The following is a 144,179-nucleotide window of genomic DNA, read 5'->3' as shown; positions in this document are numbered from 1 at the left end:
CTCATGACAACTAAACCATGGCACCAAGTGCCACATGCAATCCATTTTGAACACCTCCAGGGACAGTGACTCCACCACCTCCGTGGGCAGAACATTCCAATGGCCAATTACCCTTTCTGGGAAGAACTTTCTCCTCACCTCCAGCCTAAACCTCCCCCGGCACAGCTTGAGACTGTGTCCTCTTGTTCTGGTGCTGGTTGCCTGGGAGAAGAGACCAACCCCATCCTGGCTACAACCTCCCTTCAGGGAGTTGTAGAGAGCAAGAAGGTCTCCCCTGAGCCTTCTCGTCTCCAGGCTAAGCAACCCCAGCTCCCTCAGCCTCTCCTCACAGGGCTGTGCTCCAGATCTCTCCCCAGCCTCATTGCCCTTCTCTGGACACATTCAAGTATCTCAATGTCCTTCTTAAATTGAGGAGCCCAGAACTGGACACAGGACTCAAGGTGTGGCCTAACCAGTGCTGAGTACAGGGCAGAATGACTTCCCTGCTCCTGCTGGCCACACTGTTCCTGATACAGGCCAGGATGCCATTGGCCTTCTTGTCCACCTGGGCACACTGCTGGCTCATGTTCAGCCTCCTATCAACCAGTACTCCCAGGTCCCTTTCTGCCTGGCCGCTCTCCAGCCACTCTGTCCCCAGCCTGCAGCACTGCATGGGGTTGTTGTGGCCAAAGTGCAGCACCCAGCACTTAGGCTTGTTGAATCATCAATGTCTTTTTGCCTCCCTGGTGTGCCTGACTCCTTCCATTCACAGAAGTCCTTAAGTAATCTGTCATCCTACCATAAATCAATAACCTTTTAGGAGAATATCTTCAGGAAATTCCCCTTTAAGGGAATAATTCAGTAGTTTGTGATTAAAGAGAGCAAGTTATTTATGTATTTGCTTGTTCCTTTCTCCGTTCTGAAATTCCTAAGCTGAATTTTATATGTTTGGGTTCCCCCCACCCCATATCTACTCCGTAGGTATTCCTTCCACTTCAAAATAACTGTCTTTGTCATAAAGCATAGAAAAAAAATATAAAAGCTATAAAGCTTGACTTTCAATGGTGTTCTAAAATCCCTTAGGGACCATCCAGCATTCAGCAGATTAAAATAGTAGTTCTTCAACACTGAAATGACATCTAAGTGTGGAAACTCATTCTAAGAAAAAAAGTGTTAGATACTATAAGCAGTCAAACAATTCTTTTAAAAGACAGCTCTTGCACTGCACAGTCACTACCTGGGTATTAATATATGTCTCTTTTTTTTTCCACATACTAAATGGAAGTGCCTGGGATAAGAAAAGGCTGCTTGTGCTCTATCAGCTTTTACACTGAACTTGGCTGTTACCTGCTGCTTAGTCATCCCACAGCTGGGCCTGTTGCTGTGTGTCCAGAGAAGGGCCATGAGGATGAGCAGAAGTCTGTCCTCATAGGAGAGGAGCTCCAGCCTGAGGGAGTTGGGGCTGTTCACTCTGGAGAAGAGAAGGCTTCAAGGAGATATTATTGTGGCCTTCCAGTATCTGAAGGCGGCTGCAAGAAAGCTGGGGAGGGACTTTTGAGGGTGTCAGGGAGTGATAGGAGTGGGGGGAATGGAACAAAACTAGAAATGGGTAGATTCAGCTTGGATGTTAGGAAGAAGTTGTTCCCCAGGAGGGTGGTGAGACACTGGCACAGGTTGCTCAGGGAGGTGGTGGAAGCCTCATCCCTGGAGGTTTTGAAGGCCAGGCTGAATGTGGCTGTGAGCAACCTGCTGTAGTGTGAGGTGTCCCTGCCCATGGCAGGGGGGCTGGAACTGGATGATCCTTCAGGTCCCTTCCAACCCTGACAATTCTATGATTCTATATCACAGAGTTACAGAATGTTAGGGGTTGGAAGGGACCTGGAGAGATCATCCAGTACAATACCCCTGCCAGAACAGGTTCACACAGCAAATATAAGAAAAGTATCAAGAGGACAAGACTCTGAAGGCAATCTTCCTGAGGAGGGACCCAGAGAATGAGATTCTGAAGATAACCTTCCTGAAGATTGACCTAGAGAATGTGTCCAGAGAAGGGCAGTGAGGCTGGGGAGGGGTCTGGAGCACAGCCCTGTGAGGAGAGGCTGAGGGAGCTGGGGTTGCTTAGCCTGGAGAAGAGGAGGCTCAGGGGAGACCTTATTGCTCTCTACAACTCCCTGAAGGGAGGTTGTAGCCAGGATGGGGTTGGTCTCTTCTCCCAGGCAACCAGCACCAGAACAAGAGGACACAGTCTCAAGCTGTGCCGGGGGAGGTTTAGGCTGGAGGTGAGGAGAAAGTTCTTCCCAGAAAGATATTGGCCATTGGAATGTGCTGCCCAGGGAGGTGGTGGAGTCCCTATACCCAGAGGTGTTCAGAAAAGGATTGGATGTGGCACTTGGAGCCATGGCTTAATTGTCAGGAAGTATTAGGTAATAGGTTGGACTTGATGATCTCTGAGGTCTTTTCCAACCTGGTTGATTCTATGAAGATGAAACAGCAGTAATGAAAATCCTTCAGAAAGGTTGTGGTGGAGAGTTACAGTGACTTTGCTTGAGAGACAGAGAGAACTTAACAAGACATAAAAGAAAATATGCATTTAAGCCAATTAGAAGATGCATATCATTAGAACCCAAACTGCCCACAACAGGCCTCGAGATGATTCCAAACCTTTATTAATTCATAGCCAATCCCATGCTAGTTCTCTATGATAAAAACGCTTGAGTGTATTTGTCCTGATAGCAAGAGAGCAGGTGCCTTAGAAGTACTTTTGGGAATAAAATTCCCTCTATGTGTATCAGATGTTAGCAATCATTCTACCTGAATCATTTCTATAAAGTAGTTTGATATATATATATATAGATGGATAGATATTCCATTTAGAAGCCACTGGGGTTGTTTAAGTATTAAAATAATGTGGGAGACAATTAGAAACTGTAGAAAGTATAGACTAGACTAGACCAGACCAGGCCAGAAAAGACCTTCCAGATCATCAAGTCCAACCTATCACCCAACACCATCTAATCAACTAAACCATGGCACCAAGCACCCCATCCAGGCTCTTCCCAAATACCTCCAGTGATGGTGACTCCACCTCCTCCCGGGGCAGCACATTCCAAGGCAAATCTCTCTTTCTGTGAAGAACTTCTTCCTAACATCCAGCCTAAACCTCCCCTGACACAGCTTGAGACTGTGTCCTCTTGTTCTGGTGCTGGTTGCCTGGGAGAAGAGACCAACCCCCACCTGGCTGCAACCTCCCTTCAGCTAGTTGTAGACAGCAATAGCCCAAAGGAGCTTCTTGGCCCCTGACAGACACAGTATTTTGACAAAGGATATTTTACTTCAGTTTCTTTAAGGTGTTTTTCTTCTCCCCTCCAACTTGCCTGGTGTCTCACATTTCTGAAATGGAGAGTGAGGGAGCATATTAATTCCCACACTTGAATGCCTTGAACTGATCTCCAGGGAATGCTCTTAAAGCAGATCACATTGTAGCTTTTGATAAAACACAGCTCAGGCTTCTGCAATTTCCTTCCCTTCAGCATTTCCATTCCCGATTCAGTTAGCCTGAATCGCATGAAAAAATATTTCTGTTGCGCTTGTCCTTTAATTTGCCTTACAAGAATTCCTCCTGATTGCTTTGCATGCACCAAGCACCCATCTGTACTTTCTCATTTTTTGCCTAGGCAGGAAGAGTGAAACATTCCCATCATTTCCTTCTCTAGAAAACAAAATAAGGAAGAAAGGTTATCTTCAGAATCTCATTCGTAGAATCACAGAATCAACAAGGGTGGAAAAAACCTCAGAGATCATTGAATCCAACCTATCACCTCACATATCATCTCATGAGAAATACCTGAAAACTTGCTAAATGCAAAATATTTTTACATGTTTCAAGAGTCTGATTTCCTCCACAATTTGTTTCTAATACCTAACACCTCATGACAACTAAGCCATGGCTTCAAGTGCCACGACCAAGCCTTTTCTGAACACCTCCAGTGAGGGTGACTCCACCACCGCCCTGGGCAGCACATCCCAACAGCCAATCTCTCTTTCTGGGAAGAACTTTCTCCTCATCTCCAGCTTAAACTTCCCCTGGCACAGCTTGAAACTGTGTCCTCTTGTTCTGTTGGTGGTATTCTGGGCGAAGAGACCAACCCCCACCTGTCTGCAACCTCCCTTCAGGTAGTTGTAGACAGTAATAAGGTCTCCTCTGAGCCTCCTTTTCAGGCTAAACAACCCCAGCTCCCTCAGCCTCTAATCACAGGGCTGTGTTCCATACCTCTCCCCAGCCTCTTTGCCCTTCTCTGGGCACATTCCAGCAACTCAACATCTTTCTTGAGTTGAGGGACCCAGAACTGGACACAGTACTCAAGGTGTGGCCTAACCAGTGCTGAGTACAGGGACAGAATGACTTCCCTGCTTCTCTTACTTGAGCATTCCCTGCTGCATCAAAAGAATGTGGGCCACTAACCTGCATCCTGCCCTGCACAGTCAGTTTGCACGGGAGGAAGAATAAGAATAGACTAGACTAGACTAGACCAGACCAGGTTGGAAGAGACCTTCAAGATCATCAAGTCAAACCCATCATCCAGCATCATCTAATCATCTAAACCATGGCACCAAGCACCCCATAAAATCTCCTTCTAGGCATCGCAGAAAGAGTGGCAGCCCCTGCCTGCTCTGCAGGAGCAGGGAGCTCTCCACACCCTTCTGCAGCTCCACAAGCCTGAACCAGGCAGAATTTCTCATATCATTCAGAAAAGCAAAGGAAAGGATTTGGGTTTTACATGCATTATAAATGCTTACACCTTCATACCTTCAAATGAACTGCAGAAGGATGTTATGTACTTGCAGTTTGCCTGTTGCTGACTTCTCTATGATGCATACAGCAGTTTCTGACAATAAAAGTGTTTCTTCTGCGCCTCAGAAGCAAGAGGTGCATTGAATCTAATCTTCCTTGGGTTTGGGGAGAGATAAGAGACTTGGAAATACTCTTGTAAGCTCTTGCACTTTTATAGAAAGAAATATGATGTGGAGTATTGAAGCCAAGGAAAAATTCATTTCACTAAGCTAAGGAAGAAGAATTCACTGATAGGAAACATCAGGAAAACAACCAGAAGCCAAGCCCAAAATCCCCAAACCCTCAACCAAATGGAATTGAAGCACATCAGTTTTGGAAAAGCTTGAAGCTGTAAAGGGCTGGAAAAGTCTGATGATAAGGAAGACTTCTTTTCACTAATAGATGGAAAAATTCATAGGGATGAACTGTGCTAGGAAAGAACCAAAACCAATCAAAAAACCCAAATCCCAACCCCAACCCTTAACCAAATGGGATTAAAACAAACTTCCGTTGGAAAAAGCTATCCCCCCCACCCCCAGTCACTCAGCAAGTTTGCTTTGAGAAAGGTCCTACATCTGGGTCAGGGCAATCCCAAGCACCAATATAGGCTGGGCAGGGACTGGCTTGAGAGCAGCCCTGAAGAAAAGGCCTTGGGGGTGCTGGTGAATGAGAAGCTCAACAGGAGCCAGCAGCGAACACTGGCAGCCCAGAAAGCCAACCAGAGCCTGGGCTGCAGCAAGAGAAGCATAGCCAGCAGGGCGAGGGAGGTGATTCTGCCCCTCTGCTCCGCTCTGGTGAGACCCCACCTGGAGTACTGTGTTCAGTTCTGGAGCCTCTATTACCAGAAGGATCTGGAGGTGCTGGAACATGTCCAGAGAAGGGCCGAGAGGATGAGCAGAGGGCTGGAGCTTCTGTGCTATGAGGACAGACTGAGGGAGTTGGGGTTGTTCAGTCTGGAGAAGAGAAGGCTCTGAGGAGACCTTATTGTGGCCTTTCAGTATCTGAAGGGGATTACAGGAAAGCTGGGGAGGGACTTTTGAGGGTGTCAGGGAATGATAGGACTGGGGGAATGGAACAAAACTAGAAATGGGTAGATTCAGATTGAATGTCAGGAAGTAGTTCTTCCCCATGAGGGTGGTGAGACACTGTCACAGGTTGCCCAGGGAGGTGGTGGAAGCCTCATCCCTGGAGGTTTTGAAGGCTGTGATGCAGCCTGCTGTAGTGTGAGGTGTCCCTGCCCATGGCAGGGGGTTGGAATTGGGTGTTCCTTGAAGTCCCTTCCAAAACTAACAATTCTGTGACTGATTCTATGACTGTAAGTGCAAGCATTTTCTGTCTGACTTTCTGCTGGGAATGAACAACAAACTCCCCAAAAGCACGAGACTGAAATGTTTTGCTTTTGATATACCTTGCCTTGCACTACAAAGGGTTGAAACTTTAAGATCTGCCTTTATCCTGTACAAGTCACCTTGAGAGGTACAATCTAACCCTGAATTTATTTATGGTGACTATCGAGTCTGCCTATGAAAGGGATATGTAGCACTGGAGAATGAATATGAAACACATTTTAGTTGAAGCAATACATTACATAACCTCCCCTTTGTTACATAGCCTCTTATAACCCAACAGAAGGTTGCAAGAACAAAACGAAAGTCACTTTCAGTAGGAGACTTTTACAAAGCCAACTGCAACAAGAGCTCCTTCTTAAGTTCTTGTAAGGTATAAATTCAGTACAGCATCCCCTGACAAAATCATCTCAGTGTCATGGCTTCTGAATAAAAAGCACACCTAAATACAAACCTTTTGGGGAAGAAAAGGTCTAAAAGAAGACAGATCAACTCACAGAATCACAGAAAACATCCAGTTGGAGGATACCCTGGAGATCATCCAGTCCAAACCCCAACCCATCACTGAAGGGTCAGCACTAAACCATGTCCCTAAGTGTCAGCACCACAGGCTGCTTAAACACCCCAGCGATGGTGACTCCACCACTGCCCTGGGCAGACCATTCCAATGTTTGAGAAGCCTTTCAGTGAAGAAACATTTCCTAATATCCATCCTGAACCTCCCGTGACACAGCTTGTCACCATTTCCTCTCGTCCTGTCACTTGCCACCAAGAAGAGACTGCCTCCTCCTTGCTCCAACCTCCCTTCAGGCAGTCGTAGAGAGCAATGAGGCCTCCCCTCAGCCTTCTATTAGAATAGAATAGAATTAACCACGTTGGAAAATACCTTTGAGATCAAGTCCAACCTATCACCCAACACCATCTAATCAACTAAACCATGGCATCAAGTGCCTCATCCAGGCTCTTTTTAAACACCTCCAGTGATGGTGACTCCCACCTTCCTGGGCAGCACATTCCAATGGACAATCTCTCTTTCTATGAAGAACTTCTTCCTAACATCCAGCCTGAACCTCCCCTGGCACAGCTTGAGACTGTGTCCTCTTGTTCTGGTGCTGCTTGCCTGGGAGAAGAGACCAACCCCCACCTGGCTACCACCTCCCTTCAGGTAGTTGGAGAGAGCAAGAAGGTCTCCCCTGAGCCTCCTCTTCTCCAGGCTGAGCAACCCCAACTCCCTCAGCCTCTCCTCACAGGGCTGTGCTCCAGACCCCTCCCCAGCTTTGTTGCCCTTCTCTAGACACCTTCCAGCAACTCAACATCTTTCCTAAACTGAGGGGCCCACAACTGGACACAGGACTCAAGCTGGCTCCAGACTGAACACCCTCAGCTCCCTCAGATGCATCTCACAGGTTACATATCAAACAAATACTTCTTTCTCCCCCAAAATGTTAAAGAATCTGCATCTCTCCTTCCTCCTGCATTGTCATATTTGAGGGAAGCATGCCCAGGTGAGAGCTACACCTCTGCAGAGTCATCTGCCTGGGGCAAGGAATGAAATCCAGGGTCTTTTTATTCAGATGTGAGTTGCATTAGAACATCTCTTTCTGAACATGTAAATACATGTTCAGAATTATTCACAACTATTTCAGGTACTGATATTCATATTATGCTGAGATAATCTTGAGTTACTCCCTAATCACCTAACTAATGACAATTCCCTAGGTTGTTTGTGATTCACCAGGGAAATATACCATGAAATGAAAATACAACTCTCACCACACATTAAATCTCCTGAAATTCAAGGTGCATGTGCAAATGCTTTTATGCTTTAAAGAGTATTATCCAGTTGCATGAGCAGGGAGGATGGAAAAGTTACATAGAGCTCTTTTGGTTTATTTAAATATCAGTGATGATTACTTTAAAAAATAATCCTCAAAGCACCAGTGATGTCTCTCACAGAAGACTTTTCTCACTTACTTTGGTTAGAGAGGCTTTCCTGTGCATGAGAAACTGTTTTCATGATCCTGCTTACAATGAGCTTCGTGCACGCACCACAGAATCAGAGAATTGTCAGGGGTGGAAAGGACCTCAAAGATCATCCAGTTCCAACCGCCCTGCCATGGGCAGGGACACCTCACACTACAGCAGGTTGCTCACAGCCACATCCAGCCTGGCTGCAAAAACCTCCAGGGATGAGGCTTCCACCACCTCCCTGGGCAACCTGTGCCAGTCTCTCACCACCCTCATGGGGAAGAACTTCTTCCTAACATCCAATCTGAATCTACCCATTTCTAGTTTTGCCCCATTCCCCCCACTCCTATCACTCTGACACCCTAAAAAGTCCCTCCCCAGCTTTCTTGTAGCCCCCTTCAGATACTGGAAGGCCACAATTAGGTCTCCTGGGAGCCTTCTCTCCTCCAGACTGAACAGCCCCAATTCCCTCAGTCTGTCCTCATAGCACCGAAGCTTCTTCTCTTTGCTTTCCCATGGAAGCACAAGCTACAACTGATGTGATTCCCAGAACTTTTTGCTCTTTTTTTCCTTTCTTATAAAATTAACCAGGATGGAAAAGACCTCAGAGTTCATTGAGTCAAACTAATCACCCAACACCATCTAATCAACTAAGCCATGGCACCCCATCCAGTCTCTTAAACACCTCCAGTAATGGTGACTCCACCACCTCCCTGGGCAGCACATTCCAGTAGCCAAGCTCTCTTTCTATGAAGAACTTCTTGCTAACATCCAGCCTAAACCTCCCCTGGCACAGCTTGAGACTGTGTCCCCTTGTTCTGCTGCTGGTTGCCTGGGAGAAGAGACCAACCCCCACCTGGCTACAACCTCCCTTCAGGTAGTTGTAGACAGCAAGAAGGTCTCCCCTGAGCCTCCTCTTCTGCAGGCTAAGCAACCCCAGCTCCCTCAGCCTCTCCTCACAGGGCTGTGCTCCAAACCCCTCCCCAGCTTTGTTGCCCTTCTCTGGACACCTTCCAGCAACTCAACATCTTTCCTACACTGAGGAGCCCAGGACTGGATGCAGAACTCAAAATGTGGCCTAACCAGTGCAGAGTACAGGGGCAGAAGTCCAATGTGAAAAATGTGTATCTTGTATTAGGTGTATTAGGTCTCTGACATGTATCTTATCATTACAAGTTCAAAGCTTGTAAGATTACTTCACCTTTTTTAAAAAAAAAAAGGTAGAAAACTGGAGATTTATGAATCTTCCAGACAGCAGCATTTGATCTGTGATTGCAACATATACCACAGTGAAATAAAACAAATTGTTTGTTACTGGAAAATGTAATTGGATGCAAGGATATAACAGTCAGTTGGTGCTTGAGCAGTTCTGAGGGATTCAGGCATAATTATTACCATGAGAAATCAAATGCCAACATCCATAAAAAAAACAATAAAGGTCAGAAGTAATTGCTGTATGTGGAAAGGGAAGAGTTTATCCACCTTTATTAAAAAATAGATAGAAAGTCTGATCAAGATCTGTAATAGGAGTTAGAAGGGGAAGCAGTAGCTGAGGTATACTTATCATAACATCAATGCACTGCTCACATTAATGAAGCCTTACTCACACCAAATTCTAATCCAGCTGGGATTGGTCCTTTAGGACTGATAATCACTGTTTCATCCTCATTGAAACAATTAAAGCCATGTGGATATATATGCATCACACTCACTAGCCTCCAACCTTAACGTATTGGCATTACTGGCACCTGGCAACAAAGCAATCTCACTTCAGGCATAAACACTTCAGCTTTAGCAGCAAGTGTAAGGTGTGAGCAGTGAAAAGGGGCAGTCATTTCAAACAGTCAGCTCTTTATCACATTCTGGTAAGACCAGAATAAATGGGAATCATCTGTCTGTCATGCAGGATCTTAACACAAAAAGGAGGAGTTCATGCAGCTTCAGACTAATAAGCATAAGATACCAGAGTGGAGTGAGAGAACTCACCATGCAGTCAAGAATCATATAACCATAGAATCAACAAGGTTGGAAAAGACATCATAGATCAAGTCCAACCCATCACCTAACTCATGACTAACTAAACCATGGCTCCAAGTGCCACATCCAAGCCTTTTCTGAACGCCTCCAGTGATGGTGACTCCACCACCTCCCTGGGCAGCACATTCCAATGGGCAATCTCTCTTTCTTGGAAGAACTTTCTCCTCACCTCCAGCCTAAACTTCCCCTGTGTCCTCTTGTTTTGGTGCTTTTTGCCTGAGAGAAGAGACCAACCCCCACCTGGCTACAACCTCCCTTCAGGGAGTTGTAGAGAGCAATAAGGTCTCTCCTGAGCCTCCTCTATCAGAAGAAACTGCTGACAACATGAAACCTGTGTGTGGTAGTTTTAGGCTGTGCCTAGGAATATTTTCCATAAATCATAGAATCATAGAACTGTTAGGGTTGGAAGGGACCTCAAGGATCAGCCAGTTCCAGCTCCCCTGCCAGGGACAGGGATACCTCACACTACATCAGGTAGCTCAGAGCCACATTCAGCCTGGCTGAAAAAACCTCCAGAGGTGAGGCTTCCACCACCTCCCTGGGCAACCTGTGCCAGGCTCTCACCACCCTCATGGGGAAGAACTTCTTCCTAACATCCAATCTCAATCTAACCATTTCTAGTTTCGTTCCATTCTCCCCAGTCCTATCACTCCCTGACACCCTCAAAAGTCCCTCCTCAGCTTTCCTTCAGATACTGGAAGGCCACAACTAGGTCTCCTCAGAGCATTCTTTTCTCCAGACTGAATAGCCCCAGCTCCCTCAGTCTGTCCTCATAGGAGAGCAGCTCCATCCCTCTGCTCAACCTCATGGCCCTTCTCTGGACACCTTCCAGCACTTCCAGCTCCCTCCTGCAATAGGGGCTCCAGAACGACACAGTGCTCAAACAGAAGGTAGTTTCTGTATTATTAGTAAGAGCTACAGCTTTAAAAGCACCTATAAAAGTTATTAGGCACAAGTTCTTCTTTAGCTCACAACCTGCAATACTTAGTTGTGTTTGATTCATAGCAGTGCAGCACTTGATAAATCTTCTTGTTCCTCTTCTAGGATTTCTTCTTCCATATCTCTTAGGCACTGTAGACCATTACAAATGTGTATTTGCAGCCTAGCAGAGGAAACCAACTTCCTCCTTGCTTGAATTCCTTAAAATATCTTAATTGGCATACCAATTAAATGATTAGCTGATTAGTCTACCAGACACTGAAATGAGACTTCTCAGAAGTGATCTATTGTGCCACATTGTCTGCAGCTTCAGGGAGTGCTGCAAGGTTTGATGTTGAGCCTGCAGCTCTGAGGCTTTCTTTGCAACTGCAGGGAACAGAAGCTCTCATTCAAAGGAAAAATGAAACATCAGCATCCAAGGTAAGAAACAGGGCAACAGTGGTGGGTTGCCTACTGTGCTGACTAGATAATTTCCCAGATAATTATCTACTTTTTTTTTCCAACTACATTAAGGGGATTTAGGAAAAGCTATCTGCAGAATTAATAAACATTCTAGCACCCCTAGCAGTCGTGTCCTACTGCATGCAAGAAAGATCTGGATGTGCTGGAACATGTCCCAAGAAGGGCCAGGAGGATAAGCAGAGGGCTGGAGCTTCTCTCCTGTAGAGACAGACTGAGAGAGTTGGAGCTGTTCAGTCTGGAGAAGAGAAGGCTCTGAGGAGACCTAATTGTGGCCTTCCAGTATCTGAAGGGTGCTACAAGAAAGCTGAGGAGGGACTTTGTAGGGTGTCAGGGAGTGATAGGAGTAGGGGAAATGGAACAAAACTAGAAGCGGGTATATTCATAGAATCATTAAGGTTGGAAAAGACCTCAAGGATTACCAAGTCCAACCTGTCACACAACACCTCATGACTACTAGACCACGGCACCAAATGCCATGTCCAATCCCCTCTTGAACACCTACAGGGATGGAGACTCCACCACCTCCCTGGGCAGCACATTCCAGTGGCCAAGCTCTCTTTCTATGAAGAACTTCCTCCTAACATCCAGCCTAAACCTCCCCTGGCACAGCTTGAGACTGTGTCCTCTTGTTCTGGTGCTGCTTGCCTGGGAGAAGAGACCAACCCCCACCTGGCTACCACCTCCCTTCAGGTAGTTGGAGAGAGCAAGAAGGTCTCCCCTGAGCCTCCTCTTCTCCAGGCTGAGCAACCCCAACTCCCTCAGCCTCTCCTCACAGGGCTGTGCTCCAGACCCCTCCCCAGCTTTGTTGCCCTTCTCTAGACACCTTCCAGCAACTCAACATCTTTCCTAAACTGAGGGGCCCACAACTGGACACAGGACTCAAGCTGGCTCCAGACTGAACACCCTCAGCTCCCTCAGATGCATCTCACAGGTTACATATCAAACAAATACTTCTTTCTCCCCCAAAATGTTAAAGAATCTGCATCTCTCCTTCCTCCTGCATTGTCATATTTGAGGGAAGCATGCCCAGGTGAGAGCTACACCTCTGCAGAGTCATCTGCCTGGGGCAAGGAATGAAATCCAGGGTCTTTTTATTCAGATGTGAGTTGCATTAGAACATCTCTTTCTGAACATGTAAATACATGTTCAGAATTATTCACAACTATTTCAGGTACTGATATTCATATTATGCTGAGATAATCTTGAGTTACTCCCTAATCACCTAACTAATGACAATTCCCTAGGTTGTTTGTGATTCACCAGGGAAATATACCATGAAATGAAAATACAACTCTCACCACACATTAAATCTCCTGAAATTCAAGGTGCATGTGCAAATGCTTTTATGCTTTAAAGAGTATTATCCAGTTGCATGAGCAGGGAGGATGGAAAAGTTACATAGAGCTCTTTTGGTTTATTTAAATATCAGTGATGATTACTTTAAAAAATAATCCTCAAAGCACTAAACCTCCCCTGGCACAGCTTGAGACTGTGTCCTCTTGTTCTGGTGCTGCTTGCCTGGGAGAAGAGACCAACCCCCACCTGGCTACAACCTCCCTTCAGGTAGTTGTAGAGAGCAAGAAGGTCTCCCCTGAGCCTCCTCTTCTCCAGGCTAAGCAACCCCAGCTCCCTCAGCCTCTCCTCACAGGGTTGGGCTCCAAACCCCTCCCCAGCTTTGTTGCCCTTCTCTGGACACCTTTCAGCAACTCAACATCTTTCCTAAACTGAGGAGCCCTGAACTGGGCACCACAAAGGACTGCTGTGGTTCAGGCTCAGTCACCAGCCAAGCCCCATGCAGCATCTCACACAAGTACACCCCCATGGAATGGAAAGAACAACCAAGAGGGAAAGGCAAAGCCCTGGGGGCTGAGATAAGAAGAATTTGATAGAAGAACACAAAGAGAGAAGAACAACAACCAGGAAGAACAATGCTGCTAATGAGATCACACACAAACAGTGATACAAAAGGCAGTACTGACCTCAACGGGCAGGCCTGGCTCATCCACTTGATCCTGCACTGCCATGTCCCAGCCACCTGCTCACAACAGTTGTTGCCTTGGCCCTTCCCTTATGTAGTGGGCATGAAGTCAACAGGGTATCAAATAACCATTGGCTAGTTCAGATGCCTCTCTTGGCTCTGGCCCCTCCCAGCTTTGTATAAAGGGGAAAAAAAAACCCACACCAACCAACCAACCAACCCAAGAACTTAACCCTGTCCTAGCCTTGCCCAGGACAGCATGGTTTGTTCATGTCAGGTGTAACTCATATGGAGTCACCATCATTGCAGGTCATAGAATCGTAGAATCAATAAGGTTGGAAAAGACCTCAGAGATCATCAAGTCCAACCTGTCACCCAACACCTCATGACTAACTTAACCATGGCTTCAAGTGTCACATCCAATCCCCTCTTGAACACCTTCAGGGACAGTAACTCCACCACCTCCCTGGGCAGCACATTCCAATGGCCAATTACTCTTTCTGGGAAGAACTTTCTCCTCACCTCCAGCCTAAACCTCCCCTGACACAGCTTGATACTCTGTCCTCTTGTTCTGGTGCTGGTTGCCTGGGAGAAGAGACCAACCCCCTCCTGGCTACAACCTCGTTCAAGTAGTTATAGACAGCAATGAGGTCTCCCCTGAGCCTCCTCTTCTCCAGGTTAAGCAACCCCAGCTCCCTCAGGTGTTTAAGAAGAGACTGGATGGGGTGCTTGGTGCCATGGTTTAGTTGATTAGATATTGTTGGGGGATATGTTGGACTTGATGATCTTGAAGGTCTATTCCAACCTGCTTAATTCTATTCTATTCCATTCCATTCCATTCCATTCCATTCCATTCCCTCTTCAGCATGCACCAGGTTCTGTGGTGCAATCACAGAATCACAGAATGTTTGGGGCTGGAAGGGACCTTGAAAGCTCAATCAAGACTATTCTTAACTTGCCTTATAATTCAGCAAGAACCAAACTCTGAATTTTTCAGATTAGTTAGGTCACTTGGAGGGCAACAGAAAACAAGATCAGTCATATACTGCCTCTGGCTCAGTTGTGAGACTTGAGTATATCTTGGGGATTTTGATGAATGTATCTAGAGATTCAAATAGCAGAATGAAAAAGAGATATTAATTTCTTTTTGCAATATATTTATATTCAAGTCAATCTGTCTTCAGAGTTAGAGGGCAATTATTGTGACTTCTGATGTATTCACATGTTCTATATCTAAGCTGTGTTGTAGTGGAATCTGAAGAAAACTTGGCTGCTTTCTTGAACACCTTCAGGGACAGTGACTCTAACACCTCTCTGGGTAACCTATTCCAATGCCTGAGCACTCTTTCTGTAAGGAAATTTTTCCTAGTATCCAAACTAAACCTAGCCGGGCACAATTTCAGGTCATTTCCTCTCATCCTATGACTTGATACTCGGGAGAAGAGACCAACCCTCACCTCACTACAATTTCCCTTCTTGAGTATTGTGTCCAGTTTTGGGCACCTCAATACAAGAGAGATGTGGAGGTGCTGGAGCCAGTATGGAGGAGGGCAAGGAAGCTGGGAAAGGCCTGGAGAACAAATCTGATGAAGAGCAACTGAAGGAGCTGGGGATGGTTAGTTTGAAACAGAGGAGGCTGAGGGGAGACCTCATGGCTCTCTACAACTACCTGAAAGGAGATTGTGGAGAGGCTGCTGCTGGTCTCTTCTCACAGGTAATTAGTGATAGAACAAGAGGGAATGGCCTCAAGCTGACACTGGGTAGGTTTAGACTGGACGTTAGGAAACATTTTGTCAGGGCAAGAGTGGTCAGGCATTGGAATGTGCTGCCCAGGGAGGTGGTTAAGTCCCCAACCCTGGATGTGTTTAAAGGTGGTTTGGATGTGGTGCTTGGGGCTATGGTTTAGGGGTGAACCTTGTAGAGTAGGGTTCTGGGTTGGACTTGGTGATCCTGAGGCTCTTTTCCAACCTGAATGTTTCTGTGATTCTGTACTCTGCAACTATTACTCAGGCCATCTGTTGGCTTCATGTTTGTACACAAAGTGTTCTGCTGAAAAGAAACTCTCCTCTGTTACAATCTGATGGGTGCACTGCAAAGTTTTCTGAACAAGAACATACTGTATCATAGACCATTTTCTGCATTGCTAGGAATCCCTCAGCATTTTAAAGAGCATAAACATACTCTTTGATACTGGTGAAATATTCAGGGGGAAAAAATTAGAGAGAGAGAGAGTAAGTAAAGAAACCTATTTTCCAATGGACTAATAGCTGTCTTTGGACAGTTGCTAATAAGAGAGCACTGCAAGCATATTTCACCCTCCCACCATATTCTGTCTCCATACATTTTTGCACCCAAGAAGAAGGAACTGTGTAAAGGGACAAGCCAAACAGACTGCTGCTTCACCAGTAGCTTGGTCCTTTACTTTTATCTTGGCATTAGGATGCTGCCTTGCTTTATATTACAAGGTGCTTTCTGAAGGGAAAGAAATGAAAACGAAGTCAAATTGATCCAGCAGCTCCAGGAGGTGTTGTTTGCTGCATCCAGTTCCAGTGTCCCCCAGCATAAGAAGGACATTGAGCTGCTGGAACAGGTCCAGAGGAGGGACACAAAGATGGTCAGAGGGCTGGAGCACCTCCCCTGTGGGGACAGTATGGGCTGTTCAGCCTAGAGAAGACTACAGGGGGACCTTATAGAGACCTTCCAGTACTTGAAAGGGACTACAACAAAGCCAGGAAGCAACTTTTTACAAGGACTTGTAGGGATAGGACAAGAGGAGATGGAGTGAAGCTTGAAAAGGGCAGATTTAGACTGGAGATTAGGAAGAAATTCTTTACAGTGAGGGTGGTGAGACACTGGAACAGGCTGTTCAGGGAGCTTGTCATGCCCCTTCCCTGGAGGCTTTCAAGACCAGGTTGGACAAGACCTTGAACAACCTGGACTAGTGGAAGGTGTCCCTGCCCATGGCAGGGGGGTTTGGATGATCTTTAAGGTGTCTTTCAACCCAAACCATCTTATGAATCTATGACATACTTCAAGGGTGGGTGTCAGGAAGATGGGGCCAGTCTTTTCTCAGTGGTGCCCAGTGACAGGACACAATGGGCACAGACTTATACATAGGAAGTTCCATCTAAACATGAGGAGGAGCAAGCGGGAGGACAAGGGGGAATGAATTGAAGCTTGAGGAGGGCAGATTTAGACCAGAGCTTAGGAAGAAGAAAATTCTTTATGGTGAGGGTGGTGAGACACAGGAACAGGTTGCCCAGGGAGGTGGTGGATTGCTGCTGTCAGAGCATTAAACACCCCAATACAAAATGTGCTATATTTAAATTAACTTTAATAAGAGGTACAAAAAGATAATGTTGAGCAGTATTTTTGCCTGTGGTTAATAAATATTCTCGAAGAGCAAGCAGTGACACATTCAAACAGAAATCCAGTTATCTCTTTTACATCTTAGAAAAGTTAACAACTTCTTCCAGTTAAAACAAGGTCACAAATTACAGAGTAGTATCATCCTCTTGGAATTATTTATAGCTATGAAACCTACTAAATAAGTGAACTGTCACCCAAGAAGGTTGGCTGTGATGCTGATGTTCAAGGTTAAGTATACTTACATTTATCATGCAGGTTCTTACTGTGTGCATATTCGACTGGTGGTTGATTTGCTTTGAATTTCTTGGTTCCATTCTTCTTGTTTTCATTTGAAAAAAATAAATAATAATATAGAGAGAAATTATTATTTTATTTTATTGTGAATTGTTTATGTACTGGAAGCATCTGGTCTCAAACTCCTATCCATCTTCGTGTCTGACTCACTAAAGTAGGTTTGTCGTACAATACATAAATGCTCTCTGACTCCAGCCCAGCTGAGAATTTGCTACCAGGGTCTGAATCAGACTCTGCAGTAGTTTTACTTTTTTTTCTCCTTTTTTTCTTTTTTTCTGCTTTTTTTAAATTTTTTTTTCTCCTTTTCTTTTTCCTCCTTTTTTTTCCTCCTTTTTTCTTTTTTTCTCCTTTTTTTCTCCTTTCCTTTTTTCTCCTTTTCTTTTTTCTCCTTTTCTCCTTGTCTCTTTTTTCTCCTTTTCTCTTTTCTCCCTTTCCTCCTTTTTCTCCTTTTCTCTTTTCTCCTTTTCTCTTTTCTCCTTCTCTCCTTTTCTCTTTTTTTCCTTTTCTCCCCTCCTTTTTCTCTTTATCTTTTCTCTTCTTTCTCCTTTTCCCCTCCTTTTTATCCTTTTTTCTTTTCTCCTCTTTCTCTTTTTTCCCCTCCTTTTTATCTTTTTTTCTTTTCTCCTTTCTCCTTTTTTTCCTCCTTTTCCCCTTTTTCTTTTCTCTTTTTTCTCCTTTTCTCCTTTTCTTTTTTTCATTTTTCTCCTTTTCTCCTTTTCCTTTTTCTCCTTTTCTCTCTTTTCTCCTTTTTTTCCTTTCTCCTTTTTTTTTCTTTTTTCTTTTCTCTTTTTTCTCCTTTTTATGTTTTTTTGTTTTGCAAGTCAAGCATAACAAGGCTTAGTGTAATCACTTCCATTAAAGTGCCTTCAAATGTTTCCTAATAAAGTGACTATTTGGAGGGGAGATGGTTGAAGGGGGTGCTGTGCAGGACCTGATTCTTGTAACAGTTTATAGATACGGTGCATATTGTACATATGTATTCTAATAGATGTAAAGTACTACATTGCATTCCATGCTAATGCTAAGCTACAGTAGCCTAGAAACTGATAAATTCAGCCAAAAATGAACATCTAAGAAAGAATATCAAAAGCAGCTGATCAAAGCAATATCTTCTTCCATTCTCTGCTTCCATCCATCCTCAACAGCACAGGTAGATGGATGAAGTACTGGAAAACCAACACGCCTCTTCAACCTGTTGCAGCTCACCTCTTTGAGTATCAGATGAGTGAAAGCACTCAGTGCAATCATAAAAAAAGCCTCAAATGCACAAAGACACCCTCCAGGCCCCCTGATCAAGTGAATCATTCACAACATTAGGTAAGGAATTAACATTTGAAAGGAAAATATAACTTTTGAATCATTCAGCAATAAAAAATATATCTATATATCTTTAGGTAGACTCTGAACACTAGAGGAAGAGTAGACATCACCTGCCCTATTTTAAACCACCCTCCAAATTCCTTTCTTGCAAGTGTTGTCACTTATTCCTACCTCCTAATATTCTTAAAGGCATTAATCTATACCAGGAATAGAGCAGACACCACGTCCTTTATTTCAGTATGGTTGACTTTTCTTCTGAGAGCTTATTTTCATGGGTTAAAGCACTGAGCATCTCTGTGCCAAGGAAGAGCCCAGGGCTGCTCTCAGGGGTACTCCCCTTCTATCAAATATCCTTACTGACTTCAGTGATATAAATGAACATCCTAGGGATGCCAATCAGTTTGGGTTTAAATCCAGTGCAGATTTTGCCCTGATCTCGGTCAGAGACATCAAGCCCTCAAAGTTTAGTCTCTTACAGTAAGATGTAATCACAGACTCCAAAGCATGAGTTCAAAGATTCGCCTAGAAAGAGCTGAATGTAGAAAATGAAATGGTTTAAAGTAGAGGAAAACAAACTTTTAATGTGATTAACATCTGCCATTCATTGAAATCTACTTTTGCGGTTCTAGCTTCTGCTACTAAAGGTCTACAGTGATGAAGCATTCTAGCAGAATGCTTGAAACTGGGGAAAAGTGGAAGGAATCCTAAAACTCTGCTTTCTACAGAGCCACCTCCTTTCCTGGGGGCTGAAGTGTGAGCTGACTTTCATACCAATTCACTTTGTTTCAATGTCTTCAAGACAAAAACTTGATATATGACATCAAATTGTACCACACTTAGGGATTCTATTTAGATGTGTTTAGACATTTGTACATTTATCTTTCTCTGTTGTTTTTTAAATGAACTTTCTGGACTCATTTTAAAATGATTTCTTCCTCTGCTTTAAATCCCATTGCACTGCTTTCTATATCTCAGCATTATGTGTCTAGGCATCATCAGGCACAGGCTGATGATAGCTTCGTATTCCATACTGAAATCCACATTCCATACTGAAAGCAACGTTCCATACTGAAAGCCACATTCCACGTTCATGCAAATTTGTTAGGAATGGAAATGTTCAGAGGCATAGAATTCACCTACTTAGTGAAAGGCCAAGGCAAAAACTTGTGCTCCAAGTAGGAATGAGGGGGGTGAAGAATGGATGCTGACTATCTGTGCTTAAGTAAAATCACATCTCTCAATAAAACCTGGAATTAACAAAGTTCTGCTTAATTCCTGAAGCTTCTTTTCCTTCTCTGCCCTTGAAGGGCCATATGGTAGGAAGCACACGACATTGCATGGTTTTCACAAAGCAGTCAGCAGAAGCCTCAGTTTCGAAGGCACAACTTATGTCTCTCAAATTCAGCACAATTATACAAGAAGTATTTCAACTTTACACTCTTGAGCTATTCTCCTACAACTCACATATAGCAATGAAGGCTCAGAACTGAAGCTGAAACAAAACCACACATTACCTGCCTCAGTGGCTTCTTCCTCAATCATCTCACAGTCTCTACCAAACACTAACAAAGCTGCTTCTCTTTCCTAATTCTTACCCCACACATCCCTACCTCCTTCCACCTGCATACCTGCTTCTGCTTCCTTTAATACAGTTTATGCTCAGCCACTTCTGAAAAGTCTTACTACAGTCACTGGGAAGGGAAGGAGATTCAGCAAAGCTCCTGCCTGGTGTCAAGTGAAGCTCTTTCCTTCACTCTCCTATGCCTCCAGGCAGACTAGCTCCTCCGGCTAGCATAGTGCTCAGTGGAACAAGTAGTCTCCCAAACTAAAGCTCCCACCTCAGAATATCCACCAATTAATTATTCTTTTTAAAACAATGCAGCTGTTACAAGTTGAATTAACCCAGATATGGAGAGTGAAGATAATTTCATTGGCTACAACAAAACTGAGAGGTTTAGAAGCCACTCTTTGAAAAGCAGTTTGTCAGCTCCCCAGCAGACAGCCCTGGCTGATAACTCCTGCTGACCTCTACAGCTTCAGGCTGATTTGCAATTTACTGTTAGCTTACTGACCACATGCACTCAGTGCTACGCTGGAAATCTATTTCATAAGCTTCATTCTCAATTCTGGTCCTCCCATTCTGAGTTTACCATGGCATTATATCATTCTATTTAGTGTATTCACCTCTTAAGTCACATGAAATATATGACACTCTGACCCAAGTAAAATGGGGAAAATAAATTACATGAACAGGTCAACAAAAAAATTTCACTGCTAGATTCTATGTGCGAGCTTTTGATAGTGAAGAGACTTCCATTTGCTCACTCATCCTCTCACTCTCTCTCTGCTTGAAGGAGTTAAAACTTGGTAGTTTTACTCAAATTAACTGAAACTTGTCACACTAGGTATTTGGCACATCAATTTGTGAGACCAGCTCTACAATGCAGGACACAGATGACACTGCCAAATGAAGAGAAGGCCTCACTCTTCTATCCTGCTGTTCCTTGCACAATGCATACTCGAGTTCACTTACTCAATTTGCAACCTATGCATAGCTTACTCTCAGTGTTTTCAGCAGGGAAACAACGAAACAGGCTCCTTTCTCCCGCAGAACTGAGTCTGCTTTAACACAGACCTACTAAAACAAAAGTGAAAGTGAAACTTTTCTGGAGCTAAGCCCTGCTGATTCATTCCCACAATAACTGCATTTGGCTATTGAAAGTGTGTTATTTCCAGCTGAGTGCATTCAGATAGTATTCAGATGCTTTCCTGTATTAGTGAGCAATAAAGGTAACTTTAGCCCCTGCTAATAAACACCTGCTTTCTTGCCTGACTGACCCTAAGCATAACACAAGCATAGAGCAAATGGTCAGTGAGTGGGAGAACAATTGCACTAGTAGCAGCAGAGCTGCCTAACATGAGACAGCATCAGCCTTCTTGTGCAAGCTGAAGTTGTGCTTTCTGCATGCAGCTCTGGATTACACAGATGTTCTCTTCCAGAGAAGAAGTCTTGTTGGAGAAGACTTGTATTGGTAAAACCTTCAAGGGGTGCCTTGCTTGGCTTACTGATGCAAAATCCTTCCTAATCAGGTAATCCACCATGCCTCTGAGCACACTCATGTCTGTAGAAGGGAGTTCTGACTATGTAGTGTCCTGTAGGGAGCAATACACAACATTGTTGAAACACTCTGGAGGGTTTGGAGTACCTGGGCTGTGGCTGAGGGTGAAACACTGCCTCTGTTTCTCATAGCCCAGTCCAGCGAGGTTCGGCAAGTTCCTAGATCTTGCTGATGTGACTAGAAGGTAAGAACTCCCTCTAGGTCACAGGAAGGAGACCTCAGCTACAAAAAAAACATAACCAAGCTACTCAAGCTCAGGAGCAGTTCAGCATGGGCCTCCATTAAACTATACAGTCAGAGCCCTTTGCCAAAAACAGAGTTAAAAGTGAAGGGATTTAGGTTTTTTTTCTACAGTTCTAATATTTACAGTTCTTTGTACATATGTACATATTTATATATTTATTTATTCATACCTGGACAGAAGGTGAAGTTGAAGGGATAACTAGACTTTACAAATGAAACAACAGTTTTAAAATGTATAACCATACCATGGAAAGGAAAAAAAAAAAACCAAAACCTTTTGTGTTGGTTTTTTGGTTGGTTGGTTGGTTGGTTTTTTATTGCTTGCCTTCCAGCCTTATGCTTATAATCGGACTATTGCACACACCTCCATGTTACATGGAAGATCTTAATTTCTATATAAATATATATATGAAAATAAGGATATCTTTATTTTAATGTTCTGAGTAAAGTGCTCTTGTTTGTTTTTTTTTTAACTACTGTTGATGAGAAAGGTTTCATCTGACAGTTTAATCAGAGGGACTTCAAGGGATCCACACCTTGTCCATGCTTCTCCCTTTCCTTTATAACTTACAAAATAGCTTTATTTTACCCCATGTCAACTCTTGCCTTAACTCTTAATTCTATTCATAATATGCATTTGTGACCTTGGCATCTCTACTGTCACACAAAGTACAAAACAAATAAAAAACAACCCAGAACCACATTAAAGGCAAAGAAAAGGCAAGAAAATAAACCAGCAGATGAAAGCAGTGTTTCTCTTTGTTGCCTGTTTAGCACATTTCCAAGTCTTAAGATACTCTCTTTTTTTCTTTTTTCTTTTTTTTTTTTTAAATTATTATTAGCATTATCATCTTTTTTTTATTTGATTTTAGAAATATTTGTACAATTGTTGTTAAACTCTGAACATCTCTATTGTATGCACTATACTCAAGTACTGTACAAAACTGCAATAAATGACACTGTACGACTACATCATGTCTCTACTAGAAGACATCATCATAAAGGTGTAGCTCACTTTAAAGGTCAACTAATAACTGCTAATGCATGTGTGACTCAAAAGAGTTTAGGACTGGCCAAGTAGACTAAAATCTAAATACAGTACTGATGTCATGGTTTCCCAGGCCTTTAGGGGCAGAAAGAATCTTTGCAAAGGCTCAGACGAAAAAAATACCCCACAATTTCACCGAGCAGTATTAAACGTTCATAGAAAACTGCAAACGGCAGCTCCAATTTGGTTGTGGTTGTGTGTATGAAGTACAGTTGATGCCTACTGATGATGCATGACCTCTTTGTTTAAAAAAATAACATTCAAGTCTTAGCAAAACCCACTTCTAGTATACAAAGTTGCTGGAAAGTCGTGTCGGCGAAATGTCAAGTTGCAATTTACAAAAGCAGCAGTTAAGATTTCGCTGTGTGGACAACTTCCTGACCTTAAATGCATCGTGGGGCTCGTCTCCCTTGAAAAACAGCACTTCCTCGGGACAGAGACAGGTAAGTATTTGAGTGGCAGGTTTCAGGATGACATTAAGCAAGGGGGGGAAAAAAAAAAAAAAAAGAGTGGACTGTGTAACTGTACAGTACTAGAACAAGAGGACACAGGCTCAGGCTGTGCCAGGGGAGGTTTAGGCTGGATGTTAGGAAGAAATTCTATACAGCGAGAGTGATTGCCCATTGGAATGGGCTGCCCGGGGAGGTGGTGGAGTCACCATCATTGGAGGTGTTCAGGAGGAGACTTGATGGGGTGCTTGGTGCCATGGGTTAGTTGTTTAGGTGGGTTGGATTGGTTGATGGGTTGGACGTGATGATCTTGAAGGTCTCTTCCAACCTGGTTTATTCTATTCTATTCTATTCTATCGATATACTTAACCCTGAAAAAAAATTTCTGAGTGCTTTTCTGAACCTGACAGTGATCCAATTGAGAAGAAAGTCAAAAAGCAATGAAAAAAAAGCCAACTCCAACTTTGCAGAACCAGGCAAGCTGGCTTAACAACATCAAGCAAAGCAAGCAGTGGAAAGAGTGAGAGGTTCAGCAGCGGAAGTTGGTGGATTTTGGCAATTTGCTTTACAGTTGCTTTTCCCTGAAATCAACCAGAAGAGTTTGTGAACAGCTTTGGACAGGGCAGAAGTAAGAAACTTGTGGCTTTTGCCACCTTTCCAGCCTTAGCATCCAGCAGAAGGTTAAGCGTGTGAGCTCTGCACTGTGTTATGTACACGGGTGGTACTGCTGTTGTATGAAACAGTTACACCTCATGGTTAAAAAGAAAAAAAAAACACCACCTTTTTTTTTTTTGCCTTTTTTTGGTTGATTTTTGTTTGTGTGTTTTTCTTTTTTTAATGACAGCTTCTCTTTCATGAAAGTAGAATTAAGTCACTTTGTAGAAAAATATCTTAACTTTAAATTAAAAAAATACTGCTTCTAAACAATCGTGTAGGATCACCTCTTTGTTTCGTCACGCTGGAGAGAATGTCACTCTGTATCTTTGAACCCTAGTTTAACACAACTTCCCCTGGGTAGAACGTTTGGTTTGGTTTGGTTGCTTGTTTTTTTTCAAGAGCTGGCTGTATTTGCTGTGGGCGCTGTCAGTTTGCAGGACCCATTAATTAAGACTGCGTCCCTCCTCTGGAGGCACGCAGAGAAGACATCTATATACACTCTGTACATAATGGTTCAGGGATTAGCAGTTATTAGTCGTACTGTACATAGCGAACAACCTATCTGATAAGAATGATGCTTGGAGTCCTCGGGGCAAGTCAACGTTTAGGTTGATGGTGCAAAGCCAAGTAAGACGGGCTCCCTGTTTAAATATGTTGCCCAATACACTAAATTGAAAGTGCCAAATAAGACTGGAAAGACTATTCTAGACATTCTGTCGATCTTGCTAACGCTGTTGAATGTCTTCTTTGCCTCCTGCGGCTTCGCCTCTGGTTTTGCCTTGTTGGGTTCTGCGGTCGTAGCGCTCTTGGAGATGGTTGGTAGCACTGAGTCCTTGGTAATATTTGGAGCATAGTTGGCAACAGCCACTGCATAGGCATTGTTTTTCTTAATGACAGATGCTTTCTCTTTTTTCTATTGGAAGACAGCATGAAGTTAAATATTTAATGGGTGTTTGCCAGCAGAGACTTAATAAAACATCATTGCAAACGTTCAAGAAACAAATGAGTCTGCATGAGCATGCTAGAGTAAACACCAGGAACACCATACTGACAAATGCAAACACAAAGGGAAGACACTTCCAGTCTATCTGGGGTCAGAGTAGCTGGAGACCAGCCAGGCAGAAAGGGACCTGGGGATACTGGTTGATAATAGGCTGAACGTGAGCCAGCAGTGTGACCAGGTGGCCAAGAAGGCCAGTGGCATCCTGGCCTGGATCAGGAACAGTGTGGCCAGCAGGAGCAGGGAAGTCATTGTACCCTGTACTCAGCACTGGTTAGGCCACACCTTGAGTCCTGTGTCCAGTTCTGGGCTCCTCAGTTTAGGAAAGATGTTGAGTTGCTGGAAGGTGTTCAGAGAAGGGCAACAAAGCTGGGGAGGGGTTTGGAGCACAGCCCTGTGAGGAGAGGCTGAGGGAGCTGGGGTTGCTTAGCCTGAAGAAGAGGAGGCTCAGGGGCGACCTTCTTGCTCTCTACAACTACCTGAAGGGAGGTTGTAGCCAGGTGGGGGTTGGTCTCTTCTCCCAGGCAAGCAGCACCAGAACAAGAGGACACAGTCTCAAGCTGTGCCAGGGGAGGTTTAGGCTGGATGTTAGGAAGAAATTCTTCCATTAAAGAGAGATTAGCCATTGGAATGTGCTGCCCAGGGAGGTGGTGGAGTCCCCATCACTGGAGGTGTTTAAAAAGAGACTGGATGGGGTCCTTGGTGCCATGGTTTAGTTGATTAGATGGTGTTGGGTGATAGGTTGGACTTGATGATCTCAAAGGTATTTTCCAACCTGCTTAATTCTATTCTGTTCTATTCTATTCAAAAGAAGGTAGAGGGAACATAAGAATGCTTAAAATGCATGGACTCTTCCACCTGTAGATGCCCTACTCAAGTTTTCTGAAGAAGGGTCTCTGTGCTTGTAAGGATAACTGGGAAAGAGCTGGTCTTCCTGTAGCTGCTTTGTATCTGGCTCATTACGACACAACAGCAAGATCTTTAAAATGTTCTCTGCCAAAAGAATTAGGAGGAGTGAATGCATGGACTGGAAAAGGAAAAATAAACCAAACAGATTACCTGGCACTGTAATAAAATGAAGATTAGGCCATGGTTTCCCACATCAATCTAGCATCACTATTATTTGAACACAAGTGAGGCATTCTTGTGAGAGGTGTACTCCAATTTTTTTACTTCCCCCTGTGGGGCATCTACCCAATTTCCAATGTTGGTTTCAAATTAGCTCCTGCTTTATAATTTTCAGAGCCATATACAGATCTTGACATCTCCGTGCTTAGGTGCTGTGCCCCAGCTCTCTTCTCTCAGGAGATGGGGTCACATAGAAATAATGGAGTGGGAATTCAGTTCATTGACTTGACTGCAACAAAGAGCTGATCAAATATGTAGCTTATCCTTGCACCTGTTTTCCTGTGAGATAAGCTCCACGTTGACAGCACTTAGATGGAAATTTCCATATAACATGAACACAGCTGGCTCTCAGCGCACAGCTGAAAACAAGGTGTTCAGCACAAACAAGCGCAAATGACCAAATCAAATCACAAGAGGAACACTCCCAATGATCTATAATCCTTTCAGACACACTGAGCATGCTTTCTAAAGCAATGCCATTAAGGAGATCTGCCTTGTAAAGAAGAATATGTTAAAAGTTAGCTTTTTGTGAAGTCGGGTTGGAGAAAATTGGAATGGGCTGTCCAGAGAGGTGGTGAAGTCACCATCACTGGAGGTGTTTAGGAATAGACTGGATAGGGTGCTTGGTGCCATGGTTTAGTTGATTAGATGGTGTTGGGTGATAGGTTGGACTCGATGATCTCAAAGGTCTTTTCCAACCTGGTTAATTCTATTCTATTCTAAAATAGAGAATAGGACATGTGAATGAGAGACAAATATTCAAATGAATTGTCTCCTTTTGTCCTTCCTGGGGAAGGAATTACTACATAGCTGTTAAACAGCTCCCAGTCCTGAGATCATGAGATGACACTGCTATATTAATTTAAAGGAGCAGCCAAATGATGATGGGAGAGTTTTTAAGAGCTCTCTGCATTATTACAGTGCCAGGGCAGCATGCCAGTCTGAAAAGCTTCACTAATGACATGCTGATAAACTTGTACTGACTCAGCATCTGCTTCTAGCACAAGGGAGCAGATCCTGCAGCTATGGATAGTCCATACTCATTCAGAAATCAAAAAGATTTATAAACAATGAACTTATTCTCTCTGATTCCCCTTTACCATTAATTGCACATTTTGCTTCCTTATGCATGTTGGGGTTGTTTAGCCTGGAGAAGAGGAGGCTCAGGGGAGACTTCATTGCTGTCTACAACTACCTGAAGGGAGGTTGTAGCCAGGTGGGGGTTGGTCTCTTCTCCCAGGCAAGCAGCACCAGAACAAGAGGACACAGTTTCAAGCTGTGCCAGGGGAGGTTTAGGCTGGATGTTAGAAAGAAATTCTTCCCAGAAAGAGAAATTGACCATTGGAATGTGCTGCCCAGGGAGGTGGTGGAGTCACCATCCCTGGAGGTGTTCAAGAGGGGATTGGATATGGCACTTGGTGCCATGGTTTAGTTAGTCATGAGGTGTTAGGTATTAGATGATAGGTTGGACTTGATGATCTCTGAGGTCTTTTCCAACCTTATTGATTCTATGATTGTCTGATTGTTCTTTATGCATTCAAAGTGCAGAGAAACCACCCATTAATTAAATTGTGCTTCACAACTACTGTTATCATCTAGGAAGCAAATCACAGTCTGCCCTATTTTAGGGCAGAACCACAGAAATCAGAATATTCTTTGTCAAAAAAACCCAATAAAACCAAGAAAAAAAGAAAACAACACAATAATTCTTTCCCATTGGGCGAATCAGGGGGCTGGGATAGGACAAAAGTATGTAACATGGTTTGGTCATGAGGTCTGTGATGACAGGTTGGATCTTTGAGGTCTCTTCCAACCTTGGTGATTCTGTGATATTAAGTCAGTCAAAATAAGAACAAGTCAGCTTGAGCATTTGCTCTGCGTTATTAAAGTCATCAGCTGTAAAGCTTGACACAAATTTAGGTGTCTCACCAGTTCATATTGTTCAGAGAGTATGAAATCCTATCAGGTAGAAATTTCTTCACGCTCTCATACCTTCGCTACTAGCAATACCAGAAAATTAAGCCCTGACCGTGTTTGTGAGCACTCAAGTGCATCAATACATCATAGGTGAAGTGCTACAACTGCTGTTTAAATTAGCTCAAAAATCAGTGTCGCCTGAGGGCGAGTTTCAGAACACTGAAAAGGTTCAAACCCTCTGGATTCTGTTATTAATAGCTTTCACATTCAGTTGTTTTGCTGATCCTCAGTTACCAGGGGAAAAAATCAATTGACATGATATCTTTCTGTAATGTTCTTCTTATTGCCAACTCAGCCAGACTAAGTGATACAAAATATCAGCAGCCAATACCATCTGGATTTGATTTTTGGAATAACCAAACAAACAGCTGTATCTGAGGAGTCAAGGAAAAGTCAAGACTGCTGCCAGCTATGGTGGGTTTTAGGCTATGCCATTAAAACTTTGTTACAGATTTTGAGCACAAAAGTAGAAAAATATAAATAAAAACACTATTGGATGTAAAAAGGAAAACTAAAAGGGATTGGATGTGGCACTTGAAGCCATGGTTTAGTTAGTCAGGAGGTGTTGGGTGACAGATTGGACTTGATGATTTGTGAGGTCTTTTCCAACCTTATTGATTCTGTGATTCTAAAGATTACTCTAAACAATTTCATTGGCAAAAATATCTGCTATAAAATTGACTGTACCAAAACAATTCTTTCTCTTTTCTGATCGCTTCTCTGCTTGCTTCACTCAGGAAAGATTAATCTGCTTCTGCTGACCTTGGCTGCATTATTTTGGTTAAGTCTAACCACTGCTTTCTCTCTCTGCTCCTCTTTCCTTTAGGACAGGGAGTTGGGGGAGGCAATGGAATGGCCTCCCTGGTCTCTGACCAGGGGGATTTTCATGTTGTTAATTGTAAATATCTGGATAATATTGTAACTACTGAATATTTTGTACATATTCAATGCATTCCATTGTAGAGTGTGATTTTGCTTGGAAATACAGCTTTCATTTGCTTCCAGCTGAGTTAGTCTGGCAAAATTAATGTTGGGAGGGGGAATTTCAACCCATCACGTTACAAAAAATAATCTGGATTATTGACACCAAGTAAGACTAGCTAGATCAGAGCAGATATATTTTTGATCAGGATAGAAAATACATCTACATCCTTCTGATTGAATGTATCATGTTTTGGAGGGGGTTTTATGCAGCCAATTTTATCAGAACAATAGAAGCATAGAATCCATAAGGTTGGAAAAGATCTCAGAGATCATCAAATCCAACCTGTCACCCAACACCTCATGACTAACTAAACCATGGCTTCAAGTGCCACATCCAGTCCCCTCTTGATCACCTCCAGGGACAGGGACTTAAACATCTCCAGGCAGGTTGACCCCACCACCTCCCTGGGTAGCACATTCCAATGGCCAATCTCTCTTTCTGGGAAGAACTTTCTTCTCACCTCAAGCCTAAACTTCCCCTGACACAGCTTGAGACTGTGTCCTCTTGTTCTGGGGCTGGTTGGCTGGGAGAAGAGACCAATCCCCACCTGTCTGTAACCTCCTTTCAGGTAGTTGTAGAGGGCAACAAGGTCTCCCCTGAGCCTCCTCTTCTTCAGGTTTAACATCCCCATCTCCCTCAGCCTCTCCCCAGCCTTGTTGCCCTTCTCTGGATATGTTCAAGTGTCTTAATGTCATTGTTGAATTGAGGGGCCCAGGACTGGACACATTACTCAAGGTGTGGCCTAACCAGTGCTGAGTACAGGGCAGAATGACCTCTCTGCTCCTGCTGGCCACACTATTTCTGATGCAAGCCAGGATGCCATTGGCCTTCTTGGCCACCTGGGAACGACAGAGCTGTTTGCCACTCACTGGCAATAGGGCCATTGCCTGCTCTGGCAGGCAGGTTGGACTAGATGATCTTCTGAGGTTCCTTCCAATCCCTAATATTCTGTGATTCCTTAGCACTTACCTTATCATTCACTACACTCTTTCCATCCCAGGCCCATCCTCGTTTTGTGAAGTAGTTTACAGTTGCAAATTCAATGAGTGCAGAGAACACAAAGGCGTAGCAAACAGCAATGAACCAATCCATAGCCGTCGCATAGGCCACTTTGGGGAGCGAGTTCCGAGCGCTGATGCTCAGCGTTGTCATTGTCAGCACTGTGGTGACTCCTGCCAGGGGACCAATAGAAACAAGTCAGAATATCACAATATCATAGTATCAGTCAGGGTTGGAAGGGACCACAAGGATCATCTAGTTCCAACCCCCCTGCCATGGGCAGGGACACCCCACACTACATCAGGCTGGCCAGAGCCTCATCCAGCCTGGTCTTAAACACCTCCAGGGATGGGGCCTCAACCACTTCCCTGGACAACCCATTCCAGGGCTTCACCACTCTCATGGTGAAGAACTTCCTCCTTACATCCAGAACAGCTTTGAATGTGAGGAAAAATGCAAACCAAGGATTCTTATGGTATGGTTGGGAAACACAATAGAAAATTTGCTAATCTAAGTGGTGGCAAAGTGCCAGGCTCATATTAAAGGCTGCATATGGAGTTTCCTTTGGTTTAGACCAATCTTGTTGTCTAAGCTTCCCCTTTTCTTTTAGTTAGCTGAAGAGTGAACTTACAGGAGATAGAGAATATTTGCAATTTTTTTTTCAATGTCAGGACAGGTAAGGGACAAAATTAACAATTCTTTGATAGAATCATGCTATTCTGCAGCATTACAGTAATAATGATGAATGTGTTAATATCTGTTGGTTGGCCTCGGGTGTGGAACTGACAGCACCACACAAACTGAGCTTGGTTAGTAGAAGTAATGATTTCTTTTCTCTTTGCCAGTAGCTGTCTCACTAACCATCCAGTGGTGTAGCTGAAGATGCAAGCAGGTTAAGTTTTCCTTCTGGTAACAAGGGTCCAAGGATTTGAAATGCTAGAGCATTCTAACTGTGTATTATGTGTCTGTTGGGAAACAAGACTGGGTGGTCCTGGAAGAATGCCCTTTCACTGTGGCAGTTCACAGTAATTTCTCCATAATGAAAACCCAGTAGGAAGTCAGAAATTACAATAAAAAAAAACAAACTCAGAACAACAACAACAAAAAAGAAGAAGATACATAGGAGGGAAGGAAAAAAAGAACATTTTTCTGAATCAATCTCAGCAAGCAGAAACCCACAGCCACAACTGCCGTTTCCATCCCTTAAGTAAATCTGTTTTCTCACCTCAGGCTGAATCACATCTAGACAAACTAAACTATTCCCTTTGTTGCATGCCATTAAAGATTTCTCCAGAATGAAAAGCAACACAATGTGATATGCTCAGCATTGATCAGCAAACCTACATTCCATTATGGCAGGCAAAGGAGATGCAGAAGTATTAGTAAGAGCAGATCACAGCTTCAACAACTAGACACTCATGAAATTGTTGTAAGAGTATTCCCAAGAGCAAGTAAAGTCACTCTGCCTAAACCAGATCCTCCACTGTCACCAATCTGTCATCTGGGTTCTGCAGGAGTGACCTAGCTCAAATTTTCCTTCTGCTCTGAGAGCAGCAATTTTAACTGCTGCGTGAGAGAGAAGAGAGGCAGCAATTACACCTACTCAGACCTCCTCAGGCTTTGTAATTTCCATCTTTCCTGTAAAGCATCTCCATCTCTGAGGGTGCTACAAAGGATGACAAAGCAAAGCTGAGTGGACTCAGCCTCAGCGCTGTTCTCCCTTGATGTGCCTCTGAAAGCCTGTGCAGCAGGGAAAACAAGGATCAGAAACACCCTGCTGAGTCACACAGTATCCAAACACCTTAGCAAACATCAGTCTCTAATTGCTGGTTTTCAACCTCCAGAAATTAGTGGATTTGGTCTGGAATCAGCCTGTGACACTCTTGTGATCTCCCAGCACACACAGTGAAAGGGAAGCAGCTCTCAGACCATACTGCATGAAAACGTGTAGCCAACGTCTTTTGTACAGAATTTCTTCTCTCCTAACACTTACAGAACATATGGCTTGATTATTTGCAGCACCTCAGGGAAAAGGCAGTCTATCTTACATTTAAAATTACCACATACAAATGTTAACACTGTTCCTGAGCTGCAGATAGATCCCTTTAATTTATATGGAAGCATCACTGAGGTGATTGTTTGCCAGAGCTAAGGTGACCTTATCCCCATGTAAATATATACAGTTACTGCTCTGTTTAAGTCCTAACTTTTACAAGAAACTCATCTTCTGGGAGCCCCATTGCCTCCTCCAGGAATCCAATTGAAGATTAACTGCATGACCTTTTCCAGTCTCAGTTAAAACCTCACGAATTTACATCTTGTATCTTGCTGCTGACTGACAGCTCCCCTAAAAGAGTTCAGTGAGCCACACCACTTTGTGACCCAAATGCTAAGCAACCAGGCCACTGTCAGACAATTGCCAAGGCTCTCTCATTTATCCTTTCATTCTGTAAATTCAGGGATGGTCAAGCTACCACAGTCATTATATCTGAACTGAGATGGGGGAAAAATAGGACAGAAAATGGAATCTCTAATACCTGTCAGTTTAGTAATCTATAGCATTATTAGACTTGCTACTCTCCAGGCAGAAAGCAGAATGACTTTGCACATTGCTCCTCTAGCCAAGAAGGCAAATGCCATTCTGGGGTGGATTAGAAAGACTGTGGTTAGTAGGTCGAGAGAGGTTCTCCTCCCCCTCTACTCTGCCCTAGTGAGGCCACATCTGAAATACTGTGTCCAGTTCTGGGCTTCAAGAAGGACCTAAGGGAACTGCTTGAAAGAATCTAGTGCAGAGCCACAAAAATTATGAAGGGAGTGGAACATCTTCCTTACAAGGAAAGACTGAGGGAGCTGGGGCCCTTTAGGCTGGAGACTGAGAGGTGGCCTCATTCATGTTTATAACGATGTAAAAGGTGAGTGCCAAAAGGATGGAGCCAGGCTCTGCTGGGTGATGCCCAATGCCAGCACAAGGGGCAGTGGTGGAAGCTGAGGCATAGGAAGTTCTATGTGAACATGAGGAAAAACTTTTTCCCTGTGAGGGTGATAGAGCACTGGAACAGGCTGCCCAGGGAGGTTGTGGAGTCTCTCTCTCTGGAGATATTCAAAACCCATCCGGATACATTGCAGTGTGATCTGCTCTAGGTGGTCCTGCTCTGGCAGCAGGGTCAGACTGGATGATCTTTCAAGGTCCCTTCTGATCCTGACATTCTGTGATTCTGTGATTATAGTTCATTTGGAAAATCAGTATTATAAAGCCTTCTTTACAATAAAAGACTAAATCGGCTTCAAATAGAATACATAGAATACATAGAATAAACCAGGTTGGAAGAGACCTTCAAGATCATCGCGTCCAACCCATCAACCAATCCAACACCGCCCAAACAACTAACCCACGGCACCAAGCACCCCATCAAGTCTTCTCCTGAAAACCTCCAGTGATGGCGACTCCACCACCTCCCCAGGCAGCCCGTTCCAATGGGCAATCACTCTCTCTGTATAGAACTTTTTTCTAACATCCAGCCTGAACCTCCCCTGGCGCAGCCTGAGACTGTGTCCTCTTGTTCTGGTACTGCTTGCCTGGGAGAAGAGACCAATCATTCCCTCTTGTCCTATTGCTAGACACCATTAGGGAAAGTCCCTCTGCAGCCTTCCAGTAGGCTCCCTTCAGGTATTAGAAGGCAGCTCTAAGGTCCTACAAGAGTCTTCTCTAGGCCGAAGAGCTCCCTTGGCATATCCTCATAGCAGAGGTGCTCCAGCCTTTGGATCATCTTTGTGGCCCTCCTTTGCACTTGTTCCAACATCTCTGTCCCCTTCTTATGCTGGGGACACTAGAACTGAACACAATATCTGAGATGGGGGCTCAGCAGAGCAGAGTAAGGGGGCAAAATCCCCTCTCTTACTCTGCTGGCCACAGTCCTCTTGATGCAGCCCAGCACACAGTTTGCCTTCTGCATGAGTGCCTTGCATGAGGGCACTGCCAGCTCGTGATGAGCTTCTCATCACTCAATGCACCCAAGTTCCTTTCTTCAGATCTACTCTCAACTATGATGATGATCCATGCAGGCCAAGACTGGAGCTATGTGATTGCCTAGGATATTTGTTTTCTTACGGTTCTGCTTTTGAAAGAGCATCTGCTTGCTGGAGAGAGGATATCCATCTCCAGAGCTGTAAATTCAACACTTTGCACTGGCACTAAATTTATATTTGTTCTGTCTTGTTTTGGATTCCAGGACAGATGGATACCAATGCAAGATGTGATTAAAGTTAGACCATCAACTTTGGGCAAACAATTTCTGTCACTCAGTACATGACATATTGCCACACAACAGCAGAAGAGGCAAACTGGGGAAAAAATAAAAATGCCTAACTGAAAACATACACTGGAAACTGGAAAAACTAGCACATCAGTAATGAAGTGATAATCTGTCATGAGGACTGGTTTGTGCCCACATTCGTGTGCAAAAGTCAGGCTACTCTTTGACAGGGTTAAGTTCTTTTTGATCCTAATTTCACCTCTTAACTGAACCGTAGAATGGGCTGGGTTGGAAGGGACCTTCAAAGCTCATCCAGTCCAAACCCCTCTCTGCAGTCAGCAGGGACATCCTCAACTAGATCAGGCTGCCCAGAGCCCTGTCAAACCTCACCTTGAATATCTCCAGGGATGGGGCCTCAACAACCTCCCTGGGCAACCTGTTCCAGTGTTCCACTACCCTCATGATGCAGAACTTATTCCTAACATCCAATCTGAATTTGCTCTTCTCTAGTTTGAAGCCATCACCCCTTGTCCTGTCACTGTGGGCCTTTGTAAACATCCTCTCTCCATCCTTATTGTAGGCAGGTCACTATTAGGTCTCCCCAGAGCCTCCTCTTCTCCAGGCTGAACACCCCCAGCTCCCTCAGCCTGTCCTCATAGCTCTGTGCTCCAACCCCCTGTTCATTTTTGTGGCCTTCCTCTGGACCTGCTCAATTAGGGCTCCAGACCTCGAGGCAGTACTCCAGATGAGGTCCCACCAGAATCACTTCACTGGATCTGCTGGCCACACATCTTTCTGTATCAACTGATCTTTCTAATTGGAACAAATTTAAGTCAACTCAGCCATGTCCCAGCCTTCTCACATTAGAAAGTGGACATCTCCTTTCAAAATGAAAGGCCTAAATGAGTTACCAAAGGACACTGCTGTAACAAAAGCGGTACTCCAGCTTTACAAACTGTACAAAATCCTCAAGCTGTGTTCCATTTCATGCTGCTCCTTCCACAACTTTATCTTTCCATCACAGCTCTTTGCAAAGATACACAGAATGGTCGGAGAACGTATCACAAGAGTACCAATAAACTACTTTCTATTCCTCCCTTTGAATTAGAAAGCTCATTCCATTGCTGTATTATTTCACTCTTTCTTTCTTCTCCACAGTAATTACACATATTGTTAGGTAATTAGATTGCTCAACCTGCTCCAAAGCCTGTATAGGTTTCTAAATATAAACAGCAGTAGAAAGAAAAGCCTGCTGTCCCTTTTACAGAGACACAGATTACTGTTTCATTTTATCACTCCATGAGCAAACGGTTGGAGGCCTAAACAAAAGATTACAGATTCTGGTGATAGTGCAATTTAAAAGGATTCTACCAAAACATTTGGCTACACACTATGCTGTTGTGGGGTTTTTTTCCCCCCACTTACACAATGCCTATGTATTATTTGAGAGCATGTTGATTCTGCTTAGACACCAGAAGATAATTCTCAACGACCACTAAGAGGAAGACTGTAGAAAATAGCTGAAGTGCTCTGTCCACTGTTTTTGTTTAAAAAGATCCCCAACCAAAACACAAGAGGCCAGATGTGCTTTTAAACAGCATGTAAGGCCAAGAACATTGGTCAGTTTTAAGACTCAGAGACTCAGCTTGACAGGGTGCTAGACAGGGTGCTAGGTCATCTCATTTAAATTACACTGTCATAGAATCATAGAATCAACAAGGTTGGAAAAGACCTCTGAGGTCATCAAGCCCAACCTATCACCCAACACCATCTAATCAACTAAACCATGGCACCAAGCACCCATCCAGTCTCTTCCTAAACACCTCCAGTGATGGTGACTCTACCACCTCCCTGGGCAGCACATTCCAATGGCCAATCTCTCTTTCTGGGAAGAACTTCTTCCTAACATCCAGCCTAAACCTCATGACTAACTAAACCATGGCTTCAAGTGCCACATCCAATCCTTTTTGGACCAGATGATCCTTAGGGTCCCTTCCTACCTGGTATTCTGTGATTCTGTGACCACAACATAATCTATTTCCAGAAAAGTTGCATCTAATCAGTCAATTAAGCTACATAAATCCATTGTGAAGTCAGAGCTGATGTTGCTTTCCTGTGCATACCAGTAAGAAGCACTGCAACAGTTCCCTATCAATCCCCAGCCAAGCTAATTCCAAAGTTGAACAGCAAGTGCTATTTACCCCAGCTCCAGTGAAAGCTGTGTGCCATTATACCACTACTGGGCACAAGCCAACCTCATGAAGTTCAATAAGACCAAGTGCAAGGTTGGGACAATCCCAAGCACAGATACAGGCTGGGTGAGGAGTGGCTTGAGAGCAGTCTCAAGGAGAAAGACTTGAGGGTGTCAGTTGATGATAAACTCACCGTGAACCAGCAATGGTCTCTGGCAGCCCAGAAGGGAGCTGTGTGCTGGACTGCATCCAAAGCAGGGAGAGCAGCAGCAGAGGGAGGGGATTCTGGCCTCCCCTGAGTGATCCTGCTTTGACAGGGAGTTTGGACTCAACCATCACTGGAGGTCCCTTCCAATGCCTAACATTCTGTGATTCTGTTAAATGGCTTTTTGATTCAAAATGTAAATTAATTCATTAATATGTGTTGAGAAAAATAAAACCAATAACAAGCAAGACATAGGGATAAGACCACATCATAAGAATGGATGACCACAGTCTCCTGACAAAAGAACATAGAATCATAGAACCAACGAGGCTGGAAAAGACATCAGAGATCATCAAGCCCAACCTATTACGTAGCACCTAACACCTCATGTCAATTAAACCATGGCTCCAAGTGCCATATCCAATCCCTTTTTGAACACCTGCAGGGATGGTGACTCCACCACCTCCCTGGGCAGCACATTCCAATGGCCAATCACTCTTTCAAGCTACATAGCTACATGAATTTAAAGCTCTGTGTCTTGGATAATGTACTAAAAAATTATACAACTCTTGTTTTCTGTTCTTGCCTGCTTCAGGAATCAATGGGGGGGGGGGGAAAATTATATATATATACATATATATATATATATATATATATATATATATATACATATATATATATTCAGTTTCCAACTCTCATTCCTTGATCTCTTCTCCCAGGCAACCAGCACGAGAACAAGAGGACACAGTCTCAAGCTGTGCCAGGGGAAATTTAGGATGGAGGTGAGGTGAAAGTTCTTCCCAGAAAGAGTAACTGGCCATTGGAATGTGCTGCCCAGGGAGGTGGTGGAGTCACCATCCCTAGAGGTGTTCAAAATAGGATTGGACGTGGCACTTGAAGCCATGGTTTAGTTGTTATGAGGTGTTGGGTGATAGGTTGGACTTGATGATCTCTGAGGTGTTTTCCAAACTTATTCAATAGAAGAATAGAATAGAATAGAATAGAATAGAATAGAATAGAATAGAATAGAATAGAATAGAATAGAATAGAATAGAATAGAATAGAATAGAATAGAATAGAATAGAATAGAATAGACCAGACCAGACCAGGTTGGAAAAGACCTTCAAGTCCAACCTATCACCCAACAACATCTAAGCAAATAAACCATGGCACCAAGTGCCTCATCCAGTCTGTTCCTAAAGAATTCCAGTGATGGCAACTCCACCACCTCCCTGGGCAGCATATTCCAATGGCCAATCTCTCTTTCTAGGATGAACTTCTTCCTAACATCCAGCCAAACCTCTCCTGGCTCAGCTTGAGACTGTGTCCTCTTGTTCTGGTGCTGGTTGCCTGGGAGAAGAGACCAACCCCCACCTGGCTACAACCTCCCTTCTATTATTCCTACTCTGTGAGTTGAAAACCACAGGTAAATATAGCACTAAGAAAACTAATTTCTGATGGTTTTCCTGTCACCTGCATCTAATCCTGCTATTCAAACACATGTGATGCTTCTCAGTGTTACGACCCCTTAAAAACCAAGCAAGAATTCAATAAGCTGCACAAGATTAGTTTTGCCCATACTGCTGACACCGAACGTGTAACAATCAACACATTACTAAATGAAAGAGATTGTAATCTTGCCACTAAATGGAAGCATTACAAATCAGCCTTATTTCCCTTCATTAAAAATGCAATCGAATGCTTCTCAAATTTATCTGCTGGAGAAAACACATTCAAGGCTTATTTAATTAATGATGATCAAACTTCCTTCTCCCAATAATTTAAAGCAAGGTTGAAACAATATAACATTATGATACCATTCATTTGGGATAGCTTAGGTCAACAATATTAAATGGAGGTCATAAGGAAAGGGATTAAAGAGCTCAACTAGAAAAGAAGCTTAATGTTAACCTAGAAGTTGAAACTACAACGTGAGGGAGTAGAAAGGGGAAAGAAAAGTAACTCCTTTCAAACATGAAATAATAAATGCCAAGTGGTGTTTTGAATAAGTGGGAGAATGTTTCTTTAAAAGGGACACTGCTCTAGTAGTCAGTCCTTTCCAGGACTTGGGAGCTCTCAAGAAGATTTCCTGGGCAGTGTGGTTCTGTTCTTGAGGCCATTCTACCCACTTGTCTCAAGACAGCGTCATAGAATTGTCAGGGTTGGAAGAGACTTCAAGGATCAGCCAGTTCCAACCCCCCTGCCATGGGCAGGGACACCTCACACTACAGCAGGTTGCTCACAGCCACATCCAGCCTGGCTGCAAAAACCTCCAGGCATGAGGCTTCCACCACCTCCCTGGGCAACCTGTGCCAGTGTCTCACCACCCTCATGGGGAAGAGCTCCTTCCTAACATCCAAATTCAATCTACCCATTTCTAGTTTTGCTCCATTCCCTGCAGTCGTATCACTTCCTGACACCCTAAAAAGTCCCTCCCCAAAGTAACCCCAATAAAGTACTTATTTAAAAAAAAAAAACAATGAAGTGAAAAAAAAAATATGAGCAAGAAAGATGCATGCAAGAAGAGACACAACATCCCAGAAAAATCATCCTAGTGCTTTGTCACTGATGTGGTGTGATACTGTTATGGACAACACAGGAACAGAAAGTGCATTTTTGGAAGAGAACATGCGAGACTTATTTTGGACAAACCAGCATGAACGTTCTAAATATGTAGGAGAGGGTAGAGAAAAGGGCAAAGACAAAAATATGGATGGATTTCACAGTGTACTTGCAAGGCTAGGAAACAGAAATGTGTAGTATGATAAGCAAAATTGGTCAAATTCACAGCGGATTTTGAAGGGGAAAAAAACCCAACCAAACAAAAAAACAAAAAACAAACCCAACAAAACAACACAACCCAAAACCCAAATCTGCCTGACAACTGCCCAGGCACACATGGCTAAAAGTTAGTCTAAATAATACCACTGATCCCTTTCACCTGAATAGAATACAGAATTAACCAGGTTGGAAAAGACCTTTGAGATCATCAAGGATGTTGACTTGCTGGAACGAGTCCAGAGAAGAGCAGCAAACTTGGTGAGGTGTTTGGAACATAAGCCCTACGAGGAGAGGCTGAGGGAGCTGGGGTTGCTTAGCCTGGAGAAGAGGAGACCCAGGGGTGACGTTATTGCTCTCTACAACTACCTGAAGGGAGGTTGTAGACAGAGAGATGTTGGTCTCTTCTCCCAGGCGGCCAGTACCAGGACAAGAGGACACAGTCTCAGGCTGCGCCAGGGGAGGTTCAGGCTGGATGTTAGGAAAAAGTTCTATACAGAAAGAGTGATTGCACATTGGAATGGGCTGCCTGGGGAGGTGGTGGAGTCGCCATCATTGGAGGTTTTCAGGAGAAGACTTGATGGGGTGCTTGGTGCTGTGGGTTAGATGTTTGGGTGGTGTTGGATTGATTGATGGGTTGGACGCGATGATCTTGAAGGTCTCTTCCAACCTGGTTTATTCTATGTATTCTATGTATGTATCAAGTCCAACCTATCACCCAACACCATCTAATCAAATAAACCATGGCACCAAGCACCCCATCCAGGCTCTTCCTAAACACCTCCAGGGATGGTGAGTCTACCACCTCCCTGGGCAGCACATTCCAATGGCCAATCTCTCTTTCATGGAAGAATTTCTTCCTAACATCCAGCCTAAACCTCCCCTGGCACAGCTTGAGACTGTGTCCTCTTCTTCTGGGGCTGGGTGCCTGGGAGAAGAGACCAACCCCCACCTGGCTACAACCTCCCTTCAGGTAGTTGTAGAGAGAAAGAAGGTCTCCTCTGAGCCTCCTCTTCTCCAGGCTAAGCAACCTCAGCCTCTCCTCACAGGGCTGTGCTTCAGACCCCTCCCCAGCTTTGTTGCCCTGCTCTGGACACATTCCAGCAAGTCAACATCTTTCCTACACTGAGGGACCCAGAACTGGACTCAGGACTCAAGGTGTGGCCTAACCAGTGCTGACTACAGGGCAGAATGACTTCCCTGCTCCTTCTGGCCACACTATTCCTCATGCAGGCCAGGATGCCACTGGCCTTGTTGGCCACCTGGGCACACTGCTGGCTTGTGTTCAGCCTACTGTGAACCAGTATCCCCAGGTCCCTTTCTGCCTGGCTGCTCTCCAGCCACTCTGACCCCAGTCTGTAGACATCAATAAAGCTGATATTCTAACCTGCAATTTTCCCACCGTGCTTTGTGTAGCATTTTCTCTACCAGGAGGGCCAGCAAACATGTTGCTGTGCATCACGTCTGGCCTGTGCTTTGAAGTGTTGCATAGTGTTTGCTGATAGCTAATCAGATGATTTTAAGCAGCATTTCTGGTGGCTGAATTCACACAGAAACTACTTTCTTTTGGTTCTGTTAGTCTAGTTTTCTTTAAAGGCAAACAAAAGGATTTGAAGTTATTTAAGGAAGGAAGACATTTGTTAGTTTGCTTTAATATGGAGCAAAACCTTATTGGAGGAGACAAAGAATTGTTTTGCACTGCTGAACATGTTTGCTGTTTTTACAGTACACTCCAATTTGAACTAGTGAGAGTTTTGTCCAGATCCCCACAATAGGGTTACTTTTAAAGAAGGACAGCCTGCAAAGTTTAGCATGTTCAAATGATTCTGCAAATGAAAAGGTAATTTAATTTTCAAATATATTTAGAAATGTGTTCATCTACCAAGCACCAGGATATCTGGGTAATAACAAGGTGAGGAACACATTGCAGAAAGTAATAAACATTTACTTTTTAAGTAGAAACACAATCATCTTTTTCCATCCTGTGAAAATATTTTCCTCTTAAAAAAGTAAAGGAGTGTGGCCAGCAAGTCAAGAGAGAAGATTCATTTAATTTACTCTGTTCTTGTGAGACCCCCACCTCAAATACTGCATCCAGTTCTGGTGTTTCCAGAATAAGAAAGACACAGAGATGTTGAAACGACTCCAGAGGAGGGCCACAAGGATGATGAAAGGGCTGCAGCACTTCTGCTGTAAGGATAGGCTGAGGGAGCTGGGGTGGTTCAGCCTAGAGAAGACTGCTGGAAGAACTTGTAGCTGCCTTCCATTACCTGAAGGGATGCTACAGGAAAGACGGAGAGGGACTTTCCATAAGGGGGTCTAGCAATAGGACAAGGAGGAATGGTTTGAAGTTGAGGGAGAGCAGGATTAGACTGGATCTTAGGAATAAGTTCTTCTGTACAAGGCTGGTGAGACTCTGCAATAGGCTCTGAAAGGGCTGGAACACTTCTGCTGTAAGGATAGGCTGAGGGAGCTGGGGTTGTTCAGCCTAGAGAAGACTGCTGGAGGAACTTATAGCTGCCTTCCAATACCTGAAGGGATGCTACAGAAAAGCTGCAGAGGGACTTTCCATAAGGGTGTCTAGCAACAAGACAAGGGGGAATGGTTTGAAGCTGAGGGAGAGCAGGATTAGACTGGATCTTAGGATGAAGTTCCTCTGTACAAGGCTGGTGAGACTCTGCAATAGTCTGCCCAGGGAGGCTGTGGATGCCTCCTCCCTGGGTTTGTTTAATGCTAGATTGGATGAGGCCTTGGGTAACCAAGTCTAGTGGAGAGGTGTCCCTGCTCATAGCAGGGGGGTTGGAGCAGACAATAATCTCTAAGGTCCCTTCCGACCTAAGCCATTCTATGATACATGGATAATTTTCTTGTATGTGCTAATTTCCCAAACCTTTGGGGTTCTCAGGAGATCTGTAATCTGCAGCTGGGAGCTGTTAGGACTAGCGGCATCACATTCTACAAACACAGTAACTGGAATGAAAAAGCAAACTTCAGAAAAGCTTCCCAACAGCTTCAGCTGTTGCAAACAACAAAGCTAATGCTATTCAGTATACTCACCAAAGACTGTCCTGGCAGGTACAGATTCTCTGTTCAGCCAGAATGACACTTGAGAGAGAATGACAGTCATGATACAGGGGAGGTAAGTCTGAATGACAAAATAGCCAATTTTCCTCTTCAGGTGAAAATGAGCTGTCATTACTGTATATTCACCTAGGTGTCACAGACAAACAAAAAAATGCAATGAAACAAAACATTATCATCTTAGAAAGTCCAATTTGTTTGGTTAAAAAAAAAAAAAAAAGTCTGGTGCCTTTATGTCATCCAAATGCACAGAAAGTGTTTTGTAGTATAATCTATTTCGTCTTACAGCATATAAGAAACTTTTTGATTTCAGCTACATCTTATTCCCAGTGAGCTCCAGGAAATGTCAGTGCTCAGGATCTTAAAGGACTTGTATGTGCTGATAAGAATTGCAGTCCTGCAGGCTTCTGTATGAAAGCAACTCTTTGTGTTAACACAAAGGCACCCTGAGAACTTAATCGGCAGTCAGAAGAGGGGGGGTGCATCACAGCCTGACACATGTAGTCACACAGTCTAGAGTGTAGTAGAATAATTCAGTGCTTAATGCCAAAAACATAGTAGAAGGAAAAAATGCTTGCATGCTTCACCATTTAATAGATGAAAATTGTCACTTACCATAGGAAATGAAAAATTATCCCAGACTTGGGTTACAAACATTAGGATTCAAGCCTGGGCTCCAGGCAACATTAGAAAACAGTCACTGGGGACAAGTTCACCTCTGTTATCATCAGTTATTAACTCCAAAGAACCAGTAAAGTGCTGCTATGTGTTACTTGTACCAAACATTAACAGGCTATGTCTGATATCTCACAACAATTTTTTCCACTAGCCCTCTAACACCAGCAGCAGTGATCATGGTCTTCACAGCTGAGTGCTTTCTTCATCAAAATTATCTTTTACTAACCTGTACTTGATTTAACTGTCTCTTTTCCAATTGTTTGGCCTAAAAGATCATACTGGTTCAATCTTGAGCCATCTGGTGCCACCTGCACTGAATCTGAAGCATTGTAAGTCCAAATGTATGTCACTTCTGAAGTTGTGTAGGCATCTGTGGGAAATAAGACAAACTGCTTTGTCAGTAACATAAATCAAAAGGCTTCCATCCACACTCAAACTATTAGAAGAGCTACTTGCTTTTCAGAAACAAATAATACCCCAAAACCTCTAAATGATATGGTTAAAAACATGTTTGTCCATTTAGAATAGAATAGAATAGAATAGAATAGAATAGAATAGAATAGAATAGAATAGAATAGAATAGAATAGAATAGAATAGAATAGAATAGAATAAACCAGGTTGGAAGAGACCTTTGAGATCATCAAGTCCAACCTATCACCCAACACCATCTAATCAACTAAACCATGGCACCAAGCACCGCATCCAGTCTCTACTTTCATTACAAGTACATTGTAAATCTGATACCATAACTGTACAGAAGCAAAAAAGAAAGCCACAATTCTGTTGGGCTGTAAACATTTTCATTTGAGAAATCTCTGGAGGTCCAGGAATAAGCTTCTTCACACAAGCAGCCAGAACTAGATCTAGCAAGTGAGTAGCATGTAGAGATTTTTAACACTTCCCTTCTATCTTTCCAGCTTTCCACAAGAAGGCCTCTGCTCTAATGCAAACCAGCAGTACTGCTATTTGTCATTATTTAGAATCATGGAATCATAGAATTGTTAGGGTTGGAAGGGACCTCGAGGATCAGCCAGTTCCAACCTCCCTGCCATGAGCAGGGACACCTCACACTACAGCAGGTTGCTCACAGACACATCCAGCCTGGCTGCAAAAACCTCCAGGGCTGAAGCTTCCAGCACCTCCCTGGGAAACCTGTTCCAGTGTCTCACCACCCTCATGGGGAAGAACTCCTTCCTAACATCCAATTTCAGTCTACCCATTTCTAGTTTTGCTCCACTCCCCCCAGTCCTATCACTCCCTGACACCCTCAGAAGTCCCTCCCCAGCTTTCTTGTAGTCCCCTTCAGATACTGGAAGGCCACAATTAGGTCTTCTGGGAGCCTTCTTATCTCCAGACTGAAGAGCCCCAACTCCCTCACTCTGTCCTCATAGCAGAGCAGCTCCAGCCCTCTGCTCATCCTCATGGCCCCTCTCTGGACACCTTCCAGCACCTCCAGATCCCCATCCTCTCCTGTGTTGGTTAGACACCTATTGAACCTATTGAAAGCTACAGCTTCTCCAAAACATTCAGATTGGCTTTTGTGCATGCAAACAAAACAAAAATAAATCTGAGGCATCTGTACAGGTCAACAATCTTCCTATCAGTGTAAGATTAGCAGCCCATGAAGAGCTGTGACAAATGTGTGGCAGGCTTGCCTTAGCCAAACTAAACTCCTCAAGTCAAGATTCTTGCTTATTTTCACCACTATTCATCATTCAAATTCTGGAATAAAAGATGAAAGATGTCTAGAAGAGTTCTAGGTAAAGAGATAAAATGAGTGTGAAGCTTTTCAAAATAAACAGAAATAAGCCTCCTGGATGTGCCCACAGGCTGGATCACAGGTGACTATGAGGGAAATGAAAAGCAGCTTTTCTAAAACTACTTTGCTCACAGTTTGAATTCTCCTGTTTGCTAGAAAACCAGAAACCATGGGAAGAGAGCAAACAACAAATTAGTATGGGGGAAAAAAAACACTCAACAAAACAAATGAGAGAAGGGGGAAAAAGAGTAGAAAGGAACTGTTCACGTGAAGTCTAATGCACCTAGTCAGAAGGGAAGACTTAGGAATGCAAATGAAGTCATACTATCAAGTAGCCTCTTGGCCTGAGAAGTGCCAATTTCATCATTGCAAGTCTTTTAAAGTTGTTTTGAGGCTACATATGCAGGCTTTTTAACTCCCACACCTTATAAATCAAACACACCTTTCTGCACACATGTATGTAAATATTATTAGTCAGTAGCTGATTTCAGCTAACATCTCTGGTGCGGGCTAGTTAAGATGTATTATATATATATAATATTTAAGGGGGAGGAAAAAGGCTTCATGACAGAAATATTATTAAATAGAATGGTTTTATAGTTCCATAGCTAACATTTCCCTTTGCTGTGAAAACATTCTCCAAAACACAGGCTTGATTTAATTTGCTCCAAACTCCAAGGTTCTGGAGAGAGGACTATGTTCATGACAATGACAATGTTCATCTGTCCTCAGTGGCAGCAGATCACCTGTTTTGTAACCTGTGGTGGCTGTAATTAATGTAAATTCAGCCAGGATATGGAGGTATCAAGCAATTTCCTCAAAAAAAAATAAGCCACCTTTTTTTCTTGGGCCCAGCAGAGAACACAGGCTGCAGCCAAAGTAGAAAAGGAACCCTTTTAGTGTACAAAATGTAGGCAAGGTGACGTGATCTTAATTCACAGAGAAAAAGAATCAGGGCTGTATTATAGGTAAATGAAGTTATGCTGCTGTTAAAGTCAGACTAATGTGATCAAAGTCCACCTGTCTATAACATGAGTGGAATTATTTCTCACAAGAAGCTATTAGTTAAGTTAATTGACTAAGAATGTAAAAACCAGCATCATCAACAATGAAGGGAAAATAAACATTTCAGTTAGTGAAAACAACATTAATTTAAGTCCTTAATCTGCTCTTCATTAATACTACACAGGCCAGGTGCACCCAATTCTGCATTCATCAATATGGTTTGCATGCTGGAATTAGATCAGCACAGTGCCAGATAAGGTGCATAGTATTTGTTGGTAACTGGAGTCAAGAAAGCTTTAAAACACATTAGCAGACAAAAGACTGATAGAGAAAAGAGTTTTTGCTGTGTCAGCAGAGGATTTTACTTTCTTTTAAAGTACCATCCTGTGTTTTCAAACAAAGCTTTCCTGAAGCAAAGTCATGCTGAGCAGTGTGAGGTATCTACCAGTCAAAAGCTGGCCTTCTTGTTGCATACTTACAGCTGCCAAATTTCAGTGGGCATGAGTGAGCATCCATAGGGAAGTCCTCCAAGTGCATTGGACATTCAGCTTGGACTGTAAGCCTAAAAGGCATTTAAGTCAGTTAAAAAGACAAGAAAATCAATTCCACAGAAATGGACAGAGTTCATGCTGATTTAGGAGATGAAACTGAAATGTTATATTAAACTAATTAAAATTTAAATCAGCTCCTGCTTCTTGCCTTTTATGTGTTCCTTTGGAAGGCATTGACTTATCACATCAAAAAACCTGAAAGAGCTGACCTCGAAACTATGAGCAAAGGCCATTTAAATGAGAAGATAAATTATGTAACTGCAGGTTGTTAAGAACAGTCATTTTATTCTCATAATATCCTGAGGTACCTGTGTGATTATATAGCTCTCAAAGGCTCATTACAGAGGCACATACAATGCAGTTAATCTGACAAAAGACTGTGCTCCATAGTTTTCTGAATTTACCTTTTTTTTTTACAATTTAAATGGAAGATGTAGGGAAAAATATTTGTGTTCATTCAAAGATTGCTCTAACTCATTCTCAGTGAATGTTGTGATTCTTATTTTATGTATAGGCATGGCAGTATCATAGAATCATAGAACTGTCGGGGTTGGAAGGGACCTCAAGGATCAGCCAGTTCCAGCCCCCCTGCCATGGGCAGGGACATCTCATGCTAGATCAGGTTGCTCACAGCCACATCCAGCCTGGCTGCAAAAACCTCCAGGGATGAGGCTTCCAGCACCTCCCTGGGCAACCTGTGCCAGTGTCTCACCACCATCAGGGGGAAGAACTTCTTCCTAACATCCAATCTGAATCTACCCATTTCTAGTTTTGATCCATCCTATTCCTATCATAAAGAAAAGGAAAGAAAGAGAGAGGGAGAAAGAGAGAGGGAGAAAGAAAGAGGGAGAAAGAGAAAGGGAGAGAGAAAGAGGGAGAGAGAAAGAGGGAGAGAGAAAGAGGGAGAGAGAAAGAGGGAGAGAGAAAGAGGGAGAGAGAAAGAGGGAGAGAGAAAGAGGGAGAGAGAAAGAGGGAGAGAGAAAGAGGGAGAGAGAAAGAGGGAGAGAGAAAAGAACGAGAGAGAAAGAGAGATAGAAAGAGGGAGAGAGAAAGAGGGAGAGAGAAAGAGGGAGAGAGAAAGAGGGAGAGAGAGAGAGAGAGGGAGGGAGAGAGAGGGAGAGAGAGAGAGGGAGAGAAAGGGGGAGAGAGAAAGAGGGAGTTGTACAGAAATCAGGCTTAAGGGCTGCTGTTGTGGCTCCATGGAAAAAATTGCTTAATACACATTTGTTCACATTTTGGGCCATACTTAGGCTGTGGATTTCCTATTTATATCCACAACAAATTCAATTTATTACAGATTCTCAAAGAAGCAGAATGAAAATTGGGGGTTTCTGGAAACAGGGATACATAATTGTGGTACTCACATAGGTGACATTATTGCAAAAAGAATAACCACAGAGGACATTCATCTTGCAAAAATGCTGCTTATGCCAATGCACACATGGTAGTTGTAATTTCTCATAAATCATTTTCTAAGCAAATGTAATACATTTTGTCAGCTAAATGTTTTATCTCAGCTGCTCATCATGTACAGGATGCAAGAATCAAAACTCTAAGTAAAATACTGTAGAGAAATATGAAGGGACAGTTATTACAGAGGAAAATTATATTTTCCCTGTGGCTCTTGCTGGAAAGATTTTGAGGCCTTATTAACCCTTTTCTAAGCAAATGTAATACATTTTGTCAGCTAAATATTTTATCTCAGCTGCTCATCATGCACAGGATGCAAGCATAAAAACTCTAAGTAAAATACTGTAGAGAAATATAAAGGGACAGTTATTACAGAGGGAGAAGGTATTTTCCCTGTGGCTCTTGCTGGAAAGATTTTGAGGCCTCATTAACACTTTTCTAAGCAAATGTAATACATTTTGTCAGCTAAATGTTTTATCTCAGCTGCCAATCATGAACAGGATGCAAGCATTAAAACTCTAAGTAAAATACTGTAGAGAAATATAGAGGGACAGTTATTACAGAGGGAAAAGATATTTTCCCTGGGGTTCTTGCTGGAAAGATTTTGAGGCCTCATTAACCCTTTTTCTTCTTTCTGTTTAATTACCACTGCTCTTAATAACAAATTTGCTTCTAATAAATGTGTTGTAGTAGTAAATTTGTTAGTGTAGTGGGCACAGTAACAGGTACTATTTTAATATGGGGTTAGTCAAATGAGTATTCTTAGCAATTCTTACACAATGCTTTCTACCTGACAGTCCCCAGGCACTTTATGCAGGTGCTCAGTGCCTTTTAATACCTTACAGAGGCAGAAAACTCAGGAACATGTAGGAAAACTGATCTAGCTCATAATCAACCAAGAGACTTTAACAGAACTGGAAACCAAAAGCACCATTTCCAAGCTTTCTTTCTGCCGAAACAGAAATGAAACAAAGGAGAGTCCTGCTGGAACATTATGTAATGGTTATCTGGGAGAAACACACCAAATAAAAGCTTGACTAGAGAGCAGAAGACTTACCTCATGGTGTACAAGAGGGTCCCATCATCTTGGATCCGGAGAAGCTTGTTTGGCATTGTCATGTTATGAGCCACTGACTTCTTCCCATTGTGAAAAAATGTGTCTGGGGTCCAGATTTTGCTGGCCATTAAATTGTTCAGTCGGAGAATGTTCATTGGGCCCTTAAACTTTAATCTCTCATCCTTCCACCTCTGGCGGAAGAAAACATCTATCGTGTACTCCTGCCACAAAACAAACAAAGGCTTTTTGTGACACACTGAAACACTGAAACACTGAGATGCTTCTTGAGGCTTACAGTATCACAGCACATTAGAGGTTGGAAGGGACCTCCAGACATCACTGAGTCCCTGACAAAAGCAGGATTACTTAGGGTAGTCCACACAGGAATGCATCCAGGTGGATTTTGAATGTGTCCAGGGGAATGTGCTGCCCAGGGAGGTGGTGGAGTCACTATCACTGGAGGTGTTTAGGAAGAGACTGGATGGGGTGCTTGGTGCCATGGTTTAGTTGATTAGATGGTGCTGGGTGATAGGTTGGACTCGATGATCTCAAAGGTCTTTTCCAACCGGGTCTATTCTATTCTATTCTATTCTATTCTACTCTATTCTATTCTATTCTACTCTATTCTATCCTACCCTACCCTACCCTATTCTCTGGGCAGTCTGTTCCAGTGCTCTGTCACCCTCACTGTAAAGAAGTTCCTCCTCATGTTGAGGTGAAAACTTTCTATGTTCAAGTTTGTATCCATTGTTCCTTGTCTTATTACTGTGCACCACCAAAAAGAGCTTGGTCCCCTCCACTTGACGCCCACCCCTCAGATATTGATAGACATCAATCAGATCCCCTCTCAGTCTTCTCTTCCCAAGATTAAACAGCCCCAGTGTCAAAACAGCAAAGCAAAAATTCCCTTGGTGAAACAACCAAGGGAGACCAAACATCACATGAAATTGTATCATACTGAGAACTATGAACAGGAAGTCAATTTATTATTCTCCTCCATGATTGCTACCTGTTGTTTGTATAACTAACCCTTCTGCGGTTTAGATTTCAGTACCTGATACATATGACAAGGCAGAGAAAGCAGTTGTGATTAGGAACTGTGACAGGTGCCTGGGAAGCCCTTTTGGAAATGATATAATGGGACACTTACAAATTAACCAATGGGATACTTACAAGCTAACCTAACAAACACAATCTTCATGAGTTTTACATTTCCACACTAAAATTGGTCCTTTTTCTAATGAAGATTATTGTCACTCAAACATGTGTTAAAACTTTACAACAGACTGAAAATAGAGAGGAGAGGAGAAGAGAACAGAGGGGAAGGGGAGGGGAGGGGAGGTGAGGGGAGGGGTTCGGAGAGGAGAGGTTCGGAGAGGTTCGGAGAGGAGAGGTTCGGAGAGGAGAGGTTTGGAGAGGAGAGGAGAGGTTCGGAGAGGAGAGGAGAGGAGAGGAGAGGAGTAATTGCTTGGGTTTCTGTAATGCCAGTTGCTATTAGCTCTAATACCGTTTTGGTGAATAAATGTGGGAAATACAAAATTATGCACTTCTAAACTGTGTATTTTTTGGCATTGTATTTGATCCTTGTCTCTCGTCTCTGCCAGAGGCAAGCAATTTGCCCATTTCTCTGTGACAGATCATATTCCCCTGCCCTGTTTGATTTGCTGAGTTCTATGTTGTTTTATTTCCTAAATATGGAGTGGCTTAAAATCTCATTTACAAATTCCAAGTTATCCATCCAGTCAGCTGCAGACTAGGAAAAGTCACAAGACATAGACTTGTGAAGGATCAGGAGCAGCAGGAAGAGTGCTTGAAGCAGGGGGTTATATGAAATCTAGAAATCCTAGGTAATTCAAAGGGGGAGAAATGCCCTGAAAGCCTCCTTCTGGTTTCTGCCTGAAGGTCTCTGCCAATAAATCATTGCTATTTATGGTAAGACTGATGTTTGAGGTATAAAAAAGTGGAAAGAAGATCCTGATGGAGTAAGACACTGAAATCCCACTGAAATTCAACAGAAGTGAGTGGTAAGTCCTACAGTTTCCTTTGACAAACATCCCTGCAGGTAAATGATTAGGATACAAATCTGAAGCTGTTGTAACATTTCCATCAATCAAGAATTCCAAAGGTTCTGCTTCTTCACTCCCTTCCCACATACACAAAAAGAATTACAAGAAGCATAAAGCAGGACAAAAGCAGACAGGATATGTCACTAAATCAAAACAGCAACATTTCACTCCCCCCCCCCCAAAAAAAAAAAAAATGGTATCTGATGCATGGCAACTACTTTGGAAGTGAAATAAGCAGGAAAGAATCTGAGCTGCAGCCTTGAAAGATCCCTCTGATAAATCTCTGGCTGATCCACAGGTAATTGTAATCTCTCCAGCCAATCCATGAGGGAAACCTTTATTTGCAGCACATCTCATTTAGAAGATGGAAACAGAGAATAACCCAAGTCTTCCATTCAGCACAACAGCAATACAATCTCAGATAGTTCTTAAATATCTTTCTACAGACCTCACTGCATTTTTCAAAGGCAATATTGGAAAGTCAGTTTTGTATGAAGAGAAACCAAAGCACAGAGATGAAATGAAACTTGTTCTGGTGTGTTTACAGAGTGATTGTGAAGAACAAAATGCAATCCATGTCTTCTGCATCCCAGTGTTGTACTCACTGATCCTGTGCTCCCTCCTGTGAGAGACTAAAGCTTGTCTCTCCTTGTGTGACTCAACAAAGATAAAATCACTTGCTGCTTGCCCAGACAATAGCTGATATGTGTTGGGCAGAGCCACTGGAACGACTCTTGGAAGGCGCAAAAGATAACATCAATCACTGGACCACAGCTGGCATCACAGCAATGGACTGAGGCCACCTTCGGGAATATGCATAAGAGAAGATAATCTCCACCCATCAAGTATCCTGGAAAGGGAGGATGGTGAGACAATGGATTCACCACCTGTTTCCTGATGTGTAAGTGTGGGGGCATGTAGATGGAGAAGGAGGAGGTGGAGGCCCCCCCCGCCGCCACCCCTCATCCAGACCCTTGCCCAAACACACAGGAATACACAGAAAGATTTTCTGGGGAACGATACCTGGATATTTACCTAAGGAGGATTTCCTGGCCCCTGAATTCCTGAGGGAAAATGCTTGGACACATACCTAAGGACTAAAAACTGTATAAAAGACTTGAGCAACTACTGGCTTAGAAGAAGAAAAACGCAGAAGAAAAATGGAGAAGAAGAAAAATGGAGAAGAAGAAAAATGGAGAAGAAGAAAAATGGAGAAGAAGAAAAACGCAGTAGAAGGACCATGCCGCTGAGAAGGAAGGAAAAGCCCGGGATAATGCTGCTCCGGAGAAAAGAGGCCGTGGAACCTGGAAGAAGCAGACTGAACCCTCTCTCCGCGTCCTAAGTCCCACCTGCTGCAACTCATGGAGCTGAAGAGGCTGTCTGGAGGACCACATCTCTTCTCCAGCCAAAGCCTCAGCACTCTTTCTCTACAGACCCAGGCTGCCCAGAGGACCACATCTCTTCTCCAGCCAAAGCCTCAGCACCCTTTCTCTACAGACCCAGGCTGCCTGCAGCACCTTTCCTCTACAGACTCAAACTGTCTTGGGGGGTGGGGGGTGAGGGGTGTGGTAATATAATTCCTTTCCTCTTCTCTCTCTCTTCTCTCTCTCCCTCTCTATTTTCTCCCTCTCCCCTTCTTATTTCCATTTTATTTATGTAATCAATAGTCTACCTGTTGATATTTTGGCCTCGTTTGTGCCTCTCATTTCACAACACAGGAATATTCAAAAGAACTGAGGCTCTTTCCCTCTCTGGACTGAGATACCTCCTGAGATAAATGCATGATGCTTATGATCATAAACATCCCTGTGATGATTATTATACAAAACAAATGGAGAACAAGGAAACTATGAAAGTATTTTGAAGATTACCAATGTCATAAACCCAGCATTTATCTGAAGACTTTTTAGCTACTTCCTGTTCCGTATATGTGCCTCACTGTGGTAAATGCTGGGCAATGCTTACTGTCCATGCAAAATTAGCATTCTGTTAGAAATGCAAATCCAGAGTCCAGGAAAAAATACAATTAGTACTTCTAATGATTCTAAGTAAATAGTTCAATTAGTAATAATTAATAATGCAATCAAGACCTGATAGTTGTTTCACAGAACGTGTCAACACAGGAAGTGTTTAAAAGGAGACTTGATGGGGTGCTTGGTGCCATGGTTTAGTTGATTAGATGGTGTTGGATGATGGTTTGGACTCGATGATCTTGAAGGTCTCTTCCAAACTGGTTTATTGCATTGCATTGCATTGCATTGCATTGCATTGCATTGCATTCCATTCCATTCCAATATTCTCCTATATAAGACAATCTGTGCTGTCTCACAGAATCAAAGAATCAATCAGGTTGGAAAAGACCTCAGAGATCATGAAGTCCAACCTATTACCTAATGCCTAACACCTCCTGACAACTAAACCATGGCTCCAAGTGCCACATCCAAACCCCTCTTGAACACCTCCAGGGACAGGGATTCCACCACCTCCTTGGGCAGCACATTCCAATGGCCAAGGTCTTAGGACATTAGCAAACCACTCTCCAGTACATAGTGCAGCATCTCTACAAAATCACAATAAGATACTTACAGAACTACAGAGGATTGGACTTTAACACAGTAAAATTAAACATAATCTTTCAAATATGCATTTGTCTCATGTGAAATTTTAGGTACAGTGCTAAGAAGGACTTGTGTCAGATTCATAGAATGGTTCAGGTTGGAAGAGACCTTGCAGGTCATCTAGTTCCAACCCCCTGCCATGGAAAGGGACACCTTCCGCTAGCCCAGGTTACTCAAGGCCTCATCCAACCTGGCCTTGAACACCTCCAGGGAGGGGCCATCCATAACCTCCCTGGGCAATCTGTTCCAGTGTCTCACCAGCCTCACTCTAAAGAATTTCTTCCTAATCTCCAGTCTAAATCTGCCCTCCTCAAGCTTCAATCTACTCACTGTTGTCCTATCACAACAAGCCTTTGTAAAAAGTCCCTTCCTGGCTTTCTTGGAGGTCCCTTAAGGTACTGGAAGGCTTCTATAAATTCTTCTTGGAGCCTTCTTTTCTCCAGGCTCAACAGCTCAAACTCTCTCATTCTGTCCACACAGGGGAGCTGTTCCAACCTTCTGATCATCTTTGTGGCCCTCACCTGGACCTATTCCAGCAGCTCCATGTCCCTCTTATGCTGGGAACACCAGAACTGAACATGAAGCTCCAGGTGGGGTCTCATGACCGCAGAGTAGAGGGGGAGAATCACCTCCCTTGTCCTGCTGGTTACATGTCTCTGCCAGGAATGAAATTCCTTCACCTTTTTATTCAGGAGTAAAAAGGTGAAGGAATTTCATTCTTCTCTTAATAAGTAGTTGTTGGGTATAACAGTAAAAAAAGACATTAGTATCTCTGGGCCAAGTTCTAACTGACCTGAGTATAAGCAATTTCTCTTCATGACAGAGTAATTGTGGTTTTTTTGCTAAGGTGAGATTCGTATGGGAAAAGTTCAAACAACAAAAAGTGTTCTCTAATCCTCTCGGCTCACGGTTGGCAGATCTTGGCAGTCTTTGCCTCTGGACTAAAAGATGGAAGTGTTCCAAAGATCTCAAAAATGGTGTGTGTCCATTAGCAAGTAGTATTGTCATGGAGCAGACCAAACACTTTCTTAGTCACTCTCTGGAACACAGCACTTCAGTAATAGTTCAGGCCAGAGTTCTTCCTTCCCTACTTGTAAAGATTTTTCTCAGCCAGTTCTCTGAAGAAAATTTGCCTTTTCCTTGACCAGCAGTAAAGCTCCCAACTCACACACATACAGGGGAAGTTTAGGCTCGAGGTGAGGAGAAAGTTCTTCACCGAGTCAGTCGTCATTGGAATGTGCTGCCCAGGGAGGTGGTGGAGTCACCATCCCTGGAGGTGTTCAAGAGGGGATTGGACGTGGCACTTGGTGCCATGGTCTAGTCATGAGGTCTATGGTGACAGTCTGGACTCGATGAGGTGTCTTCCAACCTTACTGATACTGTGATACATAACCAGGGCACCAAATTTTAAATGCTGTGAAATATAAAACCTTCGTAAGGCAAATACAAACATTTAAAACCTAAGGAAAGGGAAAAGAAACATACATCTTTTTATTGATTCTTTAAAGATAGTCAGGGTTGGAAGGGACCTCAAGGATCATCCAATTCCAATCCCCCTGCCATGGGCAGGGACACCTCACACTACAGCAGGTTGCTCAGAGCCACATCCAGCCTGGCTGCAAAAACCTCCAGGGATGAGGCTTCCACCACCTCCCTGGGCAACCTGTGCCAGTCTCTCACCACCCTCATGGGGAACAACTTCTTCCTAACAGCCAATCTCAATCTACCCTTTTCTATTTTTTTTCCATTCGGCCCAGTCCTATCACTCCCTGACACCCTCAAAAGTCCCTCCCCAGCTTTTTTGTAGCCCCCTTCAGATACTGGAAGGCCACAATCAGGTCTTCTTGGAGTCTTCTATTCTCCAGGCTAAACAGGCCCAAAACCCTCAGTCATTTCTTCTTTTCCAAAACTTCTGCTGTGTACAAAACACAAAACATAGAAGGAAATAACTGATAGCCAGAAACTGCTTTCAGGCCTTTGGGAGGTGCAAATGTTACGTATCAATGACTATTGAACATACTCTGAATAAACTCCCTTATGAAGGAGGGTTGTGGTTTGAAACTGCCCTTCTGCCTTGCTGTATAACAAAACCCTTAACAGCCCTGTAAAAAAAACTTAAACACTCTCCCATTCCTGGAAGTTTTTAAGGCCAAGCTGGATGTGGCTGTGAGCAACCTGATGTAGTGTGAGGTGTCCCTGCCCATGGCAGGGGGGTTGGAATTGGAGGATCCTTGCAGTCCTTTCCACCCCTGACAATTCTATGGAGACTGCATTGTTCCTGTGTTGTATGCAGGAACATGAAAACAGTTTCTCATGCACAGAAAAGCCTCTCTAACCAAAGTAAGTGAGAAAAGCCTTCTGTGAGAGACATCACTGGTGCTTTGAGGATTATTTTTTGTAGTCATCATCACTGATATTTAAATAAACCAAAAGAGCTCTATGTAACTTTTCCATCCTCCCTGCTCATGCAACTGGATAATACTCTTTAAAGCTTAAAAGTATTGCACGTGCACCTGAACTAGATGATTCCTGAGGTCCCCTCCAACCCTACCAATTCTATGATTCTATCATCATGTATTCATTTTTAAATACAGAAGTAATGTCTGCCAGAAAGATATGACCTTTTTTGCTGTAAAGACTATGTGGTAGATTTCTAGGGAATGGTAGCATGATTTTCCTCTATTTGAAGAGCTCATTTTGAGCCTTTTATTTCTGCTTCTGCCTGCCAACTTCAGTCATTTTTGTCTAAGCATTTAATCTAAACATGAAGCATTTAAAAAAAAAAAGCCTGGAAAAATGTGCTCAAGCAGCTTGAATGATGGTGTCTAGGGAAGAGAATGTCTTCCTATTCATACCCATTTATGAAAAGGACCTTCTCTGAATTATTATCTCTCCCTTTCTTTCCATAGACATGGGGTAGAGTGAACTCTGAGTCCAAAATAAGCATGTGGAGGGATAAGAGAGGAATGTGAAAGATACAAATAGAGATTACTTGGAAAACAGATTCCAGGATATTATTCACACTGCTGCCACTGAAAATACAAACACTTCTCAGTACCCTATTCTATTCAGACATGGAGAAAGAACAACCCTGAAACATAATGGATGCCTGCTGCCAGGGACAGGAATCCAAACAGGAGGCACGCTGACAGCCATTGTCAGTGAAGGGCTTGGACACAATCTCTGACAAATCAATCTCCAATACTGATCCACTTAGCAGGATGCTGCACAGAGGAACAAGCCTTCCCAACAGAATAAATGGACAGAAATTCTACAAGAGAGCATGTGAAATATTCTCCTTAAAATTTCAGCCTATGGATTTAACCACAAATGCAATGACTTGCCTCTGGGGAGGACCAATACACTGCACCAGAACAGGTTAGGAGGTGATCTGCCAGAAAGCAGCCCTGTGGAGAGGGACCTGGGAGTCCTGGTGGATCACAAGTTATCCATGGGACAGCAATGTGCCCTGGTGGCCAGGAAGGCCAATGGGATCCTGGGGTGCATTAAGAAGAGTGTGCCCAGCAGAGCCAGGGAGGTTCTCTTTCCCCTCTAATCTGCCCTGGTGAGACCTCATCTTGAATACTGTGTTCAGTTTTGGGCTCCCCAGTTCAAGAGGAACAGGGATCTGCTGCAGAGGGTCCAGAAGAGGGCTATGAGGATGATTAAGGGACTGGAGCACTGCCTGATGAGGAGAGGCTGAGGGACCTGGGGCTTTTTAGTCTGGAGAAGAGAAGACTTGGAGGGGATTTAATAAATGTTTCTAGATATCTGAGGGTTGGGTGTCAGGAGGGAGGGGACAGGCTCTGCTCACTTGCTCCCTGTGACAGGACAAGGGACAATGGAAGTAAGCTGCAGTACAGGAGGTTCCACTTCAACATGAGGAGGAACTTCTTCACTGTAAGGGTCACAGAGCACTGGAACAGGCTGGCAAGAGAGGTTGTGGAGTCTCCTTCTCTGGAGACTTTCAAGGCCTGCCTGGATGTGTTCCTCTGTGACCTGAGCTAGATTGTATGGTCCTGCTCTGGCAGGGGGGTTGGACTGGGTCATCTCTTTGGGTCCCTTCCAACCCCTGACATCCTGTGACCTGAGTTTAAAATAAAAGGGACATAGCAATCAATTTATTGACTTTCCAGGAACATATAAATGGTAAAAAGAAAATTTAGATGCTGCTCAACAGCCAAGTAAGCCAAGTGTATAATTCCTGTGTGTCTTCTGCTCTTCAGTCTTGTGTGACTCAGGTGAAATAAAAGCTACAGTAAAATAATTGCAGTGCTCTTTTTTAGTCTTTGTGGAAAAAAAATCAGCCTGGTGAATCCCTTTATTCTGTTCTGATTTACACATCATACAACCCCTGTGAAGATTCTCTGACAAAATGCAAGTGTGGGTAGTCATGAGCTAGCTGGGCAGTGACTGGCTGGAAAGCAGCCCTGAGGAGAGAGACTTGGGGGTGCTGGTGGAGGAGAAGCTCAACAGGAGCTCTCAATGTGCATTTGCAGCCCAGAAAGCCAATCAGATCCTGGCCTGCATTAAGAGAAGTGTGGTCAGCAGGTCAAGGGAGGGGATTCTCCCCCTCTACTCAGCTCTGCTGAGACCCCACCTGGAGTACTGTCTCCAGTTCTGGAGCCCCTATTACAAGAGGGATCTGGAGGTGCTGGAAGGTGTCCAGAGAAGGGCCACGAGGATGATCAGAGGGCTGGAGCTGCTCTGCTATGAGGACAGACTGAAGGAGTTGGGGCTGTTCAGTCTGGAGAAGAGAAGGCTCCAAGGGGACCTAATTGTGGCCTTCCAGTATCTGAAGGGGGCTACAAGAAGGCTGGGGAGGGATTTCTCAGGATATCAGGTAGTAGATAGGACTAGGGGGAATGGAATGAAGGTGGAGGTGGGGAGATTCAGGCTGGACATGAGGAGGAAGTTCTTCCCCATGGGAATGGTGAAGCCCTGGAATGGGTTGTCCAGGGAGGTGGTTGGGGCGCTGTCCCTGGAGGTGTTTAAGCCCAGGCTGGGTGAGGCTCTGGCGAGCCTGATCTAGTGTGGGGTGTTGCTGTTCATGGCAGGGGGGTTAGAACTAGATGATCCTTGTGGTCCCTTCCAACCCTGACTGATACTATAATAGCTGAGTATGACCATGACCTGAGAGAAATGTTCAAGTTTCTTGACTCTAGAGTGAAAAAAAAAAAGAGAGATATCATCAAGAAACTATGAAAAATTGTTGTGTAGGAACAAATAGGGAAAACCAAAGATGTAACCACAGTAAACAGAACTCCCCACAGACAGTGAGAAGTTAAAGTTGCAAGCTGAAACACAAAACTTTCAGAAGGTTTATTCATTTTAGCATTCAGCACCAGCAGTTCAGGTCCTGCCACCTACTAACTGTGTGTTGTAGGAAAGCAGGAAAGACTGTTCCCAGTGACAGCAAGAAAGCAAGCTGTGAGGCAAAATGTAGGGAAATCTTGGCAAGGATATCTTCACCGCATACCTTAAAAAGCTCTCAGAGCCTAAATGCTTCATTTTACATAGAGACACCATTGCTTAAAGAGCAAAAAATGTTTGGATTTTGGCCTTTTTGTTGTTGTTGGTGGTGGTTTGGTGGTTTTCTATTTTGTTTTGTCTGGGGCTTGTTTGATTTGGGTTTTTTAATTTGGTTCTTAATTTCTGTATTTGTTTTCTGGTTTTGTTTTGTATTGTTTTCCAACAAGAGCATCAGCACTCAAGGCCATTTGGGAAATTTTAGAAGCCAAAGTGTCAGGAGAGCCTATTAAACACAAAAAAAATACAAACCTGAGAAAAAGCTGTGAAAGGAGAAGAGAAGAGAAGAGAAGAGAAGAGAAGAGAAGAGAAGAGAAGAGAAGAGAAGAGAAGAGAAGAGAAGAGAAGAGAAGAGAAGAGAAGAGAAGAGAAGAGAAGAGAAGAGAAGAGAAGAGAAGAGAAGAGAAGAGAAGAGAAGAGAAGAGAAGAGAAGAGAAGAGAAGAGAAGAATCCAAAGGCTTATGCAGAACTCATGAAGTTGGGTAACCCTGCAGAGTAGAGTAGAGTAGAGTAGAGTAGAATAGAATAGAGTAGAATAGAATAGAATAGGATAGAATTGAATTGAATTGAATTGAATTGACCAGGTTGGAAAAGACCTTTGAGATCATCAAGTCCAACCTATCACCCAACACCATCTAATCAACTAAACCATGGCACCAAGCACCCCATCCAGTCTCTTCCTAAACACCTTCAGTGATGGTGACTCCACCACCTCCCTGGGCAGCACATTCCAATGACCAATATCTCTTTCTGGGAAGAACTTCTTCCTACCATCCAGCCTAAACCTCCCCTGGCACAGCTTGAGGCTTGCATGCAGTGCTAAATCCAGAGTTAGCAGCATATATATTTCTAAAGGTAAGTCAATCTACCAGACTTCAAGTAATTAATCTTGGAAAGACAGTCTAATTATAATTTTTAATGCTCAAATTAAATTATTTCCATTTTGTAATCATACAAATTAGAATCAAAGAATGGTTTGGGTTGAAGGTACCTCCAAAGATCATCCAGTCCAAACCCCACCCCCTGCAGTGAGCAGGGTCATCCTCCACTGGATCAAGTTGCTCAGAGCATTGTCAAGCCTGACCTTGAATATCTACAGGGATGGGGCCTCCAACTACCCCCCGGGGCAACCTGTTCCAACATTCCACCACCCTCATGGTAAAGAGCTTCCTCCTAACATCCAATCTAAATCTTCTCTTCCCTAATTTCTCACCATTGCCCCTCATCCTGTCACTGTAGATCTTTGTAAACAGCCCCTCTGCAGCCTTCTTGCAGCCCCATTCAGATACTGGAAGACTGCCCTTAGCTCTCCCCAGAGCCTTCTCTTTTCCAGGCTGATCAACCCCAGCTCCTTCAGCCTGTCCTCGTAGGAGAGGTGATCCAGCCAAAATGATCATTCACCTCAGATTATCCAAATATTAAATATTTTCATTTAACTGGAAATATATAGAATAGAATAGAATAGAATAGAATAGAATAGAATAGAATAGAATAGAATAGAATAGAATAGAATAGAATAGAATAGAATAGAATAGAATAGAATAGAATAGACCAGGTTGGAAGAGAACTTCAAGATCATCGCATCCAGCCTATCATCCAACACCACCTAATCAACTAAACCATGCACCCTATCAAGTCTCCTCCTAAACACCTCCAATGATGGTGACTCCACCACCTCCCTGGGCAGCACATTCCAATGGCCAATCACTCTATGAAGAATTTCTTCCTAACATCCAGTCTGAACCTCCCCTGGCACAGCTTGAGACTGTGGCCTCTTGTTCTGTCACTGCCTGCCTGGGAGAAGAGACCAACCTCCACCTGGCTACAACCTCCCTTCAGGGAGTTGTAGACAGCAACAAGGTCTCCCTGAGCCTCCTCTTCTCCAGGCTAAGCAACCCCAGCTCCTTCAGCCTCTCTTCATAGGGCTTGTGTTCCAAACCCCTCACCAACCTTGTTGCCCTTGTAGCCTCTTTTATCATAATTCAGCCTCAGAATTTCTTAGAAGATTCAGGTATGCTTTGTTATTCAATTGCTGAGTTCAATTTTGGGGTGGTTTGTTTTTCTAAACAATGCAGCTTTTCTTCTCTCAGGCTAATGTCAGAATAAATTTGTGTCACTGATCTGTTTGGAAGCCTATAAGGCACAGCATCATCCTACTGAACCTAAACATTTCGGAAAAATAACAGCTCAAAAAGACACAACAGTGCAAGTAAAATCTGTTTGATCCCATGTTTTGGTTTGCTTTCCTTGAATCTCATTAGTTTGCAAAATGAAGTTGGCATTTTCTCTTGTATATTGGCATTTCCTTGGACATTAAAACTCTGTGGCTGACACACAACAGCATTTTTATAGGACAGCTGATATAGATACAGCAATATTTTAGTCACAGCAGTTCATTTGAAGTGCAGTGTGCAGCACAGTTCTGGCCAAGAGTCAACAGATTTGGGAGCTATTTGGGGCAGAACAGAGAGAGTAGTATCTTTTAAACTTAGTCATAAAGTTAGTCCACAACAAAGATGAAAAGGTTTTGACTCTTAAAACACATCAAGAGAAAAACAAAACAACAACAACAAACTAATGGCTTTTCTTTCCGAAATTCACCAATGACTACTTCAGATAGACTAAAATCAGTCAAAAATCAGATTTCCCTGCACAACTTCAGCTACACTAAAATCAGATTAGGCTTGAGGTGAGGAGAAAATTCTTCCCAGAAAGAGCAATTGGCCATTGGAATGTGCTGCCCAGGGAGGTGCTGGAGTCGCTGTCACTGGAGGTGTTCAAAAAGGGATTGGATGTGGCACTTGAAGCCATGGTTTAGTTGTCAGGAGGTGTTTGGTGATAGGTTGGAGTTGATGATCTCTGAGGTCTTTTCCAAACTTATTGAGTCTATGATTCTATGAATCCCATTGGAGAGATAAGGAACTTAAACTGGTTGTAGCCAAACAATTCTCTCTTCTCTCCTTGCTTCTTTGCTCTGGATACTAACTTGCTTCTGCTTGACCTTGGTTGCATTGTTTTGGTTAAGTCTAACAGCAACTTTCTCTGCTCCTTTTGCCCTTCTTTTTGTACAGGGAGGTGGGGGGAAGAAAAAGGAGAAGCTAGTAGCTTTCCCATGTCCTTGACCAGGGGGGGTCCTTGTGCTGTTTGTAAATTGTAAATATCTGTAAATATTGTAACTCATGTATACTTTGTACTTATTCATTGCATTCCATTGCAGATTGTGGTTTGGCCTGTAAATACAGCTTCCATTTGATTCCAGCTGGGCTGGGCTGGCAAAGTTAATGGGGGGGTGGGGGGATGGGGTGGAATTTCAAGCCACCACATTACACCTGCCATCCTAGCAATCACAGTAATGCACAAGACACTACCATTAATGGGGACTACTGCACTTAAGTGAGGAAAACAGGAACCTCACAAGCTGGTATAAATTCACCAACAGCAAAGGTTGGAATGGGATTTCATCAGCTTTGTGAAGCAGCACTGCTATGCAACAATCGTGTCCTCAGCTCCCATCCACTCATCATTTGCAGTGAGTCACCTCCCTCTACCATACTATAAATATATTACTCATGTCCCATGGCACTGAGTCCCCTTCTCATTTTCAATAGGCTTTTCTTTTAAGCACTGTTTATTCTTCACAGGATGCTAACCAATACTCCAGGGAATAGAATAGAATAGAATAGAATAGAATAGAATAGAATAGAATAGAATAGAATAGAATAGAATAGAATAGAATAGAATAGAATAAACCAGGTTGGAAGAGACCTTCAAGATCATCGTGTCCAACCCATCAACCAATCCAACCCACCTAAACAACTAAACCAAGGGGAAAATAAAAGAACAACGACAAAGGAAGCAAACAGATAATGCAAAGGGGGCACAGTCATGCCTCTACTGTCACTGCTATGAAAAATCCCAGGGGAAGGAATCCTACTGGCAGCAACAACTATGAGAGTTTAGGGCAACAGCAGCTTAAAAACCTGATGTGACTGTGGGACTCTCTAACTACTCACACTGTGAAAGCAGAAGACCTCAGGGGAGGGGACCCAGCTTTCTTGAAAAGGTCAGAAATTCACTTTGGGATTGTCTTGGAAATTTAGGAGGACACAAGCAAGAGTCAAAATAATTCCTCCAATGAAGCCTTTTAAGGAGGAAGCTTTAAAATTAGAATATTCCAGAGCTTCCAGCACTTAACAGAATAAAATATCAGTAAATCCTCTCTATGGTAGCTTACACTGTCAATTCAGTACTGCAATATCTAGATCATGGAATCACAGAATGGCTAAGGTTGGAAGGAACCTTAGAAATCATCTACTCCAACCTCCCTGCCATGGGCATGGATGCCTCTCAACTAGACTCAGCTGCTCAAGGCCTCATCCAGCCTGGCTTGGAACACCCCTAGGGAGGAGACATCCACAGCCTCACCAGTCTCACCACTGTCCTACTGAAGAACTTCTTCCTAAGATCCAGACTAAACCTACTCTCCCTTGGCTTCAGACCACTCCCCCTTGGCCCATTGCTATACATGCTCATGAAAAGTCCCTCTCCAGCCTTCCTGTGGGATCCCTTCAGGTACTGCTAGGCAGTTCTGAGGTCCTCCTGTGGTCTTCTCTTATCTAGGCTGAAAGAGTACTTGTGGTAAAAACTGTGCCACCTTCATGTTCAACAGAATATGTGATCATTTGGAAGCTATTATGTCAAACCTCACATGTTGGAATTTTCTCATTGACTGCTCACATGTTGCAAAATGATTTCATAATTATCAACTGAACAAGCTAAATTAACACTGAAACCTGTAGTAGTAAGCATTAAACTGCTGTTACTTACCTGCCTACTAATCTGGAAACAGACCTACCCCTTCCAAACACAACTGCATTCTGTCCTGTTTCTATCAACACCTCTGCACAGAGCTGTTGGAGCTGTAGCAATAAACCACCTGGCCCTTTACTGTGCTGCAGTATCTGTCTATGCACATGGACACACAGAGGTCTCCACACATTTACACATTGATGTCAAAACTGTTTCAGGAGCTAAGGATTAGGCTTAGGAATCTTGGCATTAAATTCCCATTTGGGAACAAGTCTCCTTGTGCCTTAGCACTGTATCTTTAAAACTGGGTTGATATCATCTCCTCCTGTCACAGGAATGCTAGAAGTGTAAACACTGTGAAGTCTGCCCCTGTAGTCAGCACTGGTTAGGACACACCTTGAGTACTGTGTCCAGTTCTGGGATCCTCAATTTAAGAAGGACATTGAGATACTTGAACATGTCCAGAGAGGGCAATGAGGCTGGGGAGAGGTTTTGAGCACAAGCCCTATGAGGAGAGGCTGAAGGAGCTGGGGTTGCTTAGCCTGGAGGTGAGGAGGCTCAGGGGAGACCTTCTTGCTCTCTACAACTACCTGAAGGGAGGTTGTAGCCAGGTGGAGGATGGTCTCTTCTCCCAGGCAGCCAGCACCGGAACAAGAGGACACAGTCTCAAGCTGTGCCAAGGGAGGTTTAGGCTGGAGGTGAGGAGAAAGTTCTTCCCAGAAAGAGTAATTAGCCATTGGAATGTGCTGCCCAGGGAGGTGGTGGAGTCACCGTCCCTGGATGTGTTCAAAAAAGTCTTGGATGTGGCACTTGGAATCATGGTTTAGTTGTCAGGAGGTGTTAGGTATTAGGTAGTGGGTTGGACTTGATGGTCTCTGAGGTCTTTTCTAAACTGGTTGATTCTATGATTCTATGAAGTCATGAGCTACTTGACGAAGTCAAGATGTTCAAATCACCTTTGTATACAGCTGTGCATGCTTGTTTTTATATAATTAGCAATCAAATGAGAATAATTTCAGAAACTTAACATTAGGGAAAACTCTTCAAAATAATCAGTAACATATACAGTGATTAAAACCCAAAGAAATAAATGCCTATGTCGTTGAGGTGCTGGAATAGTTCCACAAAAGGGCAACAAAACTAGTGAAAGGTCTGGGGAACAGGTCTGGTGAAGAGCAGCTGAGGGACCTGGAGTTGTTTAGTCTGGAGAAGACAAGGCTGAGGGGAGACCTCATTGGAGAATACAAGTTTAAAGGAAATTAATTGTACACATCTCACAAACTTTACCATATATGTAAAAAAAAAATCAGAAACTCACCATATCAGTATCTGAAACAGGTCCAAAACTGGTCACATAGATGTTAGTGAAGACTTCAGTAATACTATCTGATGTAAAAAGAAAAAAAAAAAACCAAGCAAATATTTTAATTTTATAGTACTTCTTCAAACTCTTTATGCAAAATTATTGGCCATTTTGAACAACTTTCTCTCCTTATTTACTTCTCCTAACCAGTATCCCGTTGTAAACACTGCTGGTCCCCACCCCACTTAACACAGAGGTGATCACAGAGTCACAGAATGTTAGGGTTTGGGAAAGACCTCTAGAGATCATCTAGTGCAAACCCCTTGCCAAAACAGGATCACCTAGAGCAGGCCACACAAGAATGCATCCAGGCAGGTTATCAGATAAGAGGTTGTCCCATCAAGCAGTTTATTTTAGTTAAAGGACTATGGAGCCCACAGCAGCTATACACAGATTTCCCATTTCTCTCCATCAGCAAAAACAACCACACTGTCCTGGGGGTAACACAGTAGTACAGTTCTAAACAGAAAATGCCTTTGCTTGCAGAGGTGTTATCTCTCTTGTTGCTGATGGTTTCTGTTAAAACCGGTAGTGGGTTGAAAATTCCCCCCTCCCTCCCCCTCCAACATTAACTTTGCCAGACCAGTTCAGCTGGAAGCAAATGAAAGTTTTATTTAGAATAGAATAGAATAGAATAGACCAGGTTGGAAGAGACCTTCAAGATCATCATGTCCAACCTATCATCCAACACCACCCAATCAACTAAACCATGCAACCAACCATCCTATCAAGTATCCTCCTGAACCCCTCCAGTGACGGCGACAAGTTACAATGGAATGCAATGAAGATGTACAATATTTTACAGGTATTTACAATATTTAACAGATATTTACAATTAACATACAACACAAGAGCCCCCCCAGTCAGAGACCAGGATAGTTGTCCCTCTGCCCCACCATCCCCTGTCCAAAAGGGAGAAAGGAGCAGAGAAAAAAAGTAGCTGTTAGACTTAACGAAACCAAGGACAAGCAGAAGCAGATTAGTCTCCCTTCAGAGGGAGGGGAGAGAGAGAGGGAAGGGGAGGGGGAGGGGGAGGGGGGAGGGGGAGGGGGAGGGGGAGGGGGAGGGGGAGGGGGAGGGGGAGGGGGAGGGGGAGGGGGGAGGGGGAGGGGGAGGGGGAGGGGGAGAGGGAGAGGGAGAGGGAGAGGGAGAGGGAGAGGGAGAGGGAGAGGGAGAGGGAGAGGGAGAGGGAGAGGGAGAGGGAGAGGATTGTTTTGGTACAGCAAATTTTATAGCAAATATTTCTCCAATGAAACTGTTTAGAATTATCTTTGGTTTTCCTTTTCACACCCAGTAATGACTTATTTACATTCTCCTACTTTTCTGCTATAAATCTGCAACAAAATTTTAAAGGCATAGCCTAAAACTATCACAAAGCCTCTGTAGTCCTATCCTGAATAGCTTTTTCAAAGCCAAAGACAAGAAAAAGCTCACAAAGCAATTACTGACTCCACCAAATGCAGCAGTGGACAGCATCATACTTTAGAACTGGATATGTTTACAAGTGGCACGTATCTTAACATAATAGTTCCTTCCCTTCACACACAATGCTCCTGATGCATTGTTGTGGTACTGCAAAGACTGCAAGAAAATGTTCTCCCCAATCACTGTAGTCAGACAGCCATGAAATCAGAGTATTAAATATTGTACTGACGGGAAAAATAATTGCTGAGTTTTCTATCTTCACTTTTCAATTAGGCTCAAAATGGAACCCTATTCACTAAGAGGGAGAGCACTCACTTGCAGGAAATTTCTTCCAGCAGTTGCCAAATACTGTCTGCATTGATGACAGTGAGCACAGGAATCACAAAATGGTGGGGACTGGAAGAGACCTCTAGAATCATAGAATTGATAAGGTTGGAAAAGACCTCAAAGATCATCAAGTCCAACCTGTCACCCAACACCATCTAACCAACTAAACCATGGCACCAAGTGCCACATCCAGTCTCTTCTTAAACACCTCCAGTGATGGTGACTCCACCACCTCCCTGGGCAGCACATTCCAATGGCAAATCTCTCTTTCTGGCAAGAATTTCTTCCTAACATCCAGCCTAAACCTTCCCCTGGCACAGCTTGAGACTGTGCCCTTGTGTTCTGGTGCTAGCTGCCTGGGAGAAGAGACCAACCCCCACCTGGCTACAACCTCCCTTCAGGCAATTGTAGAGAGAACATCTTGTCCAAACCCCTCTCCTAGAGCAGTATTACTTAGAGTAAGTCATACAGGAGCCTGCCAGGTGGGGTTTGAAAGTCTCCAGAGGAGACTCCACAACCTCTCTGGGCAGCCTGTTCCAGTGCTGTGCCACCCTCACAGGGAAGATTTTTTTTCCTTCTGTGTAAGTGAACCGACTGGACAGATGGGCAGAGTCCAATGGGATGGCATTTAATAAGTCTAAGTGCCGGGTGCTGCACTTTGGCCACGGCAACCCCATGCAGAGCTACAGGCTGGGGTCAGAGTGGCTGGAGAGCTGCCAAACGGAGAGGGACCTGGGGGTGCTGATTGACACCCGCCTAAACATGAGCCAGCAGTGTGCCCAGGTGGCCAAGAAGGCCAATGGCATCCTGGCCTGTATTAGGAATAGTGTGGCCAGCAGGAGCAGGGAGGTCATTGTGCCCCTGTACTCTGCATTGGTTAGGCCACACCTTGAGTACTGTGTCCAGTTCTGGGCCCCTCAGTTTAGGAAGGACATCGAGACACTTGAACGTGTCCAGAGAAGGGCAACAAGGCTGGTGAGAGGCCTTGAGCACAAGCCCTATGAGGAGAGGCTGAGGGAGCTGGGATTGTTTAGCCTGGAGAAGAGAAGGATCAGAGGCGACCTCATTGCCCTCTACAACTACCTGAAGGGTGGTTGTAGCCAGGTGGGGGTTGGTCTCTTCTCCCAGGCAACCAGCACCAGAACAAGGGGACACAGTCTCAAGTTGTGTCAGGGGAGGTTTAGACTCGAGGTGAGGAAAAAGTTCTTCACTGAGCGAGTCATTCGTCATTGGAATGGGCTGCCCAGGGAGGTGGTGGAGTCGCCGTCCCTGGAGGTGTTCAAGGGGAGATTGGACGTGGCGCTTGGTGCTATGATCTAGTTGTGAGGTCTGTTGGAACAGGTTGGACTTGATGATCCTTGGGGTCTCTTCCAACCTTAGTTACTGTGATACTGTGATACTGTGAAACCTTCTCTGCCTTTGAGCCAGCTGCTGGTTGGAAAAGAAATATTTGAATACAACTAGGTGCAGTTGGACTCAGTCCATCATTTCCCATTCCTAAAAATAATAGAGTTTAATAATCATTTAATATGTATAGTTTATTGTTTCTGTATTCCTGAAGGCTACCTTGTGACAGATAAGTGGCACAGGCAGATTTTAATTGCATTGAGGCCAACAGCATAATCACTGTCCTCAATTAGGAGAGATCAGCAGTGCTCACTCATGATGGCAGATACTCTACTAGCCACCAGGCAAAGGCAAGATGCTTCTGTAAGCAGCTGCATGGGGAGCACTCTTCTCAAAGGGATGTAGCTGCGCCCAAAGCAGAGATGGGATGATACAGTAGTTTAACAAAACTTCTGAAGTGAGGATGAGGCACATTCCTAATCTCTCATCTTCAAGGAAATTAGTATTTCCTTCTCCAGCAGAACTCTAGACATGCTTATTAGAATACAGGACTTTGTAAAGCCTTCATTGCCCAAAAGAATCTTCTTTCCAGGCTCCTCTCTGCTTTTTTAATCAAATAAACAAAGGCTGACTCTTACCATGTGTCATTCTAAAAGTTCAAGAGCACATTTCCACTGAGAGATGTTGATTCATGTGACAGGGACTTCTCTAATCTCATATGCAGCATCCATAAACAAGCTGAGTTTACTTCTACTCTGAACACCTTACAAACTAATTTTAAGTCAGTGGACAGCAAAAGGAGCTGAGTCTGTACTGTTCTTAGCTTTCAACAAGGATAAAGAATGGGTCTGGATGAAATCCATCACACAGGAACCACAGGTACAGTTCAGAAGCCTAGTGACTGCATGTTGCCTGTGGGAGAGTCTCCAGAAGAGAAGAAAATTCTCTCCAAATGGTGATCTGGCACAGGCTGAGATGAAATGGAAAAGTGCTGCTCTTCAGGGGGTAAAACAGTGCTGTGGGGACTAACTGTGAAATCTGGCCTGCCCTGTGAAATTTGGCCTGTGCTATAATGACAACAGAAAATCTCAATTACAGTTCCTTGGAAAACACTGGTGTTACAAACATGTGAATGACAGCAGAAACCCAAGGTAAATATCCATTATATTGCTATAGTCTGAAGGAACAATACAACAGGTAACAAAATCACTTGGCAAATATTAATCTGCACACACCCCCCTCCCCTATCCCCCTACAAATGGCTGGAAGGATGGTCCTCATGTAACCTCAATCCACTGCTATCAGCTGTTTGCATCTAATGTATTACTCCACACAGGGGATTTACTTTACAACTTGCATACAGCGAACCACAGGATAGAATAGAATAGAATAGAATAGAATAGAATAGAATAGAATAGAATAGAATAGAATAGACCAGAGCAGAATAGAATAGACCAGGGTGGAAGAGACCTTCGAGGTCATTGAGTCCAACCTATCACCCAACACCATCTACTCAACTAAACCATGGCACCAAGCATCCCATCCAGTCTCTTCCTAAACACCTCCAGTGATGGGGACTGCACCACCTCCCTGGGCAGCACATGCCAATGGGCAATCCTCTCTCTATGAAGAACTTCTTCCTAACATTCAGCCTAAACCTCCCCTGGTGCAGCTTGAGACTGTGTCCTCTTGTTCTGGTGCTGGTTGCCTGGGAGAACAGAACAGAACAGAACAGAACAGAACAGAACAGAACAGAACAGAATAGACCAGGTTGGAAAAGACCTTTGAGATCATCAGGCTGGCCTTGCATTTTAATTTGCAATTAAACCCCAAAACCCTGTATTAAAGCAGATCACTTTGTCCTGCTAGCAACTTACTGAAAGCAATCCAGAGGCACAAAGTAAAGTTTCACATGGACTCTCTAAACACAATTCATCCAGCAGGCACCATGGTTACAGGCTTTTTGTAACTCCCATTCTGTCAAGAACAGCTCAAGTCATCCCATTTAGCCCACTGAAGATTCAAACAGTTCTGGATTCTCAGTGCTGTGGAATAGCCAAAGGAATGTACTCAGCTAGAAAACATTAAATGAAGCCTGTTGGTGTACAAACCTAGAGTCTATTTTTCTGGAGAAAAGTTAAGGACAAGTTTTTTTTTACAGCAACATCAGAAATCTGTTCATTCAATTGACATGCAAACACATCACTGAAAGGTTTGGCTTTCCAAAGTGCTCAATGCAGTCCAGTTTCTGTTGGGAGGAGGGTGGTGACTCATACTTGTGAGCTCTTAAGTTATTCTGAATCATTTCCTTTGAAGGCTAAACAAAGGAACAAGAAAGGGTAAAGATATAGTTTCTATTTCTGATGCTTCTTTAGGGGGGGAGACAAAAAATCTTGGCAAAGCATACGACATGTAGATGCCATCATCACATGAAGTGCTCTGAAATTCAGCAAATGCTATTATAGCAGCAGTTCTAATTTGCCTTGGTCATAAATGCATGAAGAGAAGCTTTAGCTGAGTTAGTTTAGGCCAATTTCTTAGAAGATGGAAGCCAAAGGTAAACTGTACAAAACAAAAAAACAAAACCCAAACAAGCCAAGAGATTTAAGAACAGAGGAAAAAATTAATATCCTATGCAAGCAGTAAAAGCAGTAACTATTAAGGATCATGTTTCATGTGGTTGATTCCTCTTCCTCACTTGAACTGTCATGCTAGCATTACTGAAAACAAAAAAATCCAAAGTAAGAAAAAGCAATAAATGCACCAAATTGCACAAGATTTATGGATCCTTATCTATCCATAGCTGGAAGGGTCACTGCATGCTTTAAACACGTTTAGGATTTTATAGATGTTATTACAATAACAAAGTTACAGGCTCACAGGAGGTCAGGGGTTGGATCATCAACTCTAACCCCCCTGCCAGAGCAGGGCCAGAGAATCCAGCACAGATTACATAGAAATGTATCCAGATGGGGCTTGAAAGTCTCCAGAGAAGGAGACTCCACAACCCCCCTGGGCAGCCTGTTCCAGTGCTCTGTGACCTTCACAGTGGAGAAGTTCCTCCTCATGTTGAGGTGGAACCTCCTGTGCTGTAGTTTATATCCATTGCACCTTGATCTATCACAGTATGCAGCTGAGCAGAGCCTGCCCCTTCCCTCTTGACATCCAGCACTCAGATATTTATAAACATTTATTAAATCCCCTTTCAGTCTTCTCTTCTCTGGACTTCTCTGGATTTGGTGGAATGAAGGTGGAGGTGGGGAGATTCAGGCTGGAGGTGAGGAGGAAGTTCTTCCCCATGACAGTGGTGAAGCCCTGGAATAGGTTGTCCAGGGAGGTGGTTGAGGCCCCATCCCTGGATGTGTTTAAGCCCAGGCTGGATGAGGCTCTGACCAGCCTGCTCTAGTGTGGGGTGTCCCTGCCCATGGCAGGGGGTTTGGAACTAGATGATCCTTGTGGTCCCTTCCAACCCTGACTGATACTATGATTAAAAAGCCCCAGGTGTCTCAGCCTCTCTTCATAAGGCAGTGCCTCAGTCCCTTAATCGTCCTGGTAGCCCTCCACTGGACTCTCTCAAGTCCCTGTCCCTCCTGAACTGGGGAGCCCAGAACTGGATGCTAACAATACTGAAAACAAAAATAAACATCAAAAGTAAGAAAAAGCAATATATGCACCAAATTATACAATATATATGGATCCTTATCTATCCATAGCTGGCAGGTTTAATGCATGCTTTAAACACATTTAGGATTTTACAGACATTGCTACAATGAGAGGACACAGTCTCAAGCTGTGCCAGGGGAGGTTTAGGCTGGAGGTTAGGAAGAAGTTCTACACAGAGAGAGTGATTGCCTATTGGAATGGGCTGCCCAGGGAGGTGGTGGAGTCACCATCAATGGAGGTGTTTAGGAAGAGACTTGATAGGGTGCTTGGTGCCATGGGTTAGTTGATTAGATGGTGTTGGACGCGATGATCTTGAAGCTCTCTTCCAACCTAGTTTATCTATTCTATTCTATTCTATTCTATTCTATTCTATTCTATTCTATTCTATTCTATTCCAGTTTTCCATATGTGGGAAGCTGAAGCAGAAGAGTTAAGTGAAGTGTAGGTAATGTGAAGTACAGGTGTTTACCAAATCTGCCTTCAGCTGTTCAACATTGAGTCTCTATACTGGAAAATTAAATCATTGACTTGTCAAAAATTAGAAGAGGATTTCAGAGCTTAGTTGGAGCTGCTGTCAGTGCCTTCATCCATTCCATTATGCCAGCTCTCCTGCTGCTGGGATACTCTTTCTGAGGGTTTGGAGTCCTGCTGACTTGTTCTTCAACACAAGCTGGCTCAGCTGAAGTAGGCTGCTTGGCAGAAAATTTACAGTGGCCGAATCAGTCACAGGTTGAGTAATAGAGATGCTCAGAAGCATTGGATGAAAAGGTTCCTCATCAGCATTTACCCAGTTGTCCAAACTGGAAATTTCCAGAGGCAATTTAATTAAGCATTAGTTCCTTTGGGCTGCTGCTTGCCAGGCAGATTTCACAGCTTCCCTGCTTTCTTTCAAATGTTCCCTCTCAGCTGCCTGGAGCTCTGAAGGGGTACAAATGGCTCCAGTGTCTGCAAGGTTGGGTAGAGAGACATGCAGGGTTTGCCAAACCTGAAAGCTCTCCCTTTCATGGAGAACTCCGAGGCAGGATTATCTTTCTTGAAATCACTCTTCTGAATATTCCTCAAACTTGAGAATGACCTGTGCTTTGCTCTTTCCTTCTCTCACCAATAGAATAGAATAGAATAGAATAGAATAGAATAGAATAGAATAGAATAGAATAGAATAGAATAGAATAGAATAGACCAGACCAGACCAGACCAGACTGGAAGAGACTTTTGATATCATTGAGCCCAAGCTATCATCCAACACTATCTAATCAATTAAACTATGGCACCAAGCATCCCATCCAGTCTCTTCCTAAACACCTCCAGTCCTTTCTCCACAAAGAGCAGGTAAAAGGCATGCATGGCTCATTCTAGGGATCTTTCAAAGAGAGGAGTGTGATCATTATGAAGTGTTCAGAATGGACCATCAGCAAGGGTGAAGATGTTTGTATGTATGAATCATAGAATGGCCTAGGCTGGAAGAGACCTCAGAGATCACCCAATCCAACCTCCCTGCCATAGGCCTATGGTTGGATTGGGTGATCTCTGAGGTCTCTTGGGTGACCTCTGGTCTCTGAGGCCATGGGTGGGGATGCCTCTCAACTAGACCAGGTTACTCCAGGCCCTATCTAACCTGGTTTTGAACATTTCCAGGGAGGGGACAACTACAGCCTCTCTGGACAATTCATTCCAGAGTCCTGCCACCCTCATAGTGAAGAATGTCTTCCTAAGAAATTCCAATCTAAACCTATTCTCCTTCACTATAAATCCATTTCCCTTTGTTTCTTCAATGAACACTCTTGTAAAAAGTCCTCTGCAGCCTTTCTGCAGCTTCCCTTCATGCATTGGAAGGCAGTTATGAGGTCCTTGTGGAGTCTTCCCTTCTTCAGGCTGTACAATCCCAGTTCCCTTAGCTTATCCTCAAAACAGAGGTGTTCCAGCCCCTGGATCATCTCTCTGGCCCTCCTCTGGACTCCTTCCAACAGCTCTGGGTCCTTTTTGTGGTGGGGACACCAGGACTGGATGCAGTATTGGAGGTGGGTCTCAGCAGAGCAGAGTAAAGGGGAGAATCCCCTGTCTTGATCTGCTCTGTTAATGTGTCAAAGCTACCTTCACAAGAAAAGAAAGAGTAGATTGGGACAGCCTCTTATTTGAATTTCCAGGCAGCAAAATTGTAAATCCAGGGTCTGAGCAGCCAAAATAAAAGCCAATCGGTGGCAATCCCAAACCATCAAGACAGAGCTTTTAAAATGTATATACACAGTTCTAGGGCCTAGTGTGAAACAATTTCCTCCAAACATTATTTAAATGTAAATACTACCTGGGAGAACCCTGCAAGGCTGTAACTGAAGGGTTGCTACAGCATGCAAAACAAAACACCCCACCCCCAAAAAATAGCTGTGAAAATAAAATTCTGCTCTTCAATTATGTCAACAACCAAAAAACCCCAACGAAGCAGGTCGAGTTGCAATGCTGTGAGAGCCTTAGCTGAGGATTTCTGAGGTTTTGTGGAAATGCTGTCAAAAGCCTGATGCTACTTAAATAATTATTTCCTTTTTTTTTTTTATGGTAGCAAAATAATTAAACTGGAATTGACATTGTTCTGACATTGTAATGTGGTCTCCAACTGCAAGCCTGGCAATGTTGCCCAGAGGCTTTGAAATGTTCATTCATAATACGAGTCAGGAATTGCACAGGTGAAACAGCCAGGGTCTTAATCCATCAAACACTGTTCCAACTCAACATGCTGCCCTTATCTGACAAGCTCCTTAGTGTGCCTGTTGACAGCTCAAGACACTCTCTGTCTGGGAGGGAATGGGGGTCAGGGGAGGGCATGCAAAACGGAACCATAACAGCAGCAAAACCCATAGGAATGCAGCCATTTCAGAACACACTTCTGCCAGTTCTTTATATATGGTGCTGGTGCTTTAAGTGACAGTTTTATCTGTCCAGCAACTCAGCATCTGTATCTGTTATCCACTGTTCAATTACAACAGTTTCAAAGCCACATGTGCCTACATAAATACACTTCCAATTTATAAACTAAAGCCAACTATGGGAAGCAACAAATTCACTTCACTTTGCCCTCTTTGACATCAGTGTTTCACTTCCAATAGCCTCAAGAAAACTTCTCTTTCAAATCTCCATCTTTCATGAAGAGCAGCTAGGCAGAGCTGCAACACAAATAATGTAATCACAGAATCAATAAGGTTGGAAAAGACCTCAGAGATCATCAAGTCCAACCTGTTATCTAATACCTCATGACCAACTAAACCATGGCTTCAAGTGCCACATCCAACCCCTTTTTGTACACCTCCAGTGATGGTGACTCCACCACCTCCCTGGGCAGCCCATTCCAATGGCCAGTTTCTCTTTCTATGAAGAATTTCTTCCTAGCATCCAGCCTAAACCTCTCCTGGTGCAGCTCAAGACTGTATCCTCTTGTTCTGGTGCTGGTTGCCTGGGAGAAGAGACCAACCCCCACCTGGCTACAGCCTCCCTTCAGCTAGTTGTAGACAGCAAGAAGGTCTCCCCTGAGCCTTCTCTTCTCCAGGCTAAGCAACCCCAGCTCCCTCAGCCTCTCCTCACAGGGCTGTGATCCAGACCTCTCCCCAGCCTTGTTACCCTTCTCCAGATACACTCAAGTGTCTCAATGTCCTTAAATTGAGGAGCCCAGAACTGGACACAAGACTCAAGGTGTGGCTTAACCAGTGCTGAGCACAGGGCAGAATGACTTCCCTGCTCCTGCTGGCCACACTATTTCAGATCCAGGCTAGGATGCCATTGGCCTTCTTGACTACCTGGGCACACTGCTGGCTCATGTTCAGCCTACTGTCTACCAGTACCCCCAGATCCCTTTCTGCCTGGCTGCTGATCTACCTCCATGGTTCGGTAATTACTCAGATTTGCCCTGTATGCAAAAGACAAACTGTTAGAGCACTATTTCCAGCTAGAAATGGAACATTAAGAAGTTGTCTCTTTGCTGAGTGATACATTCACATGCTACTAAGATAATTTTCACATGGGGAGGGGCAGAAGAAGAAAAGAGTGCAGATCCCATGCATAAACATCTTCACTAATTTTTCTTCTCTCTTAAATTTCCAAATGCTATTTCGGCTAACAAAATTAAATGTGTTTCCAAAGGGTCCTATAAATGAAGAACCTTGGATACAAGTGACATACAAGATGCAGCTTTAACTTTATTGTCGGCTTCTTCAGTAAGTTTGAGAAAGTCACACAAGGGTAAGGTTAAAGACTGATTTTGGTGCCTAATTATCTCTGTAAGTATATTGGACGTGCTCCACAAAGTTATTTATGCTTCAAGTTTCCACTTAAATCAATAACAGTTAATCTGAATGTCTCTGTGGTCCAGATCATGATGACTGAATTTTGCACTTATATTTGTCTGAAACCCTTTTAGTCCCAAATTCCTGTCTAACATTGTCAGTACCTGAAATTCCCTGGCTGCTTTTACTTCCACCTTAAGGCAAAAATATCCTGATGCTGCCAAGCAGCTTAAATACCTGGCTCCCAACCAAATCCCAATGAGTTCCTCAAACTATAAATAATTACAAAATCTGCTGGGCCAGGAAGACTTTGAGAGAGAAAGCAAGAAAACAAGCAAGAGACTGATTCCACAGCCTAGCAGTACTCGTGGGATACAGCAGACATAAATTGAAGTCTGTGCTCAATATCTAATTATTTACACAAAGCAGAACAATTCCTTACAAAGACTGAGGAAGCAGGCTCTGTCTTAGGAAAGTGCCTTCATGGGCAAGGCAGACCCGGACACACAGTATCAGGAATTCACATCTCTGCTTTAAATCAATGCATGCACTTGACACGGGGGGCTCTCTGTCTCACAAGTTTCCATCACGCCAGGTTATCAGCTACTCTCAGGGCTCTTTCCAGGAAAGGAGGAATAGCACCAGCTCTACAAGGTGCGGGGCACACCACTGCAAACAGCTGAAGTGGAGACTGGTAATGTTCACAGGCTCACAGGATGTCAGGGGTTGGAATGGACCCAAAGAGATCACCCAGTCCAACCCCCCTGCCAGAGCAGGACCATACAATCTATCTCAGGTCACACAGGAACACATCCAGATAGGTCTTGAAAGGCTCCAGAGAAAGAGACTCCACAACCTCTCTGGGCAGCCTGTGCCAGTGCTCTGTGACCCTTACAGTAAAGAAGTTCCCCCTTGCGTTGAGGTGGAACCTCCTGTCCTACAGCTTGCTACCATTGCTCCTTGTCCTATCCCAGGGAGCAAGTGAGCAGAGCCTGTTCCCTCCCTCCTGACCCTCAGCCCTCAGATATTTAGAAACATTTATTAAATCTCCTCTCAGTCTTCTCCTCTCCAGACTAAAAAGCTCCAGGGCCCCTCAGCCTCTCCTCATCAGGCAGTGCTCCAGTCTCCTAATCATCCTTGTAGCCCTCTGCTGGACCCTCTCCAGCAGATCCCTGTCCCTCTTAAACTGGGGAGCCCAAAACTGAGTGCAGTACTCGAGATCTCAAAAGGGCAGAGTACAGGGGGAAGAGAACCTCCCTCACTCATTCCATCTGCATTGGCAAGAAAAGGCTTCAGCTGCATGCCCCTCTTCAGCATTTTTTAATTACTTCACCTGACTGATCCCCACTCAGTTTATTGACTTTGAGTCACTTTTGCAGACAGCTATGGCTATGCCTGCACCGCCTCTGAACTGTGCCAGCATTCCTAGTTTTCCCAATGTTCCACAAAGGAGACCTGAATGTTTGAACTAATAAATTCCACTGCACATGAAGTCCAGTAGATTCAGGCACAGCCAAACAGCAAGAAGAAATCTAAATATTCTCAGTCATTACTGTTGGAGTTCATAGACTTCTGTCATCTCAAGCCACATTTTTGCAATCCCAGAGGTATCAAACTGCTAAGTGATAAATGCAGAAATTAACTATCTAGACATCTGGAAACAGTATTCCTCCTTGCAAAGATATTAATACAACATTGTTGGTTCTACAAACATTTGAGATAATTCAGCAGTAGTCTTGGCTATGGTATAACTAACAAAGAGAATAGACTAGACTAGACTAGACTAGAATAGAATAGACCAGACCAGGTTGGAAAAGACCATTGAGATAATGGTGTCCAACCTATCACCCAACACCACCTAACCAACTCACCATGGCACCAAGCACCCCATCCAGTCTCTTCCTAAACACCTCCAGTGATGGTGACTCCAACACCTCCCTGGGCAGCACATTCCAATGGCCAGTCTCTCTTTCTGGGTAGAATTTCTTCCTAACATCCAGCCTAAACTTCCCCTGGTGCAGCTTCAGACTGTGTCCTCTTGTTCTGGTGCTGGTTGCCTGGGAGAAGAGACCAACCCCCACCTGGCTACAACCTCCCTTCAGGGAGTTGTAGAGAGCAAGAAGGTCTCCCCTGAGCCTCCTCTTCTCCAGGCTAAGCAACCCCAGCTCCCTCAGCCTCTCCTCACAGGGCTGTGCTCCAAACCCCTCCCCAGCTTTGTTGCCCTTCTCTGGACACCTTCCAGTGACTCAACATCTTTCCTAAACTGAGGGGCCCAGAACTGGACAAAGGGGTCAGGGGAGAAACAAAATGTTGAAAAAATAGGAACAAGTGAATGAAATCATGGGGGAGTACAATATGAACCATGGTCAATATGAAATCATAGAATCAACCAGGTTGGAAAAGACCACAGAGATCATCAAGTCCAACCTAGATCTGTTCCCATCAAGCCAGACTATTAGGAAATTCCCCAAATTTCAAATGCTTTCCCTTTGCATTACATCCTCACACATCAAGAGGAAAAGTAATTAAAAAGTAGTCAGCTCTGAAATAAACAACAAATGTGAATAATTTTTAGTTGGAGTTGCACAAAATGTTCAAGAGAAAGATGAAAGTGAAACACAGAGTTTGGGTGGAAGAAATGTGATCTTACTGAGATGGGTTAGTGAAAAAGCTGAAGTAAAATGAACTTAGCTAACACACAACACATTTGGCAGCAAACCAAAACTGCATGGAGTTGAAATGAAAAATGAACCATCAGCACTAAACCTGATCCCTTTAGACACTACAGCTTCCATCAGGGTACAAAGAGCCTGGTTATTATATATAATAACCAGGCTGAGTAACAAATGGGACTACTGCATTGTTTAAATCAACTGGATAAGCATGATGAAGCTAAAATGAACCAGACTGCCCCAATGCTGTCTAAAGAATGAGACAGAGCAAGACAAAGTGAACAAGAGCCCTCAAGTCTGGAAATGGAAGGGAGGAGACTTTGATAAAGTGGAGCAGTAATGATGTGAACCAACCGGAATCAGTGTCACCACACAAGTAGAGAAGGCAAAGTTGTTATTCCCATGCAACCATATTTCCATCTACTCTGCTTAGAGGCTTGTGCTATCAGAAAGGAAACCATAATACCCAAGTAAATCAGAACAATTCCCACAATCATTTCAGCTTTTCAAAGCTTAGGTTTAGAGGTCTTTTTTTTAATTCAGGTTTGAAATCTATGACCTCAGAACTCTGTCAAATTCTGCTGCATTACCCTTCCCAGCTAACTTCAGTTTTAATCTCTGTGCTTTATCTCAAGTCACAGCACTTAGAAATCATCCCATTTAATGCAGTCACTGCCAATAGCTCCTGTGCTTCAAAACACATCTCCTCTTAGCAGCATCATTTCAAAAAGCAGCAGCTTCAAGTTTCTCTTTGCAGTCATGAAGCAGCCAAGCCTGGGCTTCTTAAGGTATGCTTTTATTGCACAGTTCCCCCTGACTCACTTGATTTTAGTTGCTAGCTGATTTGCTTATTCATCTCTTCTTACACAGGCCCAGGTGCTTCCCTAAGCAAGATCACTCAGCCTAGATTTTCTACAGGTGGTATTTCAGAATCTTATGCTGGTAACATGTCACCTTATCAGTGAGAAGCACAAGTTATGAAAGGCAGATCTCCTTCAGGATCTTCCCACGTTCCAAACATTATAAACCCTCTCCTTCTGCATCAAGGATATGTGAAATGACCACAGAACGCACACTGGAGTGGCCAAGGATCTGTGCAAATCCATGGGTGGATTTCATTTTTGGCTACACACCACTTTCTCTAAGCTAAACCAAACACTCAGGCCTTATTAACCCTGTTAATTGTTTAATGAAGATTTGGGTAGCATGCTAGAGTCCACTTGAAGTCAGTGAAGAAGATTCCCCCTGGTGAAGTCCAGCTTCAGAGGAAGCCTTTGGAGAATGCCTCTGATGTCAGCCATGGGGAAAAAAAACCAAAAAAGTGGCATCCTGGAGCTGACAGAAACCAGGATGAAGCTCTGGGAAGAACAATCTTGCTTGTTCTGTGGCAAACACTCATTATCACTGGAGGTCAGCATCTTCCCAAGGCGTATTGCTGTCAGAGCAAAGCAGGAACTTCACATCCTGAAATCCCAAAGGCTGCTGGAGCTCATCTAAAGACCAACAGACTACAGAAAGCACTGAAGATTATGATCCTTTCAGACAGATTAATTTTACTGTCTGTGTGTAGTGCCTGGTTACTATAGTTTTAGATCATACAGCCATTAAAAATGGAGCTACAGGTTTTTTATCTCTTGCTAGCCTTGTACTTTTCATTCAAGCATGACAGGAACCAATGGCAGGAAAAGGTAGTGCCTTTATTTAATAGAGTTGTACATTAGTGGGAAGTCTTCATGCCTTTTCTTTTTATTATTACTATTTCAGCAGGAGCCCCAAATATAATTTTAATAGGCAATGCTGTATGAAATCCTGTAACAGCGTTTCAGAAGATTGTGACACACTGTCAAAAAACAGAGACAGCATTCTAATCCTTCTATCAACCAGCCAGCAGCTCCTGTTTGAAACCAGGGGAAATAACTACAAAGTACAGGAAATTAATGTTTATCCAGACTCCTATAATGTTCTCAAAAAAGCTACCATGGACATACTAAGGTCAGCTGAGGGCTGTGTGTATGTTAGTACCCTAAAACTCCAGGGTGCATAAGAACAGGTAGGCACACTTTTCTCTGCACTTCCCTGATCTCCACAGCTGCTGAAATGCAGGGAAAGGAGGAACACAGGTATGAGGTTTGACACGCAGCACAAATCAGACTGGCTGCCAAGCTGCCTTTTTCTTTATTCTTAACATATGTTTTTTTGGCAGGACAACCAGTGGGATGATCATGGATAATAAGCTTCAAACTAGAGAAGAAAAGATTTAGATTGGACGTTAGGAACAAGCTCTTTATCATGACGGTAGTGAACACTGGAACAGGTTGCCAGGGAAGTACTTGAGGCCCCATCCCTGGAGACAGAATAGAATAGAATAGAATAGAATAGAATAGAATAGAATAGAATAGACCAGACCAGACCAGACCAGACCAGACCAGACCAGGTTGGAAGAGACCTTCAAGATCATCGCATCCAACCTATCATCCAAAACCACCTAATTAACTAAACCATGCAACCAAGCACCCCATCAAGTCTCCTCCTAAATACTTCCAAAGTGAGGCTCAACGGGGCTCTGGGCAGCCTGATCTAATTGAGGATGATCCTGCTGACTACAGAGGGGGTTGGACTAGATGACCTTTGGAGGTCCCTTCAACCCAGACCATTACACATTATGATTCTTGCTAAACACATTATGATTCTTGCTAAACAGCAGTCCTGACAACCAACAAGTTCCTGGCTTGACCCAGCAGAGAATCATATGGATACTTAAACAAGTACCATCCAAACAAGCAAAACATAATAACATCCACAGTAGCAGGCCAAATGTTCCTTTTTTTCTTTTTTTTTTTTTCTTTTTAACATATGGTCAAATATTTTTCTGTTACAGGGTTAATAATAATAAAAGAAAAGGTCTTAGGTTAAGGCTGTGCATTATGCCTGCAAGATTTTTAAATTCCGGGCCCCTCAATTTAAGAAGGAGATTGAGACTCTTGAACGTGTCCAGAGAAGGGCAATGAGGCTGGGGAGATGCCCCAAGCACAAGCCCTGTGAGGAGAGGCTGAGCTGGGGCTGCTTAGCCTGGAGAAGAGGAGGCTCAGGGCAGACCTTATTGCTGTCTGCAACTACCTGAAGGGAGGTGGTAGCCAGGAGAGGGTTGGTCTCTTCTCCCAGGCAACCAGCACCAGAACAAGAGGACACAGTTTCAAGCTGTGCCAGGGGAGGTTTAGGCTGGATGTTAGGAAGAAATTCTTCCCAGAAAGAGAGATTGGCCATTGGAATGTGCTGCCCAGGGAGGTGGTGGAGTCACCATCCCTGGAGGTGTTCAAGAGGGGATTGGATGTGGCACTTGTTGCCATGGTTTAGTAGTCATGAGGTCTTGGGTGACAGGTTGAACTTTTCCAACCTTATTGATGCTATGATTCTATGAAGATGTGCACCCTAGCATTCAAAAGTCCCCCCACTGAGTCACCTGAATGTCTCCAAGGAACTCTACAGATTGCAGCATTTCCCAGAGTCTCTTCTAAAACATACTCCCAGGATATTCCCTGAACTTGGATTAAGCAACCTCAAATCTGTCTTTTACAGTTGCCTGTGACAAAAGAATTCCCCTCTGGCTGTCAGTGGGACTTTCAGAACCCATCAGGCTTCTGTATCTGTAAAGGCTATATATCTGGGACAAGAATCTCCTTTTAACATTAGAGTAACAGTTTAAGGGTTGCTTGTTTTTTTTTACAGGCAGAAAATATAAGTGTTTTGGCTGTTTGGTTTTTCTCTTTCAGATGATGCCTAATATGAGTTTAATTAGCATTCAGTTTCTTGAAGTGCATATTCTTCTAAGCAGATACTATGGCTTTGAGCAAATGCAGGCAGCATCTACCACAGAATGTTATGTTTAAAACTATTGGTTATTTGTAAACCAGCTTATTATGCAGCAGCAAACAAGATTATCTGGGGGGGTTGGTGGTGGTGGGGTTATTTGGGTGTTTCTGTTGGTGTTTGTTTTGGTTTGGGTTTTTTTTTTTTACTTGGTTTGGGTTTGTGTGCTTTTTTATTTGTTATGGTCAAGTAAAGACAAAATGTCTGGGGGCAGGGGGGAATGTAAAGAATTCTCAGACAGCTTTTAGTACCCAGCAGACAGAAAGGGATTATTAAGGATCTGTCCATTCCCTTATCTTGAACAACAGGCTTTTATATTTCTACATTCTCATCTTTATTATTTTTTTTCCAGGAGGAAATATCCTCCCTTTTGGTAAGAAACATGAGACAATGCAGCACTGACTTCACATTTAAAGATCTAGTAGAAAAATATTCACTGTTTGGTACTCAACACTATAGATAGCCTGTGAAAGGCCATGGCATGGCCACAGGATGGCAGAGGGGATTTTTCAACACAGGACTCAATCTAAGGCTCAGATTTCTGATTTTCTTCATACACTACAACCGCTCCTCAGCCACTTCTCATCCAGAAGGACTCCATTCCTCATTTAAGGGAGTTATAAATTGTGAAAAATACAAATTACTTCAAAAAATGAGAATAAAAAGCCATCTACAGCAGACTTTGGATTGTCAATCAGAAGGAAATATCTAGAACATTAGCCTGTTGTATTCAGGGCAGGAATTGTCCCTTTGACTCACCTCTAAATCTTAAAGATAAGTGCAGACTCTCTTTCCCTTTCCATTCTATTTCTGCTCTCTGGTGCTGTGCTGAAAGGAAATGGAAAAGAATGGTTCTAATAACTCCCAGTCTCCTGACAGAAGTGGCCTGAGGAACCTATTATCTTAGGACAACTGAGAAGGGATACAAGAAAGAAAATGCAGGGAATGTGCTGGAAGACAATTACCTCTCCTGGATGAGAGAAGCAGCATCAAGCAATTGAGACCAACCAAGAGAACTCCTAAAGACAGGGCAATCTTTCAGTCTGCTTTTCTGACATTCAGGTGTTTAAGAGATCAAGAGGATGCAGGTTTTAAAATTAAAAGAGAAGGTGTTACTTGAAGGTAGGTGACTCCAGAAAACTGCAGTCACAGGGAAGATCAGAAATGTAAGCAGCATATAAACACTTCAAGAAAAAAAAAGATGAGGAGCTTCAAAAACCAGCTTGCTCAGACATCATCTCTCCAAGCAGAATTTATCATCTGTATAAACAGCTCCAGTCAGGTCAAATCTGTGTTAGAAATTATGTGGCCTGTAAAACAGACCACTGCACTAGGGCTCGGAGAAGTGGAGCTGTTCCATCACAAATGCTGGATCATACCTCCCAGTTACTTCACCCTCATGCACCTTTTTGATTTATTCAGATATAAGAGCCACCCCTTTTGCAAAGTAGTCTGAGTGCTGCAATAGGGTTTTGGTGTCACTGCTCTGAGCAAAGCTGTGATGTACATATAATGGACATGGAAGCTTAACAGCCAAAAAGTCAGGTTTTCACTGATTCTTAGTGAATTATACATGTCAGAACATAGTGAAGGACAGTGGTCTATGGCACTGAATTTAGATACAATCAGCTCCATTAGTCATAACACTCCAGGATTACAAAATAGTTATTGAAGTGTGCAAAAAAAGCCACAGAATGAGCAGATGGAACATGGGGCAGCCATGTGTTTCCCAAACAAATTGCAGTTTAGGATGCATGATTTCCACTGCTTCAATGAAAAGAAATACAGGTGCAGGACCAAATATGTACATATGGACATAAAAAATAAATGCCACTTGGCAGGATGCATCTAAATCCTATCTCTGACTGCAGCTACACAACCTTACTAAAATGCTTTGTGTCCTCTGATGTGCAGAGTAATCCCAGGTAAGACAGAAATCAATTCAGACTGCTTCTGCTGCTTCAACAAAAAGAAATGTAAGTGCAGGACCCAATATGTCTGGATGGACATAAAACACAAATGTCATTTGGTAAGATGCAACTAAATCCCATCTCTTACTGCAGCTACAGAACCATACTAAAATGTTTCATGTCCTCTGATGTGCACAGTAATTCCAGGTAAGACAGAAAGTGATTCAGACTGCTTCCACAGAGTTAACTGCTCTAATTATTAAATAGCCCTCAACATATGGCAAGGAATTATGGAATGCAAATCAAGAGCCATGTGCTACAAAGTAATCACAGACACGGTTCCCAAGCAGCAATACAATAGAATAGCATCGCATAGCATAGCATAGCATAGTATACCATAGCATAGCATAGCACAGAACAGAATGAATAGAATAGAATAGAATAGAATAGAATAGAATAGAATAGAATAGAATAGAATAGAATAGAGCCAGTTGGAAAAGACCTTTGAGATCATCGAGTCCAACCTATCACCCAGCACCATCTAATCAACTAAACCATGGCACCAAGCACCCCATCCAGTCTCTTCCTAAACATCTCCAGTGATGGTGACTCCACCACCTCCCCGGGCAGCACATTCCAAAGGCCAATCTCTCTTTCTGGGAAGAATGTCTTCCTAATATCCAGCCTAAACCTCCCCTGGCACAGCTTGAGACTGTGTCCGCTTGTTCTGGTTCTGGTTGCCTGGGACGAGAAACCAACCCCCACCTGGCTACAACCTCCCTTCAGGTAGTTGTAGACAGCAATAAGGCCTCCCCTGAGCCTCCTCTGAGCAACATCACTTCCAGAAGCTTAGCAGAATCATATTTTCCTGACGTACAAAGAATTCCACTAAGCCAGTGCTGACATACTCTGCAAAGTGTTAGGCTGACAGTGGTAAACAAAACTTCGTTTAGCTTATGATTAATTTAATTTGAGTGTTAACTGGCAAAAAAACCAGACAGGAAAACGTGTTTAAAGATTAATCTTGGCATATTAAAGCACTTTGGTTCTTATCATTAAAATTTATTAGACTTTTGACAGTATTAATTCAAAATCTTCTGCTGACGCTTTAATTTAGGAGGCTGGCGAATTGTGCAGCAGCACAAAAACGTTATCTGATACATCCTCTACAGCTGCTTTTTGAGACAGATGACTCATTGTTGAACAACATTAATGTCAGAAATTTAAATACATGCACATACCAGAAGGATAAAACTGCTTATGTTCAAGTTTCCAAAGGGGATTAGGAAAAAAAAGAATAAATATATATATATATATATATAAAAATTATCATTCAGCTATCTTAACCTGCCAGGTGTTTAAAAGTGGCCAACATTTAGTATCACTGTTTTATCTCCCTCCTTCACTCTCCATCCCTTTTGTCCTGCTTTTCCCTCCCTATTCCTTCCTCACGGTGGTCTTTCACCTTGGCTTTTACTACCCTAATGCTAGGTTGTTGAAAAATAGTGTGTGTTCTACTTCACATAAGAGCTGCTAATACTAACAATAAATCATAGAATCATAGAATCAATAAGGTTGGAAAAGACCTCCAAGATCATCAAATCCAAACTGTCACCCAACACCTCATGACAACTAAACCATGGCTCCAAGTGCCACGGCCAAAGTGTTTTTGAACACCTCCAGGGATGGTGACTCCACCACCTCCCTGGGCAGCACATTCCAATGGCTAACAACTCTCTCTGTGAAGAACTTTCTCCTCACCTCAAGCCTGGTGCAGCTTGAGTCTCTGTCCTCTTGTTCTGGTGCTGCTTGCCTGGGAGAAGAGACCAATGCCCTCCTGGCTACAACCTCCCTTCAGGTAGTTGTAGAGAGCAACAAGGTCTCCTCTGAGCCTCCTCTTCTCCAGGCTAAGCAACCCCAGCTCCCTCAGCTTCTCCTCATAGGGCTTGAAATACAGACTGGAATACTACAGAAAGCAGATCCAGTTTTAACATATAGGTAATTACAACGTCATAGGTTGAAAGAGACCTCCAAGATTATCCAATCCAACCTATCACCCTCTGCTAGCCAGCAACTGATCCACCACCAGGTGAGGTCTGCACAGTTGTGTTGCCCCTACTCCAGGTGCAGTCAGTCAGGAGATGAACTTCCAGATCAGTTCCATCGTAGCACAGCAGCTGCTTGTAGTGTGTTTTGTAAATTCATAGTTGCACACAGGGAAAAATAGAAAATGGAATCATTCCCCCCTCTGCACAGAAATTGAAGGATGAGAATGATACCAGCCAGGGTCAAGACATGTTCTAGAGGTCTCACATGAACTTCTCCAGCTCACTATGGTCCTGAGCTGAGAAGTCACCAAGTTGCTGCAGTTTTCCAGAGACTGTGTTCTTGATTCTTAATTCAAAGCCTTGATTTATGAAGTGTTGCTGGCATCTGGCTAGCAGCTCAGGGCTCTTTCCAATATCCATCAGCCCAAAGCTAGCCCAAGGTTAGCTGATTCAAAAGCCACGTCAGAAGCAGACCCTAACTATAGCAGGGCAGGGGGGTGGCACGGTGCTTTGTAAGATGTGGGCTTGGGGGAAGAGGTTCCCCAAAGATATCCTTCTACATGATCCTTGTTGAAATACCTCTCTGTCTGCACACTACAGCTTCTAAAAATTGGATGCACCAGATGGTGCATTGTTGTTAAAAGTGGTCATGAAATGGTGGCACGCCAAGCATGCAGAAGCAGGAGTACACAGGCAGGAATACTGCCAGAAGCAGCAGATCTACGTCAGACCACTCAACAACAACCAAACTGTACTGGCACAAAAGGAAAGCCATACAATCTGTAGGTAGAGAAGGATCTCTATAGCTTCCTTCTTTCATTCTTTAGTTAATGCTCTCTTTGGTAAACCTTAGTAAAGAAAAGGTTTGAAACATGATATTTTGTGTGCTGCTTGTACAAAGAATACAGGAAACCTGGAGGGGGTATGCAAGAAAGCCAGGAAGGGACTTTTGACAAGGGCTTGTAGTCACAGGATGAGAGGGAATGGATTGAAGCTTGAGGAGGGCAGATTTACACTGGAGATTAGGAAGGAATTTTTCACAGTGAGGGTGGTGAAACACTGCAACATGTTGTCCAGGGAGGCTGTGGATTCCCCCTCCCTGGCAGCATTCAAGGCCAGGCTGGATGAGGCCTTGGGTAAGATGGTGCAGTGGAGGGTGTCCCTACCCATGGCATGGGGCATTGGAACTAGGTGATTTTTAAGGTCCTTTCCAACCCAAACCATTTTGTTAATCTATGAAACTGAGTAGTCCACAGCTACATCATGGCACCAAACATTAAAGGATTTACTGGATACTGTCTGTGAGTACATTTTTTACTGTAACCCAGAAAACTCTTAACTCTGTGTCTTTGTTGCTACAGAATGACTGACATTTATTTGCTTTCATTGAAAGCAACATATACATTGCTACCTCCATTTCAAAGCCCCTTCTTTGCTTGCTTAAAATGCACTACTAAAAATCCATGAAATCTATTAAAATCCCCCCTAAAGATATCCTGGCTGAATTTCTATTATGCTTAAATATTTCTGAAAATGCTTCAGAGAGAGATTATTTAAATAATAATTATCATTGCAATTTAGGTGGCACTACAGAAATTGTACCATTTAACAAGGATAATAACAATATTGCCATCCTTTGGTACTTGGCTATTAAAACGAGTCAGCCAGTGTGAGAAGCAGCTCTATATTTGGGATAGCAAACTTGCTGCAGGATTTATGTAACATGGTAAGAGTCCTTAGTGGGAAGCAGTCAACAGTAGAATGCCTTGGACAGCAGCAAGGCCACTGCTTTTCAACCAGTTTCTAAATAACCCAGAACAAATGTATTGCTGGGGAAAAAAATAGAAGATCAATGTTTGTGTTAGCCCATCAAACCTGACTGAAGAACAAAACCATCTTGTCGGGCTGATTTACAGGGAGCTCCAATGAGCACCACAGAAACTTGTAATATCTGCTTTCATGTCTTCCTTGGAGCTAGGATGAAAGCAAGCAAAGAAGCCTTAATTCAGCTTTAGTGTCATCACCAGTATTTCTAGCACATTATGATGCTTTGCCAGGGAAGGGGAAAAAAAATCCCAGTCAGTGAACTGGGAAATCCTCCCAGACACAGCATACAAACTTCACTGCACAGCACCAGCACCTAGATTTTTGTTAACCATTGTGAAGCACACAGCATTTTGCCACTTTGCACAGCATGCTTTCCCTGATTGCAATACTCTGCAGAGTTGGAATATTAATCTTATTTTGATGTCTTCACTGTTGGTTTATCCACAGACTCACAATAAACCAACCAAGCAACAAACAAATAGCTTTGTTTAGCTGCTCTCAGCCACTTTCCTATCCTACATCTTTTTTTTCTGTTAGGGTTTGGTTTTTTTTTCACTTCCTTCAGTTTCACAACAGTTTCTGAGGGCTTTTTATCCTTCCACTTCCCTAATGTTGCATTCCCTAGAATGTTTACAGCTACTGAGTTAGTTCTGTTCTTGGATTTTAGCACCATCTGCATGACCTGGATAACTAATTAAATAGGATTTCCATATCCTCCTCTCTATTGCTTTTCCATTTTTCACAAAGCATGCTTTTTGCCAATATTCATTATCAACAACTCCAACATAAATTAATCCGAATTTCTCACTGACTGCTCTGAAAACACTTTTCCAGCCCAAGAAAGAGCACACAGTAACTTACTCCTTTGTATTCTGGCACAACTACACAGGCAGAGGGCTTTCAGAGAGCGCAAATGCTGCTCTGAGTTGCTCGGCACTAGCTCTGGCAGAGAGATGTTAGCATTTCCAAAAGATGAAACCAGAGCAAAGAAGGGATAAGGAAACAACCAGAACTGAGAAGGTGAAGTACACTGTTTCATTTAAAGCCAGTAGTGAAAACTTTCTTGCTGTGTACTGCCACAAAAACAGCTGAAGGATCTTCTTTTAGGATATTCTGAATGTGTACTAAGCATGGTGAGGGTGACAAACACCACTAAGTTTTTAATGCCCACAGCTAGGGGAGTGCTACAGTGACAAACTCTTCTAAAGCTGATTAGATATTCTGAATGCCAGAGACACATAAATGCACTGCCTGAAGTTTAACACATTCTTGATTATCAGCAGATGATTATGGCCTTGTTTCCTGGCAACGGACGACATGCCACTCTGATAAACACATGCATACACACACACATATAGCTGTCCTGGTGTGTGGGAAAAGTTTTCTGTGAAATATATATATACATATATATAATATTTTTTTCCCTTTTAGCTTATATTAATGAGCACATCATACAAGCTTTAATCTCAGATTCTCACGCCACCATGCTGACTCTAGGCAACAATATATCCAGTGCTGCAAGTGCTCACTGCTCACCATCTCTCTGACCGCAACAATCAACAACAACCCTTCCCCATTTCCTTCAGTTTTCCTGCTCAATTTCTTTACAAAACATTGTATTATGTCTCTAAGTGAAACACAATGAACATTCTTCTTTAAAGCAACTAGAACATCCGAAAGTCTCCTTGCAGCAGAGATGAAACCTTCAAGATGGAACTACAGCTGTGTTAAGTTTTCACCTGTTTACTCTCTGGTCTTCCTCATTTTTTTCAGCAATCAAAATTCACCTCTTTCCTTATAAGGAGGATACTATTCATGAAGCTGGTGAGACTGACCACAGCTCGTGGAAAGATTCTCAAGCTGCATAAATTTACTCAGCTTTTTTTCAACCTCAATATGGCAGCTGAAAATGCGGCGTTCGTCCTGTAATGTCCGGTCTTCGACCTTTGTAGCTTCCCTTTGTGAGTTTGTTGTGTTTTGTTTCACCACCCCACCACCCCCCAAGATTTTAATTTTATATTTTCCAAGTGTTGTATTCAATTATATTTTATCACTTTGAGAGAGTAGAACAGAGGGAAGCTCTGTAGCTGCTGGAAATGGCCATTTTCAAACGTGAGAAAGCAAAGCAGGCTGAATAGCTTATGAAGATGGTAAGACTACTGAAGTATCCAACACAGTATGAAAATCCTAGCAACATCTCCATTCCTTCTCTCTCACATTCTCTTTTTCATCTTTAAAAAGAACCTATTATTAAAAAAAAAAAAACAAACCAAAAAGAAGTGTATTTTTTTTCTGATCACCTAATAGCAACCTATTAAAAGAGAAGAATGCCTTAATCTCTATCCCTTTTTTCCTTTAATCATGTGGTATAGGAAAGTAGGTGGGGAGGTAGGCAATTCAATCACTTCTAGATTTAAATGCAGCTGCATTTCAGCCTTCACGTTCTGTTGTCTCACTATTTAAATAGCTTAAAGTCTCTTTGGGTCCCTTGCTTAGTTTCAGCATCCTTAGTTTTGGGGCTTTCTTCTTCTATATGCTACTAGCAAAATCAAATTATTTATGGAAAAGTACTACCCTAAATGGTTTGCAAACCTTCATGATTTTGAAGAAAATCATAACTAAACTTTTTATGACTTATCATTTACAAGGCTGTCTCTCACATGAATTAGTGCTAATGACATAGGGAAATTGTTTTGAAACTGAACTTGTAATTTACTCGGATGTCTAAACAGAAAAGGCATGGAATGTTTGGGTAAAACAGCTCATGTCAGAGCTGAAAGTGCAGTGAGGTGTGTTCCAGCTGCAATCCTGTGCTTGGCATAAAATAAATACAGAGAAAACATTATCTCCTCTTGAACACTTTACTGCCTATACATATGAGCACAGTAGGTCGGGGTGTTATCTAAGTCATACAAGATGTTTCTGGCTTCAGGGGACATTGCAGCGTCTTCTTTTCCCCACCCACACCCATTTTGCAGGCTATTTCATCACTATGGTGTTGATACATCATTCAAGGATCCCAGCTGCTAGGACAACCAATAGCCAACAGCCAAAACTTGTTTATACAGCAGAGCTGCATCACCAGTAAAAGCTAAAGCTGCCTGAACAGCCTATAGAACACAGTGCTCAGTTCTGAAGTGTATCCATGTATCAGTAAAGTGTCATTACCATACTCTTAAGTACTTACACCAAGTCTCCCAGTAAAATTAATTACAGATCTATCCCTAAATTCAGGGATTCATTCCAAAACAGACAATTACTTAGTTGAATCTTTGAAGGTGCCAATACATTTCCATTTTGTTGGTGAGTAACTCCCTAAAACACCAGTGGTAAGCTAACACTTTTCATGATTACAAACGTTTTGAGAGGAAATGATTATCTGCACCGAGCTGAATTTTTGCTGGGAGACATCTCTGAAAAACGTCTTTCACAACAGGTGAAAGTGGGCTGGGGAACAACTCCTGCTTTCAGAAGGCTTTAAAAGAATTCATCTCAGAACCCAGACTATTTCTGTTGTAGCACACGCTATAGACCAGACTGTGATCTCAGCCATAGTAGAGTAGCAGGATAATGACAGCTGCTGTGCCTAAGTGAATGCTCTACTGCTTTCAGCTGAATTATTCCAGAATCATATAAATGAAACAGAACTGAGACTAAGTATATTAAATTAATGACATGCAGTAGTCTGTGCAAAAACACTTTCAGAAACTATCAGGACTCACTGGGTACATAATGTTCCCAAAAAAATAAAGAAACCCAAAATGATGAAATTTTTCCATCTTTCAGAGCACAGCTCAACAGAGAAAAAGGGGGGCAAAACTGCTACAAAATTCCTGAAACATTACTCTATAATTACTAAGCATTATTTGGTATATTTCATATCACGGATCATCACCAATGGCTTTTACAAGCGTCCTTTTAAGCTGCAAAAATTCCTCCATCCCCAAGTGAAGTATTTTTTGCATTAGATTAATGCATCATGAATCATCACGCTTTAATATGCATGACACAGTTTCATTTCACACATGTTCTGCATGGGTTGATTGCCATGTATGCCAATATCAAACAGATGTTAATTCTTCAATTTTTATGCTCCCAAAGTATATTTTAATTACCTAGGAGGCTTGGCAAAGAGGAGGAAAAAAAAGAGGGAAATGTTTTAAAGCAGATATGATATGGAAAGGAACTGCAGACTGCTGTCATTAAATGGCAGATTGCTTTTTGTAAACAAGAAAAGAATTCTTCATTATTTTTCCAGTGCAAATCATGATTTCAAAAGCCCTGCCAATTAAACATGAGCCTTGTGATAGGAAATGCTCCTGCAATTCACCTGCAAGGCATTCCCTGATTATACTAGATTCTTAGGTGTTTTGCAAAGAAATTGAATCTCCATGTAAGACATCACTATATAAATCCTCAAATCAGCGGTGTTGTGTGTCTCATTTTATGGATCATCTGAATTAAAATATGGAAAAAATAGGAAATATGTCACAAGTGTCCACTGTACAGAGGCCAGAAATGGAAATGAAGAAAAAAAAATAGCCTAGGTTAAGATTAATATCTAATGAGAAAGCTGTTTCCAGCTGGTGTCAGCTCCCACTTTATGCTGTGTCAGATGCAAGTCAAGATTCTCCAGAACCAAAACAGCACCAGAGCCACAGGTCAGGATGGAAGTATTGGCTAAAAACTGTGAGGCTTACCTAATTCCTGGTTTGAGCAAACAAGAGTTGTTAGAGTAATTTCTGTGGAGTTAGAGCTGGCCCTGATCTCACTGAAATCAACAGGAACAGAAAGGGCTCCCAGGAAATTTTGCACTAGAATTAGTTTCAGCAAGCTGAAACAGTTGCCATGTGGAAAATTACCATGATAAAATAATAATAATGATAATAATGATAATAATGATGATAATAATAATAATTTGTTGTTGTTGTTGTTGTTAATACATACATATTTATGTTGATCTATATAGCAGACAAACCATAACAGTAGGTAAAGTATTATCTAAACCAGGGTATTCTGCCCCTCCCAAAACCAGAGATCTTTTTTGCACTGTAATACTTCCAACACCAAACAATTAATTTGCTTCAAAATCAAAACATGAACTGATACTTGGAAAAATAGCTGGCAGTTATGCCACAAAAGTGCAGTGATCTCTGTCCTCAAATCTTTCCTTTTGCTATTTTTTTTCCCTTTTGAATGTCCAAATACATGCAAAGTACCCAGAAACAAAACAGTAATTACCAGTGAAACCCTAGTTCCAAGGAAGCGAAAAAAAAATAAAAATATATATAAATTCCCTATTGAATTTACCAGGACAAGGAATGAGTCTAAAAATGTGGATTCTACACACAGCACACAAAACACTTGTCCAGATTTCTGCCAGCACACTCATCGCATTGCAGGAATCGAGCCTGCATTCCTTGCTCAACCAAAATTCCCTGACTGGAATAACAGCTTTAGATGTTATTTTTTGCTTCTCATTCTGTTTTACTATGTTAAATCACCAGATTTCTTTTTCTTCTTCTTTTTTTTTTGCTTAAGATAAATGTGTGAAAGTGCCTCCTTTCCATTCATAGATGTTATCTCCCTCAAACTTCAAATGATTCAGCTGGGTGAACACAGAGTTATAAATAATTTATCGAGATCCATACCAGTTGTTAGGGGAGGGGGGGAGGGAATCCTGAAGGAAGAATATCACTGCATAAAATCTGAACATTAAAACTGATCTTAAACAAACAAACAAAAAATCAATCAATCTTTAATTGCTTTTATTACCTCCTAATCCAGGTCGGAGACGATTATCATAACCATCCAGAAGTCTGTCTAGAATTCTTGTAAAGATGGTGATGTTATTCTTAGCTTCGTCTTCCAGGGAGTCAGCCAGCACTGATCTAAATGGACATTTTTACATTTCAGAAAGTGCTAAATATGTTTTAACGTGCAGTCAACATACAGTTTTCATTTGCAAGCTGGCCTTGAGCATTTAATTGCTGCCCTCTAACAGGAAAGGGTGTAGGTAAGAGTGTAGAATGCACAATTTATATGTGATGCGTTCAGAAACATGAGTCTGTGATACACCACTTAAAATTTCCAGGAAGGCATTTTTCAGTAGCTTCCCCTTCTAGTCAACATGGCATCACTACCAGTGCTGCTCAAAGCTCCACTAACACATTTGGCTGTGCAGGTGTAAAAGCCTAAAAGAGCTTTCCCAGGCCTCGATGGTATGTCACTCCCAGGCTGATAACACGGGTTCCCCCACACAAAATTGTCTCCTTCCAGCTCTATCCTATCTGCTCTCACCCAAGTATATCTCCGGATAAATCCTGTGGATATGCTTCCACCCAATGGTCATGTAATGTACATGACCAGAGGAACTAACATGAGGGAAAACTCCAGTGATCATGCTCAGGGAGTCCTCTGATGTCAGTATTTGGTAAGTGGGAACAACGATGCTAACCAGCAAGCTGCAGGATAGCTGTGGATAGCCTTCACGTTTCTAAGATTCTATTTCATTCAGCACTGCCTGATAATCCTCTAGATGCAGCCAAACCTTAGAGAAGTTGGACTGAAAAAAAGAAATCCTAAATGAAGTGTCAGGAAGAATCTATAGATCATCGATTATTCCAAACTTCCCTCATAAAGAAAGAGCTGTTACAGCCTTCATGGGTTCATGTCTCTGTGGAAAACACCAGGGACTGGAACATGAATCTGCTTCCCTGTCAGCTCTGCTGCTGAACAGTCCTCCCGTACCTGGACACCCAGACCGAAGGTTTTCTCTACTAGGGAAACACTTCATGCAGAAAGCCCTACGCATGCAAATGTCACTCTGCCAACAATTTCAAGCACCATGCATGTGAAATACATGAGCTCATCAGTCCTGTTCCTACCAGGATATTAGTATAAAGGAGGTAAAGCATCATATGCTAGAGGCATTGTCATTTATACCATTTTCAGCCATCTACACATTTGAGTGTTTATCATCTCTAAATGTACTACTGACCAAGGCACCCCGAATGCCATAAACCCAAGCATCTTTCCTTCTCCTCCAAACCAAAAGTAGCTGTGGATGACATTTTCTCAAAAGCAAGCTATAAAAAGGATTAAAGACAGGGCATTATGTTGGTCCCCAATTCAACAGCATGGAGGAAGTATTTAAATGTAAATCATTGCAGTCTGTGCTTTCCATCCCTACATCTCGACCAAAAATGAGAGAACTTATAAAGAACATGCCAAGACATCATGTGTGGTTTTACAGGTATGTGAGGGGGGTTCTGAATTTTAATCCCTGGATGGTTCATTTTTAATCTTTAATGTGTATTTCTGTATTGCAAGTCTCTGTAAGCCTTTTTTTTTCCCCCCAAGCTCCTTTTGGAAACAGAACAGTTTTTTGAAGTCAAGACACCACTGAAAAATTAGATCACTCAATTATATCAAATTAGGGTTGAATTCTGCAAACTTTGTTCAGGCATAAACTCCTTAATTACGCATGTAGTCGCTTTGACGTCAGTGAGATTACTCACTTGAGTAGGGTTTGCAGGATCTGGCCCACTGTGACTCAACTAATACTGCACCATAGTTAGGCATGAAATGAAACAGGCAACATGGTTTCAGGAAAGACTTTGCTCACTAGGAAATCTATGAAAATGAGGGCACACTTTTGAAATCATAGGAAACTTGCATTATTTATCTTGCAAGCCTTGCCATATTAGGGCAAGACCTACTGCAGTCAGAACCAAAACAAGTAAATCGAAGTTATGAACTGCAATTAACTTCATGCCCAGGGACTGCGAGCAACACAGAACTGTTAGGTGATTAAAACTGCTTCCTCTCGTGTTGCCCCTTTAGAAATGGAGAAACTTCAAATACCATAAAAAAAGTTGATTAATAAACGAGGCTATTGTTTTATTATGGGTGACCGTGAAGTTGTATGCTATCTCCACCTAGAGGTTTGAAGCTTAAGCATCGTTTCGAATGCTGTTATGTTGGACCAAAAAAGAGAGACACACAGGGGAGGGGGGGAAAGGCATGCCCGTATTAAAATCTATGTAAGCATTATTTTAGAGACTGTGATTTGCTATTTGTCTTCATGCCGATCTATTTCTCCATCTTAACCGTTCTGCACGGTTCGGAACCACAGTGATACAGTAACTCCAACAGATCTTTAAGACTCAATAAGGCATTTAAAGGAATGGATTTAATTAACGGGGAAATAAAACATCAATTCACAAACAGTTTAAGGAGAAGAGATTAGGTTTATGTGGTCTCTGGAATACCTTCTACTGCCTCTGCTCTGGAAACTGTGTAACACTGCGTTCAAACAGCTATGAAAGATATTTTTCTGTCATTAGATTACTACGTACTATACTTTTATAACCTCTCACACCAGCTCCCCCCCTTAGCAGATCGCAGCACACACGTTTCTACCGAACGACAAAACGAAACATCCTCTCACCTTGTTGGTAGCCACACCAATAAAACGAGCAGAACCAACTGCATCTCGGAGTATGCCAGCTTCCTCTTCATCGCTGCTCTGTGCAAAACCTAACCGCGCAAGGGGGGGGAGGGGGGGGGGAACCAAAACCAAAACCCACAAACCTGCTCTCAGCTACAGTCAGTCTCCGCCAAGCAGCTTTTGCAACTTAACCCGAGGGGGATGGGGGGGGGGGAAATAAAAATTAAAGGGGAAAAAAAAAATGTCACTTCGGTGGAGAAAGGAAACCGCTGGATTTCTGCAGCACTTTCCACTACTAGCAACTTATTGTATCTCCATCTTTCCCAGCGATCCTGCTCTGTGCAAAGAGGCAACGTATGATCACAAGTGGCATGTGAGCAGACGCATCAGACGCTTTCCTTTTCCGTAAGCCAAAAGCCCCAAGACGAAAAGGAACCCAAAAAAAAAAAAAAAAAAAAAATTAAAACCGTATGTATGTTAAGAAGAGCGGGGTTTAACCATTCCTCGCTTCACTACGGCACACCGCAGCCGGGAGGGGCGGGCGGGCGGCGAGGGAGAGTCATGCCATTCGCCGAGGGCTCGGTGCGGGGGACCGCGGGCGAGCCGCCCCCAGCCGCCGCCGAGCGCCCAACACGTTTGACAGCTGCTCGGCAAAACACCGGCCGGCAGCCGCCGCCGCCGCTGCGGGGGGACGCGGGGCGGGGCGGTGTGTGGGTTGCCCCCCTCAGGGCGACAAGTTGCGGCCCGCCGCGGAGCCTTGCCACGAACAGGAGCTGCCTCCAGCCGTGGGGGTGAAGGGGGAGGGAGGGTGGGGCGCACCGCTGGTAAGGACCCCCGGGGACCCTACCTGGGAGCAGCGGCCGGGGCGGGGAAGGAAGGGGTGGAAGGAAAGAAGAGGAAGGAAGAGGGGGAAGGGTGGGAATGAGGGCACCGACGGCGAGCGGGGCAGGCGGGCGGCAGCGAGCGCAGGGCTAGGACGGAGCCGGTTCCCCGAGCGGGCGCGCGCGCGCGTGGCTGGGCGCGTGGCGGGTAGCCGCGCGTGCCGGCCGGTGCGCGGGGGCGGGCACGGGGAGGGAGGGGCGCGCGCGGGAGGCGGCTGCCCCGCGGTTGTGGCGGGGGCGGGAGCGGGAGCAGGAGCGGGAGCTGAGCCGGCGCTCGCTGCCCCCCGAGGCCGGAGCCGGGGCGAGGGAGCGGAGTGATGCGAGGGAAGATGCAAGTCACCTTCTCGATGAGCGGCCGCCCCTGCCAGAGGGGCTGCGCTGGCCTTGCCGCTCTGCGCGGTTGGTTCGCCGGTGCGCGAACGATGAACAGGGCGAAAGGGGACCATCCCCCCCACCGCCCCGAACCGTAAACCGCGTTTGGCGTGGCCCTTCGCAACCCTTGCCGTCAGCTCTTGTTAAGTGCGGGTCGTAGTAGGGCATAACCCAAAGGAGCAGCCTGCGCTGCGCTGGGTCTGCCGAGAGGACCACCGCCAGCACCGGCTCCCGGCCGGCTCATTAATATTCCTTTCCCCACTCGCCCCTTGGCACAGTCTAATTGAAATGCAGAGAGAAGAAAAGTCTGTCATTTAAAGTGAGCTCAGGATGCTGGCAGCCAGGAAAACAAACCTTGCTTTTTTTCTTTCTTTCTTCTTCTTTTTTTTTTTTTTTTTAAATCTCCTTTTCCTATGCTCAGGTTGCATTACTTTCCGTTGTGTTGCCTTTCAAAGCACGTCGCCCTCCTTTCCTGTACCCCAGCTTTCTCTGGACAGCTGCTGGGATTCATTCCCATTGATTTTAGGTTTTCTAGCACAAGTAGATCAGGACAGGCTTGACAATTAAAGGTTTATATTTAGTGTACTCCCATTTTGCATTGTTAACTCAGAAATAGGATCGTTGCAGACGGAAAAGACCTTTAAGAGATCATAGAATCATTGAAATGTTAGGGTTGGAAGGGACCTCAAGGATCATCTAGTTCCAACCTGGCTCATCTAGAGCCTCCTGATATTTTATGTCTGCTATTTTATACAGATGAATTAGTTAATATTTTTAATTGTTGTTGGAAGGGACTTCAAGGATCATCTAGTTCCAAACCCCCTGCCATGGGCAGGGACGCCTCACACTACATCAGGTTGCTCAGAGCCACATCCAGCCTGGCCTTAAAAACTTCCAGGGATGGGGCTTCTACCGCCTCCCTGGGCAATCTGTTCCAAGATCATCAACTCCAGCCGCTAAATAGTTTCCTAACACCAGCAACAACATTGCTTCTTTTTATAAGAAAAATAATATCTATCTCCACACACTGGATTTCCATCCCTATCCTTTCCTTCCCCTCTGTCAATTGCAGAATACACAGCTCCCAGTCAGCCTCTTAACACCACTGGCCTACCTGGGTATTGCAGTGCTGAAGTTTGCTTCTGAGTTGCCTGCTCCAAAATGAACATGTGAAGCTGCTTGTCAGGGAAAGAAAAACAAGAAAAAGAAATAAAATACCTACCACATTTTCATCAGTTAATTGTAGAATCAACTACAAATATTTGGTGACTGTTGTTGTTGTTGTTCTCCTCTTCTTCCTCCTCTTTTTCCTTTGCTCTCTGCTTCCTAATCACAGCTGCTTGTGACTGGAGGACCCTTTGTTTTCTTTCTCCTTCAGTGACTTCACAGCAGGGTGTGAGAGACAAGCAAGAGAAGTGCTTGGCCTGTCAAGACAATTTGGTACTTCACATTTTGAGATATTTTGCACTCTCAGTAAGACTGGGCAGAGAGAGGGACCAAGTTGGATTCCTGGGTTTTAAATAGCCAGTGAAATGACAGCCCAGACTGTGGGAAATTGCAAAGTTAAGGACACAAGTACAAAAACTGAGATCCAAAGAACACTCATTCAGCAGCCATCCAACTCTGGCCACATTCAAGGTAGAAGAACCTCATCTTTGCCTGTCCAGAGGTCACAATATGCTCTGCTCACAGTTCTTCCTTGTCTGATTAATTAAGCATCTGCAGTCAAGCTGAAATCTTAGAATCATAGAATCAATAAGGTTGGAAAAGACCTTTGAGATCATCAAGTCCAACCTATCGCCCAACACCTCATGACTAAATAAATCATGGCTCCAAGTGCCACATCCAATCCTTTTTTGAACACCTCCAGGGGTGGTGACTCCACCACCTCCCTGGGCAGCACATTCCAATGGCCAATTACTCTTTCTGGGAAGACCTTTCTCCTCACCTCAAGCCTAAACTTCCCCTGGCACAGCTTGAGACTGTGTCCTCTTGTTTTGATGCTGGTTGCCTGGGAGAAGAGACCAACCCCACCTGGCTACAACCTCCCTTCAGATAGCTGTAGAGAGCAACAAGGTCTCTCCTGAGCCTCCTCTTCTCCAGGCTAAACACCCCCAACAGCTTCTTTGGATCTGCCTTGAAGTCTCCATGTGCTAGGAGTTAACAACTGACACTAAAGGCAGAACTGACTTTCCCCATGAAGAAAACTACTTGTCCTAAGAAAAGGTAACTTCACAAATACCAATGTACATGAAAACTAAACTATTCAAAGTTAAGAGCCTTTGTGATTTATTTTCAGGCAAGACACATTACATAATAGAAACAGGTATTTTTCTTTTTCCACAGGTGCTGGCAGCGTTTCTTCCCAAAAGACACTTCAAGCAACCGCAATACCCAAACTAGAATCTGCTCCTTGCATGTGAATTGCATCAAAACATAGAAACCCACCTTTTGTTAGGGAAGGCAGTCACAGTGGCTCCTTGTTGCTGTGATAGCAGAGTGTCATTCTTCAAAAGCCACATGGGGTAGGCATGTATTTATAATGAGCTTATGCTCAAAGCCTTCCCCGAAAAAAATGTGCTGGGTTTTAGGCTCTAATCACAGTTAGTACCTGTGATGTTCTTTGAGGTTTACCATAGCTTCACGCATTGAAGTCACACTTCAGATGAACCACATACCTTGAAAGTATCAGAAACTTGAAAACAACTCCTCATTCACATTCTCAGGCAAGTTGGACAAGGCAAGATGCCCTGTGGGGCATCCCAAATCACAGGGAAGCTGAGTACAGGAACAGATTACTGAGGCGATGTGTGAGAGATCAGAGGCAATATAATCACTACCAGAGAGAAGGCTCTTTGTGATTGTCCCACACCCTTCTAACCCACACTGCAGATTAAATGGAAGACATTTGAGGAGAAAAGAGAAAAAAGTGCCATTGCTGGGGGGTTGGGGTGTTTTTTTTCAGTTAGATTACCTGCATGCATGTCTCACAAATGCTGGTTGGTTGGTGCTTGAGCCCCTTCAGGTGCAGAGTCTTCTGGGAACACCTTGCTTCCATGTTATTATTTGTGGAGTTATATTGAATGCTGTCATTCTTTGCTGCCTTTCTGTTCTCTCCAAGACATATACAGCATCCAACATGTCACTTGGGTTTGTGAGACTTATCCTGAGGCCTGATGCAAGTGGTCTGGAAAGCAGAGAGTCATTGTAATGGTTTAAATCAGAACAAAATGGGTCAAACTGAACCATCTGTCTGTTCCCCCAACACAAAAGTGAGGGAAAAGTAAAGTAACACACACAAAAAACCCTCAGGATTGAGAAAAGACTGAGATAAGAATAGATTTACTGAGCAGGATCAGATAAACATAGAATCGTAGAATCAACCAGACTGATTAGAATTAGCCATGGTTAATTCTATTCTATTCTATTCTAAAAAACAGGAACTTGAGAAACAAAATTATCCTGAATCATAGAATCAGAGAATCAACAAGGTTGGAAAAGACCTCAGAGATCATCAAGTCCAACCTATCACCAAACACCTCATGACTAACTAAAACAGGGCTTCAAGTGTCACGTCCAATCCTTTTTTGGACACCTCCACCACCTCCCTGGGCAGCACATTCCAATGGCCAATTACTCTTTCTGGGAAGAACTTCCTCCTAACATCCAGCCTAAACCTCCCCTGGCACATCTTGAGAGTGTGTCCTCTTGTTCTGGTGCTGGTTGCCTGGGAGAAGAGACCAACCCCCACCTGGCTACAACCTTCTTTCAGGTAGCTGTAGAGAGCAATAAAGTCTCCCCTGATGCTCCTCTTCTCCAGGCTAAACACCCCTAGCTCCCTCAGCATCTCCTCATAGAGCTTGTTCTTCAGACCCTTCACCAGATTTATTGCCCTGGTACATAGTACAAAATGTATAATTTCCTGGTGCCTGAAAGGTGGAATTGAACCACACTGTCAGTAGACAGCTACGGGTTTGAAGCCTGCACCCCAGACCACTGAGGGTCATCAGAGCATGGTATGAACACCAGCAGATTCAACTCAATCCACAACAGTCATGCCTTTGGTTTGAACAGGATTGGAAACAGTCAGGGAAGACAGCAGGCCTACAAGTTGTTGCTTCTGAAGTATAAACTAGTTCTTCCTTCACAGAAAGAGTAATTGGGCATTGGAATGTGCTGGCCAGGGAGGTGGTGGAGTCACCATCACTGGAGATGTTCAAAAAAAGATTGGATGTGGCACTTGGAGCCATGGTTTAGCTGTCAGGAGGTGTTAGGTTGGAATTGATGATCCCTGAGGTCTTTTTCAACCTGGTTGAGTCTATGATTTTTTTACTTCAGAGATTATTTTTTTTGCTATCCTTGCTGAAATATATAAATATAATTCTATCCATATAAAAGAAAAATAAAGACTTTACAATCCTGTTATTCCCCCTTGCTTGTGATCTCAAAGCCCTGCACACACTGATGAGTGGTGTTTCCAACAAGATTGAAAGTATTTCCTCTCATTTCCTCTGTGGGGACAAATTGAATTGCAGGGCAGGTATGTGACATTTCATATACACTTCTTCCACTTTCTAGCATCACAGGAGAGGTTAAGCCCAGGCTAGCAATTTTCCCTTCTGCAAAATGCTTCCTTTGACATTTTTCTTCCTCATTTAGATCATGAGAATAGAATAGAATTAACCAGGTTGGAAAAGACCTCAGATATCATCAAGTCCAACCTACCATCCAACACCATCTAATCAACTAAGCCATGGCACAAAGTGCCTCATCAAGGCTCTTTTTAAACACCTCCAGTGATGGTGACTCCACCACCTCCCTGGGCAGCACATTCCAATGGCCAATCTCTTTTTCTGGCAAGAACTTCTTCCTAACATCCAGCATAAACCTCCCCTGGCACAGCTTGAGACTGTGTCCTCTTGTTCTGCTGCTGGTTGCCTTGGAGAAGAGACCAACCCCCACCTGGCTACAACCTCCCTTTAGGGAGTTGTAGAGAGCAAGAAGGTCTCCCCTGAGTCTCCTCTCCTTCAGGCTAAGCAACCCCAGCTCCCTCAACCTCTCCTCACAGGGCTGTGCTCCAGACCCCTCCCCAGCTTTTTTGCCCTTCTCTGGACATGTTTCAGCAACTCCACATCTTTCCTAAACTGAGGAACCCAGAACTGGACACAGGACTCAAGATGTGGCCTAACTGGTGCTGAGGTTACGCCGTGCTTGGGGCAGAAGAAAAGACTCAAAAACAATACTTCCACTTCTTGACACATGTAAAGAGTTTCCATCATGGACATAATCAAACAGCACTTAACACAACAGGGTGATCCTGGGGTATGTTCTGCATGATACCCAGACAAAAACTTTGGCAGATTGAGGTACTCACCATATGCTTTGTGCTCCTTGAGATCAATCCTTACCCTTCTATCTAGGCCAGCTGAAAGGATGAAAACAATCTTAGCTGTAATGATGATCTTAACTGTAAAGATGAAAACAATAAGCATTGGAATTTACTGAAGTGATGCTTAGATGGGGAAATTGAAAAGACACATATGAAATTTTTAACTGTGATATAGCAGCGGAACTTTTTTTAGTATAAGGTATGCTCTTCATTAATTATTTTGTGTCCAAGAAGACATCTCAATCAATATGACCTTAATTATTGGAAATACTTTCATTTATCCTTTAAAAATTTCTCTTTATATTAATTAAACAATAATCTAATAATAAAATAATCATGCATCTAATTAATGTATATAAACATCTGAGGTGTCAAGAAGGAAGGGACAACCTCTTCAGAGAGTCAAACAGGGGGCTGCCAGGATGATTAAGGGACTGGAGCACTGCCCTGTGAGGAAAGGTTGAGAGACCTGGGGCTGCTTAGTCTGGAGAGGAGAAGACTGAGAGGGGATCTAATAAATGTCTATAAATACCTGAGGGCTGGGGGTCAGGAAAGAAGGGACATCCTCTGATCACTGTGCCTTGTGATAGGACAAGGGGCAATGGATGTAAACTGCAGCACAGGAGCTTCCACCTCAACATGAGGTAGAACTTTTTTACTGTAAAGGTCACAGAGCACTGGAACAGGCTGCCCAGGGAGGTTGTGGAGTCTCCTTCTCTGGAGACTTTTTAAGACTCATCTGGATGCATTCCTGTGTGACCTGTGCTGGATTCTATGGTTCTGCTCTGGCAGGTGGGTTGGACTTGGTGATCTCTGGAGGTCTCTTCCAACCCCTGACATCCTGTGATCCATGTATAAATGCAAATATTTGAGGTATGTAGCCAGAATACAATACCAGTGCAGATCAAATGTCTGTGCAATTTTAAACATATGTGTTATTTTCATTATGTGAAGATTGAAAAACTAAAAGTTGAAGCGGGGGCGTGTGGGGGTGTGTGGAACTAGCTTTTGAGTGAACCAGTCCCTAAGCGGGTTCATCATACAGCTACAGGAATGCTAATATGAGCAAAAAGAAGGGAAGGGCTGGCACCTTGAAGGAGCAGCTCCACATTGTGCCCACTGAACGATGGTGGAAATGAGATCTCTGTAAGCAAAGGCGGCTGTGCTCCAAAACTCCTCAGCCACTAACTTGCTGCAAGGTTGCACCTGGATCCCTTTGGGAGGTGAACTTCTTTGGAGATGCACCATTCAGCAAGAGATGCTAGCACAGTAAACAAGAAAGCAATGAAAATCTTCCAGCCTTATGCAGTGCTCACTGCTCTGAGTGCCTAAGCAACTTTTCATCTTTAGGTTTGTCCAGCTATGGTGCTTTGAGCCTGGCAATAATCATTGCGTGTGTTTAAAAGCTCTATCATACAGACTTGCTGGTTGAAGAGCAGGAGAAATGGCCAGTGCCAGCCTTATTTCAGCTCTCTGTAATCAGCTTCAAGATACTTGCTGGGCTTTCCCATCTTACATACTGGTGAGAGGTTTTCCTTTCCCAGGATTATACTACTTCCAGATCTGAACCATGAAAACCACATGAGGATTTTAGCTTCTCCAAATATACAAGATAGACAGAAAGAATGAGTAGAGAGTCTTTGCTCTCAGGAGTAGTGGCACTTGCATAATTTTTGAGCAGGGCTTCCTTGATGGGACAAACATAAGGCAAGCAGCAGAGGGCAATGCAACACGCACACCAGCTGGGACAGCAGAGCTCAGACAGAGCTGGCTCATAACTTGGTTTGAGTGAGACAAAGGGAGGTCTGCTTTTATAAAAGCAACAGTTCCCCCCAGCCTGCAGACTCCAGTTTTCTTTCCGCATCTATGGGGAGCTCACACGTCATAGAAGGCTGAGATACAGAGAAACATGACCTTGGCTCTGGGTAGACAAGAGAGAGTGCAGAAAATGCAAATATCTGTTTATTATAAGTGTCTTTATATTTGTGTTACTTGTACAAATGCAGTCTGCTTTATTTTTCAGCTGTTCACTCAAGTATGCCTTGGACTCCGAAGATGTTTTTCATGTAAGACAACACAGATCTGTGCTGTTTCATGTTCCAAGTGTCCAGCTTGGGGCAAGTAGATCTCATTTATTAGAGGGATAGAAAGACACATTTCTAAAAATCATCATTACAGCACAGAACTATTTTGAGGGTCAATTTGTTTGAATGAATCTTGAAGTTCAAGGGCAAATTCTCTTCTATTGCTACAATGAGGTTGATATTTTACAGACCTAGGGCTAGTTATCATCAGCCTTTTTCCCAAGGACGCAAAGAAAGGTGAGGTAGGAGGTTTCTGCCACCTTGTGTTTCCCACAACATTGGACCTGATGATCTCTGGAGGTCCCTTCCAACTCTTAACATTCTGTGATTCTGTGATGTGATGACTAGGCAATCTGGAAATACCAGAAGTCATTCATAGAATCACAGAAATAGAATAGAATAGAATAGAATAGACCAGACCAGGTTGGAAGAGACCTTCGAGATCATTGTGTCCAACCTGTCACCCAGCACCATCTAATCAACTAAACCATGGCACTAAGCATTTACTTTGGTTGGAACAGACCTGCAAGATCATCAACTCAAACCATTGACCTAACACCATCATGGCCACTAAATCACCTCCCAAAGTGCCATGTCCTCCCATTTCTTGAACACCTCCAGGTCTTGGCTTCTGCAAAGGCCTCATCTCCCAGCTGATTTTTTGGCCTCCCTAAGTGATGTTCACTGCACACCAATTTACCAATGACCAATGGATTTGCATAAGCCTTAAGCCCTTAGACAGATTCCAAGAGGATGTGCTTCCTTAGAATAGAATAGAATTAACCAGGTTGGAAGAGACCTTTGAGATCATCGAGTCCAACCTATCATCCAACACCATCTAATCAACTAAACCATGGCACCAAGTGCCCCATCAAGTCTGTGGGCAGAAGATACAACTGAGCAGTGATATATTTCCCATGACTAAAACATTTAATTAATTACTTAAATTCTGCGTCTTGAGACTCAGCAACAGGAAAGATTAGTAACAACAAGCAGAAAGTTAAGTGGCATTTAGCATGTCAAATTAAAGGGACTACCAGAGGGTGAACTTTCCAAACAAATTGGTTTAAAAGGTCTTTTTTTTTTTCCCTGTGAACAAGAAAACATCTCTCTGGAACAGAAAGCACGGTACAGACCTTCAGACTGCCTGAAAACTGCTGAAAAGGGCAGTTCTGGCTGTGACAGGTTTTGAGCAGGAAAAAAAAATAATCAGGGAGGTTTATTCCTACTGAGAAGGCACTGAATCCACTCCTATGAGGACAGACTGAGGGAGTTGGGGCTGTTCAGTCTGGAGAAGAGAAGGCTCCAAAGAGACCTAATTGTGGCCCTCTAGTATCTTAAGGGAGCTACAAGAAAGCTGGGGAGGGACTTTTTAGGGTGTCAGGGAGTGATAGGACTGGGGGGAATGGAAACAAAGTAGAAATGGATAGATTCATATTGGATGTTAGGAAGAGGATGGTGAGACACTGGCACAGGTTGCCCAGGAGATGGTGGAAGCCTCATCCCTGGAGGTTTTTTAAGGCCAGGTTGGATGTGGCTCTGAGCAACCTGCTGTAGTGTGAGGTGTCCCTGCCCATGGCAGAGGGGTTGGAACTGGATGATCCTTGAGGTCCCTTCCAACACTAACAATTCTATGATTCTATGAATATTGAATGTTAAAAAGTTCACAATTCTCAAAGGCTTTTCTGAAGGCCTAATAAAAAGCTTCAGCCTCTGCCCTAATTTCAGTGCTGCCTGCAAGAATGGCCAGAATTCATTTAGCAGTCTGTTCAATAACTGCTCCCATTCAGGAAAGCTTTTGTTGCTGATCCAAGATTACCTTATCTTGGGTGGCAAATAAATAAATAAATAAATAAATAAATAAATAAATAAAAATCTGCATTTTAAAAATGATTCTGCCTCCCAGGACTTCAAAGAGTTTCCTTCTGTCTGTGACTAATGTTAGCTAAAACACACACGAAGATGTTCTTCTATCACAAACAACAAATAATTCAAAGACGGTTCTTACATGAAATGTCTTGCCTGGATACAATAAGAACAACAACAGCAAATCACATTGCTCCATGCTGATGTGACACCATTGTACCTTCTTTGTCTGCGGAGTCTAGACAGTAAAATTTGTGTTATGTCCCATTTTTCTTAGGGAAAAAAGCCAAACAACCATAAACATTCAGGTTGGAAGAGACCCTCAGGATCACCAAGTCCAACCATTAACCCTATTCTACAAGGTTCACCCCAAACCATAACTCCAAGCACCACATCCAAACCACCTTTAAACACATTCAGGCTTGGGGACTCAACCACCTCCCTGGGCAGCACATTCCAATGCCTGACCACTCTTGCCATGAAAAAATGTTTCCTAATATCCAGTCTAAACCTACCCAGTGTCAGCTTGAGGCCATTCCCTCTTGTTCTATCACTAATTACCTGTGAGAAGAGGCCAGCAGCAGCCTCTCCACATTCTCCTTTCAGGTAGTTGTAGAGAGCAATGAGGTCTCCCCTCAGCCTCAGAGAAAATCTTTATTACAGCTTCTTAATATATGCCTCCCACCTGCAAATCTGGGGATACTATTAAATTCTGAGGACCAGAAGAGCACTCATTTGCATCTGAATACCAAATACCTTTTATGATCATTGCCATCCTGGAATGGGAAGCACAGGATTTCAGGGCTCTAGTTCAGGAATGGCAAGAAGGCAGAGCAAACTGTATGTCCCAGGACAAGGTCCTTTCAGGTAGTTCTAGATAGCCATGAGGTCTTCCCTTGGCCTCCTCTTATGGATGTAGCTGTAGCCTGTGACAGTCTGTTCACAGCTGCAAAAACATTGAGCTATTTATAAACATATCTGGGTTAAGCAATTGCCATTAGAGTGTTTTTATTCATTTAAATGAATTTAGCTTTTTTTGCACACTCCAGATGATGTATTATGCAGGATGACAATTAAACAATAATAATGACATTTGCATACAGAAAATGCTACATTTCAGTACCTGCTCCACATATTAGCAATTCTTAATTTGCTTCTTGCTGCACCAACAGACAGAAAGATCAAGAAGCTCCCTAGCTGGCCAGATGACAACCACCTCAGCTCCCAAGGAGCTGCTTAGACAGATTCTCAGCCAGCCCTGCTGGAGGAGGCTGAACAAACCAAGTACACACAAATCCAGAATGCTCCTAACATGCACCTAAAGTGGCAGCATAAATCCATCCCTCCCTCTTTCACGACTCAGTGCAACAGATCCTTATATGAGCAAAGGTTCTTCGTTCCATCTCTACTCACTTCCATGCATGCAGGTGCAAAGCACAGCCCAAGAAAAAGCATCAGGCTTCGGGAGCTGTCAGTCCAGTCTCACTCCACTGCTTTGAGAATTCTCTGAGCTTCAATAAATAAATAAATTGGGGGTGGGTGTTAAAAGAAAAATGGAAAAAAATACATAAATGGCTGACACTCGGTTTAAACAGGCCTGGTTTGCCTTCCTCTCAAGCAATGAATCAGCAGAGGTGACTCACTAAGAGAACCCAAAGCGTGATTTCTCCTTCACATGAGAGGCTGCAGGAGCCATCCATGCTCTAAAGTAGGGGGAAACTTAGCCTGCAGTTTAATAATCCATTTCCACAATGCTGAGTCAAAACTGCTGGGTAGTGCAAAGGGATTTTTAAGGAAAGCCAGAGCTGCCCTCATATCTGGCTAACACAGTAAGAGTGTATAAATAGTTGCACTTGGCAGATAGTTTGTGTCAACACAATATTGCACTTGCCAGCATCTGGGTAGCAAGTGTTGGACGAAAGAGAGCAACTGAGTGGCTGCTACCAGAATCTGATGCTGCCATCTACGAAGTGAGTGCTCTGGGTGGTGCTATTCAAAACCACCACACCTACAGGGGTGCCCAGGGCAAGAGTTTATTGATCACCAAGACCGTATGAGAAGAAAGAACTTAATGTCCCTTCTGACTGATTCTGTGGTACTCTTTGTGCTCTGAGCTCTTGCTGACGGTCCCTAGGCTCTTTCCTTCACCTTCCTGAGGAACTCAGTACCACATCTGATGGAGAAAGTTTCTAGCTAACCCCAAATTTCTTCTGTAGCTGAAAGCAGGCACGGGCACATCTAGAAGTCACAAACACACCTGTTAGCCAGGGCAAGATGCTTCCCAGTGCTGGCTCTCCCTACAAGCCTGAATCTGATCTTGCAAACACCAGAGGCAAAGGAGCAGCCATCTGGGATACAAGAGACTGCAGAGAAACGGGGAGAACAGGGGGAGGGAGGGGAAGTATTTTTAAAAACTCATCTACCAAACCAAATATCTCCAACTTCCAACTCCACCCTCTCCACACAACTCCTACTCTTTTCTTCTGCTTCCCATTTATCACAGGGAACGCTTCATCGGGAACCTCATATCAGCATATCCTTGTCTATTTCTAGGTTGTTTGAAGTTTGTATTTGCTCAGCAGGGAAGTGTAGATGGCTGTTCCAATTCCCCACCACAATTTGTCTTCAAGAAAAAAAAAAATTTAAAAAATTGTGGCTGAATGTATTTTTATTTAATTTTTTTGCAATTTTAGAGGACTGGCAGGGGGGCTCTGGTTGCATAAGGACTTTTCTATTGCTCTGAGCCTAAAGATTATGTTATAAGAAGTGTACAACTAAGAAACACAGAATCACAGAATCAGTAAGGTTGGAAAAGACCTCAGAGATCATCAAGTCCAACCTGTCACCCAAGACCTCATGACAACTAAACCATGGTACCAAGTGTCACATCCAGTCCCCTCTTGAACACCTCCAGGGATGGGACTCCACCCCCCTGGGCAGCACATTCCAATGGCTAACAGCTCTCTCTGTGAAGAGCTTTCTCCTCATCTCCAGCCTAAACTTCCCCCGGTGCAGCTTGAGACTGTGTCGTCTTGTTCTGGTGCTGGTTGCCTGGGAGAAGAGACCAACCCCCTCCTGGCCACAACCTCCCTTCAGGTAGTTGTAGAGAGCAAGAAGGTCTACCCTGAGCCTCCTCCAAAAAAACCCCCACCAACAGCTCAAGAGGAGAAGACTCAGGGGTGACCTTATTGCTCTCTACAACTACCTGAAGAGAGGTTGTAGCCAGGTGGGGGCTGGTCTCTTCTCCCAGGCAACCAGCACCAGAACAAGAGGACACAGTCTGAAGCTGCTCCAGGGGAGGTTTAGGCTGGATGTTAGGAAGAAGTTCTATACAGAGAGAGTGATTGCCCATTGGAATGGGCTGCCCGGGGAGGTGGTAGAGTCACCATCATTGGAGGTGTTCAGGAGGAGACTTGATGGGGTGCTTGGTGCCGTGGGTTAGTTGTTTAGGTGGGTTGGATTGGTTGATGGGTTGGACATGATAATCTTGAAGGTCTTTTCCAACCTGGTCTATTCTATTCTATTCTAAAAAAAAAAACCAAAAAAAAACCAAAACCAACCAGCCAGCAAACAAACCCCAAACAAACCTGAAAAACATATGCAAAGTAGTTTTCATTTGCTGTTTCTTCCACTCTGGTAGTGATGTACCTGCAGCTCAATTTGGCAGACTTGCAGCTTTCACACATTTTTCGCTGGCGTCGTTTGGATTGCAGAGAACTGTTCCCTTCCCTGCTTTTATGTTGCTTAATCCAGCTCCTCACAAGCACATTCAGGATATGGGGGATATTAAATTACCTTTTTTTTTTTTTTTTTCTGCACAGCAGGAGCTCAGTTTTTAAATCGGTATATATGCGGTGCTTCTGCCAACTCCCTCTTACTGGACATAAAACTAACCAAACAAAATCAAAATCAAGTGCATTGAGCTACCCAAACAGATCATAATTTATCTTTTTTTCCTCTAAATATGTCTCTCTTATGCAACTGCCTTCCTCATTCAATTTAAGAAGGACATTGAGACACTTGAATGTGTCCAGAGAAGAGCAATGAGGCTGGGGAGAGGTCTGGAGCACAGCACTGTGAGGAGAGGGTGAGGGAGCCGGGGTTGCTTAGCCTGGAGGAGGTTCAGAGGAGACCTTCTTGCTCTCTACAACTACCTGAAGGGAGGTTGTAGACAGGTGAGGGTTGGCCTCTTCTCCCCAGCAACCAGCACCAGAATGAGAGGACACAGTCTCAAGCTGCATGAGGAGAAGTTTAGGTTGGAGGTGAGGAGAAAGTTCTTCACAGAGAGTTGTTGGCCCTTGGAATGTGCTGCCCAGGGAGGTGGTGGAGTCACCGTCCCTGAAGGTGTTCAGAAAAGGATTGGATGTGGCACTTGGAGCCATGGTTTAGTTAGTCATGAGGTGTTATGTATTAGGTAATAGGTTGGACTTGGTGATCTCTGAGGTCTTTTCCAACCTTATTGATTCTTTGATTCTCTGATTCTCTGATTCAGGATAACTTTGCTTTTTAGCTTCCTGTGTTTTCTACCAGCTTCTTCCATCTTAAAAAAACCCCAAAAACAAAACAAACAAACAAACAAAACCCCAAACAACCCACAGGCTTCAAGTTGCTTCTCTGTTACATGGGGAGGGGAAAAAAAAATATATATTTCCAAGTTAAATTTTATTCACTTGTTTTCATTTAATTTTGTGGACATAGTTTTAAATAGAAAATGAGTCTTTGCTGTTCCATCATTTAGAGGAAACTGCAAAGAAAAATGTTGTGCTTCAACAATTCCACTGACAACAACTCAAAAGTTGTGAAGAGGGCTTGTAAAGCCATTCAACTCCCTTCCCATGACAAAATATGGGTTTATTGGTTTGAAAATGAAAACTTACATGTAAGTTGGTCTTGGATGCTATTTAAACTCTGCTTGTTTGCAATTTTCATGGCTTTCCATGGTTTGTGCTTGAAATCTCAGAATACAGAATTAACCAGGTTAGAAAAGACCTGAGAGATCATCAACTCCAACCTAACATCCAGCTCCATCTAATCAACTGAACCATGGCACCAAGTGCCTCATCCAGTCTCTTCTTAAACACCTCCAGCGATGGTGACTCCACCACCGCCCTGGGCAGCACATTCCAATGGTCAATCTCTCTTTCTGGGAAGAATTTCTTCCTAACATCCAGCATAAACCTCCCCTGGTGCAGCTTGAGATTGTGTCCTCTTGTTCTGGTGCTGGTTGCCTGGGAGAAGAGACCAACCCCCACCTGGCTACAACCTCCCTTCTGGTAGCTGTAGACAGCAATAAGGTCTTCCCTGAGCCTCCTCTTCTCCAGGCTAAGCAACCCAAGCTCTCTCAGCCTCTCCTCATATAGGGTCTCTCATAAATGCACTCTGTAAAACATTAATCATTTACATCCAACTGCACATTGTTGCTATGTCTCCTCAAGTTCTTAGGTGTCCCTGAGTTTCAGCCATCCACCAATCCAAGATGCAGCCTTAAAACCCCAAACCATGCTCTTGGCTTCCACAAGGCCTATAATGTTTTCAAAGGCTTTTCACTTCAGAGACTGATTTGAAGGTGAGTCCTTTGACTGAGAGGTGACCTCATTAATGTTTATAAATACATGAAGAGCACTGTCAGGAGGATGGAGCCAGGCTCTACTCAGTGATGTCCAAAGATAGGACAAGGAGCAATGGGTGCAAGCTGCAGCAGAGGATGTGCCACAGGAACATAAAGAAAATTTTTTTCCCTCTGAGGGTGACAGAGCCCTGGAGCAGGCTGCTCAGAGAGGTTGTGGAGTCTCTGGAGACTTTAAAAACCTGCCTGGATGCTTTCCTGTGTGAGCTGCTCTAGGTGATCCTGCTTTGGTAGGGCTGTTGGACTGGATGATCTCTGGGAGGTCCCTTCCAAACCCTAACATGTTAGGGTTTGGAAAGGACCTTGAATGACTCTATGAAGTCATGTTTGTCTGCAGATTACACTGGCTGTATCAAGAGACTCACACAGTTGTTATGACAGTTATTGCAGATCCTAAGTTTTGCCTGTGCTCCACAATCTCATTCCTATACCTGGCATCTGAGGGACTATGTAAAGGAAAATTAATACATTATATATTCCCCCAAAATGGGATATTTTTATTAACCTGTATTGGTTTGGGAGTAGTCCTGAAGTAGCATAAGATCATGGAAGGACTATTAGCATAGTATATTTATACAAGGACGATGTATATTTAATCTGTTCTTAATGGTGATATAATAATAGGTTACCCCATAGAGAATGACAATATGATTTCCAACTTCCTGAATTAATAATCTTGCAGAATAGTGAAGGCCATTATTTCGCTCCACTCATATGCAGGAGGAAGATTTTTATTTTTTTTTTTTCCATGCAAGTAAGGAAACCTCTAAAACAAATCAAAGGTGTGGGCAGAGAGTAGAGAGAACTAATTAACTCCAGGCGAGTAACCCAGGAAAATTAATGTTGAATTGGGGGTAGTTCAAAAGCCTTCAAGGGTGACAGTTTAAAATGCAGCATGTATGGCCTTGAGGGGTTAAGACCTTGTAAATTGCTATATTCTTTTCAGAAAGCATAAAACATCAAAGGCAAGGGGAATTGGAATCAATCTGTATATGCTAAGCAACAGGAAAGGGAAAGGAAGAGCTCTCGTATTCACAGAAGGGCAAAATTCCTTAAGTCCTTCAAATCTACACAGGAAGCAACCATAGAATTATAGAATGGTCTGGGTTGGAAGGCATCTCTGAAAATCATCTATTCCAACCCCCTCTGCAGTAAGCAGGAGCATCTTCAACTAGATCAGGTTGCCCAGAGCCCTGCTGAGCCTCACCTTGAATATCTCCAGTGATGGGGCCAAAAAAACCCCAGGCAACCTGTCCCAGTTTTCCACTACCCTCACAGTAAAGAATTTGTTCCTAACATCCAATCTAAATCTACTCTTCTCTAGTTTGGAGCTTATTATCCATGACCATCCCAGTGGTTTTCCTGCCAAACAAAAAGATGTTAACAACAAAGAAAAAGATGGCTTGGCAGACAGTCTGATTTGTGCTGCGTGTCAAACCTCATACCTGTGTTCCTCCTTTCCCTGCATTACAGTTGCTGTGGGGATCAGGGAAGTGTAGAGAAAAAGTCTTAAGAAGTTCTTCCCAGAAAGAGAGACTGGCCATTGGAATGTGCTGCCCAGGGAGGTGGTGGAGTAAGCATCACTGGAGGTGTTTAGGAAGAGACTGGATGAAGCACTTGGTGCCATGGTTTAGTTGATTAGATGGTGTTGGGTGATAGGTTGGACATGATGATCTCAAAAGTCTTTTCCAACCTGGTTTATTCTATTCTATTCTATTTTCCTACCTGTTTTATGCACCAGGAGTGCATAGGGTATTAACAACTAGTTTGAAGGCATTGCCCCTCATCCTGTTACTCCAGACCTTTGTAAACAGTCTCTCTCCATCCTTCTTATAGGCCTCCTTCAGGCACTAGAAGGCTGCTACTAGGTCTCCCTGGAACCTTCTCTTCTCCAGGCTGAACAGCCATGGATGCAGTGAGATCGTCAAAAGAACACATGCAGGGCTCCAGGCATGGTAAATTCTCTTTAGTGGCTGCTCTCCTGTGACAGGTTCTTCAGTGTACAACATGTCCTACATCTCTCTAAGTTCCTCTTTTTATAGTACTTCTAAATCCAGTGTTTCATTAATCAGAAACAGGGATGAAAGGTGGTTCTGAATCACTGATGTCAAGTGGCACTGTGAAGTAAATGTGATCCTAGGACACACCAGGAAGTTTTCCCCAGGACAATCATAGAATCATGGAATTGTTAGGGTTGGAAGGGACCAGAAGGATCATCCAGTTCCAACACCCCTGATACGGGCAGGACCATCTCACACTAGTTCAGATTGCTCATAGCCACATCCAGCCTGGCCTTAAAAACCTCCAGGGAATGAAGCTTTAGTACCTCTATGTAAAATGCTGGTGTGACTTTTTCAGGAATGTTTTGGAAGGAATTGAAACTTAGAACATGTGCAAAAGGGCCACAGAAATAACAGGGCTGCTTGTACTGCAGAAGAAAGTTGAGTCTTGTTGTTCTTATGCCTGCTGGAGTGAATGCTGAAGGAGAAGGGGCAAAAAGAGAAAGGAAACTCTCAAAAATGTCTCTAGAAAACATCAAAGTGAAAAAGAGATACTGTCACTGAAGGACAAAAGGAGTAGGTATTGACAGGCCCTGAGCAGATGCACTCAAGAAACTAGAGGGCTTCTAGCAAAGTAGAACAGAACAGAATAGAGTAGAATTAACGAGGTTGGAAAAGACCTCAGAGATCATCAAGTCCAATCTATCATCCAACACAATCTAATCAACTAAACCATGGCACCAAGCACCCCATCCAGTCTCTTCCTAAACACCTCCAGGGATGGTGACTCCACCACCTCCCTGGGCAGCACATTCCAATGGCCAATCTCTTTTTCTATTAAGAACTTCTTCCTAACATCCAGCCTAAACCTCATAGCTGCAACAAGAGAGCGAGAGAGGGACAAACAGAGTAACTGGTGAGCAAAAGGGAGCAAAGCAGGAATTTGAAGAGAAATCTCTTTCCTGGATGTTTGGTGGTTTGGATCATGATTCTCATCATTTGTTTAGGTTTTGAAAACATTGACTGAAAACTCTTTCATCATCTTCAATGAAGAAAAAGCGCTGACTTAGAAAGCTTTAGGCAGAAGAGTAGTGAAGTATTTTGCCTCTTTACATCTTGAAACTTTCAGTGCTATTTCTTGGTCATAGAAGAACAATAAAAACTGATAAATGACAGCAATAACATTAAAAATACATGGTGCAAAACTGAAGGGCACACTTTATCATAAGAGCCTAGAAACACTTCTGATGAATGCCAGTCTGCCAACAATGATTGACTTCTGTTGCACAGGCATTTAAATACTACCTGTCTCCTGGTTTAGGAGCAGAGCTGTCTCTTCAGACAACTGCATTCTAGTAGAACAAATAATGTGCATTGATTCCATCTCAAACATGCAGATGAATGCTGCCCTTTCCCAAGCAGCCTCACTCTGTCTGCTGTTATGGTTAAGGAAAACATACAGCATGGAAATATGTTGGTACTTAGAATAGAACAGAACAGAATTAACCAGGTTGGAAAAGACCTTCAAGATCATCAAGTCCAACCCATCACCCAACACCATCTAATCAACTAAACCATAGAATCATAGAATCAGTAAGGTTGGAAGAGACCTCAAAGATCATCAATTCCAACCTATCACCCAAGACCTCATGACTACTAAACCATGGCACCAAGTGCCACGTCCAATCCCCTCTTGAACACCTCCAGGGATGGTGACTCCACCACCTCCCTGGGCAGCACATTCCAATGGCCAGTCTCTCTTTCTGTGAAGAACTTCTTCCTAACCTCCAGCCTAAACCTGCCCTAGTGTAGGTTGCCTGGGAGAAGAGACCAACCCCCACCTGGCTACAACCTCCCTTCAGGTAGTTGTAGACAGCAATAAGGTCTCCCCTGAGCCTCCTCTTCTCCAGGCTAAGCAACCCCAGCTCCCTCAGTGAAGATGAAGTGTGGAGACTTGATGCCTCATGGCACATTTGTGTTTTTCCAAAGCTGTCAAAGTATTTCTAAACCAATATTTTATTTGCCATAACATCACTTTTCTGTCTGGTAAGGGTTACTGGCCCTACAGATTCACTGTAATTTATTTTAAATGCTACTCTCTCGAATTTTTTTTTGTCCTTTCTCCATCAGAGAGAGTGAACCATGGTCTTTTAATATATATACACACTGTACAAAGCTTTGATTGATAAGGCCTGAGTTTGATTAAGCAGATAGTCATTGTTCCTTTCCATCCCAAGAGGGATCAAGAAAGTAAAACTGAATGGAAAAGGTTAGCAAAGTCATTTAAGAATTAATGTGATTAAAATCCACATCCCTCTGGCTGTACCCAGACCTTTCAAGAGCAAATGGCAAATATATTCCAGCCACTGGCATGCAAAGAAGAGATAATAAATCTCAGAGAAATGAGAAAGGTTAATGGGAGACCATAGCAAGGAAAGAAAATTGTCTCATGAATTCAGTTCACAACTTTGATATCTAAGGTTAAAAGTAGAAACTAGAGGCCTTGAGATACCTGGATGTGGAATTATGTCATTGAAACAAGAAAACGGAGAAGACAAATGGTTTTTAGTACATATGAGTCAGTTATACACACCTGGAAGAGAAAGAGAAGTACTTACTTTGTTGGAAAAGCTTCTTTAGTAGCTGGGCTGGACACTGTGTTTTGCTATATTAAGTTAGCTTTTACTTTTGTAGGTTTCCTAGAGCGTGATCACCTGGCAAAGCCATTCTCAGCAGTCAGGAATCCTCTCTTTCTTCCTTTCTTCCAAGGGGATGTATTCCCCAAGGAAGTCTAGAGCCTCCTTTTCAACCTTAATTTGTTAAAACAAACAAGTAGGGCTATGGACAGAAAACAAAACAGTTTGCAATGGCTTTGGGCTGTTATTTACATAGAATGCACTTAGAGTAGCTTGCAACCACCAACAACTCACTCCCAGTTCTTTATCCAGAATGAGGCATTAGAATAGAATAGAATAGACCAGACCAGTTTGGAAAAGACCTTTGAGATCATCAATTCCAACCTATCACCATCAACTAAACCATGGCACCAAGCACCCCATCTAGTCTCTTCTTAAACACCTCCAGTGATGGTGACTCCAACACCTCCCTGGGCAGCACATTCCAATGGCCAATCTCTCTTTCTGGGAAGAACGTCTTCCTAACATCCAGCCTAAACCTCCCCTGGCACAGCTTGAGACTGTGTCCTCTTGTTCTGGTGCTGGTTGCCTGGAAGAAGAGACCAACCCCCACCTGGCTACATCCTCCCTTCAGGGAGTTGTAGAGAGCAATAAGGTCTGCCCTGAGCCTCCTCTTCTCCAGGCTAAGTAACCCCAGCTCCCTCAGCCTTTCCTCATAATGCTGTGCTCCAAACCCCTCCCCAGGTTTGTTGCCCTTCTCTGGACACGTTCCAGCATCTCAACATCTTTCCTAAACTGAGGAGCCCAGAACTGGACACAGGACTCAAGGTGTGGCCTAACCAGTGCAGTGTACAGGGGCAGAATGACCTCCCTGTTCCTGCTGGCCACAGTATTCCTGATGCAGGAAATATGGGAAAGTTTGTGCAAAATGTGATTCTTCTGATTTTAAAGGAGAAAAATGATAAATGTAGTAGGGTTTTCATAAAGCTTGAAGCCTTTCTGCAGTGTATATATATATATTTTAAAAGGGCAATTAAAATGTCAGGATAAAATAGCGAAGTGTCTGCTGAAGCTGTAGGAATAGTTGTTCATACACTTGGCCAGGAGAGGGACCGCTGAAGTCTGAGTCATGCTCTGCCCAGCTGAAGCTGCCTTAGTTATGCAGAACAGGCACCTCCAGGGCACTGCTGCTGCCAGGTAAAGAGTTTTGCTTTAGCTCCTAAACGGCAGAATGAAAGCTGTCCTTCTGCAGATGCAGTTAAGTGCTCGAGCTTTCCAATATGTGCACACCCCCTAACATGTTGCATTTTCCTCTAATGAAGGAAGAGATTTATTTAGGTTTCAAATGGCAAATAAACTCTTCCAAGGCTTAAATGAATTCATTAGACAGCAATTACAATACAATTCAATCTCAGCAGTATTCAGGTTGTCTACAGGTAGGCTGACACCAGTAGTCAGGCAGCAGCTGATCTTCCTCTTCCTTTCTCTACCTCCCATATCCACCAGGCAAGCCTTTGGCTATCTCTAGTCATTTTCTGGTTTATTTAAGGAGTATAAACTGGGCCACTAGTTCTTCTGACACCTATGAAAACACAATGATCATCATTGTGACTTCCACACCTTCTGTTTACCAACAATAGGGCCAGATCTCCAAATAAATCTCTGAAATGTGTCTGTTTATCATCCCTCTATCTCTCCTTCTATTTAATGACCTAATGCAGTCTGGTTTCAACCTTGCTCAATTTACAGACCTCCAAAAACCTCCCCGTGGAAATATATAGTGAATTTAAGCCTTCTAACAAAGCACTTTTCATGGTTCCATTTCTCAGATCCCTTGGGGAGGAATCCACAGACTTTACAAATTAAAAACCACCCCAGTGTCAAAGCCTTAACTTGATTGCAACAAGCCAGGGAATGTGTCCTGTAGCTGTAATTGTACCATCTGATTTTACAGATCTCCCTGGAGGCAGAAGGATACAATTCCCATTTAAATTGTGTCCAGTTCTGGGCCCCTCATTCAGGAAAGATGTTGAGTTGCTGGAAGGTGTCCAGAGAAGGGCAACAAAGCTGGGGAGGGGTTTGGAGCACAGCCCTGTGAGGAGAGGCTGAGGGAGCTGGGGTTGCTTAGCCTGGAGAAGAGGAGGCTGAGGGGAGACCTTCTAGCAAAGTAGAAACAGCAAAGTCTGCACACACTTTCTTGAGCTTTAACCTACAAACTTCTGCCTATAGGTAACAGACTCCATACCCCATTGCCACAAATCCTTTTAATCAAATTAGCAAACACCTACAAAATTAAAGCATTCCTCTTTGCATTTCTTGTGCTGAAGGGAAATGTTATTCTCTTTTCTATTGCCAAATGTGTCTGATACCCAAGTGGGGCGGGTTGAAAGTACCCCTCCAAAATAAAATTGCCAGACTAGCTCAGATAAGCAAAACACAGAATCATAGAATCAATAAGGTTGGAAAAGACCTCAGAGATCATCAAGTCCAACCTGTCACCCAACACCTCATGACTAACTAAACCATGGCTCCAAGTGCCTCATCCAATCCCCTCTTGAACACCTCCAGGGATGGTGACTCCACTACTTCCCTGGGCAGCATATTCCAATGGCCAATGATGAAGCAAAACTACCATCTAGAAATATGGAATTGAATTAATATGTACAAAATATAGAATATTTACATATCTTTACAATTCATGAACATATATTTACAATTTATGAGCAACACAAGAACCCCCCTGGACAAAACCAGGGAGGTACCAACAGCTTCCTCCTCTTTTCCCCCTTCTCCCCCTGTGCACAAGACAAGAGAAAAAAAGATGAGAAAAGTAGAGAGTAGCTTGCTAGTACTTAGCCACAACAAGAATTCAGACAAGGTCAGCAACAGCCAAGCAAAAGCTACCCGCTAAGTATCTGCTACAGTGAAGAAGCCAAAAAGAGAGCAAGTGTTAGTTTATACAACTAACTTTATGTTTGTTGTCAGCCCAGTGGGATTAGTTAGACTTTATCATTATTTTCCCTTTTACATCCACTTGGAGCAGAAGCCCTGTGAGGAGAGGCTGAGGGAGCTGGGGCTGCTTAGCCTGGAGAAGAGGAGGCTCAGGGGAGAATTTCTTGCTCTCTACAACTACCTGAAGGGAGGTTGTAGCCAGGTGGGGGTTGGTCTCTTCTCCCAGGCAAGCAGCACCAGAACAAGAAGACAAAGTTTGAAGCTGTGCCAGGGGAGGTTCAGGGTGGATGTTGGGAAGAAGTTCTTCCCTGAAAGAGAGGCTGGCCATTGGAATGTGCTGCCCAAGGGAGGTGATGGAGTCACCATCACTGGAAGTGTTTAGGAAGAGTCTGGATGAGGCACTTGGTGCCATGGTTTAGTTGATTAGATGGTGTTGGACTTGATGATCTCAAAGATCTTTTCCAACCTGGTTAATTCTATTCTATTCAATGGTAATTTATTTATCACAGTATCACAGTATCACAGTAACTAAGGTTGGAAGAGACCCCAAGGATCATCAAGTCCAACCTGTTCCAACAGACCTCACAACTAGATCATAGCACCAAGTGCCACGTCCAATCTCCCCTTGAACACCTCCAGGGACGGCGACTCCACCACCTCCCTGGGCAGCACATTCCAATGACGAATGACTCGCTCAGTGAAGAACTTTTTCCTCACCTCGAGTCTAAACCTCCCCTGACACAACTTGAGACTGTGTCCCCTTGTTCTGGTGCTGGTTGCCTGGGAGAAGAGACCAACCCCCTCCTGTCTACAACCACCCTTCAGGTAGTTGTAGAGGGCAATGAGGTTGCCTCTGATCCTTCTCTTCTCCAGGCTAAACAATCCCAGCTCCCTCAGCCTCTCCTCACAGGGCTGTGCTCAAGGCCTCTCACCAGCCTTGTTGCCCTTCTCTGGACACGTTCAAGTGTCTCGATGTCCTTCCTAAACTGAGGGGCCCAGAACTTTTCTACTCAATCTGTGGAATATTTTCCTAGGCATCAGCCTCAAACTGCCATACCAAGTCACAGGAAATGTCTTTTGGAGGAAAAAAGATAAAGAAGTTTGAAATCCAATAGTTCATGCAACATGACACAGCAAAGTCTCAGATGAAGATGCCAGCTGTGTTGTGCTGTGCAGAGGGGATTGCAAAGTTAAACACCAGCTTTTAAAACTAGTTCACTACTCAAAAGAGCCATTAAGCCAACTTCTCCTTCTCATGTAGGAGTTTCATTAAAAAAGAAAAAAACACCAACCACCCAACAAAACTCATTTTACAATATAAGCAAATATCTCCCCTGCCATTTTGAGCAGGTTTTATCCCTGGCTGGTTTAATACCTGAAGATGCTGTGCATGGGATTTTATGTAAAGCTTTAATATGCCTTATCAGGTTGGACTAGTGTGTTGAATAATCAGCCTTTAAAAGAAGTGGGGGAAGAGACAAAGTAAGCAACTGCTGTGTTCCTCTGGCTTTGTAGACACTTCTGCTCTTAATCGCTAAGGTTTTTTTTATTTCACATTTGTGATAAAGAATTTTTAAGGGGAGGAAAAAAAAAAAGAAATCAAACTTCAAGCAGTGTTCCAATACTAATAAAGGCTTAAACAGACAGAGTTTAAACAGCTCTTAAATTTCACCAAATCACACAACGGTAGGGGTTGGAAGGGACCTCGAAACATAACCCAGTCCAAACCCCCTGCCACATCAGAATCACCCAGGGCAGGTCACACAGGAGCACATCCAGGTGAGTTTTGAATGTCTCCAGAGGAGACTCCACTGCCTCTCTGGGCAGCCTGTTCCAGGTCTCTGCCACCCTCACAAGGAAAAGTTTTTCCTTATGTTTCCGTGCTCCAGCTTGCCCCCATTGCCCCTTGTCCTGTCATTGGACATCCCTGAGCAGAGCCTGGCTCCATCCTCCCCACACTGCCCTGCACATCCTTATCAACAGGAATGAGGTCACCCCTGAGGCTCCTCTTCCACAAGCTAGAGAGACACCTCTTTCCTCATAAGCCGGGGACACTAATCTGTCAGATTTTGTTTGAAATCATTAAATTGTGTTCATCTGGGGCCTTCCTCAATATTTAAAGGTTGCTTTAATACTAGTTTATTTAAGTAGACTGAAAAGTAATTTAGTAAATTCAATCATCATGGCCCAACAGGAATCTTTTCTCTCATTGACTGTAGGAGAAATGTCAGCAATTCCACCTCATAGAATCATAGATCCATAGAATTATACAATCAGCCAGGCTGGAAAAGACCTCAGAGATCATCAAGTCCAACCAATCACCCAACACCTCATGACAACTAAACCATGGATTCAAGCGCCACATCCAATCCTTTTTTGAACAGCTCCAGTGACTCCACCACCTCCCTGGGCAGCACATTCCAATGGCCAATCTCTCTTTCTGTTGAGAACTTTCTCCTCACCTCCAGCCTAAACTCCCCCTGGTGCAGCTTGAGACTGTGTCCTCTTGTTCTGGGGCTGGTTGCCTGGGAGAAGAGACCAACCCCCACCTGGCTAAAACCTCCTTAGAGGTAGTTGTAGACAGCAAGAAGGTCTCCCCTGAGCCTCCTCTTCTCCAGGCTAAGCAACCCCAGCTCCCTCATGGGGCTGTGCTCCAGATCCCTCCCCAGCCTCATTGCCCTCCTCTGGACACATTCAAGTGTCTCAGGGGTGTCCTTGCAAGTGAACTTCTGAGACACAGACTGCACATTTCAGTCCTGCTCTGTAATATTTACTTCCAGCCTAAAGGCACCATTGAACAAATAAATCACTTCTTTTTTGTGCAGAGATCCTGCTAGTTACACAGGTTAGAAAAATCTGAGTTGCTTCCAATTTTAACACCATGCTATGTTCTAAAAAGCACAGCCTGGGTTAGTTTGCCTCTTGTTATTCAAGAGATACCTTTTAAAAGAATTTCCAAGAATCTCATTTCAATATTTCTGGTTGATGCCACCTACTAGCTGGAGCGGAATCAATTCAATGTTTGGGTACCAAGAGAGGGGAGGAATGGAAATTAATTTCTCAATAAATGGTAGAAAACATTTTATTTCAGGGGATCTCTGGGCTTAAAGATCCTACCAGACACTGTAGCTGTAGGAAAGAGAGGGGAAAATAGCAACAAAAGGGGGAGAGGAAAGGAAAGCAAGAAAGAAAGGGGGAGAGGAAAGAAGGGGACAAAAGGGACAGACAAAAGGAAAAGGGAAACTCATACTTTGGCTCTGACATAGGGAATACTCTGCAGAAGTGTAAGTGTATGGCTGAAGTATCTTCCACCCTGTGTGTTTTGTGAGGATACTCTTAAGGGCAGCAAGGCTTTCCTTTTTGTCATATGAGAATGTTTATCAATTTTTTAGAGCTGGAAAAAGAAGATTACTTCAATCCTTTGAAACTTTAATTTCAGTTCTTTAAAGAGCCCAAAGAGGCACCTAAGATATTTGGAGCCTGTATCTTTGTTGCACTTAGCAGCTGTTAAAGCCTGCACTGCTCTGGAACATGCCCTCATTTAATGCTCAGCTCTGGTGACCAGTGTAGAGTTCCCTCTCATCAGGGATGTCTGCTTTGGCATCCTCAAGGAAATGGATAAACAAATGGCTCTTACAGAAATACACTCCTGCCATATGTCTATAGTCAGCCCCAATAAACATGTTTTTAACACTGACAGTTAATTAAAAAATAAATAGCAACTTGGACAGACTGAGAGCTGGGCAGAGAGGAACCTAATGAGGTTCAAGAAGGATTAAGGGCACACTCCTGTACCTGAGAAGGAATAATAAACTGCAGCAGTACAGGTTAGGAGGAGATCTGCTGGAGAGCAGCCCTGCACAGAAGGACCTTGGAGTCCTGGTGGACAAGAAGTTATCCATGGGTCAGCAACGTGCCCATGTGGCCAAGAAGGCCAATGGGTTCCTGGAGTGCATTAAGAGGAGTGTGTCCAGCAGATCCAGGAAGCACACTCTACTCTGCCCTAGTGAGGCCTCACCTGGAATATTGTATCGAGCTTTGGGTTCTCCAGTTCAGGATGGAAAGGGATCTGCTCAAGAGAGTCCAACAGAGGGCTATGAGGATGAAGAAGGGCCTGGAGCACTGCCTTATGAGAAGAGGCTGAGAGACCTGGGGCTGTTCAGTCTGGAGAAGAGAAGGCTGAGAGGGGATTTAATAAATGTCTATAAATATCTGAGAGCTGGGGGTCAGGAAGGAGGGGACAGGCTCTGCTCATTTGCACCCTGGGATAGGACAAGGGGCAATGGATAGAAACTACAACACAGGAGGTTCCACCTCTGCATAAGGAAGAACTTCTTCACTGTGAGGGTCACAGAGCACTGGCACAGGCTCCCCAGAGAGGTTGTGGAGTCTCCTTCTCTGGAGATTTCCAAGACCCTTCTGGATGCATTCCTGTGTGACCTGTGCTGGATTCTATGGTCCTCCTCTGCCAGGGCGTTGGACTCCAACCCTAACATCCTGTGATCCTGGGATTTCTGACCTCTAGATTCATGTCAAGTTCCTCATTTCACTGTTGCACTAGAATTAATTTAGTTAGCACTAGAGTCTTCATGGTGACCTGTGGTGGCTGAACATTACCGCACTGTGCATAGCAGGGAGACGTTGCTCCCCACACATAATGTGTCTGTGGTGGCACCAGGAGGGTGTAGGAAATTTATTTCCCATATTACTACTGGAAAGCCATTTTGAAATGGCTTTAAAAATGAACAGAGAAAGAGTAAATGAGAAAATTGCTGGCCTCCTCAGCTCATGCTATTGAAATAGCACTTAGGGACTGATTTGTGGTAAGGTGGTTACTCACTGCAAAGGACTGAAGGAACAAGTCCCCCCCTGTTGACAAGCATAAGCAAGAATGAGGTGTCTTATTACTGCTGATGCACCTGCTGAAACTACTACTCAAGTACTTTCTGATGCTGCTGGTTTTCCTCCTGCTGCAATTAAAGCAACATCAGAGAAACACTGCCTTTTGCCATGTCTCAATTAAACTGAAGTCAGCCTCTTCAAGCAATCCTATCTGGGAGGTTCACAGAAGGGACAAGAGACAACATGCTAACTTGAATAGTGTTTCAAAGTTTCTAGCACTTCCAGTATTCAGTGGTGCTTTCCCTCAGAAAACTGGCACTCATGAGGACCTAAATGGTTTTAGCTTTTCTGAGGTTATATCTCCATTACTAATCTAAAGTGGATGAACACAGAGCTACCCAGCATGTAGGGGTGCCAGAAGTTGACCCAAAGGTCTATTCAGCAATGACTCAGATACATTTCCCTTTTATTCAGTAGTTAATTAAATTGGGGGGTAGGGGATAAATAAATACAAAAGGAGGCATGGAATTATAATCCAGCAGGGAAGTCATTCTGCCCTGTACTCAGCACTGGCTAGGCCACACATTGAGTACTGTGTCCATTTCTGGGCTCCTCAGTTTAAGAAGGACATTGAGACACTTAAATGTGTCCAGAGAAGGGCAATGAGGCTGGGGAGAGGTCTGGAGCATGCCCTGTAAGGAGACGCTGAGGGAGCTGGGGTTGTTTAGCCTGGAGAACAGGAGGCTCAGGGGAGACCTTCTTGCTCTCTACAACTACCTGAAGGGATGTTGTAGCCAGGTGGGGGCTGGTCTCTTCTCCCAGGCAACCAGCACCAGAACAAGAGGTCTCAGTCTCAAGCTGTGCCAGGGGAAGTTTAGGCTGGAGGTGAGGAGAAAGTTCTTCCCAGAAAGAGAGATTTGCCATTGGAATGTGCTGCCCAGGGAGGTGGTGGAGTCACCGTCCCTGGAGCTGTTCAAAAAAGGAATGGATGTGGCACTTGGAGCCATGGTTTAGTTGTCAAGAGGTGTTAGGTATTAGGTAATGGGTTGGACTTGATGATCTCTGAGGTCTTTCCCAACCTACTTGATTCTATGACTCTATGATCTGATCCCAAACTCCAGCCAGATTCACTGTAATTTGCATGCCAAGATCAGGACTATTAACTTCTTGCTGAGCAGTGTTCTCATTCCCCTTGTACATAAATTGAGCTGGAGTCCTTATCTAAGTACCCAGCCTCTTTATGGCAAGGCAAATGAAACCTTGTGCCTGCATGTCCAGGGCCTATTCACATCAGTCACAAGAGGTAGTGAAAGGAGTCTTCATGGACTCCTGGAATGTCTCACACTGGGCAGGGAAGCCTCACAACTAGACTCAGCTGCTCAAGGCCTCAACCTGGCTTTGAACAACCCCAAGGAAGAGGCAGCCACAACCTTCTTGGGCAACACATTCCAGAGCCTCACCACCCTCATACTGAAAAACTTTTTCCTAAGATCCAGTCTAACCCTACTCTCCCTCAGCTTAAAACCATTCCTCCTTGTCCTGTCTCTAGAAACCCTGATGATAAATCCCTCTGCAGCCTTCCTGTAGGATCCCTTCAGCTATTGGAAGGCAGCTCTAAGGTTCTCCTAGAGTCTTTTCTTCTCTAGGCTGAATAACCCCAGTTCCCTCAGCCTATCCCCATAGCAGAGGTGTTCCAACCCTCACTGGAATTGCACACTGAACTAAATCCATCATCAGAAGGAGTAAGAAAGATGATTATTGCTTAAAAGGGCTGGGATTAAATTACTGCTGCAGAATATGTAGGGCAACTATCCCTGGAGATCTTTCTCTAAATCACACCAGCTACGTCTATACTGCTAAATAAAACCCAGACAGGCATGTGCTCACTCTGACAAAGCCTTAGAAAGGGAGATGGGATGGTCCAAAGTAGAGCCAGCTTGCAAGCCAGCTGTTATCCTTTAGCACTAATTACTCCGTGCATGGTTTGCCACACAGATATAATTCCTGTATCACTAGAACGCCAAAAGAAAGAGCTGCTAGGTGATGCTAATCCTTGCTGCTGTCATGGTGGAGACTTCACTGTCACTATTGTTTGGCTGTGTTCCTAAAAAGGTTTTTTAAGTTCATCTGGAATTGGGTTGTTGCCTTTTCCTAGCCATGATTTCCCCTCTCTACCACCTCCCACCACAGATGCTGCTGCTGCTGATCTTCCATTGAGTGCTGGCATGTATTGCAGTGGATCCTCACTGCCAAGACACATGAGGCACACTCAGCCGCTCTGAGTTGGGAAAGCTGCCAGCCTGAGGGCTGTCCTCTTGCCACCATGGGGTTTTAACAATGAAATTTGTTCTAAGGAGGAAAACTGCAAAGTGACAATAATCCCTCAGCACCAAATCCCTTTCAAAAGGCAAAGTCAAGGTAAATCTGAAGGTAACCAATTTGATTTTGCCTTCCCATCTTGGGGAGCAGGAACATTTATAGCCCTTCTCTGATCCCCACTTCTACTGCAGCTGTAAATATTGTGAAGAAATGTCTGACAGATTAAGGGGTCTTGGATCACAGGATGTGGCTCTGGGCAACCTGATCAAGTGTGAGGGGTCCCTGCCCATGGCAAGGGGGTTAGAACTAGGTGATCCTTGAGGTCTCTTCCAACCCTAACAATTCTATGATTCTATGAAACGTGTTCCTCTGTGCCATTTTAAGAGCAAGAATAAGTAAATTATGTCCCTCAGCTACTTCTCTCCAGATAAAATATTTATATCCTTTTGCTAGAACTGCACAATATACTGCAACAGTTTGCAATAAAGCCATAAAGCTGTTGTGCTGTGTTCACCTAAGAAACAAAATGAGTTTTGTGTCACCAGAGGATATACTGTTTCTGCTCTGAGGCTTCTTGCCCCTGAGTGACTTCTTCATTAGTCACAGCCTTACTTACAGGCACAAAGAATAAAATACTTCCACAAAGGATTTAAGTTAACATTTACAAAAATCTTAGGAAGTGAAGAGTAATGATTTTTTTTTTTATTCCTTTCTCCTTGCTACTCATTCCATTAAAAAATTGCTATGGATGGTGTCATGGAGAACAGCAGGTATGGGGATTCCAAGAATAGAATAGAATAGAATAGAATAGAATAGAATGGACCAGGCTGGAAAAGAACTTCAAGATCGTCACCTATCACCCAACACCATCTAATCAACAAAACCACGGCACCAAGTGCCTCATCCAGTCTCCTCTTAAACACTTCCAGTGATGGTGACTCCACCACCTCCCTGGGCAGCACATTCCAATGGCCAATGACTCTTTCTATGAAGAACTTCCTCCTAACATCCAGCCTAAACCTCCCCTGGCACAGCTTGAGACTGTGTCCTCTTGTTCTGGTATAAAGCCAATCATAAATGGCAGCTTGGACCTTTGGATGGAGCAAGTACTGAGGGTCATCTTGTGTGTTTGACAATCGAGCCCCCAAGATAAACAATGCCACTCTGAAAACATTTGATGCTTTCAGTTTTATTGAATGAAAACAAGCTACTTTCCCATCAATCAATTAAAAAGGCAAGACTGGAACTTGATTATATATATCCCTGAGCTGGTCTGTCATAAATCAAAGCCACAGTCAAATAAGTATTTCATTGTGTGTTCACCAAGTGTTGTATTAAAAAGGATCATACCTACCAAGTTGTATTTTTTAACTGGAGAATAAGTTTTTCATTAACCAATTGCTACCCACAGTGAACTTTCTCTTGAGAACAAAAAGTAAGAGCCCAAATCAGGACAGAATCTCACAGAGTCCTAGAATGGCTCAGGTTGGATGGGACCTCAGAGATAATAATAATAATAATAAACAAACCATGTTGGAAGAGACCTTCAAGATCATCGCGTCCAACCCATCAACCAATCCAACACCACCCAAACAACTAACCCATGGCACCAAGCACCCCATCAAGTCTCCTCCTGAACACCTCCAATGATGGTGACTCCACCACCTTCCCGGGCAGCCCATTCCAATGGGCAATCACCCTCTCTGTATAGAACTTCTTCCTCACATCCAGCCTAAACCTCCCCTGGCACAGCCTGAGACTGTGTCCTCTTGTTCTGGTACTGGCTGCCTGGGAGAAGAGACCAACCTCCGCCTGTCTACAACCTCCCTTCAGGTAGTTGTAGAGAGCAAGAAGGTCCTCCCTGAGTCTCCTCCTCTCCAAGCTAAGCAACCCCAGCTCCCTCAGTCTCTCCTCATAGGGCTTGCTCACCAACTTTGTTGCTCTTCTCTGGACACGCTCCAGCAAGTCAACCTTCTTCCTAAACTGAGGAGCCCAGAACTGGACACAGGACTCGAGGTGTGGCCTAACCAGTGCAGTGTACAGGGGCAGAAGGACCTCCCTGCTCCTGCTGGCCACACTGTTCTTGATGCAGGCCAGGATGCCATTGGCCCTCTTGGCTGCCTGGGCACACTGCAGGCTCATGTTCAGCCTACCATCAACCAGATCATCTACTCCAACCTCCCTGCCACAGGCAGGGACACCTCTCAACTAGACTCTGCTGCTCAAGGCCTCATCCAACGTGGCCTTGGACATCCTAAGGGAAGAGGCAGCCACAACCTCCCTGGGCAACCTATTGCAGGGTCCTTCTACCTTTGTACTGAAGAACTTCTTCATAAATCCTTCTGCTTTATAATATTGAACCACAGCCATTGGCTGTGTAGTTGTGTATCACTGGTTGTACAGTAGAATAGGAATAGGAGTAGAGTAGAATAGAATAGAATAGGAGTAGAGTAGAACAGAATAGAATAGGAGTAGAGTAGAAGAGAATAAAATTAACCAGGTTGGAAAAGACCTTTGAGATCATCAAGTCAAATCCATCACCCAACACCATCTAATCAACTAAACCATGGCACCAAGTGCCTCATCCAGTCTCAGTAAAGTGTGGGCTGTGATTGCTGTTGTTCCAAGCACCCATCATTTCAACTAGTTGCTAGAGATTTGGTCCATGAACAAGTTGGTAGATGAGTACAGGTTGATTTAGAGTCTTAGACAAGATTCTTATTTACAGAAACCTAAGATGAGGCTTCCCCTACCAAAAAAAACAACAAAGCAAAACAAAACATGCCAATATCTTAATTTTCATGCTCTGTATGTCCCTGCCAAGGACATATTAGAAGTCAGATAAGAGCATTCAAGAATTTGTTACAATTCCAAGGCTTTAAATGAAGATAAATCACAGAATCACAGAATGTTAGGGGTTGGAAAGGACCTCCAAAGATCATCAACTCCAATCCCCTGTCAAAGAAGGATCGCCTAAATCAAAGGTAGGTTTTTGTATTTGAAAGGAGTAAGTCCTTAATATCACTTTGGTACTTGGCAAGTATAATATGTTGTTTGGTTGGTTTTGTTTTGAGGAAAGTGGCAGAGGATAGTATAATTTTTCCATCATCACAATATGTGTTCTATATTCTCTTCACCTAGAGCAAATAAACTTTTTTCCCCTCCCATTTACTCTTAGGACTCAGTCTCAAGCTGTGCTAGGGGAGGTTTAGGCTGGATGTTAGGAAGTTCTTCATAGAAAGTGATTGGCCATTGGAATGTGCTGCCCAGGGAGGTGGTGGAGTCACCATCACTGGAGGTGCTTAAGAAGAGACTGGATGGGGTGCTTGGTGCCATGGTTTAGTTGATTAGATGGTGTTGGGTGATAGGTTGGACACGATGATCTCAAAGGTCTCTTCCAACCTGGTTAATTCTACTCTACTCTAATTTTGTTCTGATTCAGCAAGGTACTCAAATTGAAGCCTACAAATAGGAATATGGAGCAAGTAGAACTGCTTGTGTCTCTCAGCTAAGGAACATGCCTAGACATGATGATGAATTCAGCTTTAACTGGTTTCTAATACTGCTAAGCACTTTTAAAGATAAGGCACTTTGGTTGCCAAACTTAGCAGGAGTTATCTCACCCTAGCCATGAACATCCTAAGTCATTAAGCAGCTTCATAATGACACTTATGTATTTATTTCATTTAAATAAGGAGAGGGACACCTAAATTTGGAGTTACCCTGACACTGCTAGTGCTACAAAGTAAATTGTTAGGGGAAAAAAGAAACAAAGGAAACCACTAAGACAGGAAAGCAACCACACCAGCAGAAAGAATGAAGCAATTTCCCTGCTGGTGAAGAATTAATTTAAGTCATCACAGCAAATCTCTTTACCTGTTTGTTCTTGCTGATTAAATGGAATGAGTAGTTCAAATGCTGTTTACTTAAAGGAGGGAGTCACTGCATTGGTGGAGAGAAGAAGATGGGGTAACTTACTTCTCTCAGCTTTATTAACTATATTTAGACACCTTTGTCAACACCCCAGGGATGCTAATAGGGAATCAGAGAAATGCAGAATACAGAATTAACCAGGTTGGAAAAGACCTCAGAGATCACAGAGTCCAACCTATCACCCAACACCATCTAATCAACTAAACCATGGCACCAAGTGCCTCATCCCGTCTCTTCTTAAACATCTCCAGTGATGGTGACTCCATCACCTCCCTTGGGCAGCACATTCCAATGGCCAGTCTCTCTTGCTGGGAAGAACTTCTTCCTCACATCCAGCCTAAACCTCCCCTGGCACAGCTTGAGACTGTGTCCTCTTGTTCTGGTGCTGCTTGCCTGGGAGAAGAGACAACCCCCACCTGGCTACAACCTCCCTTCAGGTAGTTGTAGAGAGCAAGAAGGTCTCCCCTGAGCCTCCTCTTCTCTGGGCTAAACAACCCCAGCTCCCTCAGCCATTCCTCACAGGTCTGTGCTCCAGACCCCTCCCTAGCTTTGCTGCCCTTGCAACAAAGGAAATTGAGTCCTCTGCCTACAGGACTCCAGGACAGAGCTTCTTTGCTTGTTTGTGTAAGGCTAGACATGGAGAGAGGAGTCAGCTACAGTAAATGGAAGGAGCAGGAAAACAGCAGGTAAGGAATGTGAATTTTAAGAACAGCCTTCTGAGCAGTTTTTCAAGTGCTTACAAGACTCCTTAGAAGTTAATAAAATTGGATTTTAAAACATACCTGCAAGTCATAGCTTTCTGAAATCCTCATAGCCACTTCCCCCTTTCTGACTCTTCAGGCTGCTGTGGAACTTGTGAGAGCTCAGCAAGATCCAAGGATGCATGATGCTTCTTGATTCTCTTCCACTTTAGCTCTCTGCTGTTGGGCTGTGCATTGTCTTATAAACCTCCAACATCCTCAAGTACTTCCCATAATAAAGAATGAGAGAGCCAGAAAAATCACTGGAGTGAAAACATTCCTTGACAAAGATAAATGTAAGTGAATACAGCAATGGACAAAGGCAGTGCTATCTATACTTTAAATACAGAGGAAAACAGCTATCTGGTGTATTTGCTTTCCCATAGCCAAAGCCATGTAGCTTGCATTTAAAAAGCAGCAAACAGTAAAAATAATTAATAGAAACAGATGTCACTGGGGCTACTTAAGTAAGAAAAACTAATGTGAATAAGTACTTGAGGGGATATAACATTTAATAACAGATACTTACAGGGAACTTTATGTGTTCCAGGAACTGCACTTACAGCAATTAATCCTTAGGACACCCCAGGGAGATGACTTGGTAAGGAATAGTCTCCTGCTTGGTTTATGGAAGGGGCTGTGAGTATGGAAAGAAGCTGTCATTGTAATATGCCCAAGACTAAACAGCACTTTGATAGGAACAGCAAGGCAACAGCTCCTGCATTCACACCATGGAAAGTTTCAGAACCAGAGGGACATGGGAGATAAGCACACACACGTATTTTGTGTCTGTGTCTGGGTGTTCTGCTGCTCTGGTTGGTTGAAGTTTTCCCCCCCAACATTTAATTTGCCAGATCAGCTCATCTGGAAGCAAATGGAAGCTGTAGTTACAAGCAATACTACAGTCTACAATGGAATGCAATGAATGTGTACAAAATATACAACAGTCACAATATTTACAGGTATTTACAATTAATAAACAGCACAAGAACTCCCCTGGCCAAGGACCAGGGGAAGCTACTAGCTTCTCCCTCTCTGCCTCCCCCTTACCTCCCTGTACAAAAAGGAGAAGAGAAAGGGGCAGAGGGACATTAGACTTAGCCAAAACAATGGAGTCAAGGTCAAGCAGAAGGAAGTTAGTATCTCTCAGGCCAAGGAAGGGAGAAGAGAGTGAAATTGGTTTTGGGAACTAAACCTTTCGATAGATATCCCTCCAGTGGGATTGGTTAGAATTACCTATGTTTTGATGGCATTCAATAAGTCCAAGTGCTGGGTGCTGCACTTTGGCCACACCAACCCCATGCAGCGCTACAGGCTGGGGTCAGAGTAGCTGGAGAGCAGCCGGGCAGAAAAAGACCTGGGGGAACTGGTTGACAGCAGCTGAACATGAGCCAGCAGTGTGCCCAGGTGGCCAAGAAGGCCAATGGCATCCCGGCCTGCATCAGGAATAGCGTGGCCAGCAGGAGCAGGGAAGTCATTCTGCCCTGTACTCAGCACCGGTTAGGCCACACCTTGAGTCCTGTGTCCAGTCCTGGGCCCCTCAATTTAAGAAGGACATTGAGACACTTCAACGTGTCCAGAGAAGGGCAACAAAGCTGGGGAGGGGTCTGGAGCACAGCCCTGTGAGGAGAGGCTGAGGGAGCTGGGGTTGCTCAGCCTGGAGAAGAGGAGACTCAGGGGAGACCTTATTTCTCTCTACAACTACCTGAAGGGAGGTGGTAGGCAGGTGAGGGTTGGTCTCTTCTCCCAGGCAACCTGCGACAGAACAAGAGGACACAGTCTCAAGCTGTACCAAGGGAAGATTAGACTGGAGGTGAGGAGAAAGTTCTTCCCAGAAAGAGAGATTGGCCATTGGAATGTGCTGCCCAGGGAGGTGGTGGAGTCGCTGTCCCTGGAGGTGTTCAAAACAAGATTGGAGGTGGCACTTGGAGCCATGGTTTAATTGTCAGGAGGTGACAGATATTATGTAATGGGTTGGACTTGGTGATCTCTGAGGTTTTTCCCAACCTGATTTATTGTATGATCTTTGTTTTCCTTTTCACAACCAATGGTGATTTCTTTACATTTTACTGCTTTTAAATCCCTGAATCGCATATATTTAAAATAGAATAGAATAGAATAGACCAGACTGGAAAAGACCCTAAAGATCATCAAGTCCAACCTATCACCCAACACCATCTAATCAACTAAACCATGGCACCAGATGCTTCATCTAGTCTCTTCCTAAACACTTCCAGTGATGATGACTCCACCACCTCCCTGGGCAGCACTTTTCCATGGCCAATCTCACTTTCTGGGAAAAAATTTCTTCCTAACATCCAGCCTAAACCTCCCCTGGTGCAGCTTGCAACTGTGTCCTCTTGTTCTGGTGCTGTTTGCCTGCGAGAAGAGACCAACCCCCACCTGGCTACAACCTCCCTTCAGGTAGTTGGAGAGAGAAATAAGTTCTCCCCTGAGCCTCCTCTTCTCCAGGCTAAGCAACCCCAGCTCCCTCAGCCTCTCCTCACAGGGCTGTGCTCCAGACCCCTCCCAGCTTTGATGCCCCTCTCTGGACATGTTCCAGCATCTCAACATCTTGGCCCAGAACCTGTCACAGTACTCAAGGTGTATTCTCCTTTTGTTTTCTTTTTCCCCAACAGACTCATATAAGCAAATCTTCATCTTCCTTACCAAGGTTATTGCCTTCACACAATAATTTTATGTGCTCCCATTTAAAAGCATCTCATTGGACATCCCAATTATAGCCTATTATTTTTATTACCAGCATTAGGTAGGAGCAATAGACCAATATGCCATTATAAAGGCAACAACAACATTATTCCTCCTTCAAACAACATAAAATGTTCTTTTTAATGGGAAGAGGTAAAATATTACAATAAAAACCATTTGGAAATGCAGTGATTTTCCTAATTGGATGGTGGCAGGTACAGACCCTTTCCATTTTCTTCTAATTGTTGCACCTCAAATAACTAGAATTTTAAAGCAAGCTTAGCAGTGAATTAATAGGGGCAGAGTCATTTTTATTCAGTGACAATTAGTAACATTTTTGTAAGCATGAGTTCAAGGACAAAGTTAAAAAGGAAGATTTTTTTTTGTTTTCTTTTGATATAAGTTGAGCTTCATGAATATTAAAGACTTAAATTATGCTCCCATGAACATTCAGTGTCACCAGACTGTGGACTTCAGTTTCAGAGTATCACAGTATCACCAAGGTTGGAAGAGACCTCAAAGATCATCGGGTCCAACCTGTCTCCACAGACCTCATGACTAGACCATGGGACCAAGTGCCACATCCAATCCCCTCTTGAACACCTCCAGGGATGATGACTCCACCACCTCCCTGGGCAGCACATTCCAATGATGAATGACTCTCTCAGTGAAGAACTTTCTCCTCACCTCGAGTCTAAACTTCCCCTGGCACAGCTTGAGACTGTGTCCCCTTGATTCTGGTGCTGGTTGCTAGAGAGAAGAGACCAACCCCCTCCTGGCTACAACCTCCCTTCAGGTAGTTGTAGAGGGCAATGAGGTCACCCCTGATCCTCCTCTTCTCCACGGTAAACAATCCCAGCTCCCTCAGCCTCTTCTCATAGGGCTTGTGCTCAAGGCCTCTCCCCAGCCTTCTTGCCCTTCTCTGGACATGTTCAAGTTCCTCAATGTCCTTCTGTGACCGTTTGACGCTGTGCCTTTAAGGAAGGGGCACACTGGCTAAATGTTTATAAAATATTTTGGTATTCTAAATGAATTTCATTGGTAGAATTGCAGGAGGTGAGGTTAGTCCCAGCGCAGCTGGAACTTTCTCTCAGTCTTCCTTCCTTCGCTGTCCCTTTCGGCTGGATCTGCTTCTGGGCTTCTTGCCAAGAGATAAGAACTAACTCACTCCCTCTAACAGGCCTGTCCGCTTCTTTCCCTGTCCTGCTAACCATCCTCGTCTCTTCTTCTACCTCTTTGGGGGAGAAGGGAGGTAGGGGGGGGAAGGGGGCACAGGGGGAAGCGCCCTCTGTGGGGGGTCTGGTCTCTGATTGTGTTTATTTGCTGCATATTCCTGTATATATTGTAAAATACCTGTATTTGTTGTGTTACATAGAATCTGTTTCCTTGTAAAATATAATCTCATTTCTCCGACTGGGTTTAGCCGTGGTCTCTTTCTCAGTGGGGGAGGGAAAGCAGAGCCTTTCCTTTCAAACCACCACACCTTCTTAAACTGAGGGGCCCAGAACTGGACACAGGACTCAAGGTGTGGCCTAACCAGTGCAGAGTACAGGGGCACAATGACTTCCCTGCTCCTGCTGGCCACACTATTCATAATGCAGGCCAGGATGCCGTTGGCCTTCTTGGCCACCTAGGCACACTGCTGGCTCATGTTTAGGCAGCTGTCAATCAGCACGCCCAGGTCCCTCTTTGTTTGGGAGCTCTCCAGCCACTCTGACCCCAGCCTGTTAGCTCTGCATGGGGATCCTGTGGAGAAAGTGCAGCACCTGGCACTTGGACTTGTTAAATGCCATCCCATTGGACTCTGCCCATTTGTCCAGCCCGGCAAGGTCCCTCTGCAGAGCCCTTCTGCTCTCTAACTGACCAACATCTGCTCCCAACTTGGTGTCATCTGCAAATTTGGTGATGACTGTCTCAATCCCCTCATCCAGATCATCAATAAAGATGTTAAAGTTTGTATGGTCAGGATGGTTACAGTGATGTTTTCATTGCTCTGGCACTGGAGTGATGGATAAGAGTTTTTCCATGGGTAATGTCCTTTATCAGATATCCTCAGACATTGCTTTTTCTGCAATAGAATAGAATTAACCAGGTGGGAAAAGACCTTTGAGATCATCAAGTCCAACCTATCACCCAACACCATCTAATCAACTAAACCATGTCACAAAGTGCTCCATCCAGTCTCCTCCTGGACACCTCCAATGATGGTGACTCCACCATCTCCCTGGGCAGCCCATTCCAATGGCCAATCTCTCCTTCTGGGAAGAACTTCTTCCTCACATCCAGCCTAAATCTCCCCTGGCACAGCTTGAGTCTGTGTCCAGTCATGATCTGAAATACTGCCACTCACCACACTTCTCTCCTCTGGAAAATATATCAAATGATCAATTAATTAAATAAATAACATTTTTAAAAATCAAACAAGCAAATAACTAAATCAAGCAAATAAATGGCTATTCTATTTCTTGTGAGGCTATGGGCTATAGCCAATTCAAATACAGTCTGCAGTTTTATGGGTAGCAGCTCCCCTAGATTGCACCTTTACTATTTCATTCTAAAATGCTTCTTACAGGGAGTCCATATGAGCTCATCATTTCCAGTTGGCCTTTCCCAAACAGACAGGCAGAAGGATAAGTCTGGAGAAGAGAAGGCTCTGAGGAGACCTAGTTGTGGCTTTCCAGTATCTGAAGAGGGTCTGCAAGAAAGCTGGAGAAGGACTTTTGAGGGTGTCAGGGAGTGAGAGGACTGGGGGGAATGGAACAAAAGTAGAAATGGATAGATTCAGATTGGATGTTAGGAAGAAGTTGTCCCCCATGAGGGTGGTGAAAGCCTGGCACTGGTTGCCCAGGGAGGTGGTGGAAGCCTCAGCCCTGGAGGTTTTGAGGACGAGGCTGGATGTGGCTGTGAGCAACCTGCTATAGTGTGAGGTGTCCCTGGCCATGGCAGGGGGGTTGAAGCTGGATGATCCATGGTCTAGTTGATTAGATAGGTTTGGGTGATCAGGTGGACTTTATGATCTTGAAGGTCCCTTCCAACCTGGTTGATTCTGATCTAGTGTGAGGTGTCCCTGCCCATGGCAGGGGGGTTGGAACTAGAAGATCCATGAGGTCCCTTCCAACCCTGACAATTCTGTGGTTCCATAAAGTACCTCTGGAAAACCAAGATTCTGGATGCCAGCTTTTTTTTTATTTTTCCTGTTTTGCCACATATGGTTTCTGAGAAAGAAGCTGATGGTAAACTGGAAGCCAGAAACACTTTGCTGTGTTCTTCATCTAAGAGGAGAAAGTTCTGTTATAGCCTTACAATAAGTTGCAGAGAGTCAGAAGCCACAAAACCTAGTTAAGGAACACAGTGGAAAGACCTGTGGGAGGTTGCTTCACTTCTGCTTAATTAGAGGTGAATTTGGAGGGAAAGAGAAAAGAAATGTTCTCCCTAGTAGCAAGGAAATGAGAAACCATGTTGCTTACTACCACTGTCCAAGTAGCCTTACAAGGGAGGAAGTAACTTCCCAGGCATATATAAGAAAATCAGGAAGGAAATTCTACTGAGGGCAAAGAGAGAAACTGACTCCAAGGGCACTACAGTTTTAACAAGGATCTTTCTGTAGGACCTCTTTTAGAGCTACCAAAAGAAAAACACCAGAGAGAAAAAACACCAGAGAGAAAAAACACTACAGAGAATAAAAAAAAAACCAACAAACCAACCAAGTCTTCTTGGTTAGGATAGGACTAGGGGGAATGGAACAAAAATAGAAATGGGTAGATTCAGATTGGATGTTAGGAGGAAATTCTTTCCCATGAGGGTGGTGAGACACTGGCACAGGTTGCCCAGGCAGGTGTTAGAAGCTCCATTCCCTGGGGATTTTTAAGGCCAGGCTGGATGTGGCTCTGGGCAACCTGCTGTAGTGTGAGGTGTCCCTGCCCATGGCAGGGGGGTTGGAACTGGGTGATCCTTCAGGTCCCTTCCAACCCTGACAATTCTATGATTCTATACCACAGAGTTACAGAATGTTAGGGGTTGGAATGGACCTTGAGAGATCATCCAGTTCAATACCCCTAGCCAGAGCAGGATCACCTGTATCTGGTCACACAGGAACACAGTTCTGTGATTTTATGATTGTTGGAGAAAGGGAAAGCTTCTGCTGGTGTCAGGGTTTGACTCCGGTTCTTTGCCAATCTCTTCCCCCCAGCCTTCTCAGACCTCCAAGCCCAACAATAGTCCTAAATAACACAGTTAGGACTGGCGTCAGCTGCAGAACTTCTGATCCCCCACTCATGTACAGCATGAGTAAAAATAATCTCAGCAGGAGCAGGCTTGGGGGAGGGCTCCTGCAGAACGCCTCGGCCCAGTGCATCACCTTCGCTGCCGCCTGTACCCACAGCGCTCTGGCGCCGAGCAATTCCTTATCCTGCAAGTGACAGCTTTGGGGGTTACTGCTGCTCTGTGGGCAAGAAATCCCCCTTCAGAATACAAGCCTGGGTCATGCCAGATGACAACTCCTTCACTTATTTGCATCACTGGAAGGCAGTCTGGCAATTATACAGCAAGAGCGTTGCCAGGGCAACGCAGGGAAACTGCAGCAGCTATGGGGAAAAAAACTATGAGAAAGAAAATAAAAGAAAAATTAAGGCTGCAGAATTACTTAACATTTTATTCCCCAAAGACCTGGGTATTCTGAGTTTAAACTTTGAATGAACTATCATAACAAATGGTGCCTAGTTCATAAATAGTGCTTCCCACACCTTTTAGAAGTAATTGCTTCTTTTCATCAAAGCTTTATATATATATTTAGTTATTTATTTATTCCCCCCCACCTTTTGTGGAATCACTGAGTACAGAGTTTAATGAGGAAAATGTTCCTCTAGCCCCTGTCCAGAATTATCTCCTTTCTTCTTTTTTGGCAACAAATACCACTTGATTATTAGGCAAGTGGCATATAGTAATTATTTCAGCACAGTTAATGCCTAAGTCCCTTCACACATCTCCCACACGAATGACTGCAGGCAGCTCCGACAGCTCCTGCGTCCCGGTACGCTGTAGAACAGCTCAAAAGAATAGCTGAGATTTTGCTTCCCATAGGACAGGAAGGGCCAAGCAGTCTGAAGCTTGTGAAGGGACATGGAAAGGTGAGAGGAACACAACCACACAATGTCCAAGTCACGGGCTTGTACCCACTGACACAAGGCAACAACAACCACTCTGGTTTCTAGCTCTGGGCAGCTTGATTTAGTTGAGGATGTCCTTACTGCAGAAAGGGGCTCAGGGGAGACCTTCTTGCTGTCTACAACTACCTGAAGGGAGGTTGTAACCAGGTGGGGGTTGGTCTCTTCTCCCATGCAACCAGCACCAGAACAAGAGGACACAGGCTCAAGCTGTGCCAGGGGAGGTTTAAGCTCAAGGTGAGAAGAAAGTTCTTCACAGAGAGAGGCGTTTGCCATTGGAATGTGCTGCCCAGGGAGATGATGGAGTCACCATCCCTGGAAGTGTTCAAGAGGGGATTGGATGTGGCACTTGGTGCCATGGTTTAGTTAGTCATGAGGTCTTGTGTGACAGGTTGGACTTGATGATCTCTGAAGTCTTTTCCAACCTTGTTGATTCTATGATTCTGTGATTCTATGTCACAAGTTTCCTTGTGGCCAATGCAAATGTGAGGCTCAGATATTCAAAGATAGCTTTGTCACCCAGGTCCCTCCAGCTGCACTGGTTGTGGATGTTGTCTGTCACATTATCATAGAATGGTTTGGATTGGAAGGGACTTCTAAAGGTCTAGTCCAATCCCCTCTGCAGTCAGCAGGGGCATCCTCAACTAGATCAGGCTGCCCAGAACCTCACCTTGAACTGGACGCAGTACTCACTGACTTCTGAAGACGAGTTGGTCTTGCTCTTCAGTGTCTCTGATCCACAATCCCTGCTAATTAACCTATATCTTTCAATTCAAAACAGATTTTTCTTCCTTAACAAGAAGCTTAATTATGTTACCTATATTGCATTTCTGAAATAGGTGATGAAATCCAGCCTCGATTTTAAGCCTTTGTTAACCTCACTAACCAATACAAGTCACGGAGAGATGATTAGGAGCAGAAACTCCAAAATTATCTGGAGCATTTGCACAAACAAAACATGCACAGAAGTTAACCACCATGAATATTGTGTCCAGTTTTGGGCTTCCCAGTTCAAGGGGGACAGTGGTATACTCAACAAGGTCCAATGAAGGGCTATGAGGATGATGAAGGGACTGGAGCACTGCTCTATGAGGAGAGGCTGAGAGCCATGGGGCTTTTTAGTCTGGAGAAGAGAAGACTGAGAGGGGATTTAAGAAGTATTTATTAATATTTGAGGGCTGGGGGTCAAGAGGGAGGGGACAGGCTCTGCTCACTTGCACCCTCTGATAGGACAAGGGGCAATGGATGGAAACTATAACACAGGAGGTTCCACCTCAACATGAGGAGGAGCCTCTTCACTGTGAGGGTCACAGGCTGCCCAGAGAGGTTGTAGAGTCTTTTTCTCTGGAGACTTTCAAGCCCCATCTGGATGTGTTCCTATGCAACCTGTGCTAGATTCTGTGGTCCTGCTCTGGCAGGAGGATTGGACTGCATCATCTTCAGAGGTGCCTTCCAACCCTTAACATCCTGTGATCCTGTAATGATGTTGCCTCAGAACAAACAATAAATATGAAACACAAGAATTCAAAGTAGCCCAGCTGCCTTGAGTACAGTTCAAGGGCTTGAGGCCAATGATACAATAGGAAATGAAGTAATAGATCAAGAAAAATTCAGAAATAAACCCAGCAAGGAATTGCTTGGGTTTACTCATCAGGACTACTGTTTGGAATACAAACCAGACTGCCAGGCACAGCAAAAAAAAAGCAGAAGCAGTAAGGGGAAGAGAGGTAACACAAGGAGATACTTGATGTTGTCAGGGAGTCTGCTGACATGGCAAGTGAAACAACAAGCTGAGAGCTGTGAAAAGAAAACAGTAAATAAGAAGCTGCGGATCAGCCATCAAGAAGCAACAGCCAGCTAATAGGAAAAAGGCAGCCAGCTATCAGGAGGTCACCTGCTTGGAATAAAGCTGCCACAAAGTGGATGAGCTAAAACAACAGCCAGGTGCACATCCCAACGGAATTGCTAGAATTATGGAGTGGAAAGAGCAGCAAGGGAGGCAGCCTGAAGGCAGAGCTGCAGGAAGGTCTTGGCCACACTGCAGACAGTTCAAAACCAGTTTTGGCTGCAGCCTCTTGTAGTTGCAATGCGGCTTTCCCAATGACAGGGGCTGCTATCCAGGTGCTGAAAAATCTGGGCTCCTGCTGGAGAAAATGAGGTAACATCACAGAACAGGATTACTTACAACCTTTGACTTACCCATTTCTGCTTCTAAAAATGTTTAAATGAGTGATAGTTCCGTTTGTAGGATTCCCTTCGCACCAAAGCGGTGTTTCCCACCATGCCAAGCCTCAAATATAGCTCAGATACACTGCCTTAATGAGACCTCACCTGGAATACTGCAGCCAGTTTTGGGCTCCCCAGTTCAAGAGGGACAGGGATCTGCAGGAGAGAGTCCAACAGAGGGGCTGTGAGGATAATGAAGGGACTGGAGCACTGCCCTGTGAGGAGAGGCTGAGAGCCCTGGGGCTGGTTAGTCTGGGGAAGACTGAGAGGGGATTTAATAAATGTCTACAAATATCTTAGGGCTGGGGGTCAAGAGGGAGGGGACAGGTTCTGCTCAGTTGCACCCTCTGACAGGACAAGGGTAATGGATAGAAACTCCAGCACAGGAGGTTCCACCTCAACATGAGGAGGAACTTCTTCACTGTGAGGTTCACAGAGCACTGGAACAGGCTGCCCAGAGAGGTTGTGGAGTTTCCTTCTCTGGAGAGTTTCAGGACCCATCTGGATATGTTCCTGTGTGGCCTGTGCTGGATTCTCTGGTCCTGCTCTGGCAGGGGGCTTGGACTCGAAGATCTGCAGAGGTCCCTTCCAAACCCTAGTGTCCTGTAAAGAGGAAGAGGAAGGAAGGATGGCACAATTTTGTTGTGATGGAACTGAGAAGCCAAGCAGGTCCAGTTCCCTGCCCTGCCTCACACTCCTGAAGTAAACTTTTATAAGCCACTGTAGGCAAGACTGTTCAAAACTTCTAGCAGACCATGGGTCAGAGAGCCTTGGCATGACTTTCCACCCAGCTCTGCAGGCAATACATGGGATGTTCACATGCTCCTGCAGTCACACTGGAAGCCTTGCTACCTGTGAAATGAAAAAGTAAAGATCTTCCCTGTCCTATAAATCACAGAATCACCAAGGCTGGAAGAGACCTCAAAGATCAAGTCCAACCTGTCACCACAGACCTCATGACTAAACCATGTCACCAAGTGTGGTCTGGACAGATATACAGACGGCAAAGAGGTAGTCAAATATTTGGTCTCTATATCCTCTTTTTTTCCACTAAGTGCCAGCTGTCTGGCTCAGAATCTAGTGGATATAGGCAGAAAGGAATGCAGAGCCACCTCTACAGAAAACATATGGCTGAATTCAGTCTTGGTGTAAA

At 43.8% G+C, this 144,179-nt stretch overlaps 1 protein-coding gene and 1 non-coding gene across 2 annotated transcripts; both read right to left on the bottom strand.

The window, feature by feature from the left end:
• Positions 1 to 24,410: 24,410 nt before the first annotated feature.
• GABRA2 (gamma-aminobutyric acid type A receptor subunit alpha2) lies at positions 24,411 to 97,739 on the bottom strand. The gene is made up of 9 exons (XM_054163648.1): positions 97,290 to 97,739; positions 94,613 to 94,728; positions 65,439 to 65,506; positions 49,099 to 49,319; positions 46,560 to 46,642; positions 43,542 to 43,685; positions 42,614 to 42,766; positions 30,099 to 30,301; positions 24,411 to 24,952 (listed from the first exon to the last, which is right to left on the bottom strand). The coding sequence occupies exons 1-9, from the start codon at positions 97,358 to 97,360 to the stop codon at positions 24,644 to 24,646; spliced, it is 1,368 nt and encodes a 455-aa protein (XP_054019623.1). The 5' UTR covers positions 97,361 to 97,739; the 3' UTR covers positions 24,411 to 24,643.
• A 4,729-nt stretch (positions 97,740 to 102,468) lies between these two features.
• TRNASTOP-UCA (transfer RNA opal suppressor (anticodon UCA)) lies at positions 102,469 to 102,555 on the bottom strand. Its single transcript has one exon. It is a non-coding gene; the product is annotated as a tRNA-Sec (tRNA).
• Positions 102,556 to 144,179: the final 41,624 nt, after the last annotated feature.

The sequence above is a fragment of the Dryobates pubescens genome, chromosome 1, assembly GCF_014839835.1.
Source record: "Dryobates pubescens isolate bDryPub1 chromosome 1, bDryPub1.pri, whole genome shotgun sequence".
Classification (NCBI taxonomy): domain Eukaryota; kingdom Metazoa; phylum Chordata; class Aves; order Piciformes; family Picidae; genus Dryobates; species Dryobates pubescens.
Note: the sequence above shows the minus strand (reverse complement) of the source record. Positions and strands in the feature narration are given on the sequence as shown.

Excerpts from the sequence above, each read along its gene's own strand:
- GABRA2 (XM_054163648.1), bottom strand. The coding sequence starts at position 97,360 with ATGAAGAGGAAGCTGGCATACTCCGAGATGCAGTTGGTTCTGCTCGTT. Across the intron at positions 65,507-94,612 it reads TCTCCGACCTGGATTAGGAG|ATAGTATTACTGAAGTCTTC; the intron begins GTAATAAAAGCA and ends TTTTTACATCAG. Across the intron at positions 46,643-49,098 it reads ACCCTCTTGTACACCATGAG|GCTTACAGTCCAAGCTGAAT; the intron begins GTAAGTCTTCTG and ends AATGCCTTTTAG.